The sequence below is a fragment of the Silene latifolia genome, chromosome Y, assembly GCF_048544455.1.
Source record: "Silene latifolia isolate original U9 population chromosome Y, ASM4854445v1, whole genome shotgun sequence".
NCBI classification, from domain to species: domain Eukaryota; kingdom Viridiplantae; phylum Streptophyta; class Magnoliopsida; order Caryophyllales; family Caryophyllaceae; genus Silene; species Silene latifolia.
The window spans coordinates 381845008-381989186 of record NC_133538.1 but is presented as its reverse complement, the minus strand read 5'-3'; the positions used below and the strand labels follow the sequence as shown (position 1 = coordinate 381989186).

At 39.3% G+C, this 144179-nt stretch overlaps 1 long non-coding RNA gene across 1 annotated transcript; it reads left to right on the top strand.

Annotated features, from left to right (window-relative positions):
- The first annotated feature begins 39838 nt into the window (after positions 1–39838).
- LOC141634204 (uncharacterized) lies at positions 39839–40567 on the top strand. Its single transcript, XR_012538959.1, has 3 exons — positions 39839–39911; positions 40026–40124; positions 40235–40567. It is a non-coding gene; the product is annotated as an uncharacterized LOC141634204 (long non-coding RNA).
- Positions 40568–144179: the final 103612 nt, after the last annotated feature.

The window sequence follows — 144179 nt, the reverse complement described above, 5'->3', positions numbered from 1 at the left end:
TTTTACCCATTTAACTCCACATTTAGCCAAATTTGACTTTTGACCCCTTAAATACATCCCAAAAATAGCTTGCCTTGTCAACCTAGTTTAGATTGTTTCCGCGGGTATATTGATATTGTGCCAATTTGGTTTGTTTTGTAAAGATGGAGTTGGTAGAAAAGAAAGAAGAGGAAATGAAATTGAAAAAAAAAAGAAGTGGAAAAAAAAGAAAACCGAGAAAAAAGAAAGAGAAAAATTGAAAAAAAGAGATTGATCAATTTCGGTTTTGCTCCTATGTTTTATTTTGATCTTATGAGGAGTATTTATTTGGTTTGGTGAGTTTATATGCCGGATTAAGGGCATTGTGCTTAATTTTGATGGATTAGAAGCATATATTGTTTAATTTGGTTCTGTTTAGGTAGCTAGCTTGGCTTATTACCTCACATATCCAAAAATGTTTTGTCCTTCTTACCCATTACCTCACTTTTCCATACTTTTGTAAGCCCTCGGCTGTGACGGGACCCTGTTTGGTTGGAATGTATATGTCGGTAGCTAGAATTGTCTATCATACTATAATGCATGCATGTTTATGTCGGTCGTAGTTTAGGTGAATGGCTATATTTTTCTCTCTCTTACATTCATATGCTTACCCTTTGATTCATGAGAGAAGAGTGACCCGTGAGAGTCCATTATCAAAGGTCTTGCAAGGTTGACGGTTCAACTTTATTATAAACATCTTATAATTCGTTTGCATTTGACAAGTTTTGCTATAAGTGTCAGTTTGTTTGCATTAAACCGATTTAAGTGGACAACTAGTAGTTAGCTCTGAGTTTTCTATTCCGTTCCATTAGTTTGCATATAGTTTGCTTGGGGACAAGCAAATGTTTGGTTTGGGGAGATTTGATACGTGCATTTTATATAGTCTTTTTAAGCCTTTTATGCACGTATTTATTTGCGATCCTCGTAGTTTTATATTATGAAATGCCCCGAATAGTCTACTTTCGTTTGTTTGGCTGTAATTGCAGGAATGGACCCGAAAGTAGCGGAATCATGCCTTTCATTGCCCCTTTAGCTTGCATCTATGGAGATGGAAGAATTGGAGCGGAATTACTACTACCTCGAGAAGCGTGAAGTGGTCTCGGAAGCTAAATCAACGAAGGAAGGAGCTGGTTCAGTAGTGATTGACTCGATCGAAGGCTTTTGCTAGCCTAACTGTCCGATCGAGTGCCTAGGGTGAAGAGAAGACCTCGATCGAAGGGTTTGCGTTTCTCGATCGAGAGGTGGCATAATGGAGGTCCTCGATCGAGTAGTCTAAGTACTCGATCGATAGGTATTTGTTAGGAAGTGTTCGATCGAGAAGAATCAAGTTGCTCGATCGACCACTTTTCTATCTGAACGCGAGATTTTATCGCGTGAACTTATTTATTTTATTAAGTTGTGTGTTTAATAAGTATCTTTCTTATATAAAGGAAAGACGTCATTAGGTTTAGGTCATCTTTTTATCATCTATTACTCTTAATCATTCAGTTTCCAGCATTAATCTTGTTCGACGTTACTTTGCTCTATATTTCCGGATCTTAAACCTTTATAATCTCTCTTTACTTTCTCTATTTAATTTAATTCTCCTTTGCATACTTTATATTGTTGTCTTTAATTTCTGTTTTAATAGTATTGTTATTAGTTTATGCAATTTCTTCTTATTAATATTTATATCATGTCTTCTATTATTTCATTAATCTTTGTTAGTTTTATTATCGCCATGAGTAGCTAATTCTTTTATTGCTAGGATTAGGGGAGCCATGATAGTAAAGCAATAATGTTACAATTAGATTAGGAGGTTTATATGTGAGAATTGATTCATAGCAATTTAATAGTAATTGTTTAGTTGAGTGCACGCTTCTAAATTAATTAACCCGGTTAGATTAAGACCTAGATCGGAAGATTGGAATGAATAGACCTGTTATGAACAATAGGATGACCATTTCTATATACCGCTCGTGCAGTAATAGATGTCGGGGGGCAGACTTTGACTTTTCAGGTAGGTGATGAGGAACTGACCTTTTACCAGTCTAGTGTTCGTAGGGTCCCTATGCAAGTTAAGCCTTGCAATGCTATTCCCTCTAATGATCCTGACACGGAATCTCCAACTGTTAATGTTGAATCATGTGCTGCTGTATTAACAACTTCGCCTCATATTGGGAGCAATATGGAGGACCATCCTGTCATTTCTGCTGTTACAGGTCTAGGCGGATTGGACATTGAAGACCCCGGTGATAAGAGTACACTGGAATTTGAGCTCGTTGCTAAAGACAGCGTCAAAGGCGCGAAAGAAGAAGAGAAGGACAAGTCCGACAAAGTAAAGAAGAGAGTAAAGGCATATGTAGATGCGACCTACTCTCCTTTGATCAATTCAAGTACATGGAGGCCTAGGGGGACGGTCCGCGATGCTGAAGCGACCTCCTCCAGTCAGAAGCCCTCATTCGGGCCGTTTAAGTGTTTCGGAAGATGAGCCGTAGTGCTATTCGGCTTTTAAAAAACAATTTGTAATTTAAAATTTCCGTTAGACATTTATTGCGTTTTAGCTATAGACAATAGCATTAGATTAGTTAGATTTAGTTGCTTAAGACCGAATATAGACTGCATACTGCGGACTTGGTATTTTTGCGGGAAGTATTTTTGCGTTTTATGTAGGTTTTGGGAGATTTTGGGAGTTTTTGATCATTGGAAAGCGTGCCCAGAGAAAGTCCTCGATCGAAACTTTATGTTCTCGATCGAGCAAAATGCCAAGAGGGAGTCCTCGATCGAGTGATTCAAAGTTCTCGACCGAAAGGTCAAATTTTGGGGGCTCTCGATCGAGTAATAAAAGCCCTCGATCGAGAAAATGAATGGAAAAGCTCTCGATCGAGTAGTTTAAAACCACTAAATCGAGTAGATTGAGCTGATATTACACGAGGGAGTACTTCTTTCTATTTCATTTGTATGAATTGTGTTCATCCCCAATTGTTTCGACATTCCCATTCTCCCTAACCAAACCTTCAATTTCTTCCCTTTATTTACCAATTAATTTACCCAAATACACTTTCAATCATCAATTAAATCATTCACCCTTATTTGCTTCATCAATTTTCGACATTTTTGGAGCTAATTTCGTATTAGGGTTTGCGAAAAATCGACATTTCGATTAATTTGTGTTTTTGTTGATTTTAATTGATCTTTTTGCTGGGTAATTATTCAAGTAACGTCCTTCCCCTTTTCTTTAATGTTTAATTGTGATTTTTGCCTTAGTTTTTGCGAATTAGGGTTGTGAAAAATCGATTTGGGAAAAATTCAAATTGGTTGATTGTATATTGATTTGGAACTTGCATTTGTTGTAGTATGGATAGTAGTAAAAACGCCGGTATTGAGAAGCCCGTTTCGTTGGCTTCCGCTTCTACCTCTGCAACTACTCCGTCTGTTTCTCAGACTGTGGTCCCTACTGTTACCATCGCCACTGTCACAACCGCGGCTACTACTGCTGCCGCTGCCGTTACTACAGTGGTGTCGACCCCTGCTGTGTCGACACCCGCACCCGTTACTACACTTGTTACTGCTACACCTGTTGTTGTCACTGTTGCTGCCGTTGTTATTGTTCCTGTAGCTGCTTCTGGTTCGCGCTCTAGGAAGGATACGGGGTTTCGTGCTGCTGCTTTATGGGCCGCTGCTAGGCACAATGCTGACATTTCCACGGAAACTTTACGTGAGTTTCCGCAGGTACGTTTTATATCCCTGTCCCAACGTACTCGTTTCTTACATTTGCTGGAATGTGACATGACATCGACCCGTTTCCTATGTCAACCCTCCTTAGAGAAATTGGGAATTTTAGAGCCCGTTGTTGACCTACTCAACGGGATGGGAATGATAGGATTGCCCAATTTGAAGGAGCTTATCTATAGGACACCGACCTTAGAATTCTTCAGTTGCTTTGAGTTTCACCCGACTGCTTACGCGACTGACCACGGGAGTGGATGCGTCACCTTTTATCTGTTTAACACCACTTTTTCTTGGACTCTAGTTAAGTTGGGGAGAAGTTAGGTTTGGTTAGTGACGGTTTTATCGAGCCTCCTAGGAAGCTCACAAGTCAGCTTTGGTCTGTATTGTCTCATGTCCTTTTTCGGCGTCGCGGTGCACATGTCCACCTACCCCCCGCCCGTTACTTTCTCCGTTTACTTGGAGAGACGATCTTTGGTCGTTCCGAGCCCAACAATGTTAATAATTCTGAGTTGTCTATTTTGGCCGGGTACCTGAACATTGATAGTGGTACCCCATTTACTTTTAACGTTGCTTACTTGACACCTCAGTATTTTAACGTTGTCGGCGTAAAGTTTCGCACGATAGCTTGTGGTGAACTTGTGACCCGCATTGGCCGCCGCCTTTTCTCCGACTTTCCCCGTGGCCTTAAGTTTTTAGATAAGGATATTGTCATTGATATTCCTGTTATGATTTCTATGAACTGGTTAGTAGTTGACCAATGGACGTGGAAGATAGGCACTTCCACGTCCGTGACTTTACCTTCATCCTCTCTACCCCGTCTTTTACCATTGACTACTATGACGAGTAGACTTCTACCACCTCCACCTTCTTACCTCCTTGACTTTACCCCTTCTAGGAAGCGGAAGAGGACTTCCCCTGCTGTTAGGGAAGTCGGAGAGGGGTCTAGACAGACACAGGCTGGGCACACACCCACGCCCATGCCCACGCCTACGCATACGCCCGTCATCCCTCGGTTTATCGGCTAATTTTTTGCACCTCCTACTTTTGAGTCACCCGAGGTCATGGACCAAGGGCGTCATGATGGTTTGTTATTGGATATGTGCAGGAGGGTGGCTCGTATGGAGCGGCATCAGACACTTGCCTTATTCCCTCTTTACGAGTACCACATGATGAGAGGACGTCCTGTCCCAGCTGACTGGCCACACCCTTCCTTCTACCGGTACCCGGCGGAGGGGTACCCATATCCTGCGAGTGAGGAGGACACTGCTGAGAGGGAGGAGAGGTTTAGGGCTGAGCTTGCTACTAAGGGTCGTCAGAGGAGGAGAGGAGGAGGACGACCCCACCCACGAGGTGGTTGACGAGGAAGGTGGTGACGAGTAGTGTGCTGGCTACTCACTTCCCCAGTTTGCTGACTGGTTTGGGGAAGTTCGTCTTGTAAGTATTTTTGCTCTTTATTTCTTTTATCTCCTTTCATTTTATTTCATTTGTTTGCATTTGGTTGTATTTTTCCCGCCCCCTATTATTCTGCTGGTGTATGCTGGAGAACAATGAGGGCATTGTCCGTTTTGGTTTGGGGAGGGTAATGCATCCTTTGAGTCTGTATTTGCATCTGTTTTGCATTCATGTATATTGCATTTTCTGTTTGCATTGTCTCTTATTTTCAAAAAAAAAAAAAAAAAAAATAAACTGAAAAAATCCAAAAAATATGAAAAAATTCGAAAAAAAATTAAAAAATATTCACGTTTATTTTTGCATATAGGTTGAGTCGGAACGGTAGATTTCAATGATAAAATTGCACTACTTTTGGTCTTTTTTACTTAAGCCTTGCGAAAATTAATATCTTCTAGCTTTGTCTTTTTGCATAATCTACGAGTTAATGTTGAAATTTTGTTGAACGAATAGACTTGACCTGAAATTTTGGCAACCTATTTATAACTTCTAAGGAATTAGAGCCTTAAAAATGGTGTCATTTATGACCAGTTCATGTAGGATTGTGAGTAGTTACTCCTTGCATAGCATGTATCATTAATTTGCACAAGTATGAAATTTAATTGCTTATTGCCTGCATACATTTGGGTTAGTGGTTGGTGTCACATGCATGGAGGTGCTTACATTCCCGTTCTTCTATTTTTACCCATTTAACTCCACATTTAGCCAAATTTGACTTTTGACCCCTTAAATACATCCCAAAAATAGCTTGCCTTGTCAACCTAGTTTAGATTGTTTCCGCGGGTATATTGATATTGTGCCAATTTGGTTTGTTTTGTAAAGATGGAGTTGGTAGAAAAGAAAGAAGAGGAAATGAAATTGAAAAAAAAAAGAAGTGGAAAAAAAAGAAAACCGAGAAAAAAGAAAGAGAAAAATTGAAAAAAAGAGATTGATCAATTTCGGTTTTGCTCCTATGTTTTATTTTGATCTTATGAGGAGTATTTATTTGGTTTGGTGAGTTTATATGCCGGATTAAGGGCATTGTGCTTAATTTTGATGGATTAGAAGCATATATTGTTTAATTTGGTTCTGTTTAGGTAGCTAGCTTGGCTTATTACCTCACATATCCAAAAATGTTTTGTCCTTCTTACCCATTACCTCACTTTTCCATACTTTTGTAAGCCCTCGGCTGTGACGGGACCTCGTTTGGTTGGAATGTATATGTCGGTAGCTAGAATTGTCTATCATACTATAATGCATGCATGTTTATGTCGGTCGTAGTTTAGGTGAATGGCTATATTTTTCTCTCTCTTACATTCATATGCTTACCCTTTGATTCATGAGAGAAGAGTGACCCGTGAGAGTCCATTATCAAAGGTCTTGCAAGGTTGACGGTTCAACTTTATTATAAACATCTTATAATTCGTTTGCATTTGACAAGTTTTGCTATAAGTGTCAGTTTGTTTGCATTAAACCGATTTAAGTGGACAACTAGTAGTTAGCTCTGAGTTTTCTATTCCGTTCCATTAGTTTGCATATAGTTTGCTTGGGGACAAGCAAATGTTTGGTTTGGGGAGATTTGATACGTGCATTTTATATAGTCTTTTTAAGCCTTTTATGCACGTATTTATTTGCGATCCTCGTAGTTTTATATTATGAAATGCCCCGAATAGTCTACTTTCGTTTGTTTGGCTGTAATTGCAGGAATGGACCCGAAAGTAGCGGAATCATGCCTTTCATTGCCCCTTTAGCTTGCATCTATGGAGATGGAAGAATTGGAGCGGAATTACTACTACCTCGAGAAGCGTGAAGTGGTCTCGGAAGCTAAATCAACGAAGGAAGGAGCTGGTTCAGTAGTGATTGACTCGATCGAAGGCTTTTGCTAGCCTAACTGTCCGATCGAGTGCCTAGGGTGAAGAGAAGACCTCGATCGAAGGGTTTGCATTTCTCGATCGAGAGGTGGCATAATGGAGGTCCTCGATCGAGTAGTCTAAGTACTCGATCGATAGGTATTTGTTGGGAATTGTTCGATCGAGAAGAATCAAGTTGCTCGATCGACCACTTTTCTATCTGAACGCGAGATTTTATCGCGTGAACTTATTTATTTTATTAAGTTGTGTGTTTAATAAGTATCTTTCTTATATAAAGGAAAGACGTCATTAGGTTTAGGTCATCTTTTTATCATCTATTACTCTTAATCATTCAGTTTCCAGCATTAATCTTGTTCGAGGTTACTTTGCTCTATATTTCCGGATCTTAAACCTTTATAATCTCTCTTTACTTTCTCTATTTAATTTAATTCTCCTTTTCATACTTTATAATGTTGTCTTTAATTTCTGTTTTAATAGTATTGTTATTAGTTTATGCAATTTCTTCTTATTAATATTTATATCATGTCTTCTATTATTTCATTAATCTTTGTTAGTTTTATTATCGCCATGAGTAGCTAATTCTTTTATTGCTAGGATTAGGGGAGCCATGATAGTAAAGCAATAATGTTACAATTAGATTAGGAGGTTTATATGTGAGAATTGATTCATAGCAATTTAATAGTAATTGTTTAGTTGAGTGCACGCTTCTAAATTAATTAACCCGGTTAGATTCAGACCTAGATCGGAAGATTGGAATGAATAGACCTGTTATGAACAATAGATTACTCTAATGAGTGCGGAAGCTAAGTTAGTAGTATTTTAGGGTGGATAGCGATTCGGAAGGACCTTTCCTTTACCCTTCTCACATTAGACCGATTGACCTTACCTTTAGCAGAATTGTGTGATATCATGGTGAACCGACATCCTGGCATTTCTCTCTTTATTTGATCACATCTTTATTTAATTTTGCCATTTTAATGGCTGTTTCTCTTGTTGCTTTAAATTCAGTTCAGTTGTTTAGTTAAAATAAATCAAAACCCCCCAATTTGTTACCGTGACAGACTAGGATAACAAGTAGATACAATAGCCTCCCTGTGGATACGATACCCGACTTACCTCTGCTATATTAGTTAGAGCCGGTTGGTTTATTTTTGATAGGGTTGCGATAGCCGTGTGAGGGTGTCACAATTTAGTTTTGGTTGAGATGGTTATCTAAACTACTAAAATTAAAGGAAACAAGCAAGCAAGCTAAAGTAAAAAGGAATGCAAACAATTGATGAAAGGCACTAGGATGTCATGGGTTCATAGGGGATTCATAGTGATGATCATACAAACATGTTTACATAGATGCAAGTAAGTTATTGTTGTACTGGAATCGAGTTAGTTTATATCTTACAATTCCTAGGAAGATTTGGGTCCCGGAGCCGAGTCAGTCAAGACTGTACAACACCTACAAGTCGACTTAGTTTCTTCCTATTCAACTATATTCATGGTCTAACAAGACTTGAGTTAGTTTATATCTTACAAGTCTTGTTGAATGGATAAGAAATTCATGCAAGGTTGTCAATCAAGCAATTCATCAAGCATAACATGTGCATAAGTCGAAACTACAACAAGCAAACATTCTTTATGAAAACATATTAGATTTCAGTATGGATCTACCCCCATGTTTTAGTTCCCCTAATCTCCCATTAATCCTAGCTAAGGGACTACTCACTCATGATCATAGAAAGCATGCTAATAATGATGTCAAACATATTAACAAACTTGAACATGATAGAAGAGTAAGATACTAAACAAAGATTAAACAAAGAGTAAAGAAATGATACCAACTTTGGATGATCAAAATAGAATGCAAAGAATAATAGAAGAAAACTTGATTGATGATGATGAGTTGTCAATTCTTCAATAATTTCCAATATAATCTTCGAATTACCCAACTAGATCTAAAGTTCTTGAACAATAATTAGGAAAGGATTACGATGTAATTAAGCTAATTGATTTCTAATCTAATCTAATGACTTAGTAGTGATTTCCTAATACAATGGAGTATTTATACTAAGTACAAGTATTAGGGTAACTAAGGGCTTAAATGACGATTAAGTCCCTAAGAAGAAGATTAACGCCTTGCAAGTCCCATGAGAAGTCCTATGACCTGCCTATGTTGGACGCTCGTGCTGCTTGAGGATTCGCCCGTCCCAGGCTCGGGACGCCCGGATTTAGCCTTGGGTCGCCCGACTTGAGGTCGGGACGCCGGGATTGTTGCACAACTTGGCTTCTCTTCTTCTTGACTGCCCCAAGATCCGTGGGGATCATTGAGGAGCTGTGGGGGTCTTCATCATTGCCTATTTTATTTGGTTTGTTAACTTAGGCTTTAGTATTAGCATCCTCTTTGTTACTTGGTCGTTAGGTGCGATCAATTTAGCTACGCTTATGCTTCCATATGCGCAAGGCTTAGCATCCTCCCCTACAAAGGACACTTAAACCTCATAGAATGTGCAAAATAGGGAACATAAGATAGAAACGACCCTAATAAGTACTAGAAAGCATGGAAACGAGGCTAGTTAGGGGACTAAATGTGCGCAAATATGAGCAGATATACCAGATCGGAAGCAAATATCTGAAAGGGTGTCACAAACAAGGTCGTTATCCCCGTAGATATCCCCATCAAAGACCCTAGAGCAAGCAGAGCACGGACAAGGCACTGAAAATAAAGGAATACCCAACTGATAGCTAAGCACACAATGGTAAGACGTACCGTTCATAGTCTGCCCCAATCTAGAAATAGGGACCGCACGTAGCTAATCATATGCGTGCCCACCCTGCTGGGACCTCCACAACAAAACCTCTCGAGAAGTCAAAGAGAAAACCAATTCAGGAGTAGCAACAACCTCACGAAATATATGTCTGCCAATTTCTTCAAAAGTTTGGGAGCAGCAATCTCACTAGGGGTACGGATAAGGTCAGAACTTGTAACCTCATTAAACACACTCAAATCTGCGTCAAAAGTAGGTCCAGGAGCCATGACAGTAGAGGTTCAAAGTAGCTTAGCCTGCAGTCGAGATACCGGAAAAGCAGAATGCAGAACATCTCCAGCAGCATACACACCAAGTTCTCCGAAGGTAAAAGGAAGGGTAGCAAGCTGCCACTGCCAGTCACCAAAGTCAGGACCAGACACGGTAACAACACGTTCTAAATGAGAACAAAGCATCGTGTCAAATGAAACCTTAGCTGACTCAAAAACAGCAGGTGAGCAAGTACGTAAAGCAAAATAAAGTTTCGAAATACCAGTATAAGCTCGAAGCAACAGCAGCTCGCACTGCGGATCATCAATCATAGCGACGGAATCCATAAGCTCGATGGTCCTAGTCACTCTCCTCACAACAAGCTCACTGGTGAATTCATGGCACACACTTACAGGGCCACCAAGGACTTTAACACCACGTAGCGGCCTCACGGGGGGGGGGGGGGGGGGAGGGGCACACCAGAAGCCTGGCTCCTAGGATCTTCCGAAGGCCAAAAAACCTCGGTTTTACCGACATTAAGATGAATACCCGAACGAGGACCATCTTTCATAATCAGCTCCAAAACCTTCCCCACCACCAAAGTATCCCCAACAATAGTGCCATCATCCAAGTACCAAGCCTTCAAACTCAAGTCGAAAGAGTCCCCGATCTTATAAACCAAAGGATGAAACACTAAAGAAAAAAGCAAAGGACCCAAAGGGTCACCCTGCTGGACCCCCTGACAAGACCACAAGCTGTGCTCACCATAATACAGACGGGCAGGACTAGAATAGCAAAACTCCACCTAGCGGGAGAGAACAAGGCAATGACTACGAACCTCTCGTAACATGATCTCACAATTGACCAAGTTGAAAGAATTATGGAAGTCAACCAATAGCATGGAAAAGGCCCACCTCCTCTCCCCTCCCCTCAACAAACCGATTCAAGGTATGCAAGATAGCCTCTCCTCCACCGGATACCCCAACCCCGAACTGGAGACCAGCAAAATAACCACCCAGCGACGAGCCTATCAAAAAATCACCAACCTTAGAGACAAGTGTGGACATAGGCCACCTACACGCCAAGCCAATTTGTGGACGTGCAGCAGTCGGAAAGCCACGCTCAGTGGCGTAAAAAATGCTTTCTACCGGATCGCTTTAGATCGGTCGGTTTCATCTCGGCAAGGATCTCGAAACGATGTAAGAGATGTTTGGAGTCGCCACCATGCATTTGTGGGATGCTTGGAAACCGTTCGAATCCACTTTATACCTAGGTCAACCAAGGCAAAAAAAGCGGTGTTTGACATAGGTACTAAAGATAAGGAGTCGTCCCTCTTTAGCATCCTATCTCTAGAATGACTCTCGTTCGCCCTGGATAAGGTCGTCACTTATCCAAATTTTCTGAGTAAGAGGCGAAGATACATATTGGGAAGCCCTTTAATCGGACACCCAATCCCGCCCGCGGTAGCGGCCTCTACTGATTGATCTTGGTTGGTTGAATGCAAAAGTTGATAAAACGGGTAAATGCATGAATGCGCATCCACAAGTTTAAACCTAACATGTGAGCTTTCTATGTCGGTTGTTTATCCAAATATCAAGTAATTGATGTCAAGTTGGATCTAGTGTTGATTTGTATGTAAGACGGAAATTAAACATCCATTTACCGAGTTGGGTTTATGGTGCATAACGTGTTTCATTTGTCTTAAAAAGGCGTTTTTCAAATATAAAGTAAAAGGCCATGCTTGCCATCTGATCCGTCCTGTATTCGGGTTAATCGAAGTCGGGATCGTCCTAGGCAAGTGCTGGAAAAGAAGCAGGACCTACATCAGGCAGCCTATGAGGCGCGATCCATCAGGCGATGCAAATGGATTTGTCCTGGTTTAAAAACTGGAAAACAGTTGGCCTGTTTAGGCGCGAGGCAGCAGACGATCCAAAGGGACGTCTTCTGACTGTTGAAAATGTTTGTAAAACGGTCTGTAAGAGGGTATTTGAACCCGTCTTTGTTTGAAAAGGCCGTTTAGACCGCTTTTATGCCAATGTGAAGAACGGGACTTGAATAATCATCATTGTATTGACGATATTCGATGTCGGGTTCGATTTTGCAAGCTTGGCATGAATAGTTTTGAAAAATGTTTATTATGAACTAAATGTATTAAGTTCATTATTTTGTGATTAGTCAATGTTCATCATCGTACTCGGGTTTAAAACCAACATAGTATTTGGAACCAAAGATGATTATGCATGTGTGACTAATATGGTTGTTTTGAAATGTAAAGAAATGAATAAAAGGTTTTAAAACACCTTCCAAAATGTAATTAACCAAATATTATTACCGAAACACGGATTAAACCGTCATGGTATGAAGAACCAAGGGTGAAAACGATTTATGGTTAAAAAGTTTATCATAAAAATGATTTGAAACGGTGAAAACCGGTTGTAAAATGAAATGAAAAATGGAAAAAATGAACTCAAACACGTTTGAGTTCTGACGTGGACACCCCATTGAGGCGCGAGGTACCTAGTGGTGACTAGGGCCTTTTGTTTCCGGTCAAAACTCGATTTTGGCTCATTTGATCTGTATTTTGGACCATGTTATGCATGTTTTAGCATGTTAAGGTCATAAAAACAGATAAAAAGACATGAAAGAAGAGGATTATTACACCCTCATATTTACATGCTAGGTTGAAGATGAGAAATCGACGAAAGTGTAAAAACTTGTTAGGTCGGAAAACTCGGTTGAAAACCATTTTAGCAATGTAAAGAGTGTTTTGTTTAGTTTAGTGAGTGTGTAGTTGGTCAAGATGGTTGGTCAAGTGATTTATTTCATGATGACGGTACCAAACAATGTGTATGGCTTGTATTTCCGATCGACAGGTCGAAAATATGTGTCGGTTTGTGACTTGAGAAGTCGAGTCTAGAATTTTAAGGGAGAAATGAGGGGGTGGACACTAGCGTACCTTCAAATGGTCGCATTTGAGTGGTATTTATAGAATATTGAGTGGTTGTGTGCGTTTTAAGAGACGCGGCCGCATAGGCTACTCGAAGAGGCGCGAGCCATTTCGCGGGTCTTCAAGCTGTCTTGTCATTATCATGCATTTGAAATCATGATTTGTTCTATCCTAGCTTTTGGATGGCATGATTGTATTACTTGACCATTCAAGTATACCGGGCATACTTAACATGAAAGCTTTGTGAGTTTTGTTTTTTGTGTTTGACTCGGTTTGACTCGTTGGAGTCGGGATTTGAATTTTGAGTCGGTTTTTGGTCCGGTGTTGGCTTTGACTCTAGTTAGTGTCATTGCGACCCCGTCATCGTGTATTAAACACTCCGAGTACTTTTGAAAAATTTGAAAATGTTTTGTTTTCGAAATCGTTTTGAGTTTTCCGACGTATAGTTATACAAAATTGTCGATTAAACGTATCGATTCCTAAGCATGTTGTAGTCCGATAATCATCGGGTGTTTGTTTGGGAATCAACAGATACTGGGTATCTACAGAGCCTCCACTTTGACTGAGGCTTAGTGATGGTGGGATTCTCGTCGAGTCTCCCAATCAAACACATTTATATTCTCAACAAACAACTAGTTAGTGGTTAAGTCGAGGTCGATCCATGGGACGGTGTGCTTTGGGTTCTAAGTCTATCTATCTCAATTTATGCTAGTGTCACAATTGAATTGGGTATGTAGTTGTGTTCTAGACTAATGTAAACAATAAAGTAAAACAAGCAATAAAAGGAAAAATGTAAGCAAATGACTAAAAGTGCTAGGATATTAGGGGTTCATAGGGGATTCATGGGAGTTGATCATACAAACATGTTTTCAATTATATGCAAGCACTTATTGTTGTGATGGGATCGAGTTGGTGTATATCTTACAATCACTAAGAAGGTTTGGGTCCCGGAGCCAAATCGATTAGATTGTACAACACCTACAAGTCGACTTAGTCCTTCCTATCCAACTATATGCATGGTCTAATGAGGCTCGAGTTGGTTTATGTCTTACAAGCCTCTTTGAAAAGATAAGTGATGGGTGAAAATGCAAGGATTCATAGGCTCGCATTTTTATCGAAGATAACATGTGCATAAGTTGAAATCACAACAAGCAAGCAAATAAATTATGTGAACATATTAGATTAAGCATGAATCATTCCCCATGTTTGTTTCCCCTAATTACCCATTAACCCTAGCTAAGGAAACTACTCACTCATGATCAAGTTTAACATGTTAATAAGGTTGTCAATCATACTAACAAAGCAAAACATGATGAATAAATGAAAGTGATTAACAATAATTAAACAAGGGTAAAGAGAGTTATACCTATGAAGATGATTCCAAATAATAAAGCAAAGAATAGAAGAAGAGAACTTGATTGATTGATGAAGAGTTGTCAATTCTCCAATAATAACCCAATAATCTTCAATTACCCAATAATAAACTTGAATTACTCAATAGTAAACTTGAACAATAATTAAAGAAAGATTAATGTGTAATTTTGTGGAAAGATTAAAGAATAATCTATTCTAATATACTCCTAATCTAATCTAAGGAAAGTTGGTTCTAAGAGGGCTTCCTACTATGGGAATTTATTTTCTTGATTATTACAAATGGAGTATATATAGTAGTACATCATCAGGTTAAGCAAGGGTAGATTAGTAAATAGCATTGCTAAGTGTTGAGTAGGGAAATTCTCCTCTCGAAGAAGATGCGCATATCACGTTGCTAGTCCCGCCACAATACGCTCGGATCGTCTTGAAGCACGGTCGGTTCTGCCAAGGGATCCGTGAGTCTCTGGGAGAAGACGCTCGGATCATGGATCTTGGAGATGCTCGGATCGAGCACGAGATGCTCGGATCTGAGACAGTGTTCTTTTTCATTCTTGTCTGCCAAACAATCTGAGCGTCTTGGAGGGGAAACACTCGTCTTGAGTCTGGGGACGAACGGATTCGCGGACAGCTTGTCTATTTGAGCTCGGATTGTAAAACGGACGTCATTTCCTCATCCGGACTCCTATTGGAGTGATTAAAAAGCCTAGACCACTTGATTTTTTGACGCTGTTTCATCTAGCATACTTTCAGAGCTAAAGGAGCAACTATTGGTTTGGGTTCCGAGCAATTTCTTCTTGGAATGGCTTCCTTCTCGTCATCCTTGCTTTTAAGCCTACGATCCTTCTATATACTCTTTATTCCTACATCCTTGGTCATAATTCTTGCCTCCTATTCATACGAGTCCATCCAATATCGTCAAAAAGCTTATAAATATGCACGGGAGACGGAAATTCCGCCTCATTTATCTCCTTTCCTACAAAACATATGAAATACACTAGGAAAGCAAAATAGGAAGGAATTGACGGATAAAATGGCCATGAAATGCTATATTAGTATGAAAAATAGGTTCAATTAGGGGACTAAATGTGCACAATTATGAGTCACATCAAATATCCCCAAACCGAACCTTTACTCGTCCTGAGTAAAGAGGTGACAAAAACTAGGACCCTTATTCAAACTAACCTACTAATATAGCCGATGTGAGATAATTAGCGGGTCTCACTCTGCCCCTTCAACTCACAACAAGACAACCATGAGGTAGGATGCCTTCTTGCAAGGCAAGGTGGGGCTTGCCAAAATGGCGACACATCCAAGCATTAAAGCACATGAAACAAGTAATGGATGCATCTACAAAAATGAATAGCCACTTTCCTCATCTAAGTGGCGGAAATTATCTACAAGGGAAGCAATCTAAGGGTACACATTCCATAATAGATATGGTCTCTTCAAACTACTAAGCCTAGAAGGATACCAATAAACCACCTCCAAGTTGTGTCAAGCTTGGATACCTTTGTCCTGAATTGTTAAATGCTTTCGTCAAGAGTAGACTCCCTATGGTGTCAGAAACACTAGAGGATCGCGGAATTCCCCTTCTTGCCTAGACAAGAAGAAGGGTCGAATGGGAGTTTGCTTTTGTTTGTTGTTTTCCCCCAATTTCTTGTGGCATTTGACATTTGAGAACACTTTCTTTTTGCCATTTCTTTTGATGTTTGGTATTTCAATACTTGACAATTTCAACTTTTTGCATTTTCTTTTGAACATTTTCAAAGCTACCCCATATGTAGTGAGGGTGCTTATATTTGAAGCATAGGAGTTTTTATTTTTGTTACTCCTCTTTTCTTTTGATGCAATTGCAAACTTTTTGACTTTCATTTCAATGCTTGAACTCAAATTTGAACAAGTTTTGTGCCCATTCCCTTTTGTTGACAAAATGTGGTAGAAAATGGATGATGGTTGCATGGTTTCAAAGGTCACCTTGGAATAAACGGTAGCCAAGAAGTTATCACACCACAAGGTACTCTTGACTAGGCCGTAATCCATGGGTCAAAGGATACTAGCATGACACATCCTAGGGTGTTTTACAAGCATTCTAACAAGCAAAGTCTTAAGAAGAAAAATTATCTACAAGGGCCTTATATACACTTGTCAAGTTTCCCAAATAGATGCTTTCACAAAGTTTTTCTAACATGCAACTACATGCCATGATGCAACTAACATATATACATCCTAATGCATATGCTTCTGCTAACTATATTGCCAAATAATCTAAATGCAAGTCCTATAATCACATTGGTTCATACCGCATCAATCAAAATAAAGCCACATAGTCATCAACATAAAGAGGAAAAAGGAGATTGGAAAGATCATACCATGCGGTCTTCAATATCCACATGTCTCGGATGTGGCGTAGTCGATCAAATGTGATAAAAGGACAACAAACACAATATATACACTATATACAAGACTACACTACAAAGGAAATGAACATGTTTTTGGGTTTTTCAATTTTTCAAATTTTTATGGTTTTTATGTTTATGAAACAAAAAGGCATGTTTTTGTATTTTTCAAAAAATTTTCAATTTTTATGCATTTTGGAATATAAATTCCCATCCCCCACTTTATTTTGGACATTGTCCTCAATGTACATGTAGGAGTAGGAATGAAAAAGAAAAACATGTTTTTGGATTTTTTGATTTTATGGAAATTGAAGTACAAATGCAATGATATGATATGATGAATGCATGCTCTAACTAAATGCAATTATATATGACATATATAACAAATGAATGCAATCTAAACTATATTATATGATGCATGATTTCTAGTGAACTATGGTCACCTATGATCAAACCTCCCCAAACCGATTTAAGCACTATTTCTACAGTAGAAAAGAATAGGATTGGTCATTAGTGATGATGCATGAACTCAAGTCTATATGCAACTAACTACATGAATCATGTGAGATATATTACAATGAAAACTATACTATATGAACTAACTAATGTGAATGCAATATGGAGTATTTCACAAATGCAAGCTAAATGTATTTGTATATAACTAAATGCAAGTGCAAAGTCAAAGGATATGATATCTTACAAATGGTGGTTTGAGGGAGGACTCCACCAAACTCATTCCTTGTTTCCATGGTTATTGATGTTGTCCATGTTGCTCAATGCTCTCAATAACCGGTCAAAGGCTTGAGCACAATCTTCAAACAAGCATGAATATGGTTTGTTCCAATTCAATATGAAGCTTGGCCAAGGGATCTTGACACTTACTCTCTCATTCACCTTGCCCTTGGCACTTGAGTCTTTGCAATGCTTCAAACCAAGAAGCCCATGATTCTTGTCAATATAAGGTATGAAGCATGGTTCATATTCGTCCGGAGACTTCAACTCACCACCTTCTCCTTCAATTTTGGTGATGATGTTAGCATTTAGATTTATCAATCCTTCAAGAGTAGAAGGAGAATTCTCATAGCATTGATGATGGAATAGCTTAGGAATTGAGATTGTGGGTGCCAAATCTCCACAAGTAAGCTGTTTTGCGACTTTGTTTTTGAGCTTTTCCACCAAGTACCTTTTATATGATGATTTGGCTTTTTGGATAAGGTCTTCGATATCATCTCCAACAATCATAGGTTCTATGGTGGGTGCAAAAAGGTCTTCATGGTCAATAGGAGAGAGGAATTCATCTTCTTCATGGAAGCATACCTCAAAATTCTCAAGTATGGGCTCCTCAAGTGAGGCAATCTCACAACTCCCTTCATCTTCTTCATTCCATAAGTCCTTAAAAGACACATATTCCGCATAAGCTTCTCCCATAGGCTTGTCATCATCACTATGTTCATATGAATCATAAATGAGGGCTTCAATCCTCCTCATCAACTCTCTCTCCAACACCTTAATGTTCACATTAAAGGACACACCCTCATACTCACAAAGGCTAAGAGTATTTGGCTTACTCAACCTCATATCTTCTTCATCAAATACCACACTTTTATACTCACAAGAGCTCAAGGAGATTGGCTCTTCCCACTTCTCATCAAAGGTAAATCCTTCAAACTCACATTCATGATCAATGTCTAAGGAATGGTGAGGATTAGTTAGTTGGGTTTCTTTTATTTGGGCAATTTTAATTGCCAACTCCTCACCATGAGTAACAATGCTTTGAAGAACATTGTCCCTATTTTGGCTCTCCTCTAGCACTTGTTTGAAGAAATTTTGTTGGTATATCATCATTTGGAGAATCATATTTTGAATGGGTTCATCTTCTTGTTGTGGGTGGGTGTGAAAGTGGTCATATTGTGGCATTTGGAATTGGTTGTAAAGTGGGTATTGGGAGGGTGGTTGTTGTGGATATTGGATGTGGTGATTTTGGTGGGGAAAGTTGGGGTAGTAGTTAGGATTTTCATTGTATGAGTTGTAAGGTAGGTTTGTGTTGACTTGCTCCTCAAACTCTCCATACCCATAGTCTTGAGCCATCATAGCTAAGACAAGAAAACAACTACAAGCATGGAAACTACACAAAAATGGTAAGAACAATCCTTGAGGAACAAGTTCCTCAAGGTTAGAGCAAAATTAAAATAGACAAACAAGTAAGAACTTAATCACATAACACCGTCCCCGACAACGGCGCCATTTTGATGGTGGGATTGTCGTCGTGTCTCCCAATCAAACACATTTATATTATCAACAAACAACTAGTTAGTGGTTAAGTCGAGGTCGATCCATGGGATGGTGTGTTTTGGGTTCTAAGTCTATCTATCTCAATTTATGCTAGTGTCACAATTAAATTGGGTTTTTAGTTGTGTTCTAGACTAATGTAAGCAATAAAGTAAAACAAGCAATAAAAGGAAGAATGTAAACAAATGACTAAAAGTGCTAGGATATTAGGGGTTCATAGGGGATTCATGGGAGTTGATCATAATAACATGTTTTTAATTATATGCAAGCACTTATTGTTGTGATGGGATCGAGTTGGTGTATATCTTACAATCCCTAAGAAGGTTTGGGTCCCGGAGCCGAATCGATTAGATTGTACAACACCTACAAGTCGACTTACGTCCTTGTATTCGTGGAGGAGGTCAATGAACTGTTGTCTTTCCGAGGGGTCCATGGTTGTCCATATCCTAAGTTCTTGAGGTATGTTGTCGGTTCCTACGTTAATAGGTTCGGTCTCCTCAATGACAGGGGTTCTGGTTTCCCGTTTGTCAAGTTCTTTGGCTAGGTGAGGTGGGTAGTCACTCAAGTAAAATTCCTCATAGTCATTCAGAATCGTATTGCACTTAAATTGAGACGAGTCATAAGCAAACTTAGCGTTCATTAAGTTGACACGAGCGAAAAGCTCGGAGAGGACAGATATCTCATAGTCGGTCAGAGGCTACACAACAGAGGAGGTGTCCCCTGGAACAGGCTCCAGGTTGTCACCTTTCATGGGAGTGGGGGTGACCCTAGTAGACTCAGCCTCTGAATCAGCCACGACTTTGTGATAAAACAGCGAGAAGGGGACCCTGACTAGGACAACAGGAGTGTTAGGAGCTATGACAGACTATGACTCTGACTCAGACTCAGATTCAGATTCCTCTTCACTTCCCTCTTTGAACATAGGGCGTTCTCCAGTTGTGATCTTGAGAATACGGCCTCGGCGATCGATCCACTTGACGGTCTTCCTTCCGCCTTGTGCAGCTTTCTTCAGGTTAGTGTCGGAGATCAAGGCGGTTGGGTCAAACTGGTTGTCCTTCAGGGCGATGTTGATGATGTCCTCATAGTTGAGGTGCTTGATGTTATCCTCTCCAAAGAGGAGGGTGAAAGCTTGTCCATCGAGGCATGACGACGGCTTAGACTCAGTTGATACAGCATCGGTGTTGTCGGGGATGAAGTAGTAGTCCTGGAAGACTTCCACACCCGGGTACCTGGTCTTGGCCACAGAGTCATAGTTCGGCTTCGGAAAGCTATGGTAGAGCTCGGACTCTCCCTCGGGGACAAAGTATCCATTGAGAGTCAGATGATAGGGACGGAGGATAACCCCGTGCTTCTTGCGTTTTCGAATTAGGAGGTTCATCTCCTGGATATCTTCATCGGTAGGTTCATAGCCAAGTCCGAAGGGGATGTTGGGGACCTTAGCCTGTTTCAAGGGAGGTAAGGTGCTTTTCAGTGGATTGAGGGGCAGATCCGGGAAGTAACCCTGGCGCATCATGATGCGGTTGAATGTGAGGTTGGCAAACGGGTCACAATCAAAAGGTGTTAATTCATCATTTATGGCGTTCACGGCTTGGAATCCCCACATTTCATTATCATCCTCCTCAATGGCTTGGGAGGCTATTCCCTTTCTCATGACGGCTTTGATCGGGAAAGACGGAAGCGTGATCATTTTCCCGTTGAAGGGGACCCTTATTTTCTGGTGGAGAGTTGTGGTAACTGCCTTGACGGCGTGAATCCATGGACGTCCCAGGAGCATATTGAAGGAGGCGTCAATGTCGACCACCTGAAAACTGGTTTGCCTTTCCAGTGGTCCGGTTGCGACAGTTAGAGTGATAAGTCCTGCGACCTTGCGACGAGTGCCGTCATAGGCGCGTACTCCTTGATTTGTCGGGTCCAGGTCAGCTTCCTTAATACCCAGTTTGTGAGCCGTCTTGAGGGGAATGACATTTACTGCGGACCCGTCATCCACAAGGACCATGGGCACATTCTTCTTGAGACATTGTACGGTAATGTACATGGCAATATTATGATTGGCTCCGATGGGAGGGATATCCTCGTCAGAGAAGACGACCGGGTTGTTCAAGTCAGGGGCATCCCTTGTCATGTGTGCCACTATTTCTTCAGGGGAGGAGGTGGAGGGCATAGTTAATTTTCCCAAGGCCTGTAGCAAAGGCTGTCGATGCTCAAAGGATGTCGCAATCAGTTGCTAAATTGATATTTCGGCTTTTGCCTTCTGGTGCTGCTTGAGGATCGAATGCTCGGGAGCCTTTGGTTGAGTGCCCATGTCCGGGACGACTTGGTCATTCATTGTTGGAACGACCGTTGGATTGTTCGTATTTTGATAGGGGCGTCCGGATCGGGTAAGGTGACCGATCTCCTTTGCCTGCTTCCCTGGGACGATATAGACATCCTCATTATCATCTCTCCAGATGCCATTAATTTCCGAAATCCGAGGGTACCTTGGAGGGTATTCCTCGGTGGGCAGTTTTTGTGAGGGACATTTTTGTGGGGGTGATTCTTGTGACGGTAGTTATTGTGAGGCTGATTATTGTGGGGGTTATTATCGTGAGGTGCATGCCAGAATGGTCGCGGGAGCAATCCATCCTGGTGAGGGTAGTTTTGGGCACTCGGGGGACTCTCCCTCGGGCGTGGTGGTGGACGATTGAAGATAAGTCGACGGTAGGCATCGTCAAGTCGGGTGATCTTTTCGGAGAGACTGGCTATAGCTTCCTCAACTTGTTGGAACATGGCAAGCATAGTTGCGGCACTGAACACAAATACCCCGTCCGAGGGTTTTTTTTCCAAGGTATTCACCTCGTCATCAACTGGCAGGATGAGGTGTGAGCAGTCCAGGGTTGGCTCATCGTTGGAGATGGCGTGGATTCCCAAAGGGTTGGTTTTGTTGTTCGGCTTAGTTGGCGGGGGTAAAGGCAATTCCCCTTTCTTAATCATGACTTGGATGATGTGTTTGAGTTTGAAGCAGGTTTCCGTATCATGCCCTTTCCCTTGATGGTACTGACAGTAGGCATTAGGGTTCCAGAAGCGGGATTTCCTAGTATCGGTCGGATCTGGGATGGGTCCGATTGGTTGTAACTTCCCCTAGTCCATTAGCCTCTTCAGGGCGCTTGGATAACTTGACCCTATATTAGTGACCACTCTCGGGGACGCTCAACTCTCTTGGTGGTTGGTTCAAGGAGGTTGACCTCATCAATCTTGTTCGTTTGACCATAAGGGCGAGATCCAGTTTATGTGGATTCTTGGTAGCCTCTACTAGTAGTTTTGGCTAAGACGCCCTTCCGGAGGTCATCTTCAATGCGTGTCCCAAGGATTTGCAGATCCTGGAAGGTCTTAATATTTTGGTACCTCAGTAAGTTGGCATACACTGGGCGGAGATTGTTGACGAACTTTTCCACCAAGGTTGATTCACTCGGCTTGCTGACCAGCTGAGTACTTACCCTCCTCCAACGGGTTAAGAACTCGGTGAATCCCTCCTTGCCGTTCTGGGTTAGGACCTCAAGAGTACGGGTATTAGCTTGGTTTTAAACATTGTCGGCATATTGCTTGGCAAATTTAATTGCGACCTCATTCCAAGTAGTAAGGTTCTTCAAATCAAGGAAGTAGTACCATTGGCGATGGATCGGTTCCAGAGAGGATGGAAACATTCGGGTGAAAATTTCCTATTTGACCCCTTTTATGGCCATGTAGTCTTTGAAGGCATGGATATGATTGAGTGGGTCCTCCACGCCTTTGAACTTGGGCACATCAGTCAGGGTAAAGTTGTTAGGTAATTGATCCCCAACAGGTTCGAACCTTCGGTTGTTCTCAAGATCGATATTGTTAACCCGGGCTAGGAGCTGTTCTTGCAAGAGCTTTAGCCTCTTCTAGGTTTCCGTCAAAGGTGGAGTATTATGTTCTCTAGCTTCCTTGTTTTCCAGGGCATCGATACGGGTCTCGACGCGATCCCGGGTGACCTTAAGAATGGTGAGCAGGCTGGCTAGCTGATCAGTCGTGACATCTCTGTTGTTATCATTGTTGTTGTTGTTGACAGACGAAGTTGAAGACGGGGCCATGGCTCTGAGATAGAAAAACGGCTCTCATTACAACTCAATCCGACACGGTTCAAAGACTGAACACAGACAACATAAAGGGCGAGACAAGGATCAGACTCAACAAGACGAGGATGACCGTGTGTGGTAACTCGGTGCTGACTCGATTTATGACGTGACGGTGTTGACCGAACTTTTGACGCGTATCCAATTTAGTGGCGTGGCGCCATTGGACGACTCTCATGGTGAGACGACTCATAAGTAAAGAACCATAAGTACGTTTGCTTCGACTCGATAAACACGAGGCGAAATTGGAACGGTGGACTGAAGTTTTCGAAAATAGAAATTTCCAAAAAGATTCATTTGTCGCTTTATGAACGGCTTCCGAAGATAGAGATCCCCGCAAGTCGGTCAGTTGAAAGGGTTGTCTTGAGTTTATTTGCAAAAGACGGTTTCGAGTTTGAATCGGCTCGGAAAACAATGTATTGTCTCCCAAGACGGTTTTTTGAAATTCAAAATTGTATGTTTTGAAAATCGAGTTTGAAATGTTTGAAGAGGTCTCGAGGACGGTGCATGATCCTCGGGATCTCGAAAGTGGCTCGAGAAAAGGGTGTGTGCTTTTCTTGGGTTTTGAAAGAGCCATTATAACAGCGTAGAACGGTGATTTGGAATGGTTGTAGAAAACCGAGTTTGAAAATCGTCATTACGACGGCCTAAAAAGGCGTGTTGAAATGGTTATAAAAACCAGGTTTGAAAAATTGTCATTATGACGGCCTAGAAAGGCGTGTGGAAATGGTTATAAAAACCGGGTTTGAAAACTCGTCATTACGACGGCCTAGAAGGGCGTGTTGAAATGGTTATAAAAAAAATGGGTTTTGAAAATCGTCATTAGAGCGGCCTAGAAAGGCGTGTGCAAATGGTTATAAAAACCGGGTTTGAAAAATCGTTATTATGACGGCCTAGAAAGGCGTGCAACGGTCGGTGAAAGACCGAGGTTTGAAATGGTCACTATAACGGCGCAAAAGGGTATTTTTGAAAGTTTGAAAATGACACGGAAGGACTTATGATCAAGTAGCACATAAGCACTCACAGTTTCATTCTATTATGCATAATGCTGACACGGGTTTTGGCTTAGAAGGGTGGGTTACACACCAAGCGATCAAAACCCGATTTGCGAGAGGGATACCAATTCAAACAAAATGTGTAAGGAGGGTGCCCTAGCCTCGTGCTCAAAAGTGATGAAAGCTCTTTGACGAAACAGAAATTTGTAACGTCAATGGTATGCTTGAATCAATCGGGATTCGAAACGCGGGGATGAGAAAACTCACGCCGACGAGATGAGCCAATTGGTCGAAGAGGGTTAGGTTGTGGGTCCGGACAAGGAACCCGACCGTGACCGTAATATCAATTAATGCATTCCGACCATGACCTCGTTCGAGTCTCACCATCTAGGGATCACAAAGACGTAAGTGTCCTAGTTATCCCTAGCGGAGTCGCCAATCTGTGGACATCGGCCCACTTGCAAGCCCGGTCGTTCCGCGGACGTGCAGCGGTCTTTTGAAAGCCACGCTCGGCGGCGTAAAAATTCTTTCGACCAGATCGTTTTAGATCGGCCAGTTTTGTCTCGGTAAGGGTCTCGAAACGATTAGATATGTTCGGAGTCGCCACCAAGCATTTGTGGGATGCTTGAAACCCATTCGAATCCACTTTATACCACGGTCAAACGAAGCACAAAGCAGGGTTTGACATAGGTACTAAAGATAAGGAATCGTCTCTCTTTAGCACCCTATCTCTAGAATGACTCTCGTACGCCCTGGATAAGGTCGTCCACTATCCAAAGTTTCTGAGTAAGAGGTGAAGGTACGTATTGGGAAGCCCTTTAATCAGACACCCAATCCCGCCCATGTAGCGCCTCTACTGATCGATCTTGGTTGGTTGAATGCAAAAGTTGATAAAACGATTTAAATGCATGAATGCGCATCCAATAATTTAAACCTAACATGTGAGAGCTTTCTAAGTAGGTTGATTTAATCCAAGTATCAAGTATAAGATGTCGAGTTGGATTTATGGTTGATTTGCATGCAAGATGGAAATTAAACATCCATTTACCGTATTAGGTTTATGGTGCATAACGCGGTCCATTTGTCTTAGTAAGGCATTTTGCAAATGTGATTTTTGAATGAGCAAATAGTAATCTGATCCGTCTTATATCCGGGTTGGCCGGAGTCGAGATCGTCCTAAACTAATGCTGGAAAGGGAACAGACCCTGCACCAGGCGGCCACATGAGGCGCGAGCCTGTTGGCGGTGCAAGGGGGTCTCACCTGGTTTTGAAAATAAGAAAGAAAAGGCCTGTTTAGGCTTGGGTCAGTCAACGGTTATATGCCGTGCTCTGACCATTTGAAAAACGTTTATGAAACGTGTTGAAAACTGGGTATTTAAACTCGTTTTGGTTTGAAAGGGTCGTTTAGAACGTATTTGTTGATTTGAGGAACGAGACTCGAATAATCATCATTATTTTGATGATATTCGGTGTCGTGTTCGAATTAAAATGGATAGTTTTGAGAATGATCATGAACTAATTGTTTTAAGTTCATTTGAATATAATTAGTCGATACTCATCATCGTACCCGGGTTAAAATCCGGCATGGTATGTGGAACCAAGGATGACTTTGTGTTGGTGACTAATATGTTTATTTTGGAAATGTAAAGAAATGATGAAAGGCTTTAAAATACCTCTCAAAATGTAAAGAAATGAAATAAAAGTCTTTAAAATACCTTTTAAATGTTATTAACCAAATATTATCACCGGAACACGGATTAAACCGTCATGGTATTAAGAACCAAGGGTGAAAAATGTTTTATGGTTAAAATTTGTAAAAATAAATAAAAGGGTTTGAAAACATTCGAAATGGTAAAACCGATTACAAATACGAAAATAGATTAATGAGGAAGGACGAGAACAAACACGGTTGAGTTCTGACCTGGGCACCCCACTGAGGCGCGGGCCTCTGTGCAGAACAAGGGGCTTCTGCCTCAGGCCAAAATTCAGTTTTGGCTCGTCTATCCTATGTTTTGGATCGTGTTATGCATGTTTTAGCATGTTATGGTCATAAAACTAGCAAAGACATGATAAAAGAAGGAGTTTTACACCCTTATACTTATATGTTTGGTTATGGCGAGAAACCGACATAAGTGTAACAATTCGTTTGGTCGAAAAAGACTCGGTTTAAAACCGTTTTGGTAAGTAAAAAGAGTGTTTTATTAAGATTAGTGACGGTGTAGTGGTCGAAATGGTCGGTCAAGTGATTTAATACACGATGACGGTACCAAACAATGTGTAAGGCTTGTATTTACGATCGGTAGGTCGTAAATACGCGTCGGATTGTGACTTAAGAAGTCGAGTCGAGAATTTTAAGGGAGAAAAGAGGGGGCGGACACCCGCGTAAGTTCTTAAATGGGGGCATTTGTGGGGTATTTATAGGAAAATGAGTGGTTGTGTGAGTTTTGAGCGACGTGGCCACGTGGGCTGCTCAAAGAGGCGCGAGCCACGTCACGGGTCTTCGAGTTGTCCTGTCACTTTCACACAAGTGCAATCATGATTTGTTCTATCCTAGGATTTGTAGTCACATGTTTGGTACTTGACCATTCATGAATCCGGGAAATCTTAGTATAGAAGGTTTGAAATGGTTTGTTTTTTGTGGTTGACTCGGTTTGACTCTTTGTTGGAGTCGGGATTTGAATTTTTGAGTCAGTTTTTGGTCCGGTGTCGGTTTTGACTCTAGTTAGTGTCATTGCGACCCTGTCGTCATGCATTAACACTTCAGGTACTTTTGAAAAGTTTTGAAATGTTTTATTTTCGAAATCGTTTTAAGTTTTCCGACGTAAAGTTGTACACAAACTGTCGATCAAACGCCGCGATTCCAAAACATGTTGTAGTCCGATAATCATCGGGTGTTTGTTGGAGTCTCAGCAGATACTGGGTATCTACAGCATGGTCTAATAAGGCTCGAGTTGGTTTATGTCTTACAAGCGTCATTGAAAAGATAAGTGATGGTTGAAAATGCAAGGATTCATAGGCTCGCATTTCATCGAACATAACATGTGCATAAGTTTAAATCACAACATGCGCAAGCAAATAAATTATGTGAACATATTAAATTAAGCATGAATCATTCCCCATGTTTGTTTTCCCTAATTACCCATTAACCATAGCTAAGGAAACTACTCACTCATGATCAAGTTTAACATGTTAATAAGGTTGTCAATCATACTAACAAAGCAAAACATGATGAATAAATGAAAGTGCACTACTACAATTTTACTTAAAGAGGATGCCCCTTAGAGTACGGTTGGACACGAAACTGTCTTATATCAGTCAAAAAATTTGGCGCCATTATTGAATACATACTTAGGACGGTTAATAGAGACAACCGTCCTCGTTGTAAAAGTAACAAGGACGGCTGGTCAATAAAACCGTCTTCTTATTAAAATACAAGACGGTTATATTACTCGACCGTCTTCTTGTATGATCCAAAATCCCAAACCTGCTATACCTCTGCTTATTATTCAAATAATACGCGATATACATGAAACCCTTCCTTATACCCTAAAGCACATAAACCACCATCATCGTCTGTCGTTCATATCAGACGCAACCACCAGCGCCTCGCAAACCACCGCCCCGACCTTCTTATTCATCATCGCCCTAAAGCAACAGCCTAGCACCGATCAACGCCAGCCGTTCATCGCCTTTGATGCCTGTCGTTGTATGCACCAAAAATAATATTTATAAAACCAACCTACAACTAGCAAGTGGTAGTAAGGGTCGAACCACAGGGAGGTAGGGAATTTCAGTTGTTCAAGATTTCTGTCTAAAAGTAACAAATAAGGGGGGTGTTTTGGGTTTATCTAAAGCTAATATGCAATATAATTAAACTAAAGCAAATAAATAAGCAATTAAAGAAAATGGATAAAATTAAATATTAAAAGGGATGCTAAGATGGTCGGTTCACTATAGCTATGACGGCGCATGTCCTGGGTGAGTCTGAAATAAAGTCGTGTAGATGGGTAAATAACAAGTCCTCTCGGTCCAAGTTAACCAATAGCTCCTTTCGGCCTATGCTACTAGCCCCTAAGTCTCACTAATGCTAGCTCTCGCCCTGAAAAGTGATTCTTAAAGCCTAAATTACCTATCTTACGATATTAGCAATTTAGTCGTTCTAATTCATTAATTATTTCCCTCCCCTATCTCTCGATCTTAATGGGTTGGTCAATACTAAGCATCTAACAAGTCTCCTCTCGGCCTCGTTGTGAAATAATGCACTTAATAAATTAAAAACGGTGCTAATCATACACGCGTCAATCGATCGACCACTATAGGCAGTCGATCGACCAATGCCCTAATTCAGGTCGCCTAGTTCTACGCCATCTACGCTATAGGTCCCCTACATCTTAGCACGAAGGGTTTAGCTACACATATTAATGAAGATAACAACAACTAATTCGATAAATACAATGAACGAATGCATAATTGAAATTGAACGATTAAAAGCAATAATAAACTAAAGGTTTTGGGATTATTCTAACAATTCTAACTACTGAAAGAATAACTAAAACAAACTGGAATTATGAAGGAGGAATACCGTAACAAGGCAGGAACAAAGAGAATCCGAAAGCGAAATAATGATTTTTATTGAGAGTAAAAATTAAAGTAATTGAATGTAGACCGTATGCTAAATTCTAAACTAATGTCTCTGTTCGAAGATCCCTCCTAATCTCATAGCAGTCGAGTTATATAGGAATAACACAACTTCTTATTTTCTAAAACCTAATTGCGTTGGGCTTCTAACTTCTCGTTTAATTTGCGTCGGATTCGAAGCTTGGTCGATCGACCACTGAGTCCAGTCAATCGACCAAGGTACCTAGCACAATAGCTTCTGGAATTCGCGCTCCGGTCGATCGACCATGTAGGTTAGTCGATCGACCAAGGGTGCTGTATTGTAATGCATTCTGACGAAATCTGCAGCGCCAACGATCTTAAAAGAACGGCCATTTCTTCGTTACTTGGTCAAATCAGGCGTTCTATGCGGCATTGGAAAGCTAAGAGGATAAGCTTTCACCTCCAATTGGAATCACCCGATTATCTGCTTTAGAACTCGAGATATTGCCATCTGAAGCAGGCTGCAATATCGTGAAGTGCTTCTTTGCTTGTTTAACTCGTACGCACCCATGCTTTTGCTATCTTTAGGCCTTGAAACGCGCACCAAGCTCATTTCTCGAGTCTCTACTCCATATAAAATCCTATGCTAAACACTTTGGGACGGATTTGGCTCATTATCTGCTCAATTCCGCAATAATCTGCAATATTACATAAAAAGGCGGAAGTCGACGAAAAGGGACAAATAGTAGAATAAACTACTAATAATAGACATAAAATGCGTAGAAATAAAGATGTAAAACATCATATTATAAACACGCATCAAACTTCCCCAAACCAAACCTTTGCTTGTCCCCAAGCAAACTAAATACAAAACTAAATCTTGATAGAAAGGAGCAAAACATGGACAAACTGAAAACCATCTACTTAAACCAATTTAATGCATAAGAATCAACTACTAATAGCGCAATGTAAAGCAAACGAATTTATGCATATTCCAAAAAGATGTTGAACTTTTGACCTTGCAAGACTTTCAAAATTGGACTCTCCCGGGTCACGCTTCTCTCAACGAAGCAAATGTTAAGCAAATATATGTGTAAGAGAGAAGGAAATAAGAGTCGCTCACCTAAACTACGACCGACATAATCGTGCATGCAATATAGTATGATAAGTAATTCTAGCTACCGTGCACATACATTCCAACCAATCAAAGTCCATTACATGCCGAATACTTGCAAAGATATGGATAAGTGAGGCTATGGGTAAGAAAAGGCAAAACAATATGGGAATGAGAGGGAAATAGCCAAGCTAGCATATTATCAAACCGAATAAATACATCCACTTATAACTCAATGAAATAAGCTCAAATGCCTTAATGAATTAGGCAAATACTTCACTAATCCGAATAACACTCCTCATAAAATATAAAGCAAACGTAGGAGTAAACTTTTTTCTTTTTTTTTTCTTTGCGGTTTCTTTTTCTTTTGTTTTCTTTTTTCCGTTTTTTTTTTCCGTTTTCGGCAGTCACTATTTTTCAATTTTTTCATTTTTTCTTTTCTCCTTCATTCATTACCAACTTCATAGAGTGCAAATCGAGCCAAAATTGATACAATACAACGAATAACACTAAAACTTCTAAACTAGCTCAGCAAAGGGTAGGCTTAATTTATGGATTGTAGCTAAAGGGTCAACTGGCAATTTTTGGCTAATGTGAAGCTAATGGGTAAAATGAATAAAAGGGATTTTCGCAAGCATTCTCCAAACATGCAATACCAACCACTAACCCGAATGTATGCAGGCAAAAAGAAATTAAATGTCATACTTGTGCAAATTAATGTTACACGATATGCAGGGAGTAACTACTCACAATCCTAAATGAAACTGGTCATGAATGACACCAGTTTATAAAGCTCTAATTCCTTAGAAAGTTTTGTAGTTTGCCAAAATTTCAAGTCAAGTCTAATTGTTCAACAAATTTTGAAACGAAATTCGAGATATTGCAAAAACTTTTGCTAAAAGATGTGATAAAATGCAGGGTTTAAGCAAATGACAACTATCAGTAATGAATACTCCAATCTGACTCAACCTATATGCTAAAATAAACGTGCAAATTTTTTCAAATTTTTTGAATTTTCTGTATATATATATGAAATGAAATAAACAATGCAAACTGAAATGAAATAAACGTGAAACAGAAATGCAATAAATCATGTGAACGCAATGCAAAATCCTTCCCCAAACCAAATCACACAATGTCCCCGTTGTGCAAAATCATGTAATGAAATAAAAGGGAAACGGGAATTTTGCGATAAATTAACTAAACAAGACATGAAGTAAGGACTTAGAAACTCACAAAACTTTAAGCGCAGCAAAAGGATACCTTCCCAAACCAGCGTGAGCTAGGAGGTTTCAGTAGCCAGAAGTGCTACCAATAAGTACCTGAAAAGAAGCAAAAGTACCGCGCGTCATTCGGAGAAAACAATTTATTAAACGAAAAATTATGTGTAAAATAAGAAAACAGAAGAAAACAAAATTAATCGGAGAATAAAGTGGAGAAAAGACTCCCTTATCTCCACAAATCGACCAAACACAGCAGGGGAGTGATCGGAAACAGGTACAGCAGCGTTGGGTGGTCGATCGACAACATCACCCAGTCGATCGACCAGGGTGAACAGGAACAGAAGCTCCTGGAATTCGCAGCTCAGTCGATAGACCATAGGGAGCAGTCGATCGACTGGAAAACCCTGCTGTAAGTTCTGATTTTCTTCGAATTGGCTCAATAAATTGAGCCAACATGGTCTATAAACCTGCAAATACACATAATAACGCGCCCAAAATTGCGCAAAACCCAAAGTAACAGTCTAAAGTATTTAAAATCCTAAGCAAACTTATAAAATGCGAACATCTCGCGCACACGAAATAGTTTAAAATAGAAATAAAATGGTCCAAAAGTTCAATAACTATTAAATCCGTCAATCCATGCCGCCATATAGCTCAGAATACGGCTTCTGGCTATAGGAAACTCCTTCAACAATACTAATCTCGGCAGCTGGATTCCACCCATGTCCATCATCTAGGCAACCCAATGGATCATCAACAGCTCTGGTCTCCCATGCTCTAGTATCGTCTGGCTCATCGAACTCCAGATCATACTCCATGCCTCGCTCTGACTTCTTCAAAGATGGAAAATCAGGTGGCTCTTTCTCCGGCTCCTCATCTGGCTCCTCGTCAGTGCCATAGCTAAGACATCCTAGACCGCCTCTCTGAACAATTGGTTCCTTCACAGCTGGAGCAATATGCGGTAGTTCCTTCCCCAAACCAGATCCTACAATAAGTAAAACACGAGATTTTTCCTCCAATTCGCTCCCAATCTGGGGCGGAGGTGTTAAAGCAGGAATAGGGGTAGGAATAAAAGGCGAGACATCATCAATAATCACATAAGTATTAGCTGTTTTAGCATTGCACTGAACCATCATAGGATCCCTATGAATGGGAGACTGAGCAAATGAAATTCTTTCCTTCCCCACCTTAAAAGTCAATGTCCTAAGGCCAACATCAATAACAGCACCAGCAGTGTGCAGAAATGGTCTACCCAAAATAATCGGGGTGTGACGATCCTCGGGTATATTTAGGACAACAAAATCTACAGGAAAGAAGAATTTCTCGATTTGCACAGGAATATCCTCTAACACTCCTATGGCCTGGACCGCAGAACGGTCGGCCATCTGAACTGTCATACTCGTGCAAGCAAACTCAGTTAAACAATGTCGTTTATCTAGACTTAATGGAATAACACTCACGCTAGCGCCTAAATCACATAAAGCTTTATCGAGGCTAAAGGTGCCTATTTGACAAGAGATAGAGAAACTACCTGGGTCAGCTAATTTATGTGGAGCAGTATGAATTAAGTAAGAACTAGACTCAGCAGTTAATGCAGCAGTTTCCGCTTTTTAGTCAAAAGTTGCTTCATAAATTTCATATAAGCAGGAACTTGATTTACCAACTCAAGAAAAGGTATTTGAACATTTAAACTATGAATAACAGATTTAAATTTCACGAAAGATACCTCATCCTTCATCAGCACCAGTCTTTCTGGATAAGGGGCAGTGAGAAGTAATTTAGTACGCTCCTCTAATTCCCTCATACCAGCATCTGGAAACTTGGACTGAAAATCGACCATCTTCTCTTTGTTGTAGCTAGAACCCTCTTCAGTCCGTCGAAGGAACGAACCATTGACAGTAGTGGGGTCATGCTTGGGCACTAGAACTGACCCATCAGTATTCGGGTCTTGCCTCAATATTTTCGGAGTTGTGGAACCCCAAAACAAATGGTCTCTCAAGTCATCGGGCATTGGAGGACGGAACTGTGCACTTTCAGCAACTTCCTCGGTCGATCGACTAGGTCGGTCAGTTAATCGACTTAGGTCTTCAGGTACAGTAGCACTGGAAGGTCGGGGACTGGTCGATCGACCATAATGATCAGTCGATCGAATGGTCCTGCTACTGTTTACAGGCGCCCTTTCTTCCTTCTTTTCAGACCCACCTTTCGCCACATTGGGCCCGACAATAGTAGACCCGCTCCTCAGTGTTATGGCATTCAAAGTCTCTTTTCGCTCAGTCTCGTCTTTCGATTTCTGGAGCCGCTCAGGAAATGAAAGCTTTATCGACAACTTTGCTTGTTCTTCTACTTCCTTCTTTGAAACATCCTTTGAAGTAAGGACCTTGTCCTTATCAACACCTGGAAATAACTTCATGGCTCTTGAAATGAACGACCCGTCAAGAATTCGGGTCGAAATATCAACAATATCAGCAGTAGGCGAGGTCGATCGACCAGAATGGTTGGTCGATCGCCTTTCAAATGCTGAAATTCTACTCCTAACGCTATTCTTTTATTCTGACAGTTCATTCTCTTCTCTTCCCGATTCTCCTTTTTAATTTCCGGGCTTACCCTTTTCATAGCAGGCCCTTCAGGGGTTGACCCACTACGAACGCGCATAGCATGCACGGTCTCCACGTGTTGAGGAGGAGAAAGGTCGGCCATTCGGGACTGAAAAGATTTAAACCATGCTGTATGTTCTTCACGATGTTTGGCAGTTTTGGTCGCAAGCTCTTATATCATAGCTTTAAGACCCGCCATCTCGTTAGAGGGAAGAGGGATTTGCGGAGGTGGTGCAAAAGAATAAGAAGGCTCTTGAAAGCCTTGTTGATAGTACGGATGTGGCGGCGTATAATGACCTTGTCTATATTGCCACTAAGTATAGACTTGGTCCATATCTGCTCGGCACATAGCAGAATCATGCCCCTAAGCACCACATCTCCCATAGAATTCCACCTGCTGCTCCCAAGAACGGAACATGGTGAATCCTCCTGAAGTACTACTAATAGGACCTGTAGGACCTATCAAAACAACACTAAACAAGAAGATAAGAACTGCCTCAAGGTACTCAGTCTTCCCTTGAGGCTAAAGACAGACCAAAATAAAAACAACTAAAACTAGCGCTACCTCCCCGGCAACGGCGCCAAAATTTGATGCCTGTCGTTGTATGCACCAAAAATAATAATTATAAAACCAAACTACAACTAGCAAGTGGTAGTAAGGGTCGAACCACAGGGAGGTAGGGAATTTCAGTTCTAGATTTCAGTCTAAAAGTAACAAATAAGGGGGGTGTTTTGGGTTTATCTAAAGCTAATATGCAATATAATAAAACTAAAGCAAATAAATAAGCAATTAAAGAAAATGGATAATTAAATATTAAAAGGGATGCTAAGATGGTCGGTTCACTATAGCTATGACGGCGCATGTCCTGGGTGAGTCTGAAATAAAGTCGTGTAGATGGGTAAATAACAAGTCATCTCGGTCCAAGTTAACCCATAGCTCCTTTCGGCCTATGCTACTAGCCCCTAAGTCTCACTAATGCTAGCTCTCGCCCTGAAAAGTGATTCTTAAAGCCTAAATTACCTATCTTACGATCTTAGCAATTTAGTCGTTCTAATTCATTAATTATTTCCCTCCCCTATCTCTCGATCTTAATGGGTTGGTCAATACTAAGCATCTAACAAGTCTCCTCTCGGTCTCGTTGTCAAATAATGCACTTAATAAATTAAAAACGGTGCTAATCATACACGCGTCAGTCGATCGACCAATGCCCTAATTCAGGTCGCCTAGTTCTACGCCATCTACGCTATAGGTCCCCTACATCTTAGCACGAAGGGTTTAGCTACATATATTAATGAAGATAACAACAACTAATTCGATAAATACAATGAACGAATGCATAATTGAAATTGAATGATTAAAAGCAATAATAAACTAAAGGTTTCGGGATTATTCTAACAATTCTAACTACTGAACGAATAACTAAAACAAACTGGAATTATGAAGGAGGAATACCGTAACAAGGCAGGAACAAAGAGAATCCGAAAGCGAAATAATGATTTTTATTGAGAGTAAAAATTAAAGTAATTGAATGTAGACCGTATGCTAAATTCTAAACTAATGTCTCTGTTCGAAGAACCCTCCTAATCTCATAGCAGTCGAGTTATATAGGAATAACACAACTTCTTATTTTCTAAAACCTAATTGCGTTGGGCTTCTAACTTCTCGTTTAATTTGCGTCGGATTCGAAGCTTGGTCGATCGACCACTGAGTATAGTCGATCGACCAAGGTACCTGGCACAATAGCTTCTGGAATTCGCGCTCCGATCGATCGACCATGTAGGTCAGTCGATCGACCAAGGGTGTTGTACAGTAATGCATTCTGACGAATTCTGCAGCGCGCAACGATCTTAAAAGAACTTCCATTTCTTCGTTACTTGGTCAAATCTGGTGTTCTACGCGGCGTTGGAAATCTAAGAGGATAAGATTTCACCTTCAATTAGAATCACTCGATTATCAGCTGTAGAACTCGAGATATTGCAATCTGAAGCAGGCTGCAATATCGTGAAGTGCTTCTTTGCTTGTTAAACTCGTACGCACCCATGCTTTTGCTATCTTTAGGCCTTGAAACGCGCACCAAGCTCATTTCTCGAGTCTCTACTCCATGTAAAATCCTATGCTAAACACTTTGGGACGGATTTGGCTCATTATCTACTCAGTTCCGCAATAATCTGCAATATTACATAAAAAGCCGGAAGTCGACGAAAAGGGACAAATAGTAGAATAAACTACTAATAATAGACATAAAATGCGTGGAAATAAAGATGTAAAACATCATATTATAGACACGCATCAGCCTTATCTAGGTGTGTGTCAATCGTCATATTCTTCATTATGTACCTGATAAATCGTTTATTTAGTACAAATTGATTTCGTAACTATCATAATTGAACAATGAAATCAATGAAATCAATTTTGTATATCATATTCTGCATTTATTTCAGCGAATTCGTTAATCTGCTTGTGCTATTGCTCCAATTTTTCGTTAATGTGCTTGTGCTTATCCCAAATCCCCTTACTCTGCTTGTGCTTATCTGTTTAATTGTTGATTTTGCTGAATTTATCAATCTTTGTTACTGCAAGCTCTTTCGTGTAAGACAGTTTTATAGTTAGATTATCATGAGACCAACCCTTATAATGGGAAATTTATGATCATTTGCCATAAAATTGGTGAATTATGGCAAATGATACACGACAACAATAGTTTTTAGATTCTTCAATAAAGTTTAGGTCCTATTCTTCAACCATTAGTTTGCAAATATGTAGGGATCAAAGGCCTAATAACCCAGGTTTGGCTGGTTCTATACCTCTTTCGTGTCAATACTGAAATGCGCCTGTCGAACCAGGCTTAGCTAAATTAAAGAATTACCAGTAATGTGAAAACAGATGGACAAGAAACAAATAACAATGAGAAGGAATAACATACAGGGAAGTTTATACAGAAAAATAGAAGGTTCTCCGATGAGATGAGAAGCTACCTCCCCTGTCATGGATACCAGGCTCAGTAACCCCATATTTAGAGCATCATAGATCATTGATAAAAGAATGCTAAAATACCTAAAGTCCGTTGATGGATCTTTCCCCTGCCATCCCATTTCCATTCACTGATTTGATATCAAACCAAAATGTTCTTTACGAAGTACCATTTAGCAGAAAATCATGAGGACCCATTTCCATGTTGTTTGATGTATTCAATTCATTCAAAGTACTGTACGGAGTACTAGTAAGACACTGCAAGACTCCTAATTCCTGATGGCTTTTTTATGGGATATTGGGCGGCATATCTGATGTGGGGACCAAGTAGTCAGAGAGAGAAGCGTTTTGTGCTTCTACTGGATGTTGTTGACTGCTCTGAAAAGCTCTCTTCAACGCATTAGATGTGCTGCAAGTAATAAGCGGACTAGAAATACTTTGTTCTTCTACTGGATGTTGTTGACTGCTCTGAAAAGCTCTCTTCAACGCATTCAATTCATTTGTATATTTGTTATGACTCACTGAAGCAACAGGTTGACCACAACTCGTGAAAGGTGATGGTGATGTTTGAGGATTAGGAAGAACATATCCAGGCAACTGTGAAGTCAAAGATCTTGTATTTGATTGACGAAAAACTGGGTTCCTAATGAATTGAGAAGAAGACCCTTGTAAGTTAGCGGAAGTGTTATCAACCTTAACTGCTGAATTGTTACTGTCTTGCCAAATCAAAGGACCTCGATTAGACACCCCAGAGCTAACTGTGAGTCCATTCCTCTTAAGTATAGGAAGAGACGCAGTCGTTCTAGGAGCCAATTGTGCGACTCTATTTCCATGCGTATCACTGTTCCGAACCCTCAAAAGTTGCTGAGAAACCAAATGTCGCTGATACCATCCCTAGCCACAGCTACATATGGTCTCTGGGTTCTACCTTGGCTGACTGTGTTTGGAACACCAAAGGGCAAGGGCCCAGAACAGGCAGAAGCTACTCTCGGATTTACAGGTCTTACAGAGGGTTGTAAATATTGACTGTCAATACTGAAATGCGCCTGTCGAACCACGCTTAACTAAATTAAATAAATTAATAGACACATTAAACAGTATACTGATTACAAGTGACTGAGCGAGAATTGCCAGATTGAGACAGTAAGTACATAACATTATAACAGAACTCATCAATTGTGCATATAAAATTATACATTTGTACAAACCAAACTGAGCATTATCCTTCCTGATATCATTAGTGCTTCCTAAAGTGCCGTTGTGAAAGGTATGGATATAGTGGCCAATATTCTAATGTGTCAGGACCTGATCAAGTGATTTAAAAGGAAAGCTTGTTCTCCTAGACTCATGATGAAAATTGATCTACAGAAGTCTTATGACTGTAGAACGGTCCTTTGTTCAAGAGATGCTAATTGCTTTACGGTTCCAAGGCTAGCCTAGAAAGAACTCTATGATATACATTAAGAATTAATTTCTGCACAATAATTAGGTTGCAAAAAAGGGATAGAAAAATCCTGATCATGTCAGTCCTGATCATGTAAATTCTGGAGGCAATTCCAGAACTTAATTTAGAAGATAGACAATTTTGAGGTGTATGGGCACATGAGTTTATCGCTTTCTAAAATAACAACCATAATTATCGCTTCCTTTATTTTTTTTCTAATCAATTATTTTTTCTTTTATGTGGACACTTTGTTATACTTGAATTTAGCTCAGGTTAATCTTCCATCAAATCTTTTTTGACACTCTTTTATTAGCATTGTGTCACATCATCGTATTCAAATGAAAAAAAAGTGAAATACAGAATTTATGTGATCGAGTGTAAGAATAATTGGGTGTTGATTAAGGTTTTGATCGAGTGTAAGAATAATTGGGTGTTGATTAAGGTGGTGAAGATTTTTGCAAAGTTGGCACCTTTAGAGCCTAGGTTGGCTAAGATGTGGATCCTAACATTAAGCTTGCATATTTGAAACTTATTATGGCTATGGTTTCTGAGGATAATTTAGCAAAAATTATCAAGGTTTTGGTTAATTATGCTCTTAAGTCTGACCTAGAGTTCTGTTATGAGATCCTTAGGTCAATACTAACCACTTGTTCGAATAATTATTATGAAATTGTTTTTGACTTTGATTGGTATGTGCTGCTATTAACATTCCCACACTGTCAAACTGGTATGAGGGTGAAGGATGCTAGACCCGAGCTTGTCAGTGTTGGTCAAACTGGGTTTCTGGTGAATATATCGAGTTTTCAAAGAACCCACTTGAATTGATGGAGGCGTTGCTTCAACCACGTACCGATCTACTGCCACCATCAATTAGAGCTGTTTACATTTACTCTGCCTTTAAGGTTTTGGTCTTTTGTCTTCAGTCTTATCTCGGGCAGCAAGACGAGGTTAAAAATGCATCGGGTCAAGAATTGGTTAGTAAGTAAGATGTTGGACCTTGCCGAATCAGCTTTAGAACCGTTGTTGTGGGACATTAATGTTGAAGTACAAGAGAGGGTGAGGAACGTTCTTGGGATTGTACAATTAGTGAAGGAAGGCCCTCTTGTTTGTGTTCAACATGAAGATAATTCTAAAAAGAAAGAACCTGAATGCTCCAAAATCATTAAACTGATTTATGATACGTTTGCTGATTTATGCACAATTTAGCAATTATCAATTTTTTTTGGTAGGTATTTAACTGAACTAGTAGTGAGTATTCAATGTACAACCTCATATGGATTCTTGTGCCCCACATCATTGTCCAAGTTCGCTAGTTTTGAAAATGAAGATGATCGGCCGGACTATATTGTTAAGACTATGACATGTACGGGTTGTGAAAGGGATCGAAAGCTTGTTTTTGCTCCATATTTTGAAGGGTATGTATCTTTTTTTTCATACGAGCTACTATTAATTATATTATTCCGGTTTGATGCTACTTATTAGTGCGATGCTGATTGTTAATTTTATAAATTGTAGTAATCATTGGATGTTGGCTGCCATTAATCCAAAGGATAGTGTAGTATATTGGTGTGATCCGGCTGGAACTCGAGAGCCTCGTGAATTTTTGAAAGATACAATTAATATGTAAGTTCAGCATGGATACGATTTAAGAAATTGTAATTATCTCGTAGATTTACATTTATTTTCATAAAATAAATATAATTAAGCTAATATATATTTAACGCGGGGCAATTACGAAGATAAACTCTATGGATCCTGAGAAATGTCAGCAAAAAGAGCTTGAATGGAAAATAATAAAGGTACCTCTTGAACTTATAATATTGTTATCTCCTGAATTATATAGTCTATGTTTCATTGTTATGGATTTGTTGTTTATAAGTTGTAGAATGTAGTTGACATGATTTCTATTTTAGTGTCCTACGCAGCCCTTTGGAAGTGTATTATGTGGATATTATGTCTGCCGATATATGTTGGAAATCATCAGAGGACGATATATTAATATTATTCCAAGTGTACGTCCTTTAATTTGTTTCTTTGGTTTCAATAATTATTTCGTCCTTTTATATAAATTACACGTGTTGATATGTAAATAATTAGAATTGTGTTTTTTGGTTGGATGTAGTTCATGTTTAAAGCCCCAAAGATATATTCAGTTCAGCAAATTGACGAGGTGCGGGACATTTGAGCAACATATGCATTGCAGTTTAAGGCGCAAGTATTTGATGGCAACGTTTAAAGTATGCTAACACTTCGATGTTATCTAGGTAGCTTAAAAGTGTGGTGTGTGTATGGAAAAACTCTTGTTAGTGCTTGTGTTACACTTATTGTCGATAGTTCGTATTTTAGAGGTTCAAACTTATTCAGTTCTGTTGGATTTAGAGAATAAATGTAAGATTTGTTGGATTTTCTGAAGTGTAGGAGGAAATATTTAAGCTATACGGCTATTGTCGTATAGCGTATGAATGAAACAATTTTTATTTCAAATTTTTAGTTGTAAATGACCATGGATTTGATTTTATAACTTGGCGCCAAAAAAAGCGGTCGTATTCATAAATTGGCGCAAAAAATTGGGCGGTTTCCATTCAAAAATTGGCGTTAAATTAATTTTAAAAAAAAATATGTAAAGACGGTTCTTTGACAAAGCGTCATGAAGTTGGCACCAAATTTATTCGCGCCCATGACTTTAAAACAAGACGGTTGAGACTCAGGACCGTCCTCCATAAAAATGCAAAAGAAGACGGTTCCAGCCACCAACCGTCCTCTTCTGAAAACCCAAACAGGACGGTTTGACTTTTTGTCAACCGTCATCGTAGGCAACGAGGACGGGTGAATTAAGGATGGTTGTTTTAAGGTTTTAGGACGGTTTTCAACCATCCTCTTTGTCTGTTTTTGTAGTAGTGGTGATTAACAATAATTAAACAAGTGTAAAGAGAATTATACATATGAAGATGATTCCAAATAATAAAGCAAAGAATAAAAGAAGAGAACTTGATTGATTGATGAAGAGTTGTCAATTCTCCAATAATAACCCAATAATCTTCAATTACCCAATAATAATAAACTTGAATTACTCAATAATAAACTTGAACAATAATTAAGGAAAGATTAATGTGTAATTTTGTGGAAAGATTAAAGGATAATCTATTCTAATCTACTCCTAATCTAATCTAAGGAAAGTTGGTTCTAAGAGGGCTTCCTACTATGGGAACTTATTTTCTTGATTATTACAAATGGAGTATATATAGTAGTACATCATTAGGTTAAGCAAGGGTAGATTAGCAAATAGCATTGCTAAGTGTTGATTAGGGAAATGCTCCTCTCGAAGGAGATGGGCATATCACGTTGCTAGTCCCGCCACAATATGCTCGGATCGTCTTAAAGCACGGTTGGTTCTGCCAAGGGATCCGTGCGTCTCTGGGAGAAGAAGCTCGGATCACGGGTCTTGGGGACGCTCGTATCGAGCACGGGACGCTCGGATCTGAGATAGTGTTCTTCTTCATTCTTATCTGTCAAACAATCCGAGCGTCTTGGAGGGGAGAGGCTCGTCTTGAGTCTGGGGACGAGCGGATTGGCGGACAGCTTGTCTATTTGAGCTTGGATTGTAAAACGGACGTCATTTCCTCATTCGGACTCCTATTGGAGCGATTCAAAAGCCTAGACCACTTGATTTTTCGACGCCTTTTCATCTAGTATACTTTCAAAACCAAAGGAGCAACTTTTGGTTTGGGTTCCGAGCAATTTCTTCTTGCAATGGCTTCCTTCTCATCATCCTTGCTTTTAAGCCTACGATCATTCTATATACTCTTCATTCCTACATCCTTGGTCATCATTCTTGCCTCCTCTTCATACTAGTCCATCCAATATCGTCAAAAAGCTTCTAAATATGCATGGGAGATGGAAATTCCGCCTCATTTATCTCCTTTCCTACAAAATATATGAAATGCACTAGGAAAGCAAAATAGGAGGGAATTGACGGATAAAATGGCCAAGAAATGCTATGGTAATATGAAAAATAGGTTCAATTAGGGGACTAAATGTGTACAATTAAGAGTCACATCACTTGGACAGGGTGAAAGTTAAAGTATAACCCCCAGGTCAATCGAAGATTACAACCTGGAGACCGAAGCGACGTCGAGTCGGCTCGAAAGAATTCGGGCCAAGGACCTGCCATCAAAAAGGGCGACAACAAGGCGACTAGGAGATATGAGTCAAGGGCTTGTCATCGAGAACAGTTTAGAGTCTGTCAACTGTCCGTGTGGGTCATTTAAAGTCCATTAGACGATGTACAAAGGTTCGCCAGCCATAAGAAGGAGTCATACCTGAGGCATCTTCGGGATATGTCCTTGAATTGTTTCTTGTTTGTGGGCAAAGGCTCGCCATCCATGTTGCGTATATGATGGGGCTCGCCAGCCGCGTTGAAGGTGCGTTTTGAGGCTCACCAGCCATGTTGAGGGTGCATTTTGAGGCTCGCCAGCCATGTTGGAAGGTGCGTTTTGAGGCTCGCCAGCCATTTTGAATGTGCGTTTTGAGGCTCGCCAGCCATGTCGAAGGTGCGCTTTGAGGCTCGCCAGCCATGTTGAAGGTGCATTTTGAGGCTCGCCAGCTATGTTAAAGGTGCGTTTTGACACTCGCTAGCCATGTTGAAGATGCGTTTTGAGGCTCGGCAGCCATGCTGAAGGTTTGAATGAACGACTGTGGGAAATAGCCATGTTGGATGGGCTTATTTTGACTGGTTGTTGAGTTAGTGGGCTCCGTGGGGAGGTCTCCGATATCTTGCTGGGGAATTTCGGTGTTTATATTGGATGTTTGTGGCGCCGGAAAGAGATAGGCTTAAGTTTGGATTCTGTGGATGGCGGTGATTTCGAATCTCGAAGAGTGGTAGCGGTTTTTACTGCCGTTGTTCGAAATTTGTAGGGATGGCAGATGTGAATTCCGCCACTTGATGTTTGTTTGGGAGATAACGGTTTTAATTCCGTCTTCTTGTGATTTGAAATTTATCAGGAGTAGTGAATTTGAATTTCACTATCCTGTTCGAAGGAGTGACGGTTTTTAATGTCGTTATTTGAAATTGTGTAAATAACAAATCGGATTTTTGCTATTTTTCTTTGGTGAAGGGGTGACGGTTTTTAATCCCGCTGCTTGAAGTTGTGGAAATATAACGAATTTTGAATTACGCTATTCTATTTGTTCGTTATTGTGTTTGTTTTTGAAGATGATGACCGTTTTCAATTCCGTCATTGAAATTTGTGAAAATAACGAGTTTGAATTTCACCATTTTGTTTTTTTTTTGTTTTGAAAATGACGGTTTTTAATTCCGTCGTTTGAAATTTGTGAAAATAGCGAGTTTGAATTTCACGATTTTGCTTTTCGTGATTTGAAAGTGACGGTTTTTAATTCCGTCGTTTTGAAAATTGTGACCTGTTGTGGGAGTTGGGACAAAGCCCAACATTCCGCTGAATAAGCAGGGAACACCTCAAAGAGGCGCGAGCCATTCTGCGATGCAAGGGGCATCCCCTTTTTTCTGTAAAAAGACGCGAGAAGGCTTTGCTCTTCATTTCACTTCGTCTTCCTCGACACATATCGCGCCCAAAAACCCAAAAAATCGCCATTTTCGACTTTGTACTTTGTTTGCTTTCGTGCCATTGTTCTTATGTCATCTCAAGGTATGTAAATCCTCTTGAATTCATTTGAATTTGTTTGCCTTTTTGTTAATTAAATTAGGGCGAAACCCCAACCCCCTGAAAATCGATTTGGACGTTTTTTCTTGGCCCATTTTCGAGTGAAGTTGATGATTTTATTAGGTTAGAAACCTGTTTAGGAGTATAGGGGTGCTTTTAGTTTGCATTTTGGTCCCCATTCCTGCTCTCTAGGAGCAAAAAAAACGTGAATGAGACGAAAGTTCGTCTTATTTCACAATTTTGTGTTTGTTTGCTTGAGTTGGGTGCCCCACTAGGTTGCGTTGTAGTCGGGGAAGACCGTCTTTGCCATATTAGACCTTCGTTGGTCGTTGTGGGCAAAATTTAAATTTTTGCCTTTGTGAGACTATCTTATGCTGACGAAATAAGCGTCTGTTTTGGCTCAAACTAAGCCGGTTTGTCGTGAAATGGACCTTAACGGTAGTGTTAGGCCCAGTTTAGCCTGGTCTGACCATAACCTGGCCTGACTCAGCAAGGCTGATTGATCAAGACAGGAACCGGACAAATCTGACTACTATTTATTTCTTTGAAGAATATTATGGCAAGAAGACTACTAAATCCTGGAAAGGAAGCCCGATAGTCAAGATATTATAGCTTGGCGGAGTACTAAATACGGCTGGATTAAGCGGATAAACAGGAAATGCGATTGTATAAGCAGATAACCATGCCCTATTCTCAAGGAAGACCAAGTCCAAACCTAAAACTATTTAATCCATGAATCTGGACGGAAAGAGGAGAAAAGGCTAAGGATTGGTTGAGTTGAGAACGGGTCAAGCGAACTAATAGGAAGCATGCCCTATTATTCCGGCAACAACTCCTATCTTTGGGGAGAACGTTATACATTTATAACGTTATTCATTGTAACGTTGGAAGGGCAAAGAGAGTACTATAAATAGGAGAATTTAACAATTGTAAAGGAGATTGATTGTGAGCTAATTTTATCTATACTTTATCTTTTTACTCTTGAGCATTCAGATATTCATACAACATTGTACCCGGTCTATCAAAATAATATAAACGTTATTCTTTATACTTACTTCTTTCTTCATCATTCATTTACACCATTCCAATCTTATAGAACTAGATACCCTGATCACTATATAACTAAGCCGGATCCCTTCAGGAAAATCCTGCTAAAACAATTGGCGCCCACCGTGGGGCATCTAGTTCTTCAACCAATAAAATTCTCCTTATTATCTTTCAATTAATATTCACACACAAAAATGGTGGAACTCACATTTGAACAACAATTAGCTACTGCTCTCGGCCAAAATCAAGGAATTGGAAACAATCCAAGAGAAAGCGGCTCAGCCGGGCAGTAAATCAATAGGTGAAGGAATCGAGTCTAGCTTTGAAGAAGAAATTGGAAAATCGGGCTTCGGGCTCCAAGACCGATTCGAACCGGGAACCCCATTCTCATCCATTATCAAAAACATAGACTTCTCTAATTTTGGAACCCCGGAGAAGGATACATTATCCAGCACTCCAACCATTCCCAATGATGAGATAAACAAACTGAAGCAAAGCAATAATGATGGCTATGCTTCAGAAATCCAAAAACTCCACAACAAAATAGAAAATATACCCGGAGTACGGACCACTCGTGGGTCAAGTAGAAATTGATGACTTTGCGGATTCACCCTTTGCAGATGAAATTGCAAAGATTGATCTACCCAAGAAATTTATTGTCCCATCCATGAGAACTTATGATGGAACTTCGATTCACAAAATCATGTTGCCATATTCAAACAAAAAATGTTGGTTGCCTCAATACCCAGTGAACTCAGGCAAGTCTGCATGTGCAAAGGCTTTGGCACAACCCCGATGGGCAAAGACATTACAATGGTTCATCAATCTCCCAAATGGAGGTATCAAGAATTTTGCAGAATTGATCAATGCCTTCAATCAACAATTCGCAAGTAGCAGAGATATGGCCAAAAGACCAAGCAACCTGCTCAGGATAAAGCAACTTCCTGAAGAATCTCTCAAGGAATTCCTGGCCAGATTTGTCAAAGAAAAGGTGGCCATTCCGGATGTGATGAAGAAACAAGCAAGAGAAGCATTCGGGCAAGGAGTCTTGCTTGACAGTGACATCTATGCAGATCTAACCAAGAAAGCATGCCCAACCTTTGCCACTGTTCAATCCATCGCCTTAGAGCATGTCAGATTAGAAGAAGACCTCAACTTCAGGACGAACTCATCCGGAGGAAAGCAGGGCTATGGACATACTAACAGAAAAGCTCCTACCGAAAGGAGGCAATCCCAGATCAGCACCCTATTCCGGCCCGAACGATCCAAGTCAATATGGCACAAGAACATAAAGGTAACCTCTCTAGCCTCCCAACTATCCCTGAATATAACTTCTCTATTAATACTGCAGGATTAATCAAACGCATGGAAAACCTGGGAGATACGGTCGGATGGCCAAAGAAATCCGACAACCCCAGGAAAGATCCAACAAGATGGTGTGACTTCCATCAGGACATCGGACACACCACAGAAGAATGCATTCAGCTCAGGAAACAAGTGGCATATCTTCTAAAGAAAGGCTACTTGAAAGATATAATCCAGCAGCCAAAGAATAAAGATGAAGGACAAAATAAGAGAGACCCAGGAAGCAGCAGAGATCCTCCTCCTCCTCCTCCCATCTATGAAGTCAAATTCATAAATGGAGGATCGAAATCGTGGTCCGACCAGCTCTGCAGCCCAAGAGAATATCCAGGGAATCCAGACTCCAACCTCCTTCCAGGCCCGAGTCATTGCCTGCTATTACCTTTGATGACTCGGATCCGCAAGGAATATCGGTCTACACCATGACAAGCCTGGTAATCACAATGCAAATCGGCACCAAAGTATCAAGAATCCCGATAGATGGAGGAAGCTCAATCAACCTGGTGATGCTTGATGTCCTTAAAGCTATGAAGATAGACGAAAGCAAGATCATAAAGAAATCCAGCGTCCTGGTTGGATTCAGTGGAGAAACAAAAAACACCCTAGGAGAAATCAGCTTGCCTACCTATGTGGAGGGCGTGGCTTCATACGAGAGATTTGGAGTAATGGATTGCTTATCCTCATATAATGTAATCCTGGGCAGACCATGGATCCACAATGTCAAAGCAATCCCATCAACATACCATCAATGCGTGAAAATTCCAACAGAATGGGGGATAACCACCATCAGAGGAGAACAAAGGATGCTCGGGAATGTTATACTCGAGGCTTTGAAACCCTCAAAGTCGTAAGTCCCTTGCATAGCAATTAAAGTCACTGTCAGGGAAGAATACATAGCACAAACACAGATGGAAACAGGAGAAGTCATATTAGACCCTGCAATTCCCGACAGAAAGTACTTGTAGGGTCGATGCACCGACACAATCGGACCAAATCTGGTCACTTTCTTAAAACTAAAATGTCTTGTTTTGCTTGGTCACATTTTGATATGACTGGTATAGATGCTGATGTTATTACTCATAAGTTGAACATTGACAAATCCTTTAAGCCTGTACAGCAAAAGAGAAGAAAATTTGCTGCAGAGAGGCATGAAATCATCAACCAAGAAGTTGACAAGCTCTTGGACATGGGAATGATCAGGGAAGTAATGTACCCCGACTGGCTTGCAAACGTGGTAGTCGTCCAAAAGAAAAATGGCAAATGGAGAGTCTGTGTAGATTACACCGACTTAAACAAAGCCTGCCCAAAAGATCCATTTCCCTTGCCACACATCGATGCAATGGTAGATGCCACCGCAGCCACGAAATGTTGACATTCATGGATGCCTCCACGGATTCAACCGATAAAAATGCACCCAAAGCAGACCAGGAAAGCACGACTTTCATCACCGAAAGAGGTATATATTGTTATACTTTGCTATGCCCTTTGGATTAAAAATGCAGGTGCAACCTACCAAAGGCTAGTCAACATGATGTTCAAAGATCAGATAGGAGACACCATGGAAGTCTACATAGATGACATGGTAGTCAAATAAAAAAAGGCAGAAGACCACGTCAAAGACCTGGAAGTAGCCTTTCAAATACTGGAAAAATTCAATATGAAACTCAACCCACAAAAATGCCACTTGAGTCTCAAGCAGCAAATTCCTGGGCTACATGGTGACAAGAGGAAAAGAGGAAGCCAGCCCCGAGAGCAGATCAAAGCTATCCTGGAGCTAGAACCACCAAAAACAGTCAAAGACATACAAAAAGCCGATGGAAGAATAGCGGCCCAACAGATTCATTTCAAGATCATCGAAAGATGCAAATCATTCTATAACCGCTAAGGAAGAACAAGGACTTTCAATGGACCCCGATCATCAGCCGCCTTTGAAGACCGAAAATATATCTATCCTCTCCCCCTTGCTGGCAAAACCAGTCAAAGATGAACCCCGACAAAGATATTGCACCATCGATAAACTTTGTCGGTGCGGTCCACCGGTCAAAGAAGCGGACGGACAACAAGACCGTCTATTATGTAAGTAAAAGTCTGCTGGATGCAGAGATCAGGTATGGCCTACTAGAAAAATATGTTTTAGCTTTAATAATGAGTTGCACAAAATTAAGACCATATTTTGAAAGTCACCCTATAATAGTCAGAACAAATCTTCCTATTAAGTCCGTACTTAGGAGACCAGAATTGTCCGGACGAATGTGCAAATGGTCAGTCCAGCTAAGCACATACAATATAACGTTTGAACCAAGGACAGCAATTAAGTCACAAGCACTAGCAGATTTTGTGGCTGATTTTAGTCCGACCCTAGAACCTGACCTAATAAAAGAAGTAAATAAACTGACCAGCGACCAAACAGACCTAGAATGGACCCTATTTGTCGATGGAGCAGCCAACACAAGGGGCACAGGCCTAGGTGTAGTACTAAAATCACCACAGGGGGATAAGATAGTACAGGCTATAAGCTGTGCATTTGAGGCCACCAACAATGAGGCAGAATATGAAGCCACGATAAGCCGGATTAAAGGTATGTATTGATCTTGGTGTGCAAAATTTAAAGGTACGCACTGATTCCCTTCTAGTCTCCAACCAGGTAAATGGCACATATCCGCAAAAGACCCCAAAATGATGCTTTATCTAGATGTTGTTCAAATGCTAAAATCAAAGTTTAAAAACTTTAATATTGACCAAATTTCCAGGACTTAAATACCTGGCCGATGCCTTAGCCGGCCTAGGGTCCAACTTTAGTCCCCTTGATTTTGACAAAATACCCATTGTGCATTTATTAGAACCCGCAATAAACAAACAAGATGAAAGTTTCCCAATCTACATTGCTAATTCTTGGACGAAACCTTACTATGATTGGCTACAACAGGGAATCCTACCCTTAAATAAGCAAGATGCCGAGAACACCGAAAATAAAAGTCGCTTCGTATACTATTATTGACAACGTGCTTTTTTAGAAATCGCAGGCCGGACCTTACCTCGGATGCCCGGAACCACAGGAAGCTGAACAGATATTATCGAAATCCATGAAGGATACTGTGGAAATCACAAAGGTGGAAGAAGCCTGGCAAGCAAAGTACTCAGAACAGGATATTATTGGCCCACCTTAAGAGCCGATTGCCTGGATTTTAGCTCTAAATGCAAAGCCACAGCCGATTCACGGACCGTACATCCATCAGCCATCCGAGGAACTACATTCCATATCCGCACCTGGCCATTTATGAAGTGGGGCATGGATATAGTAGGAAAACTACCTCAAGCACCGGACGAGAAAGTTTTCATGCTAGCAATGACTCGACTACTTCTCCAAGTGGATAGAAGTTTGAATCATACAGCAAGTCAAGGAGAAAGATGTCATAGCATTCATCAAACATAATATCATATGTAGATATGGCATCCCCTCCGAAATAGTATGCGACAATGGCACACAATTTGTGGGAAAAAGAACAAGAAAGCCTTCTCGTGCCCAATGGAACATCAACTGTAACATCCACGCCAGGATATCCAAAAGCCAACGGTCAGGCGAGTAATCCAAAGTAATAAAGTGGTGATCACCTGCATAAAGAAAAAGCTGGAAAGAAGAAAAGGTAGATGGGTTGAAGAGCTCCCCCTGGTCCTTTGGGCCGATGAGAACCACGCCTAAAACATCCACCGGCCAAACCCCTACTCCTTGGTCTATGGATGTGAAGCGATACCGGCTGAGGTGGACATTCCATCAGCCAGATGTAGCCTGAACACAACAACAAACAACATACCTCTAATGGAGGATAGCCTGGACTTAACGGAGGAGCTAAGAGATGCAGCAAGCATCGATTAGCAAAGATACCCGACAAAGAGTTGCAAGAAGCTACAACAAGATGTCAAAGCCGGGTGTTCGGGGTAGGAGACCTCGTTCTCGGAAAGTATTCCAAAACACAAAAGAGAAGAATGCTGGCAAATTGGCCCCAAACCGGGAAGGCCCCTATCTCGATTGATTCAATAGTCGGCCGGGGAGCTTATAGACTACAAACCCCGGACGGAGAAATGATCCCAAGAGCTTGGAATATTACACACTTAAAACTATTTCACATATAGAATATATTTGCACAATCCAGGTATAACTTTTTACTTTAAACACTTCTTGCCTGAAAACTACATGTATAATACTTGCAATTATATGAATAAATGCCGTATATGATTTCTTCAAATTATGTGCCCAAGTACTTACCTATACTCTCATATCTACTTAGTGAAATCTTCAACACTTGTTTTACATATTGCATCTTAGTTAAAAACAAATCTTAAAGATTGGGGGCCACCCCCACCAAATATCCAACTGATATCCAAAATTCAGTTGCAAAACAGGCCTTTAAATATTGAGCTCAACATAACATACAAACCTGGAAAATCTATTCCTAGACTGTATGACATAAATGGGTCATAAGCCCTCCGCATGTGCAAGGGACATAAGCCCTCCGACAAGCAACAACCCCACCCATAACACATTAAATCGGCCTGATCCATCGAATAACTGGCCTGATCCAAATCGAAAAAATTGGCCTGATCCGATCGTATAAGCGGCCGGATCCAAGACACGTCCAACATCACAAAAGTACTTTGTCAAAACACAAAAAGAAGCAAAACAAAGACCAAATATTTATTCACCCAAAATAATTGGCCCTACCTAATAACCATCCATTCCAGGGACATCCCCCCTGGATGAGCCAAAAAAGTTTCTGATATACTCTAAATATTCATTCCAGGGACATTCCCCCTGGATAGACCAAAACCCAAAAGAAAAAACTAAGCTATTTTTGAGCCAGTAACCGACTCACAACCATCCACCATCTCCTGATCACCAGACTTTGCCTTGGAAGGAGGAGAATCCACTTCTTCTTCTTGACCCATGTTGGCCAAGTCAGGATACTGAGCATCCAAAGCTGTCTCATCTCGGTCCGGATTCCAATCACCGGTCGATTCTCGGGTCCCTCATAGCATCAACCCGACCTTTCCCGAAGAAGTACCGAGCCGCATCGCCCAACCTCGCCTCCACTAACTCCTTTTCAAAGACAAGCTCCTCATTCTTTTTCAACCGATCCCGCATTGCCCGCTTCTCACCTCCAACTCCAGCCTGACAGCCTTCTCAGCATTTTTCGCAGCCACCTCACAAACTATAGCAGCCCTGGTTGACTCCTTAGCTGTTGCCAACTGAGATTGGAGCACTACTTCATTACCCCTGGATGTGTGCAGGTCACGGTTTAGCCTATCCAGCTTTTCTTCCAAATTGGTAATCTTGGCCTGGGCGTCCCTAAGCTGACAAGCAGTAGCCAGCCCAGCATCCAACCCCTGCGTACATACAAAATCAATTAGGCAAATACAAGGTAAAACAAAAAGCACATAAACAATTAAAAAATATCCCTCTACAACTAACCTCTCTAGCCACGGGAAGCGAGTTCAAGCAGACCCTTGTTACAAGAGAAGTCGAATAGAAACCACCCCGGTAGACGAATCAAGGGTACTAGCAGACAATAGTTGGTCGCTCATCTTTGCGTAAAACTCATCTATCCGAGCCCGGCATCATCCATGTCATCAATCCTAGCAGGCACTTGCCTTATACTCCCGAGTGGTCGAGCCGGGATAGGTCTGTTTCCCTCCTTCCTCCTCTTCCGAATATCATCCTCCCTCTTTCTTTTTGAGCCTGGACGACCTCTCGGTGACACTATCCTGGGCAGATCTTGAGGAGGCTGGACATCAGAAATCAGGATATCCAAAGTCTTGTCACTCCCACTAGTTTCTGGCTCTTGGATCGCTCGGCAATCCTAGCCACCCCAGCCTTCAAATCCTTTGCGGAAAAGCTGGCCAGCCTAGCAGAAGACCTAAACACTGGATATATAAAAAAAAATATATATACGTAAATATCAAACCAAAAAGCAACAGGAAGACAACAGCCAACATAAAAGCAAGCGTAAGACGTACAGAAAGAGCAAAGAGAACTAGGCTTGCCTTTGGGTACTTTAACCCCGATCGGCTTGGTCTTCATATACCGGGCAACAATTCCCCGCCCAAGCAAGTGGCCAGGCCCTCTCTTCCTCGGGAATGGCAAGGAAAGCATCTATCCTTGCAATAGCCTCTTCATCTAGAGGATCGTGATTCCAATCAGGAGCTACAAACATTACAAAAACAAAATATACAGGTAAGACTTATGTACCTCACTCTCATTCAATATAACTACAAAATAAAAGTACAGGAAACCTACCACTCTCCAAAGGAGGATATCTCAGGTAATCAAAGCCCGATCCCCAGTCTCATCCGGATAAACGGGAAAGTCTTTGCCCAACTCTTGTCGTCTTAATCCAGGTTAGTAATTAATGGAGTCATCTTTGACTTAATTCTCAAATTAAAACGACCCAAGGAAGGATTTTTAAAATGATATACCGCTTTGCCTTAATATCATTGAGAGTAATCACAAGATTGTGTTTAGCGCATAAATTTTCTATGGAATGAACAAGTTTCCAAACCATCGGCATAATCTGAAAAGGTGACACTTCCATAGCACGGATGGTGTCAATCATTAAGGGAGTAAAAGGTAACTTACACCGCTTTGAATGCCCATTCGAAAAATAGAACCAACCAGGTGATACCCAGTTAGCCCTAATGGACAAGACTCAGGAATCCATACCTCGGTCGATTCAGAATTATTTTCTTCTCCTTAGTATCTTGTCATAATTTGTTTTCAACAAGTTCTCTTCAGAAAGTAAGGATCCAAAGATTGAAGGGCGGTGAAAACAGAATCCCGGTACTTAAAAGCAACAACAGCGAGCAGAGAGGATCAATCTCCATCACTTCTTCTTCCCGGACGTTTACGAGTTCAGCTCAACAGCAGCAGCACTTTCTCGGGATGCGGGACGTTTTTGGCTCCCATATCTTTAAATGTTTGATTTATTATTGAAATAGTCGAGAAAATACAAAATAGCGAGTAAGGGGTTACCGAGAAGAAGGGAAGAATTTGAGAAGAATTTGAAGAATTTCGGAAGAATATGCAAAGCAAAGAAAGAGGAGGAAATTTGATGAAAAATAACCTTGCCCTAAATACCGTATTTATAGGAGATGAATAACGGCATGAAAAACCTAGGGATTGCAAAACTCTCAAGATGACATCACCTAGCCGTTATAGTGTTCAACGGTAACTAGGAGTCTAAGAGTCATTGATTAAGTGTAAGTCTCTTAAATATTTAACTAAGTAAATTTGACATCTCACCTGGCCGGATCCAAAGACGGGTAAAATGTCAAGGGGCAATTGTTAGGCCCAGTTTAGCCTGGTCCGACCATAACTCGGCCTCGACTCAAAGAAGGCCGATTGATCAAGACAGAACCGGACAAATCGACTACTATTTAGTCAAGAATATTATGGCAAGAAGACTACTAAATCCTGGAAAGGAAGCCTGATAGTCAGTATATTATAGCTTGGCGGAGTACTAAATACACCTGGATTAAGCGGATAAACAGAAATGCGATTGTATAAGCCGGATAACCATGCCCTATTCTCAAGGAAGACCAAGTCCAAACCTAAAACTATTTAATCCATGAATCTGGACGGAAAGAGGAGAAAAGGCTAAGGATTGGTTGAGTTGAGAACGGGTCAAGCGAACTAATAGGAAGCATGCCCTATTATTCCGGCAACAACTCCTATCTTTGGGGAGAACGTTATACATTTATAACGTTATTCATTGTAACGTTGGAAGGGCAGTAGAGTACTATAAATAGGAGAATTTAACAATTGTAAAGGAGATTGATTGTGAGCTAATTTTATCTATACTTTATCTTTTTACTCTTGAGCATTCAGATATTCATACAACATTGTACCCGGTCTATCAAAATAATATAAACGTTATTCTTTATACTTACTTCTTTCTTCATCATTCATTTACACCATTCCAATCTTATAGAACTAGATACCCTGATCACTATATAACTAAGCCGGATCCCTTCAGGAAAATCCTGCTAAAACAGGTAGTTTTGGTCACTTTGAGATATGATTAAATCATGTTGTTTTGTTGTGGTCGTAATTTGAAATTTTGACCTATTAGTGACGGATTTGGCGTAAAATTGCCTTTTTTGAGCTGTGAGAAATACCCAGTTGTGTCGGGAATTTTTTTTTCTTATTTTGCAGATCTTGTGTGGGCCTTGAGGTGTTTGGGTGATTTTTGTAATTTGTCGTTGTTTTGACTCGTCTTTTGCTTGAAAAGAAGGGAGAGTCGGTTTTTTTTGTGCGATTTTTGTGAAGTGTTTTGCTGGATGGGTTTGGGCGTGTTTTCCCTTGTTTTTGTTTTGCATTTGCAGGTGATTTTGTTTTTGGATTTTGTCCATTTTGTGCTGTCGTAATGCCGAAATTTCGGCTGACGTTTTTGGTTTGTCCTGATTTCAGGTGAGTGTTCTAGGGCTTCTGGGCCCATTGGGTCCATGGCCGAGGCCTTAGAGGAGGAGGATGATCCAGCAGGAGTAGAGACGTCTGTTATCTTGTCCTTGTCGAGTTGTGTTTCTCCCTGGTGGCCTTTGTCCAGCCTTTGATCGTGTGTCGATCATTGGCTGTTGTCTGCAGAAATTTGTACGTCTGATGGTTGGGGGTTAACACCAGTGCATCGTTCTACGCTACCATTTTCAATCGTCGCTGAATTCTGATGATTATGGGTCAACATCGGGGTGGCACCCTATGTCGTGGCTTCTTCTTATCGATGAACTCCGATGATTGGGGGTTAATGTCAGGGCGATGCACTGTGTCATAATTTTTTACTATCATGTCGTCTGAAGTGTGCCAGGCATGTTTTCCTTTTTGTGTTTCGGAGTAGGAAAGAGCGATTACCGTCATGGTAACCACCTCTGCTTCCGCTGTTGCTCCTTTCTTTTCCATGTTGCTCCCTTTCTTTTCTGATTAGAAGGATAGGGAGTGCTTAGTTCGGTAGGTGGCGGATAGCCTCCAGTTCGTTGTTTTAGGCCAGTGTCTGTATGATAAATACTTGTACCGGATCCTGTTTGTATTGTTAGTCGTTTGTATCAAACATGTGTTAATGTATTTTACGTGAGGCGGTTTGTATATATGTGTTTTTGGTTTGTAGTTTATTTGTGTTGGGCTTATTTCTGTTGTGTTTCATTGAAGCACGGTCAGCGGCTGATTCCCCATTTGCTTCGGCTTTTGTTCCTGCATCATTAGTGTAGAAAATAGGCAACAGGTAGCGCATATGCATACACGTAAACACGCAAAAGTTTTTGATGAAAACAAAAATAACCACAATGACTCGAAGTTAAAATTGAAATCAAAAAGAAATTTTGAAAATTCCGCGACATGTCGTCACGTTTAGATTTTTCAAATGAAATCGTTTTGAAATTTTGAGGAATTAATTCGTGTTTGAATTAAATTGCATCGAGTTTTGCTGAAAAATTGATTTGCGACTAAAACTCAAACCTTCATGGATGAATTTTAAAAGCGATTTTGCGAGTGTGTTTGATTTGATTTTTGTGATATCAAAACTCGGATTTGCAAGAGTTTGAATTTTGTGAAAAATTGACTTCGTGTTATCAATTTTGAATTTTATGGAAAAAGCGAAAAAAACGAAAAATTTTCGAAATTTTCGACTGACATGGAAACGATCCGTCGCGGATCGGGACGAATAGCCCTTCCCCCCTTCAAAAATGAAAACAAAATCCGTATGTTTAAAGCTGCATCATGGAAACCGTGCCGGATTTCTTGAAACGCGAAAAAAAGGAAATGTGTGTTTGAGAAAACACAAAAATTTCCGAATAGGCCGGAAGAGGCGCGAGCCTTGAGGCGAGAAATTCTAGGTGTCAGGAAGAAACACAACTTGATAGGGACAAAGCAAGGTGCGTATCCTGAGAACCAGCCCAAAGAGGCGCGAGTCCCTGGGCGATGCAAGTGAGCTTCCCCTTTTTCGGAAAAAAGCGCTGATTGTTTTCTATAAATAGGGACGTTTGTGCTTCATTGTTTCATCATCCGAAACACGAAAAACATCTCTACGAAAACCTTTCGTCTTCTTCCAAAAAATAATTCATGGGTACTTCGAAAATAGGTTGCGACATTGGTGTCAGGATTTGTCGCATCCCGAGAAGTATCAACTCGTTGTAATGGGAGTTGGTCAATTGTTGGTGCTTCGTCAAATTAAGGAGAAATCCTCATTCCTTGAAGCATGCTCTCGGTTTTGGGATTCGAAACATCATGTTTTCGTTTTCCTGAAAGTTGAAATTTGTCCTCTTGCCGAAGAGGTGGGCGCCATTGGAGGGTGACCGGGTTGTACTCCGGTGCTTCTGCCGAATCGGTTGTGTTACAAAGAGAAGTTTCGTTCAATGTTGGGCTTGTCAACGAGCCAAGTGAACTTTCTCCTTGCTCCCCATGGTGTTGACATGTTGGCTCTCATCAACATCTTCTCAAATCGGTTGGATGTTAATGTCTCGGAGGTGGCTAGGAGAAGGGCTTTTTCCTTTTGCCTAGTGCATGCTTACCTCCTTGTCGATGCCTTAAAGAAGGAAGGATCAAGATGGTATGGTAGCATGACCCTTGTACATGTGGTTAAGCAAATGGAGCACGGGTAGGATTCTTCGTGGTTGGTGCTTGGCGAGATCATCCAAGCTTTGGATAAAAAGGGCTCTTGTGGAGAAGCTCCTTCGTTTGCATCACCAAGGATCCTTCAAGTGTGGCTCCTAGAGAGGCTAAAGTATGTAGAGCCTCCGGTCGATTCTTCTTCTTACTCCTTCCGTCAACTTACTATGAGGAAGAAGTTGTATTCGAATAGCTTTGCGTCCACTGAGGCCTATTGGACCTCGAGATTGGTGGAGGAGGGTGGTGCTCATACCCGTTGGGTGGTGCTGTGGTGGCACTTGAGGTCTTTCACAGGATTGCTGGATTCGGCCGCTAGTCCTTGTTCTTTCATGGCAAGGGGCTTGAAGGTTGTTTCCTTCATTTATCCCGAAAGGCTCATGAGGCAAATGGGCCGCCAACAAAAGGTGCCCGCTCAAGATACTCTCGTCCAAGAGAGATTTTTTTGAAAACCCGAGCATGTGGAGATTTTAGAGAGATGCTGGGCCACTCGGCCGACTTGGGAGGTACCAAACCCCGTTTCCACGACATGGGTGACTCCCGCTTCTGTCAAGTGGTCAAGAGCTCAAACCTTGGAAGAAAGGTCCAAGTTTCGTAAAGACGAATTTGTCGACTTGAAGTATAAAGAAGTTGGCAAGGTCACCCGTGCCTTATTTGACGACTTTGCTGATGATGTTAGCCCGGATGTAGTGAGGCCACCGAAGCGGAGGAGCTCAGGTCCCAAAGAGATGGTGGGCCATGTATGGGCTCGGCTAGGACCGAGTATGGGGTCTTGTAAAAGACCGGATGCCGTCGCCGTTGTAGATCCGTCGAGGATCTGTTCCGAAGAGGAAGTCCATGCTAGGCGGGCTAACAAGAAGAACAGGGGGAAGATGTACCCCGAGGGAAACGGTAGAATGGAAGAATGAAGACCTCCATTACCTGTTTTACAATTATGTTATAATAGTGTTTATATGTTTTTATTATGATTTACTAGCTATGTATTGTGTATTTTTGTGCTAGTTTTACTATGTGAGATGTCTTAGTTGACACTCTAGCTTGGCAAGTTGTGGACTTGCTGAGCTTTACTTTTTGTCTAGTTTGTAATCCTTCTCATTATTAATTAAATAAGAGGATTGCTTGTGTTGAAAGAAGTTGTGAACGCTTGTTGTTTCTTCCATCCATTTCGTAAAGGCAATTCAGTTTGAATCATCCTAAACGTTGCACCTGTGAAAAAGTGATTTTTGTGGGAAGGGAGAAAGGCTTCTTTTTTGCCATAACTTAGACTCGATAAAACATGCAATTTCAAATCAGAACGCATTGAGGAATTGACTTGAAAGAGATATTATGGTCACTAGTTGTGAAACTAGGGAAAGGTTTATGGTTGCTAATGTTCAAGGGTAGTATTTCTTGAGTTGGTCTAGGTTGGTCGGGTTTGTGAAATCCTCCCCGCCTAGGTCACTCAGTCTCACTGTGCCCCTGAAAGTATTATCTTGACCAGATATGGCCTGGCCCAATTGGGTTTGAATTTCCCCTTCGGATCGACGGGTAATCGTGCTCGAACCGACTTGAAGACCAAGTCGCCTTTCTTGATGTTTCTAGGTTTGACCTTTTTTTCGAATGCCCGTTGTATACGTCGTTGGTATAGCTGGACGTTGTGCAAGCCGTTGAGTTACCGTTCGTCTAGATGCGTGAGTTATTCGAACCTTCGATGGGTCCATTCCGCCTCAGGGACTTGACTTTCCATTAGGATGTGTAGATATGGGACTTCCAACTCTACTGGTTGAACCGCCTCCAAAACGTATGCTAGGTAGAAGGGTGTGGCTTCTGTTGGAGTTCGAATGGAGGTTCGGTATCCCCAAAGTGCGAATGAGAGTTTGCTCAACCAATCGCGGCAAATTGTATTGCATCTACTTGATGATGGTGACAAGAGTTTTGTTTGTTGCCTCTACCGCTCCGTTGGTTTGGGGATGATAGGGGGATGATCGATGCCATTTGATTTTGTACTTGTCCAGCAAGGCTTGTGTTTTTGCCCGGAAGTGGGAGCCTTGGTCGCTGATGATTTCATGGGGTACCCCATATCTGCAGATGATGTTGTCCTGAATGAACTTGGCCACTTGTTTGGCGGTCAAGACTGCATAGGACTGCGCTTCCACCTATTTGGTGAAGTAATCGATTGCGACGAGGACAAAGCAAAGTCCTTTGGTTCCTATCAGGTTGACTTTTTCGATGATGTCGATGCCCCAGGTCGAGAAAGGCCACGGTGATGTCATAGTGTATAAGAGGGATGGTGGTATGTGTTGTATGTTTGCAAAGATTTGGCAATTGTGGCAATGTTTGATGTAGTTTCTGCAATCGGCTTCCATTGTGGTTCAATAGTAGCCTAACCGCATGATTTTTCGGGCTAGCATCATTGCGCTCATGTGAGGGCCTCATTCTCCGTCGTGGACCTTTCCCATGACTTTTTTGGCTTTGTGGTGATCAATGCAGAGGAGGAGAATCCCTTGGGGTGTTCTTTTGTATAGTTGTTCTTGGTTTATCATGAACTGTGATACAAGTAAACGGATGGCTCTTTGTCCTCTTGTAGCAGAGTTGGGAGGGAATTCTATTTTGGTTTTGTATTTGAGGATAGCTTGGTACCAAGGTTCGACATGGTTTTCCTCGTCGTTGTTGATGGCACAGTTGTTAGCTGGCTCGCTCCTTCTTTCGACACATAGGGGCATTGATGTCATGTCATCGGGTATGTTGAGGAGCGCGGCAAGTTTTGCTAGGGCATCAGCAAATTGATTTTCCACCCGTGGTAAGTGGAACTAGTCGACTTGGTCGAAAAATTCGGCTTCTTGATTGATTTTTGCTTGGTAGGGTGCTAAGTTGTCGCTTCGGATTTTCCATGATCCGCACACCTGATTGATGATGAGTGAGGAATCACCGTGGACCCTCAACATTTTGATGCCAAGTGTTATGGCTGCTTGTCGGCCGATGAGGCATGCTTCATATTCGGCGGCATTGTTGGTGATGGCGAAGTCTAGCTTGACTGAGATCGGAACATGTTCCCGTTCTAGTGATATTAGAAGGATTCCTACCACGAAGCCTCTTAGGTTTGATGCACCATCGAAGTATAAATCCCATGCGTCGGTATCGGCACAAAGGATGTCTTCGTCAGGAAGTGACCATGTGTCGGTCGTTGGATCCTCGTTGACGGGATTTTCTGCTAGGAAATCGGCGACTACCCTTCCCTTGATAACCTTGAGGGGTACGAATTTGAGGTCAAATTCGGATAGCATGAGTTTCCATCTAGACAACCTTCTGTTTAGTACGGGTTTTTCGAAGATGTATTTGACCGGGTCCATCTTGGAGTAGATGTGAACCGTGTAGCTGAGTATGTAATGTCGTAGCTTCTTCGTTGACCAAACCAGGGTAAGGCATGTCTTTTCCAGCTGGGTGTACATTGTTTCGTATTCGATGAACTTTTTACTGATGTAGTAGATGGCCCGTTCTTCGCCGTCGACTGTTTGTGCTAGCATTTCTCTCATGGCTATGTCGGGGACAGTTAGGTATAGGGATAAGGGAATTCCCTGCTGAGGTGGCATGAGGACAGGAGGCTTGGATAGAATTTCCTTTATCTTGTCGAAGGCCTTTTGACAATCGTCATCCCAATCGGTGTGATCGGAGGCGCGAAGCTTCTTGAAGATTGGTACACAAATCATAGTGAGCTTGGCTATGAAGCGGCTGATGTAATCCCCGAATCTCCTTCTCGTTCTTAGGCCGAGGCATTTGTTGAAGAGCCTTGATTTTGGTAGGATCAATTTCGGTGCCCTTTTTGGTGACGACGTGTCCTAGGAGTTTTCCGGAGGTGACCCCGAATGCACACTTCTGAGGATTTAGTCTCATGTTTTATTTTCGAAGGCGAGCGAAAAATTACCGAAGGGCGCTGAGTGGCCATTCCGCTCTTTTGATTTGACGATCATGTCATCGACGTATACATCCACCTCCTCGTGCATCATGTCATGTAGGAGAGTTGTGTCGGTTCTTTGGTAGGTTGCTCCGGTGTTGATTAGACCGAAGGGCTTGACAGTGTAGCAATATGTACCCCACTGTGTAGTGAATGCAGTCTTGTGAATGACTTCCTCAGCCATTTTGATCTGGTTGTACCCAGCATTCCCGTCCATGAATAATAAAAGGGCGTGCTCGGCGGTATTGTCCACCAAGATATCAACATGTGGCAGAGGGAAGTCGTCTTTTGGACTTGGTTTCTTCAGGTCCCAGAAGTCGACGCAAACCCGAATTCTCCCGTGTTTCTTAGTTACAAGGACTATTTTGGCCACCCCGTCAGAGTATTCTGAGACCTTGATGAATCCTGCTTTGAACTGTTTGTCTTCCTATTCTTTGATTTTCAAGGCCCATTCGGGGGGCATACGGCACAACTTTTGTTTTATGGGCTTAGCTCCGGGTTTAGTGGGTATCATGTGCTCTGCAATCTCCCTGTCGATCCCAGGTTTGTTTTTGTAGGACCATGCGAATACGTCCTTGTATTCGCGTAGAAGGTCGATGAACTGCTGTCTTTTCGAGGGGTCAAGGGTGGTCTATATCCTATGTTCTTGAGGTGTGTTTTCGGTCCTTACGTTTATGGGTTTGGTCTCCTCAATGATGGGTGTCCTATCCTCTCACTTATCAAGTTCTTTAGCTAGGTGAGGTTGGTAGTCAATCAAGTCAGATTCCTCATATTCGTTCAGAATTGCATTGCAGTTAAATTGAGATGAGTCGTAAGCAAACTTAGCTTTCATTAAGTCGACCTGAGCGAAAAGCTCTAATAGGACAGACATCTCATGGGCAGTCAGAGGCGACACAGTAGAGGAGGTGGCCCCTGGAACAAGCTCCAGGTTTCTACCTTCTTCGGAAGTGAGGATGACCCTTGTTGACTCAGCCTCTGAGACAGCCACAAGTTTGTGATAAAATAGTGGAAATGGGACCTTGACCGGGACATCAGGAGTTCTAGAAGATAAGACAGACTTAGATTCAGACTCAGACTCAGGCTCCTTCTCATCTTTTCTTCCATCTTTGAACATAAGGCCTTCTCCAGTTATGATCTTGAGAATGCGGGCCTGGCGATTGCTCCACTTTGTTGGAATATGTGTCCTCCGACAATAATGCGATCACAACTGTCGAACATGATGATCACATGTTTAAATCTCATTTTAAGAATACATGAGGGATGTAATATTTTACAGTCAACTGGTCCACACATATCGGTAATGATTGGCTGACTGACTAGAATTTGACATTACTATCGTGCGACGGTGGTGATCAGTTGATCCCCTTAGGTCATACCTATAGGGAAATATTCTTAATTGATTTTTTTATTAATCGTATGCTGATACGAGTTAATTAAATTGCTTAAAATTGACGGATGATTTTGTGAGTAAATTTAACATGTCTTATTGTAATTTGATTAAATGAGATACAGTCTAAGTAATCGAATTATTTTATTACTTAGATAAAATTATTGTTTACGAAACAATTGAAATTGAATGAATAATTTATTATAAATACAAGACGTTGTAATTTATAATTTGATAAACTGTTTTGGTACAAGTAATTACGAATTACTAGTCGATTTTGTAAATGACATATTTATGAGTATGTTGATTTTTAATATGTTAAAAATACATTAAATTGTGACATCTCATGTAACATGTAACATGTGACATAATTGACAAATGACAAAATAAAATGGACTACCCATTTTATTTTAAGTGTGCCGAAATAATGGAGGGAATATAAGATTTATATTGTGTTTTTATCTTAAGTGGAAAACACAATGATTAAATCTAACTAGTAGCCTTGCATACCTATTCTTTCTTGGGTAGAAAAACTAGCTCATGCATTGGCTCTACTCTCCCTTGCCAACCGGTTTTAGAGGTGAAAAATGCCAATGTTTTCTCTCTTAATTATTCACTACTTCACTATAATTTCTAGTGTAAGAAATGATCAAAAATTCTCTCTACATCATATGAAAAATTGGAGAAATAAAATCTCACAAATCACTCCCCTCTTGGACCGAAATATTCAAGAACAAATTAATATTTTGTGTCATTTTTAAGTAAGACTAATATTGTTACTAGATCATAAAAATATTGGTTATTAAGGGTATTCCATGGGTATTCACTTTTGGGAGGGATTCTAATTTGGATCCTTTGTTCATCCATTGTTGGAAAGCTCAAGAACAAGTAGAAAGAAGATCTTACTTGTGCCCTTTAATCCGAAACATCATAGTAAGCAGTGACGATTTCTTCTCTACTCTTGTTTTAGTTTGCATGCATAAGATCTAACTTTTATTTTATGACTAAATAAATCATTTCATATATGAATATGTAAATTAATGAGATTAATGAATCCTAACAAGCGGCATCATGAGCCTTAGGTTGTTTGCATGCAAATCGGTTTATAGTTTTTCCGAGTTATATGATTAACATACAAAACTAATTAATTTTGTTTTATGAAGATAAACCTAAAAATAATCTTGCATGTTTAAAGTTTGTGGTCCTAAGTGATTTTTAGGACATTTTGGTTTATTTATGGATTTTATTGTTCATTTTATATAATATTGGCATTTTAAATTGATTTTTTATGATAAAAATGTCATTTTTGGACGAAAAATAGCTAAACTTCTAATTTTTCAGTGGTTTTAGGATATGTTTTCACATATATTATCTACTGATGGCCTGTAAATTTTCATGATAAAATGAGTTGTTTTGCTCGAAATATGGATTTTTTAAGTTAAAATCGTATTTAAATGGGTAAATAGGGTAATATGAGTTATATTTCGAATCTGGTCATGAAAATTTAGTATGTTGTGGTATGAAATTTTACAAGATGTGTCTAAAATATTTGGCTATAATGAAGTCTTTATGCATGATTTATGAATTTTTGATGAAAAATCACATAAATAGTGACTATAATTAGTAATAATGCTAAAACATACTTCATGACTAAGGAATTACGTCACAAGTTGCATTTTATCATATATTTCAGATCTAAAAGTGAAAAGTTGATGAATATAATTTTTCTCATATTTTTATGGTTATAATTGTTAAAACCGATAAACCGTAATATTGTTTTTCTCGATAAATTTTCGAAATTTTTAACCTAAGTTTTGAATATTATGAGTGTCATGATATTTTTCCAGAATGTTCATGAATTTAAATTTCAAATTTTGAAATTATTTGAAATTTTTATGATTTAATTTGAGGTTTATAGCATAAATTTTGTATTTTTGGGTCCATTTATGAACAATATTGAGAAATCAAGTTTAATTATTGTCAAATGTTAGTGGAGACTAATTTTGAGTCCTAAGATGGTTAGGGTAATTAACTTGTACATAAATATGAATTTATGTAATTATTGTTATTTTAATAAGTTAAAACACGCAAATCCGTAAAAATTGATTAATATACGATATTGGCTCTTAAAGGCGATTTGGCATAAAATTTAGAATGTTCATACATATTATAATGCTGAATTTTATTTATGATTGTCATATCTTAATTTTATGTGATTTTTGAATTATGTAATTTTACTTAGTATAGCCTTAGTTTTAATTGATATTACCCAAAATGTATGGTAATATCGATTTGGTTGTAATTATTATGATCTCGTATCACCGTTTTGTAATTTAATAGATTTATTTTTATTTTAATTAAAAATGTATAATAGGAAATTATGTAACTCATTTTGTAATTTATTTATTCCGGAGTACCTTGAAGACGGTGCCACTCGAGAAGGCAATCCATCAAAGAAAATGTTGCCTTGAAATGCGTGCTAAGACCGAAGTTCAAAGGACCAAAGGAGTTGGATTCCGAATTTGTAATAGTTTATTAGATTTACTATTTTTGGAAGGCCATACTAGGATTTTATTTTATGCTTTGCATTTTATTTATATGTTGCATGCATCGCTAAATCGCCATAACTAAACATGCATTTTAAATCGAGTTTATCGACCGTGTCAATTATAATTATCGTAGATCACCGCTTTAGTTCACTTAAAACGTGATAGATAATAAATTGACATGACCTCTCGCTAAAATAAACAATTGAGACTTAGCCTTACCAAAAAGTAGAAACCATGAAAACCTATTTCGTGAGGGAGTGCACTCGGCCCTACCGGGGTACAAACCTTGTTACGTAGGGGAAGTGGGTGATAAATGTCTACCCACCGAATTTATAAAGATAAGGGTTGTATTCGGCTTTACCGATGCCCAAGTTGATGTAAATTTGGATCATGGACACATTTATTCGAAATTTGGGTTGAACGCAGCGAAAGTATTCTCGACAGTTGCCGGATGTGTTTCGGGCTAAAGATAAATATTAATGTAATTTTATCGACCAAGAGTTCTAAAAATAGAATCGATTAAAGAGTTAATCCACCGAGTTATATTGATGAGGGTTATATTCGGCTTTACCGATGCCCAAGTTAATATGAATTTGGATCTTGGGATCATTTATCATAGTTGGGTAGAGGTCACTATGTAAATGCTTTACTTGTTATTTACAAGTATTAATAAAACGATAAAGATTAAGTTTTCCATTATTCCGTTATCATATTGTTCTATTTCTTTACCTCAATTTATATACGATATCATTTTGATTTTAGTTCAAATCTCCATTAAAACATCATAACTAAAGAGAAAATTTAAATTTTCTTCTAAAAACCTCGTATTATCCATTGTAATGATCTCTTGTGAAGAGTATAGATAAAAGTTATTCGTGATCAAAAGGGCTTTTGATTTTCGACTAACATATCTACTTACAATAAATTGGTTCTCATATGCTTAATTGAGTTGAGTACTTTGAAGCGTTAAATCATTTTTGGTGACTAGATTTGTTGGAAATCATAATAGACCAAAATACCGCAACTAGTTCAATGAAAGTTTTAAGACTAAACAAATGAATGAAGAGTAGTCTTCGTGAATTTCAATATTCCTTCTCTTAGCAAAGACTCATTGAAATGAGTGGGAGCATTCTCTTGAACCGTTAAGAAAAGGACGAGGTTCAAAGAAGTAAAATTAGAATGAAATTGATACAAGGTAATGTTAAAAGTAACGTTATTGAGAATAACAATACTAAACCTGTCAATGTCGACCGATAAGTTTCCATTGTCTTAATTGTTGGACGCTAGAAAGGAAACTACCCAAATTATTGAAGAATCAACAAGTAAGTTGTGGGACATCTAATGGGACCTTCTTCTTTAAATGTTTATTTCATTGACATAAATTTTTCTAATACTACTTCGTCGATATTAGAAACCGATGGTGGTTTTCATCATTGTATTTGATACATAGGATGTTTAAAATATGATGACTAGCAACAATGATGTTGAGAGATAGAATCATTGTGTACTCAATCTAGTTTTTAGGTTTAAAGTTGTACTTAATTGTGACTATTAAGTGAATAAACTCTAAATAAGAATATAAACTTGTTAAGATACAAAAGAGGTTTCACTTTTGTGACCCTATACATCATTATTTGATGTATGGCTAGCCCATTATCATGGTGATTATATTCTAAACCAAACTAGAATGACATATCATGTAGATGATGTAAGACTCAAATTGGTAACCCAAGATTAAACCTTAAATTCTGGAATGATGAACGCAAAGAGTTATCGAGTACTCTTCGAACCATTAGATTGTTAATCTTATGGTATATGCGTATCTTGTATTCAAAGCAAGATGCCTCGTTCTTTTTGGTTGAATAGGAGATCGAGGTTGTAAATCATTGATCCAAAATAGGTTGATCATTTTTTACCAACGATTTAAGTTGACGCTAATGTGTTCACTTAATAAGGTAAATAGAGAAATCTTTGAAGAAGTTCAAAGAGTTTAAAGAATCACAATTTAGTCGTGATGGGATTATCAAAGTGAAGACTTTGATATAAGCCAAAGGAAATGTGATATAGTATCACAAATTAATCTCTCTTAGCACGCATTATGGGATAATGTGTGGTTGGATAAAGAAATCAAACGCTATTCGATATGGTTTGGACTTCAATCAAGTTACTTTGAGTTACTTGATCCTTTTGGGGATTTTATCATTTTGTCTAAATTATTTTTCCACTAAATCTAAAACGAATCATATGAGATATGAAATGGTAGGGTACCATGTTTGTAAGTTTACACAAGAAACAAATACTTTTTCTCCTTAAAATAATCACGAGTACAACGGGTTTGTGGCTCATGAAGCTCTCTTTCTAGAATACAAGTTTATTTCTAGAAGACAGAGTGGGAGAAAATATTCAAGAGCCACAAAAGAATTGTGTCAAAAATTGTATGTCGCAAGAAACTAAGAAACTGTATTTTCTTGGCTACATGACGTTGTTTCATAGAAACCTAGGAGGTTAAATTCATCACTTCTTGAAGATCATGAATTCATGTTACTTTTAAGAAAGTAAAGAGCTTACAACTTAACAAAGAAATTGTTTGATTCAAGTTTCTTCTGGAAAGTAATGAATATATGACTTACATGAGAGTGTTTAAGTCACAACTCAATACAAGGCATAGAGCCATGAAAATCCGAAATAAATTCCAAGTGAATTGATAGATATCAAAGCTTGATTAGTTGCAAAGGGTTTTGCACTAGTTGAAATGCTTAAGTTGTAACACCCGCAAATTTCTCATTCTGACATTTAAAATTTATTTAACCGTTCGATTACTTTATTTCATATTTTTAAATTATTTAATTTAATTAACCTCCTTTTGAACATAAATTTTATATAATTTACATTCTTACAAGCTTGTTTATATAAAATAAATATTTCAGTCGGATAATAATAATTTTGACGATAATAATAGTTTTCCGTCTTAAGTTATAGACACATTTCCGTCTAGCAGGATCGTCGCATTTCTCTTATAAAGCTTTTTCAATTCGGACCAACCCGATTCCGACAACACTCACTCTTACACTCTAACTTAATTATTATTATTATTATTATTATTATTATTATTATTATTATTATTATTATTATTATTATTATTATTATTATTATTATTATTATTATTATTATTATTATTATTATTATTATTATTATTATTATTATTATTATTATTATTATTATTTTATTCCCTCCCCTACCCGTCACTTTCCCCTACCCCATTTCCTTTCTACCTTTTCGCGTCACCTACTGCAACAACAACAATCAACAACAAATCGCCATTTTTCCTTCCAAGCTTCAAACCCCGATTTCTCCCCCATTGCTCAACCAAATTCGATAAATTTTACACCATTAGCTTCCTCTTCTCGTTCTCCTTCTCTGTATGTAAGAAAGGGCCAACCTTTCGTCCTATTTCAGAACGACCGTCTTACAAGGGATTCGGATTTTGGTCTACTTTCTTTCATTTTTGGGTTTAAGGTCACCCTTGGACGGTTCCTTGGACTTTAAGGGATCAAAAACAGGTAACGGTGATAGGTTACTCGACAAATGTCGAAATTTCCGTCTTTTGTGTCGTTTTATATGCTCTTGTTTGATAAAGTTTGATCCTTTATGTTTTTCTCATTTGTATGATATTTTTCGTCTCAAAGTAATGTTTGGATTAGGCTGTTTTTATTCGTTCTTCATTTAGACCGGTTTGGAACGATTTATGTGTTTTCGAGACTGTATTGAGACGTAAATTGGAATGTTTTTGGGACAGGTTTTATGCGACTGTTGTATTGTATATTTGGGCATTTCGAGTCGTATCTATATCTTCCCTTACTTGCCAAAGAACACATTTTTGTTGGATGTTAAAAGAAGCGTTGGGGAAATGATAAGAGTATGAGAAAGGACTGGTTTTCGGGCTAATTAAACTCACCAATCAAAATAAATACTAGATGTAATATTGAACAAACACCTTGGCGACTGAAACTGGTTGATAGTGCAGTATTTCTTAATCATGCTACTCTTACATTGCTCTAAAAACAACTTCCAAGACACCACCTTTAACAAATAATGAAACACTATGCGACTGAGGTTTGGAGTAAATGTAGTGGCTGTTAATCATGTGTTTATCATGCTTTGTTTCCGTCTCAACCTTGCTTTCATTTCCGTCTTAATTTATAGTCGAATGGACTGTTTTGGAACTCTGTTTTGGAATAACCTTGGATGGGTATTTGGGACTGTTTTAAGGCGGGAAGTGGACTGCTTTGAGTCAGTTTTGCAGGTACTTTGGGACAGTTTTGGGACGGATAAGACAGTACCTTTCAGGACTATTTTTGGGGCGTAAGAGTGACTGGTGTGGGACGGGTTTACCGTGTTTCTTTTGGGGCTGTTATAATGTATGGAGCAGACTGTTTGGGGACTGATGGGGGACTGTTTTAGGACTGTTTTGAGGACAGTCGAGTACGGTTTTGGTGGCTGTTTTGGCGCGGTCTTAAGTAGCTGTACTGGACTGTCTTTGATCCACTTTGAGCAGGCTGCTTATGGGTTAGTTACGGTTTACACGGTCTTGTATGGGCTGTTTTGGGAATGTCAAGTAGGGGATATGGTGGTTGATTTGGGTGATTAAACATGGTTTTTGTGGCTTTTTTTGGACAAGAGAAAGGTCTGTTGGGGGAGTGCGGGGGCATGGTTGTGGCACGGCAACGGGGCCAAGGTGTTGGATGCGGCCTTGGTCACGGCTAGTTGTGAGTTATGTTTAGGGCTGTCCAATTGACACCCTTTAGTTGTGTTTGGGTCTTTGTCAAAAGGGACTTTGAGTCGTGTTTAAGGATTGTCTCGGCATAAGTTGGTTATTAGAATTATTTAAAATCCCGCCTCGTGTTTTATATAATGTAATTCGTTAAATATCATTCATTTTTATATTCTTCTCACATTAATCATGAATGTGGAATTTATTATTTATTCAAGTCAAAATTCGATGAAATGTCTCATTTACCTATAATATGAATTTTTAATCTGTTCATTCTCATTTATTTATCGTATCTCAAATATGAGCGAATTATTCTACCTGTTTAATTAAATTGAGTCATTCATAATTGAATGCTTGTTCTGTTTATTATAAATGGTTCATTTCCGTTTGTCTACATTTTTATTCAAATGACAAATATTGAAGAAATGGGTTACTCATTCATATTCATGATTATGATTTGGCATAAAATGTCTTACTTGGATTATCATCGGTTCATTACATGTAGTAGTCTCCTTCCAAGTTGATTCGTATCGCTTGGTTGAGTCGTGTTCGTTTGATAATGCCTTTATGCTATACCTTTTTGCTTGACTTGTCTTTACGCCTCTTTCGGACTGTCCTGCCGATTGTGGGTTTAGCTCATATCTTCCGCCTCTTTCGGACTGTTCTGCCGATTGTGGTTTCTCGATTTCCGATCTGTCTTCGAGTCTTGGATGCGGACTGTTCTGCCGCATGTCGAATCGGGGACCGTTCTGCCCCGAGAGTCTGGCCTGATTTAGACTAGGACTGAGTCTTGGGAGTACCATTGTCGTCCTACCAGGGGAATTATATTTTGATATATGAGTAGTATAGGTCTTGCTTGGTTATAGATATTGGTATTTGTCTGTTGTCTGTCTTGGTCCTATTGGATACTAGGGGTGAGCTATAAGCCCTCTAGTTGCGATATGATCGTCGGGATTGATGTTCCCATCCGTTCTTATGGTGAGATGCAAGCCATAAGTATGAATGTGACATTAGTAGCCACGTCCCGTACAATGTTTGCTAAGTGGTTTTCCAAGTAATGCCTACAGTTTCTATCCTTGTAATTTGTATTGGTTGCTCTCTTACTTAATTGCTTCACATGATTCGGATTCTAGTCTCATATCTATGTTGTATTTCCTTGAAATGCGTGCCCTTGTATAAATGACCGTATTCTTGTCTCTCATATTATTTAATTGTCTCACATGCATAGTTTAACCGTTATCATGCTAATGTTGATCCTATCTTCTTCCATCTCATTTAATTACCATGTTTAAACCTAAACTTGATATCCATATTTTTGTAAGAGTCTTACATGACTTACCTGTTTTAGTTCTTTGTTATGTTCGTTTCGACATTTTGTGGCTGGGAGAACCTTGAGTTACTCCCCACTGACTGTGGCGTTCATGTTTACATGAATGACAGGTATTAGTTGGTGCATCTATGGGGTGAAGACATATGTGAGCTAGCGAGCACTTTGGCCTAGTAGTTGGTTTATGAGGATTGCTTAGATTTACCTTTTATTGTTTTGTCATTCGAGGGATATATTTTCCCTCACCTTGACTATCACGTTTGTATATTTTAATCTTTATTTCCGCATTATTTATTTACGTTTTAGATTTAATGAATCCGCACTTTAATTTTTTTTTAAGTTTCAAAAATTTCCTAATTTCCGCTTGAATTTATAAGTTATATTTTCCGCTTTATCGCGGGGTGTCACAGTTGGTATCAGAGCCTGTGTTGCTCCCGACGCACACACGTGTACTCCAAATTTAAATTTGAACTTGACCTTGAATAATGAATGAGAGATGGGTAGACTTAAGGACCTAAGGTGGTAGTCTGTAGTGTGTTTGCTCTTTGTTAGGTTCTAACATGTTTGTTGATTGTCATTTAATAATTGTTGGGCCCTTGGATCAATGACCGTGAGCTTATCTATGTGGAGATCAAGACTTGGTGCCTAATGCCTAAAGCGAAGATTTGTTCAACCTTTGAAGAATGCTTCTTCTTCCTCGAAAATATTCTTCATTCTTTGTGTACCTTACCTTATTCTTTACTTCTTGATGCTTACTTCTTCTTCTAAACTCTCTTTTCTTTTTCTTGGAAGTTACTCTTGTAATCTCCCAACTTGTCCCTTGTTCCTTGCTTATCCTCCCTTAACGCCTTTTGATGGTACTCTTTCTTTTGAGGAATGTTGATCTTGGTTGGAAAATTTGACTTTTGAGGAGATTGTTGTGTTTGACCCTTAAACCTGGTTTTGAGAGGATTTGATATTGGAAAGACTTAGGTAGTTTGATGAGACATACTTGATGGTTCTTATACCTAGATCATTGATAAAGTGAGTATATTTGAGTGGTGGATTTTGTGTGTCAGGTGTGAGTTGCATTGGTTACTAAGGTTATAGAACCTGGCTTTGTTGTTTATGTTTGGGAAACTAGTGCTTAGTACTTGACCTAAGGTGAATGAAATTGAATGGTGGATTTGAGGATATAGGATTGACTAAGTAAGTCGAGTTTTTGATTGGCTTCCATAATCACTTTGGACATGAGAGTTTGATAATGTGCATGACCATATGAGAAAAGCTAATGGTGGGATTATTAGTTGGCTTAAGTGAGTGATATTGATTACTACTTGAGGTATGGTATGAGAGTGAGAGTAAGCTACATTGTTGGGAAGTCTTAGCACTTGTTTTAGTAATTAGAAAGGATAATGGTATGGTTGACACCAATTGTTAGGTTAAAGAACGTAGTTTCAATTTATGGTCTTAGAAACTTTGAGGTTGTATTTAGTACTTGAGATGATGGGATGATGTTGTAGTGAGTGTAGTTCCGCTTTTGGGAATCCTTAATAAGTAAAAGGATAGGGAGACTCGAGGTCTCATTGATTTTTCAGACTTTAGGTTGACATGTTACTACCTTGCCTTATAGGAGAACCTTGTGGAATATTTGAGGAACCCTTTCTGGGAATTTAGAGCTTAGTATTCGGATCTTTGATTGGGGATTTTATCATTTTGAGAAACCCGTGCTTGACACTAGTTGGTTTTCAGGACCATTTGGATGATCTTGTTGTTTGAGATATGAGTACCTGGCGTTTCCTTTTTGTCTAATCCCCTTTCTCCTTTGACCATAAGCTTACCGTTCATACCTTGCTTCCTCGCTTCATCGTGCTCCTCCTTTAAGTTTGATACTCGCAACCTGTGAAACTCTATCTTTGACATCCTTGTCGACCTACTTCGATTCTTATCACTAGGAAGTTCATCATAGCTCTTTTGTTGGTTAAGTCTGGATCCTCTTAGCGTACTTTGTATTTATGATATCGAAGTTACTTTTCTTTTAGTACAATTTCTAAACGTTTCTAGCTACCATTTTTGGTTCGTTGTTAAAAATTTATATTACTCTTACAAAACTTTACCTATTTTAAAAGCTGAAAATTTGATTTAGTTCCCTATTTGTTCTTTGAGTATAAACTCATTTATCATAATTTTAATTGCTAAACCCGAGATTTCTTTAAATTTTATCCAATTTCTATTAACTTTGATCTGTTTGTGATTTCTTTGCCAAGGTTTGATGCTATCTTTTCACAAACTTGACTCCTTTTTGAGTTTAAAAGTGAAACTTTTATTTTTATATTGGCTTGTGTGAATGAAAATTTGAGTAAATTACCTTTCTCTTTTCATTTTAACGTTGATCGGATGTTAGAACTCGTTATTGGAGACGTTTAATAACTTGTTCTACGCTTGTCGGCGAGTGATTTTTGTTTTAAATTTGTCTTTGAGTTGGAAAGTTAGCGTTCTTGTGTGCACAACAAGAGCAATTTCGTTCCATGAATGAGACCTATACTTTTGAAAACTCTTCATTAATGTTTCTGAAAGTATTTTGATTTTTCATTTATACAAATGATTTGTCTTTTGACCTTATCATTGATTTGGAATGTGATATTCTTGAATACGTAACGAGAACACTTTCGTTCCTTTGATGAGAATCTGGTTCTGTCGAAAAATTTTATTTGAAACTTTTGAAAGAATTTTAATTCTTACTATTTGTAACCTTTTTAAATGCTGTGGTTACCGATTTCAAAATTCCAGTTTCATTTTATATAACCTTTCATTTCTACTTTCAAGTTTCGAGGACGAAACTTTTTAAAAGATGGGGTGATTGTAACACCCGCAAATTTCTCATTCTGACATTTAAAATTTATTTAACCGTTCGATTACTTTATTTCATATTTTTAAATTATTTAATTTAATTAACCTCCTTTTGAACATAAATTTTATATAATTTACATTCTTACAAGCTTGTTTATATAAAATAAATATTTCAGTCGGATAATAATAATTGTGACGATAATAATAGTTTTCCGTCTTAAGTTATAGACACATTTCCGTCTAGCAGGATCGTCGCATTTCTCTTATAAAGCTTTTTCAATTCGGACCAACCTGATTCCGACAACACTCACTCTTACACTCTAACTTAATTATTATTATTATTATTTTATTCCCTCCCCTACCCGTCACTTTCCCCTACCCCATTTCCTTTCTACCTTTTTGCGTCACCTACTGCAACAACAACAATCAACAACAAATCGCCATTTTTCCTTCCAAGCTTCAAACCCCGATTTCTCCCCCATTGCTCAACCAAATTCGATAAATTTTACACCATTAGCTTCCTCTTCTCGTTCTCCTTCTCTGTATGTAAGAAAGGGCCAACCTTTCGTCCTATTTCAGAACGACCGTCTTACAAGGGATTCGTATTTTGGTCTACTTTCTTTCATTTTTGGGTTTAAGGTCACCCTTGGACGGTTCCTTGGACTTTAAGGGATCAAAAACAGGTAACGATGATAGGTTACTCGACAAATGTCGAAATTTCCGTCTTTTGTGTCGTTTTATATGCTCTTGTTTGATAAAGTTTGATCCTTTATGTTTTTCTCATTTGTATGATATTTTTCGTCTCAAAGTAATGTTTGGATTAGGCTGTTTTTATTCGTTCTTCATTTAGACCGGTTTGGAACGATTTATGTGTTTTCGGGACTGTATTGAGACGTAAACTGGAATGTTTTTGGGACAGTTTTATCATCGTTGTTGTATTGTATATTTGGGCATTTCGAGTCGTATCTATATCTTCCCTTACTTGCCAAAGAACACATTTTTGTTGGATGTTAAAAGAAGCGTTGGTGAAATGATAAGAGTATGAGAAAGGACTGGTTTTCGGGCTAATTAAACTCACCAATCAAAATAAATACTAGATGTAATATTGAACAAACACCTTGGCGACTGAAACTTGTTGATAGTGCAGTATTTCTTAATCATGCTACTCTTACATTGCTCTAAAAACAACTTCCAAGACACCACCTTTAACAAATAATGAAACACTATGCGACTGAGGTTTGGAGTAAATGTAGTGGCTGTTAATCATGTGTTTATCATGCTTTGTTTCCATCTCAACCTTGCTTTCATTTCCGTCTTAATTTATAGTCGAATGGACTGTTTTGGAACTCTGTTTTGGAATAGCCTTGGATGGGTATTTGGGACTGTTTTAAGGCGGGAAGTGGACTGCTTTGAGTCAGTTTTGCAGGTACTTTGGGACAGTTATGGGACGGATAAGACAGTACCTTTCAGGACTATTTTTGGGGCGTAAGAGTGATTGGTGTGGGACGGGTTTACCGTGTTTCTTTTGGGGCTGTTATAATGTATGGAGCGACATTTGGGGACCGATGGGGATTTGTTTTAGGATTTTGAGGACAATCGAGTACGGTTTTGGTGGGTGTTTTGGCGCGGTCTTAAGTAGTCAGATCTTTGGTGTCTTTGATCCACTTTTTTGCTTATGGGTTAGTTACGGTTTTTACGGTCTTGTATGGGCTATTTTGGGAATGTCAAGTAGGGGATATGGTGGTTGATTTGGGTGATTAAACATGGTTTTTGTGGCTTTTTTTGGACAAGAGTAAGGTCTGCATTGGGGGAGTGCAGGGGCATGGTTGTGGCACAGCGGCGGGGCCAAGGTCATTGGATGCGGCCTTGGTCACGGCTAGTTGTGAGTCATGTTTAGGGTTGTCCAATTGACACCCTTTAGTTGTGTTTGGTGTCTTGTCCAAAGGGGACTTTGAGTCGTGTTTAAGGATTGTCTCGGCATAAGTTGGTTATTAGAATTATTTAAAATCCCGCCTCGTGTTTTATATAATGTAATTCGTTAAATATCATTCATTTTTATATTCTTCTCACACTAATCATGAATGTGGAATTTATTATTTATTCAAGTCAAAATTCGATGAAATGTCTCATTTACCTATAATATGAATTTTTAATCTGTTCATTCTCATTTATTTATCGTATCTCAAATATGAGCGAATTATTCTACCTGTTTAATTAAATTGAGTCATTCATAATTGAATGCTTGTTCTGTTTATTATAAATGGTTCATTTCCGTTTGTCTACATTTTTATTCAAATGACAAATATTGAAGAAATGGGTTACTCATTCATATTCATGATTATGATTTGGCATAAAATGTCTTACTTGGATTATCATCGGTTCATTACATGTAGTAGTCTCCTTCCAAGTTGATTCGTATCGCTTGGTTGAGTCGTGTTCGTTTGATAATGCCTTTATGCTATACCTTTTTTCTTGACTTGTCTTTACGCCTCTTTCGGATTTTATCCTGCCGATTGTGGGTTTAGCTCATATCTTCCGCCTCTTTTGATCATCCCGCCGATTGTGGGTTCTCGATTTCCGATTTGTCTTCGAGTCTTGGATGCGGACTGTTCTGCCGCATGTCGAATCGGGACCGTTCGCCCGAGAGTCGGCGATTTAGACTAGGACCGAGTCTTGGGAGTACCATTGTCGTCCTACCAGGGGAATTATATTTTGATATATGAGTAGTAAAGGTCTTGCTTGGTTATAGATATTGGTATTTGTCTGTTGTCTGTCTTGGTCCTATTGGATACTAGGGGTGAGCTATAAGCCCTCTAGTTGCGATATGATCGTCGGGATTGATGTTCCCATCCGTTCTTATGGTGAGATGCAAGCCATAAGTATGAATGTGACATTAGTAGCCACGTCCGTGCAATGTTTTCTAAGTGGTTTTCCAAGTAATGGCTACAGTTTCTATCCTTGTAATTTGTATTGGTTGCTCTCTTACTTAATTGCTTCACGTGATTCGGATTCTAGTCTCATATCTATGTTGTATTTCCTTGAAATGCGTGCCCTTGTATAAATGACCGTATTCTTGTCTCTCATATTATTTAATTGTCTCACATGCATAGTTTAACCGTTATCATGCTAATGTTGATCCTATCTTCTTCCATCTCATTTAATTACCATGTTTAAACCTAAACTTGATATCCATATTTTTGTAAGAGTCTTACATGACTTACCTGTTTTAGTTCTTTGTTATGTTCGTTTCGACATTTTGTGGTTGGGAGAACCTTGAGTTACTCCCCACCGATCGTGGCGTTCATGTTTACATGAATGACAGGTATTAGTTGGTGCATCTATGGGGTGAAGACATGTGTGAGCTAGCGAGCACTTTGGCTATTAGTTGGTTTATTAGTATTGCTTAGATTTACCTTTTATTGTTTTGTCATTCGAGGGATATATTTTCCCTCACCTTGACTATCACGTTTGTATATTTTAATCTTTATTTCCGCATTATTTATTTACGTTTTAGATTTTAATGAATCCGCACTTTAATTTTTTTTTAAGTTTCAAAAATTTCCTAATTTCCGCTTGAATTTATAAGTTATATTTTCCGCTTTATCGCGGGGTGTCACATAAGTCTATTTGGATCTTCTTAGGGATTGTGTTTCATTATGATGATATACATATAGCAAGTGAATCTAAAACCCACTTCTTCAATTAGAAGGAATGTATTCAATACATGTCTTGAGTTTTGTAGATTCTTGCAATCCTAAGATAATGTGGAACTTAAGAGAGGGTCTTAAGTAGGACATCAATGAGTTGGAATCAATGTTTTGATCATGTTATAAAACTTTTCTCGATAAGTCAAGAAGTTGTGTTTATACATGGAGTTTAGTGGGAGTTACGAAAATTTTAATTAGTCTTATATGTGGATGACAAATTGATCATTGGGAATGATTTGACACTTATGGAGTATTATAATACATCTTTAATATCCGGATTTATGGAGATAAATCCACATGATATTAGCGCCAAATAAGAAGTCTTATGTTGATAAGATTCATGATTAGTTCAATCGAGTTGAACATATTTGATTGATTCCATTTGCCTCCGCTGCCGGATCAATTGAATGAGTGATGATGTATAGCACTTCATATACTTTGAGTATGATGAATTGTTTCAAAATCGAATTTGAGTAATAGTTACCAAATAGTCATATTGATTATTCTTAAGTGCTTGAAGAAGCATTAAAGATGCAAAGTTAAGTGTTTTTGCAATTCACAAATTTGTGTAAGGGCTTACACTAATGACTATTGAGATTGCATAAGTTTTCAGACAAAAACCGTATTCAAAACACCTAAAGATGGTTAAAGAACCATTGTGGCTATGTTATTTATGAAATGGATTTGTTAGAATCGTTCTAATCAATAAAGAACAATAAGGATGCTCACAACGGAAATTGAGTACACTTGCAATCATGAGATGTGAGAGAGGGATGGGTCCCGCACACTGTGAAAACAGTGGGAGCTATTCTAAGGCTAGAGGGCCTATGTCTAGATTGGATCTAGACACGTACTCAGAAAGTTTTGTAATACAAATGTATACATTACAAAGGAAAACGAGTATGTAGTAAGGTTGAGTAAGGTACAAGAAGTTGATAAAACCTACTAACCAAAGCCTTCTCATAGGCTTAACATGATGTGTCATGTCATATGTCATTTCAATTGCATTGAGATGAACAACTACATATAAGATGAAAATGGATTATAAAAATATGAAGTAGTAATCAGGTATTGACTATTCATATGTGATAATCACATTTGTCGTTCGAGTTTTTAAATCTAAAAACTCCTTTTATACCTTGTTACATCCAAACGGGTTGTAGAGACAATATTGAACCCCGTTAAAGTGAACCCGGATTAACATGATATTTGCCCATAGTCACTTGTATGAAGTGACGTCTCGAAGTGACTAGAGTGTGATGCGATTGATGGCAAGTTCAAGTGCCATTGAGTCATGTGAGATGACTAGTCGATCACATAGGCAGACTGTTAGGAACACTTTGTCGGGCCTTATGACCGCTTATAGAGTTCTGGCAAATTTATATAGCCTGGTCGTGGCGAGAGCTACTATAGTATTCGAATGAGTCGATTCTTTTGACTAAAGACTGTTCGCCCAAGGTAGCACAGTTTCAGATTAACTTTGATTTATGTTACTACGACCTTCGTAAATGGGGTCAAATGGACATATTTTGGGTTATGATGGCTGTGGCTAGTCGAAGGGAATAGTGCGATAGGAATTGTCCACCCCCTTGTCAGGGTTAAAATAATATCTCAGAGCCACTCGAGGAGTAATGAACTGGAAATGCGTGGCCACGCTCAGAAGGTATCTATGGTAGATAATTCCGGTCAATAAGTTATTCTCAAGATCGAGGAAACCACTCTCGATATGATCACTTGCAAGTACGACCTAAAAGACACCTTGCATTGAGTGGGAGATAGTAATAGGACAAGAGTATTGGTGACGCACACTTGTCGAGGACAAGTGGGAGATTGTTGGAATATGTGTCCTCCGACAATAATGCGATCACAACTGTCGATCATGATGATCACATGTTTAAATCTCATTTTAAGAATACATGAGGGATGTAATATTTTACAGTCAACTGGTCCACACATATCGGTATTGATTGGCTGACTAGAGTTTGACATTACTGTCGTGCGACGGTGGTGATCAGTTGATCCCCTTAGGTCATACCTATAGGAAAATACTCTTAATTGATTATTTAATTAATCGTATGCCGATACGAGTTAAATATATTGCTTAAAATTGACGGATGATTTTGTGAGTAAAGTTAACGTGTCTTATTGTAATTTGATTAAATGAGATACGGTCTAAGTAATCGAATTGTTTTATTACTTAGATAAAATTATTGTTTACGAAACAATTGAAATTGAGTGAATAATTTATTATAAATACAAGACGTTGTAATTTATAATTTGTTTTTGGGGAAATGTAAGTAGTTTTCATAATCAAAAAAATATCCCATTACATCAATATTAATGACCCAAAGTAGTTGAAGAAACTATAAAGTTGGGTACCTCATAGCTTCTTCACCCAATCAAGTACAGACCTACTATTACATTTTAGATCAAGCATCTGCAAACGAGCTCTAACATCTAGCTGCACCTTCTGAACAAGACACACAGGTTTCATTACAATTTTGTCTATCCTACAACCATTACGATGTTGCCACAAATGATACATGAGACTTGCTAGGATGACCCCAATTATCTTCTTCTTAGTAGCAGAATGTATTCTCCATTTAATCCACCATTGAAAACTGTCTTGCGCAGGCACCAGTACATTGCACCAATTCTGCACCAGAATATGACATTGTTTGCTAAATGCACAACCAAAAAAGTGGTGACTGTGATCCTCAGCCATAACTCCACAAACTTCACAACTGTTAGTGTCAAGGATCCCCATCCTTACCAAACAATCCTGAGTAAGTAGCCTATTCTGAGCTACTAACCAGCAGAAAAAAGAATGCTTGGGACATATCCACTTGTTTAAAATCCAAGGATACCAGGCAACTTTATCAGTGAGAGGTTTTAGAAAGAAATACCCTTTTTGTGCTGTATAAGGCTCACCTGTGGAGAGTAAATTCTTGAACCTATTCTTGACCTGGCAAATATTCCTCCAGGCCCAGCTAGCACCACTATGAGGTTCATAATCCATCCAGTTAGCAGATTTAATATAGACTGCATGCACCCATCGAACCCACAGATGGTCAGTCTTTTGTTGCACCCACCAGACATACGTTCCAATAGTGGAAATGTTCCAGGTATGAAGGTCCCTGAAACTAAGCCCCCCTGCTTCTTAGGTCTGCAAATCTTCTCCCAAGCAACCAGGGCAGGGTTCTCCTTGGGATCCTTACCATACCAGAGATACTGCCTACATATCTTTTTAATTGCACCAATGACAGTCTTAGGCAAGATAAAAATGCGAGCCCAATAATAGTGCAAGGTGCTAAGGACAGATAATTTATAATTTGATAAACCGTTTTGGTACAAGTAATTACGAATTACTAGTCGATTTTGTAAATGACATATTTTATGAGTATGTTGATTTTTAATATGTTAAAAATACATTACATTGTGACATGTCATGTAACATGTAACATGTGACAAAATTGACAAATGACAAAATAAAATGGACTACCCATTTTATTTTAAGTGTGCCGAAATAATGGAGGGAGTATAAGATTTATATTGTGTTTTTATCTTAAGTGGAAAACACAATGATTAAATCTAACTAGTAGCCTTGCATACCTATTCTTTCTTGGGTAGAAAAACTAGCTCATGCATTGGCTCTACTCTCCCTTGCCAACCGGTTTTAGAGGTGAAAAATGCCAACGTTTTCTCTCTTAATTATTCACTACTTCACTATAATTTCTAGTGTAAGAAATGATCAAAAATTCTCTCTACATCTTATGAAAAATTGGAGAAATAAAATCTCACAAATCACTCCCCTCTTGGACCGAAATATTCAAGAACAAATTAATATTTTGTGTCATTTTTAAGTAAGACTAATATTGTTACTAGATCATAATAATATTGGTTATTAAGGGTATTCCTTAGGTATTCACTTTTGGGAGGGATTCTAATTTGGATCCTTTGTTCATCCATTGTTGGAAAGCTCAAGAACAAGTAAGAAGGAGATCTTACTTGTGCCCTTTAATCCGAAACATCATAGTAAGAAGTGACGATTTCTTCTCTACTCTTGTTTTAGTTTGCATGCATAAGATCTAACTTTTATTTTATGACTAAATAAATCATTTTATATATGAATATGTAAATTAATGAGATTAATGAATCCTAACACACTTGACATTTTTCCTCAAGCCTCGTGTAGCTTTCTCTGGGTCAGCGCAGAGATTAAGGCAGTGGGATCAAAATGGTTGTCTTTTAGAGCAATGTTGATGATGTCCTTATAGTCGAGGTGCTTGATGGTGTCCTCTCCGAAGAGGAGGCTCACTGCTTGACCGTCCAGGCAAGGGGTTGATTCAGATTTGGTGGACGCAGCTTTGGAGTTGTCGGGGATGAAGTAGCAGTCTTGAAAGACTTCTACGCCCGGGTGTTTGACCTTTGCTACAGATGCGTAGATTGGCTCAAGAAAGCTGTTGTAGATCTCGGACTCTCCCTTGGGGATGAAATATCTATTGAGAGTCAAGTGGTAGGGTGGGAGGATGACTCCGTTCTTCTTGCGCTTCCGAACTAGGAGATACATTTCCTAGATGTCTTCATCGGTCGGCTCATAGCCTAGCCCAAAGGAGATGTTGGGGACCTTGACCTATTTCATGGGAAGCAAGGTGCTCTTCAACGGATTGAGAGGTAGGCCCGGGAAATAACCCTGGCGTATCAAAATGCGGTTGAATGTGAGGTTCGAGAATGGGTCACAATCAAAGAGCGTTGATTCATTGGTTAAGGCATTCAGAGCTTGGAATCCCCAAATTTCGTTGCCGTCCTCTTCAATGGCCTGAGAGGCTATTCCCTTCTTCATGATAGCCTTGATCGAGGATGCATGAATTGTGATTGTTTTCCCGTTGAAAGGGACCCTGATTTTCTGATGAAGGGTTGAAGTGACGGCCTTGGCGGCGTGAATCCAGAGGCGTCCCAGAAGCATGTTGAAAGAGACGTCGATTTCTCCCACCTGAAAACTGCTTTTCATTCCAGGGGTCCAGTTGCAATGGTTAAGGTGATGAGCCATGCGATCTTAACACGAGTGTCGTCATAGGCGCGTACTCCTTTATTAGTCGGGACCAAGTCAGCTTCTTTGATACCCAGTTTATGAGCCGTCTTGAGGGGAATGATATTAACCACATATCCGTCATCCACTAGAACCATGGGTACACTCTTCTTGAGACACTGCACAGTGATGTACAGGGCCAGGTTATGGTTGCCTGCGCACAGAGGGATATCTTCGTCGGAGAAGATGACCAGGTATTTCAGGTCGGGGACATCCCTAGTCATGTGTGCTACCACTTATTCAGGACATGAGGTAGAGAGAACTGTCAACTTTCCTAAGGCTTGAAGCAAAGCTTGCCGATGTTCGAAGGATGTAGCAATCAGTTGCCAAATTGAAATTTCAGCCTTCGCCTTTTACAGTTGTTTAAGGATCGAGTTTTTGGGAACCATGGGTTGAGCGTCCGCGTCCGGGACGACTTGGTCATTTGTTGTTGGATTGGTTGTTGTATTGTTCGTATTCTGGTAGGGGCGTCCGGACCGGGTAAGGTGACCGATCTTTTTCCCCGTTTGCCTTTTCCCGTAACAATGTAGACATCCTCCGCGTCGTCTCTCACGATACCGTTGATTTTGGGATCGCGAATGTACCTTGGAGGGGTATTCCTCGACGGGTAGTTTTTGTAGGGGAAGTTCTTGTGGGGGTAGTTTTTGTGGGGTTGATTATTGTGGGGTGCATGCTAGAACGATCGCGGGAGCAATCCTTTCTGGAACTGGGAGTTTTGGGTGCTTGGAGGACCCTCCCTTGGGCGTGGTGTTGGTGTTGGTGGGTTGAAAATTAGCCGGTGGTAGTCGTCCTCAAGTTAGGTGATCCTTTCTGAGAGACTGGCTATGGCTTCTTTAACCTGCTGTAACTCGGTGAGCATGGTTGCAGCGCTGAATACGAACATCCCATCCGGGGGGTCCTTTTACAAGGCGTTCACCTTGTCATCAATAGGTAGGATGAGGTGTGAGCAATCCAGGGTTGGCTCGTCATCAGAGATGACATGGATCCCCAAGGAGTTTGTCTTGTTGTTTGGTTTTATTGGCGGAGGTAAAGGTAATTCCCTTTTCTCAATCATATCCTGAATGGCGTGCTTCAGTTTAAACCAGGTTTCCGTGTCATGACCTTTATCCTGGTTGTATTGGCAGTAGGCATTGGGCTGCCAGAAGCGGGTTTTCTTGGCCTCGAACGAGTCTAGAGTGGGCCCAATTGGCTGTAGTTTCCCTAGGTCCATGAGTCTTTTTAGGGCACTGACATAGGTTGTTCCCAAGTTCGTGAATACCCTTTGAGGACGCTCAGTTTTCTTTGTGCTTCAGTTTAAACCATAGGGGCGAGATCTAGTTGATGTAGATCCCCGATAACCTCTACCGGTGGTTTTGGCTAGAACGCCTTTGCGGAGGTCGTCTTCAATGCCTATTCCGAGGATTTGTAGGTCCTGGAATGTTTTGATGTTTTGATATCTCAGTAGGTTGGCATAAACTGGACGGGTTAAGAATTCTGTGAACGGGTTAAGAATTCTGTGAACCCTTCTTTGTCATTCTGAGTCAAAACCTCAAGAGTGCGGGTGTTGGCTTGGATTTAAACATTGTCGACGTACTGGTTAGCAAATTCGACGACGACTTCATCCCAAGTGGTATTGCTCTTGGGGTCAAGGGAATAGTATCATTGGCGGGGAATTGGTTCTAGGGATGATGGAAAGATTCGGGTAAAGAGTTCTTGCTTGACCCCTTTGATGGACATGTAATCCTTGAAGGCTCGAATGTGATTGAGTGGGTCCTCCACTCCCTTAAACTTGGGTACATCAGTCAGGGTAAAGTTGTCGAGTAGTTTATCCCTAACGGGTTCGAATCTTCGATTGTTCTCAAGATAGATGTTGTTACCACAGGCTAAGAGTTGCCCTTCTAAGAGCTTGAGCCTTTTCTCAGTTTCGGTCAAAGGCAGAGTGTTGTGTTCTCCGGTTTCCTTATTTTCTAAGGTGTCGATACGGGTCTCGACACGGTCCAGGGTGACCTTGAGAGCTGTGAGCAGGGTGGCTAGCTGAGCAGTCGTGACGTCTCTGTTGTCATCGTTGTTGTTGGATGATGCTGAGAAATGGGCCGTGGCTCTAAGGCAGAAAATGGCTCACATTACATCCCAATCTGACACGGTTTAACGACTAAACGCAGACAACACGAAAGACGGACATACGCTTGGGACTTAACGAGACGAGGGTAATTGTGTATGGTGCCTCGCTGCTAACTCGATTTATGGTGTGACGGTGTTGACCGGACTTTGACTCGCGTTCAACGTAAGGGCGTGACGCCATTGAAAAAGTGTCGTGGTGAGACGAATCATTAGTAAAGACCCATATGTACGTTTTCTTTGACTCGATAGACACGAGGCAGAATTGGAATGGCGGACTGAAATTTTCGAAAATATAAATTTTCAAAAATATTTATTTGTCGTTTTTATGGACGGCTTCCGAAGAGTAGGGATCTTCAAAAGTCGGTCAGTTGAAAAGTTGTCTTAAGTTTGTTTTCAAAAGACGGTTTGAGTTCGAGGTGCGGCGGCTCTGAAAACAATGTGCTGTTTCCGAAGACGACTCTGAAATTCAAAATTGAGTGTTTTAAAAATCGAGTTCTGAAAGGCTTGAAAAGGTTGTGGTCCCGAGAACGCTGTATGGTCCTCGGGATTTGAAAAGCCTCGAAAAAGGGTGTGTGTCATTTTCGGGTTTTGAAAGAGCCATTGTGTCGGCGCGGGACGAGTTAAAATTCGTGTCTTGATGCGGCGATTATAATGGCGTAAAAAGATGTTTTGGAAACGGTTGTAGAAAACCGGGTTTAAAAATATTCATTACGACGGCCTAAAAAGGCGTGGTTTTTGAAATGGTTGTAAAAAAATGGGTTTGAAAATCGTCATTATGACGGCCTAAAAAGGCGTGCTTTTTGAAATGGTTGTAAAAAACCGGGTTTGAAAATCGTCAGTACAACGGCCTAAAAGGGCGTGCTTTTTTCGAAATGGTTGTAGAAAACCAGGTTTGAAAATTGTCATTACGACGGCCTAAAAAGGCGTGCTTTTTGAAATGGTTGTAAAAAATCGGGTTTGAAAATCGTCATTTCGACAGCCTAAAAAAGGCGTGCTTTTTGAAATGGTTGTAAAAACCGGGTTTGAAAATCATCATTACGACGGCCTAAAAAGGCATACTTTTTGAAATGGTTGTAAACAACCGGGTTTGAAAATCATCATTACGACGGCCTAAAAAGGCGTGCAACGGTCGGCTAAAGACCGAGTTTTGAAATGGCCATTATAACGGCGCAAAAGGGTGTTTTTGAAAGTTTGAAATGACACAGAAGGACTTATGATCACATAACACATAAGCACTCGTAGTTCATTATATTATGCATAATGCTGACACGGGTTTTGGCTTAAAAGGGTGGGTTACGCGCTAAGTGATCAAACCCGGATTTTCGAGAGGGATACCAATCCAAACAAAATGTGTAAGGAGGGTGCCCTAGCCTCGTGCACAAAGGAAATGAAAGCACTTTGACAAAACAGAAATGTGTAACGTCAACGGTATGCTTGACTCACGTCGACGGGACGAGCCAATTAGTCGATAAAGGTTAGGTTGTGGGCCCGGACAAGGAACCCGACTTATGAACGTAATATCAATTTCTGCATTCCACCCAAGACATCGTTCGAGTCTCACAATCTAGGGAACATAAAGACACAAGTGTCCTAGTTTTTCCCAGCGGAGTCGCCAATCTGTGGACATGGGCCACCTACACGCCAAGCCAATCTGTGTACGTGCAGCAGTAGGAAAGCCACGCTCGGTGGCGTGAAAAATGCTTTCGATCGGATCGCTTTAGATCGGTCGATTTCGTCTCGGCAAGGGTCTCGAAATGATGTAAGAGATGTTCGGAGTCGCCACCAAGCATTTGTGGTGCATAACGTAATTGTTGTCGGTTGTTTATCCAAATATCAAGTAATTGATGTCAAGTTGGATTTAGTGTTGATTTGCATGCAAAACGAAAATTAAACATCCAATTACCGAGTTAGGTTTATGGTGCATAACGTGATCCATTTGTCTTAGAAAGGCGTTTTGCAAATATAAAGTAAAAGGGCAGGCTTGCCATCTAATCTGTCCTGTATTCGGGTTAACCGAAGTCGGGATCGTCCTAGGCAAGTGCTGAAAAAGAAGAAGGACCTGCATGAGGCAGCCTATTAAGGCCCGAGCCATCAGGCGATGTAAAGGGACTTATCCTGGTTTGAAAACTGGAAAACAATTGGCTTGTTTAGGTGCGAGGCAGTAGACGATCCAAAGGGACGTCTTTTGACTGTTGAAAACATTTGTAAAATGGTTTGTAAGAGGGTATTTAACCCATCTTTGTTTGAAAAGGTCGTTTAGACCGCTTTTATGCCAATGTGAAGAACGGGACTTGAATAATCATCATTGTATTGACGATATTCGATGTAGGTTTAGATTTTGCAAGCTTGGCATGAATAGTTTTGAAAAATGTTTACTATCAACTAAATGTATTAAGTTCATTGTTTTGTGATTAGTCAATGTTCATCATCGTACTCCGGTTTAAAACCGACATGGTATGTGGAACCAAGGATGATTATGCAGGTGTGACTAATACGGTTGTTTTGAAATGTAAAGAAATGAATAAAAGGTTTTAAAATACCTTCTAAAATTTAATTAACCAAATATTATCACCGAAACACGGATTAAACCGTCATGGTATAAAGAACCAAGGGTGAAAATGATTTATGGTTAAAAAGTTTATCATAAAAATGATTTGAAACGGTGAAAACCGGTTGTAAAATGAAATGAAAAATGGAAAGATTGAACCCAACCCATTGAGGAAGGAGGTACCTAGTGGTGACTAGGGCCTTCTGTTTCCGGTCAAAACTCGATTTTGGCTTATTCGATCCGTATTTTGGACCATGTTATGCATATTTTAGCATCTTAAGGTCATATAAACAGATAAAAAGACATGAAAGAAGAGGATTATTACACCCTCATACTTACAGACTAGGTTGAAGACGAGAAATCGACGGAAGTGTAAAAACTTGTTAGGTTGGAAAACTCGGTTGAAAACTGTTTTAGCAATGTAAAGAGTGTTTAGTTTAGTGAGTGTGTAGTTGGTCGAGGTGGTCGTTCATGTGATTTAATGCACAATGACGGTACCAAACAATGTGTATGGCTTGTATTTCATATCGGTAGGTTGAAAATACGTGTGGGTTTGTGACTTGAGAAATCGAGTCTATATTTTTAAGGTAGAAATGAGGGGGCGGACACTCGCGTACCTTCAAATGGTGGCATTTGAGGGGTATTTATAGAATATTGAGTGGTTGTGTGTGTTTTGAGAGACGTGGCCCCATGGGCTACTCGAAGAGGCGCGAGCCATTTCGCGGGTCTTCGAGCTGTCTCGTCATTATCACGAATTTGAAATCATGATTTGTTCTATCCTAGGTTTTGGATGACATTATTGTAGTACTTGACCATTCAAGTATATCTGGTATACTTAACATGGAAGCTTTGTGAGGTATGTTTTTTTGAGTTTGACTCGATTTGACTCGTTGTTGGAGTCAGGATTCAAATTTTGACTCGATTTTTGGTCCGGTGTCGGTTTTGACTCTACTTAGTGTTATTGCGACCCCGTCGTCGTGCATTAAACACTCCAGGTACTTTTGAAAAGTTTGAAAATGTTTTGTTTTCGAAATGATTTTGAGTTTTCCGATGTATAGTTATACAAAACTATCGATTAAATGTATCGACTCCTAAGCATGTTGTAGTTCGATAATCATCGGATGTTTGTTGGGGAATCAACAGATACTGGGTATCGACAACAAGTCGTCTCCCAATTGTACCCACAACAATATGACGAATACTGTCGCCTGGTTTAACAAGCGGGGTGAGCGGAGCACTAGCAATATACTCACCGAGAACCTGCGGACATCACAACTACAGATACAGGCTATAACAACGGGTAAAAACCGTTGTTAATACAAAAAGCGGACGATGTTATAGTGGCCGTTGTAAAAGGTATTTACAACGGTAGGTTATTTACTAAAACCGTTGTGGAAATTATTCACAACGGTTAAAAGCCGTTGTTGTTGCGAGTAAGTCGTTGTGGAAAGTTTGACAAAATTTTGGTGGGAAAGATATAACAACGGTTATAGTATAAAAAACCGTTGTTGTATCTTTCCCACCAAAATTGTGAAGACTTTTAACAACGGGTATACGAAACATAACCGTTGTTGAAATTGTTAGTAACAACGATTCTTCTTTTAAAACCTGTTGTTGAATATTATGCGCGGGTATTTGTGAAAGGTATTTACAACGATTCTTCTTGTAAAACTTGTTGTTGAATATTAAGCGCGGGTATTTGTGAAAGGTATTTACAACGGGTTTTTTTAGTAACCGTTTTTATTACTTTTTCGTAATTTTTTTTAAAATTAAGTTTGTTTCATGCCATTCAAAATCCTGTATATATCAGCAGCAACATAAATCACAGCTGGGTTCATCAGAACTCAATAGATACAATTCAACCACAATAGCAGCACCATACTTACAATTTGTTTCGCTTTCAGATTAATTCATACTAACAATTTGATCACTTTACATGAACTAAGATTCCCAAAACTGTGCATCCCCCTAGATCTATCTACAAAGATCATTCCCTAACTTCAACAAAAAATTTACGAAGCTGATCTAAGCTCTAAGTATCTTGCATTTAGTCTTCATTGCAATGTTCTAAGACGTATTTGCCCAACAAGTCCCTTACCTCGTCTATTTGGTGCCTTTTGTACTTAGGTACTTGTGGCGCGTTGATTACATACTGCGGAAAAAACAAAGACAAGACATTATTGATTGACAGCAGCATTAGTGTTGTTCATTAGTGTAACAACATACATCATTCAGCATAGCAACATCATGGTATAGCAGCAAGCAAGACAACATCAGCTCTAATTTAAAAAAAGTAATAAACACGTTATTAAATTACTAACCTTTTCTCGAATAAGGATATATCTTCGCGTAATAACCTCCAACATGAACCGACAAACGTAGTATCCACAGTGTATGCTATTCGGCTGGCGAGGGACCTATTATTACATAAAAAACGAAGAGACGAGAAGGCCCACATCAGAATCTTGCACTTTAGGTATTGTATTTGCGCACGTATTATTATTAAAGACGGATTTTTGCACTTAAGGTATTGTATTTGAGCATGTACCCCTGTTATCGTAATAAACGTAGGGCCATCATCAGAATCTTTCGTGGGTTAATCCTCGTTAGCTCTTTTCTTCTCAAAGGCCCTTTTTTATAAAAAAAAAAGAGGCAGAAACTTATATTTTTGGGGCAAAAATGAGCTTTTTGCTATAAATAAAAATTTATACTTAATGTTATTATAAATAAATCAGTATTATAAATAAATCAAGCCCTTAAAGGTCTCGCTTGTTTCTCTATGCAAAGAGTCCAACCAAAAAACTTTCTTCTTGGTCGGCATGATGGCTGCTAGCACCCAATGTATCCTACATCAAGAGACATCATCATTATTAACAAGTACATATATTAGTTATGAAAATGCAATTGTAGGTGGAATCGTAATATTAATTTGTTTATTACCCGATTTCATTATAAGGGGCAAAAATGAGCTTTTTGTTTGTCGCCAATTCCCAAGCAATATAATCTACCCGATCTTCGTACGAAATCAACTTGATATGCATAGATAAAATATAGGGGCACAGGAATCCGTATAGATCACATGGAATCTTGTTCTCGAGGATCACTCTCGATTTCAAGAACCTACATTACGGTATTAATTCCGGTATTTAAAACACTATCTAGTCAGAATATGAATATGAAATGATTTATTAAGAAACTTACTTCATCCAAACAAATAGGTGTTGGACATCAATCTCGAGAAGGCCATCCCAAATGGCTAGCAGCTCCCATGACAAAATTACTTTGCGCTCAATCCCTAAAATATCCTCATCGAGCGAAATAATTATCAATTGCTCCTTTGCTATGCGACGGCTAGCCTCCATATACAGTTCCCTCATCGTCAGCGTTCTTACTTTTTGCATGTATTCGCTCCCAGAAAAATTAGTGGAGGTTATACTCCTAACATCTTTCAGTTCGGGGAAATAATCCTTTTCCCTTTTTGTGCTACTACCAGCCTATACATGTAGATAAATAAAATAATAAAAAATCCAAAGGTAACATATCTTAGTTGGAGTAATAAAAATAAAAGATTACTTAACTAAATACCTCATCAACCTTCTCTTTCAATGATGAGGCAGTAGTAGGCATGTCTGGGGACTTAGGCTTATCCGTCTTTTTTGTCCCCTACACAAAATTTCCATGCTTTTTAGAAAAATAGAAAAAATATAAATAAAGGGAGGTTTTTAAAAAAATGGAGAAGTTAATTAAATACCTCATCAAGTTGTTGTTTCGACGAGGTAGTTTGCACGTCTGAGGATTTTGGCTTATCCATCTTTTTTGTCTCCTACACAAAATTTCCATGCTTTTTAGAAATACATAAAAAATATAAATAAAGAGAGGTTTTTAAAAAAAATGGAGAAGTTAATTAAATACCTCATCAAGTTGATGTTTCGACGAGGTAGTTGGCATGTCTGGGGACTTCGGGTTATCCGTCTTTTTTGTGCCCTACACAAAATTTCCATGCTTTTTAGAAATACAGAAAAAATATAAATAAAGAGAGGTTTTTAAAAAAATGGAGAAGTTAATTAAATACCTCATCAAGTTGTTGTTTCGACGAAGTAGTTGGCATGTCTGGGGACTTAGGCTTATCCGTACTTTTTGTCCTCTACACAAAATTTCCATGCTTTTTAGAAATACAGAAAAAATATATATAAAGAGAGGTTTTTAAAAAAATGGAGAAATTAATTAAATATCTCATCAAGTTATTGTTTCGACGAGGTAGTTGGCATGTCTGGGGACTTAGGCTTATCCGTGTTTTTTGTTCCCTACAAAAAAAAAACATATAAATTTAACATATAAAAACATTTAACATATACAAATTTAACATATAAAGGTATTTTTCTAACCTCAACTGCTTTCGGTTGAGGCGGAGACGAAGGAGCCAGGAAGATGTGAGAAATAGGCCATTGGATGAAACTTCCAACCGCATCTGCCAGAATGGTAATGTCGTCACAAACTGGGACGGGCAGTTGAAATTTTTTATGCCCTTCAAAGACTTGAGTTATCTCCACTTTTCTATGATTCGGCGGAAGTGGTTCGCCATAAACCAATAAAGATTCCGCTGATTTGGTGGGCAAGTCTACGACACCCCGGCCAACACGTACAGGTTTCGCGGATTTAGGGTCGGTAAGAATAACTACCTTCCTGTTTATGGCCTGAAGAATACACATACATTATATATTATATCCCAAAATTTAATAGAATTCATATAAATTTCACTAAAGACTTCATGCATACCTTACCGAAAACTGGGAACTGATTTGAAGGGGATGTATGCTATTGTTTTTCATCAGCCGTCTTCCCAAGTTGCATCCCCTGATTATTGTATGCTGTGGCAGATAACTCAAGTTGCATCCCCTGATTATTGTATGATGTGGCAGATAACTCAAGTTGCATCCCCTTTTCAGACTCATTTACCTAACAAAATTAACCAATGGCACGATGTCAGAAGTTATAGCATTAGAGCTGGCAGGGAACGCACCCCCTGATCTTACCCAAAAAAAAGAAAAGAAAAATAAGGAAGTCATATATTTACCTTATCGGCTTTAGTTGTTAAAACTTCAGAAGCAGTAGGTACCTGATCTTTCAGAATCTCATTGACTGATACTTCCTCCTCATGTATTGCCAAGGTAGTAGTGTTCTCAGCCTCTTCACCAATCTATTGTACCTTACCCCCTTTAATGACATCCTCCATCATCTTCAATTCTTCTTCAGAAGGCTTGCCTCCAGAATTCATCTTTAGTATCACAGACGCCAATAACTGAACCTGCGTGCGAAAAATGTAATGTTTAAGCAATTTGTTTAAAACAGTAACATGTGAACTTAAATGAAAATAATAGAATAAATGGTACCATGTCAGCCTTCTCAGCCTTAGCCTTCCTTTTCTTCTTTTTTGGGGCAGTTGTCCCATAATATTTTGTGACTCCAACATGTAACGGGACGCCCCTCAATCGACCTGGAAGTTCGGGTCGGCCAATCGCTCTAGAAAGAACGTCATCACGACCATTGGGAGTGAATTTCCCTTCTTGTACCTCCTTCAATACCTTCTCCTATAATATATTAAATAAACTTCAAATTATATTTGTGACTAAAATAATAAAGTTAGTAATGAACTCGTCTTAATAAAATAATGCTTACTATGTTAGCCAACACTTCCTGATCATATTTGTCACACGGCCGGGATCCTTTAGGCGTGTGCCCTTCTTTATAAGTTACGTGCCGATTCAAGTCGGTCACTCCCTTTGACACCTACACATTAACATGGTAACAATTATATATATATAAATGTGTATCAAGTCTAAGTGTGATTAAAAAAATCAAATAAACAGGGGGATGCTACTTACGAGTTGGTCTTCTATCAATTTGTAACTGCCTCGAGAACCATACTATAACCCCTTCTTGCATGAAATGTTAGCATGATTTCTTTTGCTAACGGCCTTCAAATTATATAAAAGCGCAAGTAGATGAGATAATAAAATAATTATAGAGAACTCAATAATTAAAAAAATGATAGGTAAATCATTAAAAGGCGAGGATACTTAACCTCAAACTTCTCACTAGCTCGAATCGCTTTGAAAATATCCCATTGTTCCTGAGTGATGGTGGGACACTTGTTTGACGGTGGGCTCTTACGCATCTCCCCCATCTCCTTGTCCACATACAACCAATACTTACCAACGTCACACTTCCACTGCCTTAAGACAGATCCTGCCTTCTTTATTAAATACTTATCATAGCATTCGGCAATATCAAAGGCTTCCTGTATCATCATATCATTCAATTTACATAGCATTCAATTTACCTCCCAAATAAAATGTTGTTTCGCTACATAAGTTATCATACTTTTATACGATTCAAGAATAACTTCTCCAATACAGGATTCAAATTCCTCATTTCATCTAAATGGATAGGCATGAACTGTCTTGTTACACATCCAATCCAAGTGGATAAATCCTTCGCATTTGGACCAGTAGGCAAACCCTTCGCGTTCCATGTTATACTAAGCGGTTGTTTAGCCGCTATAGCTACAAAGGCTGCAGGGCACTTCGTAGCACCCCTCTCACCAGTCTTATTATCCCCAGGCTTATTATCCTTTTGACTTCTTTTCCGTTTTTCACCCATGATAATCCTAAAACCCTAAATATGAATGAAATAGGAAATGAACAAAGACATGCAGAGTATCTAAAACCCTAAAGAGGAATGAAATTTTAAAACAACAATTTGAGATTCTAAAATCCTAAAACCCTAATAAGAGGAATGAAGTAGATGATGCGGGATGATAAAGATAACAAAGAAGACGAAAAACAAACAGATGAAAAACAAAAAAGATGATCTTAAAACCCTAATGACGAAACACAAAAGTGAACATATGTGATGATGATGATGATGATAAAGAGAACGAGCAGGATGATAAGGGAAGGCGACGGAATCTGGGCGTCGGAAACTGGGCGACGGCCGGCAACGAGAATGTAGAATGCGGGGAGAGAGAATAAACTCAGGATACCAACGGTTGAACTGTTGTGTGTGTTTGTGATGTGTTTGTGTCGTATGTTGTATATGTGTATGTGTTTGTAAATTAGTTTTTTATTAAGATAAACTATTGGCAACGGGTCCTTAAAAGAAAACCGTTGTGATATGTTAATAACAACGGGTCAATAAAAGTCAACCGTTGTAATAAAGTTATGACAACGGTTAAAATATACCCGTTGTAATATATTTTCACCCAATTTGCTCCAAAATGAAATGTATGTCTAAAAAAAGCAATGACAACGGGAAGAAGTACTACAACCGTTGTCACTTCCTATCTCATTTTTTTTAATCTAATAAGACCAATAACAACGGTTCCTGTGTTATAACCCGTTGTTGAAAGTAATAACAACGGGTAATGTCAATATAACCGTTGTTATTGTTTAACTCTTTTTTTTTTTTTAAATTACTGTAATTACATTACAGTCCAAACTGAATAACAAAAGACCATCCCAATCAGAATAAGAAGAACGGAAAGTGCAAAGAAAGACTATATCTTTCGCAACATTAATCAACAATTTCAACAACAAAGATCCACATCTAATAATAAGATCAAGAAAATAAGACAACAACGACAGCATGCATACTGCATATCTACAGGATTTACCATGCCAAATTTGGGAATCTTTAACAATGACCATTGCTTCTATTGGCTTTTTAAAGCTACCAAAAGCTAAAGACAACATACATGCACTCCAGCAACACATCTCAAACTTGCTATAAATTCAGAAAAGAGGCATCCCATTATCTCAGTATCCATTAGCTCCCCACAACTCACAAATAAACCATCAAATTACTGGTCTGAAAATGACTCAAAATGCTGGTCGTCCATATCACCGTGTCCTCATGAATGCCCCAGGCCACATAGATATAGACAATGGAAAATTTGCTGCCAAAAGCTTTAATCCTTTGAGGAATAAGCTTATTGAGCTGGGATACTCGGTCAGCAGAATTAAGCCACAATGGGGGGGCCATAGGGATTCAAAGGGAGTCTACTCATTCAGTTTGGAACATCACCTGCACATGCAGAATCAGCATTTAAGCTTGACATGATGTTTCAACTCAGAGGCCATGGCAGGAACGACTGGATTGCTCCGAATAGATCAACACTCGAACCATACCTCTAGGTAGGCACCGACGAGGATGTCGAGCTTCTGAAGAATACCGTGGACTATGTTCAAGTGCCGTATGCGACCATCTTTGATGGGCAGCAGTCGGCCAGTTCAGAAACCGTTGATGCCTACAACCAGGTTGTGGCTGTTTTCCCAACAATGTACCCCTAAAACCCCTACAAAATGTGTCTATGGCTGAAACTTCCAAGCAACGTCGTGTGTTATTTGTTGAGTGTCAAACTGTGTGTGTCTGTATCCACCTATCATAAGTAGTGTCGTGGGCCTGTATGAAAAGGCAACTTAAATAAAGGTAATGTGTAACCCTGTGGTCTTGTAAGATTTCCAGTACTGTTGTATAAGTAGCGTCTAGAGTATCAGTGCTTTACGTTTGTATTAAATATGCAGTTCCTAAATGCAAATCTGTTCAGTGGTGATAGTTATTTAAAAAAAACTAAGATGAAGATATATATATATTTAAAAAATAAAAATAAAAATAAAAGCTAATAACTTACATTATAGACCAGCTCAGGACCGGGGACGTTTTTTGGATGTCATAGTTTCTTTGTTAACCCAAATACCTTCACCATGGTCATCATGCATATAGATGCTTTCAGTGTCCTCATGATCAGTGTCAACATCGTCGAAATAAGATACAGTGGTAGAGTGATTCATTCCCTCAAAAACGACATCCTGATCATCATCACCATTATCGGATGCACTACTCCTTCTACTCCTTATAGACAGTACAACATACCACTTCTTATCCATAGGATCGGTGACATAGAACACTTGTTTAGCTTGGGATGCCATTACGAAAGGATTATCCTTATTATTGCCAACCTTACCCAGATTGACCAGCGTAAACCCCATATTATCCTTTCGGACACAATGGATGTTGTTATCAACCCAGTTACATCGAAACAAAGGCATTGTGAAATCAATGTAATCTAATACCAATATTTCTTGAATAACACCATAATAAAGGCATTTTCCCCAAATAGGCTTTTTGTCTTTTGAAGTAGCAAAGTGCATTGCCTCAAATTCAGAACCCACGCCACTATTTTGCATTGTGCTCAACTCATTTTGATCGCGGGTGTAGAAAGTATATCCATTAATGGCAAAACTGCTGTAAAAGGTGACCCTGGAATTTGGACCTAAACCAAGACATAGTAACCTAGGAGAGATGTCATCACCAGTTTAATTCTTATACTCTAAGACAATATTCCTAAACCACTCTCAAAACGTCTTCATATGCTCGTTTGCAATCCACTTCTCGGTCTTCTTTGGGTGATCATATTTGAGCTCAACTTTCTGTTGTTGAATATAAGGTTGCACCTCATGTTCGTTATTTAGCACATACGTATGTGCTAAATGCAACATTTCATGTGTCACAATTTTTTTAACCCGGCCCCTAATACCTTTTCCGGTCATCCAGTCACTATGACGATTCTTAGGAACGCCAATCAACTCCCCAGGGGAGAGATGAGCGTAACTATATGAAAGGGCTTCATCTAAAATAGCACGTTAAACAATACAACCTTCCGGACGACACCGATTAGATGTATAGTCCTTTTAGACTTTCATCAATCTTTCGAAAGGATACTGGTATCTCAAGTACACAGGCCCAAGGAACAAAATCTCCCTAACCAAGTGAATGGTCAGATGAATCATGATAGTGAAGAAAGAGGGTGGAAAATACATTTCCAACTGACAAAGAGAGGTTACAACGACGTCCTATAATGAATCCGCAACAACGAGATCGATGACTTTCTCGCATATGGACTTGAAGAAGAGACAGAATCTATTTATAGCATATCTTGCCTTTTCAGTCAAAATGGAACGAATACCCACATGTAGTAATTGTTGCATCAAAGTGTGACAATCATGTGACTTTAACCCGGTGAGTTTTAGGTCTTACATCAACACTAGGCTTTTGATGTTCGACGAATAACCATGCGGCACTTTAATTCCATTCAAGCATGCACATAACTCTTTTTTCTCATTCCGTGAAAGGGTATAAGCTGCTGGCGGTAAAAATGTACGATTACCTCTCTTCTGTGGTGCCAACTCTAACATAATACCCATCATTTTCATATATTCCCTAGCTGCAGTGTTATCCTTTGTTCTACCGGGAACATTCAGAAGGGTATTGATAATATTATCACAGACATTTTTCTCAATGTGCATGAAATCGAGGCAATGCCTGACCTCCAGGTCAGGCCAATATGGAATTTTATCAAAAAATATGGATCTTTTCTTATACCCACGAGTAGACAATTTAGATCCTCTCTTCTTCCCATAATCTATCTCAATATGTTTTACTTTCTAATAAACTTCATGCCCACTCAAAATTCTAGGACGCTGACGATGTTCTTGACTTCCATTGAATGCTTTCTGCTTCTTGCGATAATAATGGTCATGATACAAAAACCTCCTATTTCCCTGAGGGGTAAGATCCGTATAATACCCTATAAAATTAGGACTATAACGCAAATTTTATATGCAATTTATTGTCATAAACGAAAAACAACAATGAAACGATAAAGATTAAGAATCAACCTCGGGTCCTTTGTAGTGCGGCGTAATGAACAGAAATCAAAGTAGATTTCCTCCTAATCGTTGCACCCAAGACCGTCTGAGACTATGCCCTTGTGCTAGAATTACTCTCTAATTGACTTGCAATATTGAGAGAGTTGTTATGTGAGTTTTTCCGATGTGAGATCTGAATTTTGAGAGGCAATGTTCTCAAAACCCTAAATGATTTTTCAAATGAATAACAATTAGGTTACAAAAGAGAGAGAGCTCTCTTTTGTTTGCTTGGTTCGGCCAAACCGAGTGGAAGAGGAGGAAATGGGCTTTCATTTTCTCCTTATTTTAACTCGTGGTCCGATGCTAAAATGTATATGACGCGGTCTTTATTATAAATCGTCATCGGTTATCGGTTATTAAAACATCAACTAATGACACGGATTAGTTGAATTATTAATACATGTCCGACAAAGACAATATTGTATAATTAATTCAATATACATTAATTAAATATAATCGTTTATATTTAATTTACGAATTAACTATTTAATTCGCCTTAGCCCATTTTATTCAATCCGTATTAAATAAAATATCTCAACATCGCATTTTTGACTAATTACTAGTCAAATAACTCGGACTAACTGCTTAGTCAATTTTCTGGCATCAACATGACTGTATTTTCATACCGTCACATCTCTCAAACGTATCCTATAGGTGTGACTTTTAGGGACCGTTGATCACCGCCATCAGAATGACAATAACGTCAAACTTATCTAGCAAGCCAACCGTTATTGATAAACGTGGACCAACCGATTATAATACAAAAGTATACCCTTTGATCCTTTTAGAGATTTATAAGTCCTTGCACTAATCGTAAAGGACACAGCCCTAACAAGCTCCCACTTGTCCGTACAAGTGTATGTGCAATGACGTTATCCGCACTAAGCGGAGGACACGGCTCAACAAACTTCCACTTGTCCGTACAAGTGTATGTGCGATAACCGATTCTCATATTCATTTAAAATTTCTCCCACTCAATGTAAAACAATTTGCAGATCCGGATCCGCAAAGGTCGTATTTTACAATCGATCTGTATCTAGAGTGGTTTCCCCGACTAGAGAGTAACTCAACTGATAAAACGAATCCGTATCCGAGCATGGCCATGCATTTCGATTCTGACTCCTCGAGTGGCCCTGTGAAATATCGAGTACCTGATAAAGGCTGAATATTTCCTTCAACTCGACTCCTTCCGAACTAAGCACAGCATGAAATGACCCAGAAAAAATCTACTTGGTCCCCTGTTACGGATGACCGTGAGAAAGAAACCAAAGTCACCCAAAATCTGCCATAATCTCAAGAGACAGTCGATAGTCAAAAGAATCGACTCTTAGGATCACCATGGAGGTCCTATCCACGACCGGGCACCGAATGTTATAAAACATTTACGACTCCACGTCGATGTCACAATTGTGTCCTACGAGATATCCGTATAAATCGCCTCTGTGATTGGTCAGTCAACCTTTTGACTTATGGCTCGTTGAACCCACCATCAACCAACGTCACAAAATAATTACCTTGAGTTATCAGCTCACGTGGGCAATTAAGGACCAAAAATATAATGTTTGTTCAGTTCACTTTGTGGTGTTCAAAATTTGTCGTACAAATCCACATGAAAAACAAAATATATAAATATCAAAACGATGATGTCGTATAGAGTACAAAAGAGAATGAATCTAATCCATAAAAGAGTACTACAACTTAGGAACACGTTTAATTCCTATGGAGTTAACGTGCCCTTCATGCTTATCTTGTCGTAATGGTTTAGTGAGAGGATCTGCTATGTTATCATCTGTAGCAATCTTTTCTATCACTACTTCCTTTTGCTCCACGTAATCTCGGATTAGATGAGCTTTCCGTTGTACATGTCTAGACTTGTTGCTAGACTTTGGCTCCTTAGCTTGGAAGATGGCACCTCTATTGTCACAATAGATGGTGATCGGGTCATTCGAACTAGGCACTACAGATAGTCCTTGTAAGAATTGACGCATCCATATCGCTTCCTTTGCAGCTTCAGACGCGGCATAGTACTCGGACTCAGTCGTAGAATCTGCTGTAACACTTTGTTTGGAACTCTTCCGGTGATCGCAGCGCCATTAAGAGTAAAAACGAATCCGTGATCGAGATTTCGAGTCATCTCGATCCGTTTGGAAGCTAGCATCTGCAGAATCGGTTGCGCATAGCTTTTGATCGCCTCCATAAGTCAATGCCCAATCTTTAGTCCTCCGTAGGTACTTAAGAATGTTCTTGATAGCCATCCAATGTGATTCACCTGGATCTTTGTTGGAATCGACTTGTCATACTCAATGCATATGCCACGTCCGGACGTGTGCATATCATGGCATACATGATTGATCCTATAGCCGAGGCATAAGGAATCCTTGTCATGCGCTCTTTCTCTTCCGGTGTCTCGGTGCCACGAGACTTGCTCAAATGCACCCCTGGTGCCATAGGAAGAAACCCCTTTTTGGAGTTAGTCATGCTGAATCTCTCTAGGATTTTGTCTATGTAAGACTCCTGACTGAGAGATAACATCCGTCGTGATCTATCTCGATAGATACGGATGCCTAGAATTCTTTGTGCCTCACCCAGATCTTTCATCTGGAAATGGTTTTTCAACCATACTTTCACCGAAGTTAAGAGAGGTATGTCATTCCCAATCAGGAGTATGTCATCGACATACAATATTAGGAAGACAATCTTGCTCCCACTCGACTTGATATAAAGACATGGTTCCTCGACCGATCGAGTAAATCCATTTTCTTTAATCACTTGGTCGAAGCGATGATTCCAACTCCGAGATGCTTTCTTAAGTCCATAAATGGAACGCTTAAGCTTGCATACTTTCTTAGGATGTTCAGGATCGATGAAACCTTCGGGTTATACCATGTACAACTCTTCCTCCAAAAAGCCGTTTAAGAAGGCGGTTTTCACATCCATCTGCCAAATTTCATAGTCATGAAAAGCGGCGATCGCTAAGATAATCCGAATGAAACGCAACATGACTACGGGTGCAAAAATTTCATCGTAGTGCAAACCTGGCACTTGGGTGAAACCTTTAGCAACTAGTCGTGCTTTATAGATATCTTGTTGACCTTCCACAGAATGCTTTATCTTGTAAAGCCATTTGCATTGAAGGGGACGAACCTTAGCAGGTAAGTCAACAAGATCCCGTACGTTGTTCTCATACATGGAGTCCATCTCGGATTGCATGGCCTCAAGCCATAGCTTTGAGTCAGAACTGGTCATGGCACCTTTATAGGTTTCGGGTTCACTACTCGTTAAGAGTAGAATGTCATCTATGTCATGTTCCTCGACCATACCAATGTATCTGTCCGGAGGAATAGAGACTCTTCCCGACCTCCTAGGTTCCTCGGGAATATTCACGCAGTAAGGGATTGAAGGAATTGGTTCCTCCAATGGTTGCTCGGTATTTGGTTCTGGAATCTCCGACAGTTCGAAGGTTCTATCACTCTTTGCATTCTCGAGAAATTTCTTCTCTAAGAATGTCGCACTAGCCGCAACAAAAACACGTTGTTCGGTTGGCGAATAGAAGTAATGACCAAGTGTTCTTTTAGGATAACCTATAAAGTATGTCTTGACCGATCGCGGGCCGAGCTTATCCTCGTGTCTCCACTTGACATAAGCCTCGCAGCCCCAAACCCGTATAAAGGACAAGTTAGGGACCGTTCCTTCCATAGTTCATATGGAGTCTTGTCAACAGCTTTAGACGGACTTGGTTAAGTATTAGAGCGGTGACGAGAAGAGCATAACCCCATAATGAGTCATGCAACACGGTGTGACTCATCATGGATCGAACCATATCAAGTAGTGTTCGATTTCTCCGTTCGGACACACCATTCAACCGAGGTGTTCCGGTGGAGTTAAGCGTAGGGCAATCCCACGGTCCTTAAGGTGTTGATCAAACTCGTGAGAAAGATACTCGCCACCACGGTCCGAGCGCAGTGTTTTAATCTTTCGCCATGAGGTTACGTACCCGATTCTGGTATTCCTTGAATTTCTCAAAGGATTCACTTTTGTGCTTCATTAAGTAGACATAGCCATATCTACTTAAATCATCCGTGAAAGTGATGAAATACCTATAGCCTTCTCGTGCGGTGATTGACATAGGCCCACATACATCCGTATGTATGAGTCCTAATAGGTCAGCAGCGCGCATTCCAACACCTTTGAAGGAAATTCGAGTCATCTTACCGATGAGACATGATTCACACGTGCCAAATGATTGAAAATCAAAGGCCGAGATAGCTCCATTCTTTATGAGCTGTTTTACGCGTTTCTCATTGATGTGTCCCATACGGCAGTGCCATAGATACGTTTGATCTTTGTCACCAACCTTTAACTTTTTATTCATTACGTGTAATATTTCAGTGGTCTGATCTATAACATAAATTCCGTTCATGGAGACTGCCTTGCCATAAATCATATCGTGTAATGAGAAAATGCAAGAATTATTCTCTATTACAAATGAAAAACCAAGTTTGTCAAGTGCAGAAACTGAAATAATGTTTTTAGAAAGACTGGGTACATAATAGCAGTTATATAAAAATAACTCAAATCCGCTAGGAAGCTGGATCACATATGTTCCCCTTGAGACGGCAGCCACTCGTGCTCCATTCCCAACACGCAGGTCCACCTCACCCTTTACGAGGGGTTCGATGTTTCGGAGCCCCTGCACATGATTACACAGATGAGAACCACAACCAGTATCTAGTACCCAAGTTCCGTAACTTGCGTGGTTAATCTCAATCATATGAATAAAAGTAGAAGAAGAAGACATACCAACAGGTTTAACGCGACCTGCTTTTATGTCCACATGATAAACAGGACATGTGCGCCTCCAATGCCCAGTCTTGTGGCAGTGATGGCATTCCATGTTTTCGGTTTTGCTCTTTGTCGCGCCTGATGAGTTACTTGCCTCACCAGGCTCACTCTTACCTGATCCCGACTTCTTAAACTTCGGTTTACCTACAGTTAGGTCAGCTTGAGCTTTGCCCTTACCCTTGCCCTTGTTTGACACAATGAGAACATCCTGTTTCGAGCTCCCACTGAACTTCATGTCCTTCTCGGTCTGTACGAGAAGGGAGTGCAGTTCATGGGGACTTTTCTTCAAATCATTTATATAGTAATTCGCTCTAAAGAGCGCAAAACCATCGTGGAGTGAATGAAGCATGCGGTCTATAACAATGTTCTCACTGATTTTACAATCAAGCGCCTCCAGTCTCTCGACATTCTCAATCATGCTGAGAATATGTGGGCTAACCGGTTGGCCCTTCTGGAGTCTCGCATCAAAGAAGCGAGTGGTAAGCTCATAGGTCACGATTCTCGGTGCTTTCGAGAATTCCTTGGTGAGCGTGGTGAAAATCTTGTTTGCACCTTGGGCTATGAAGCGTTTCTGCAAATTGGATTCCATTGCAAAAATGAGTACGTTTTTAATCGCACCCGCTTCCATGACGAAGTCGCTATACGTGGAGACCTCGTTAACTCGAGCCGTGGGGCATGGGGCTGGCGGGAGGGCTCGATCGGATACTTGAGCTTCCCGTCGGCGGTGGCGCATTCCGTAATGCCGCTTCCCATTCCGCGAAGTTTGATCCATCATTCTTCAGTCTAGTGGACTGATTCATCTGATTCATAAAGATCCGAATCCAGGACTCACGGTCCAATGTGGCACTTGGCATTGGGTCATCGAGGATGCCAGCCATTATGTTATTAGCAGTTTAAAAAACGTGATCTACGCTGAAAAAGAAAGAAAAACAAAAACGAAATAATCAACTCATCGAGGTGATTTAAGTCTATTAAAATTCATTTTAATCGTGTAGACTCATTGCACTTGCATAATTGATCTCCCTCAAGAATAATACAAGTGATCCCAAGACTCAATTTCCGTAAATTGATAAGCCAACTGTTTAGCTAGTTCTTCCGTAAGAACTCTTGGTCGATAGATTTCCGTAAATCCTATCTATAGTCCACCATAATCACATGATCGTACGAGTGACCATGGTGTTGAGATAAAATAAGTCAATCAGTTCCAACTTACCCGACGTAGAAGAGGTCATATTATGCCTACCGACGAAGAAGGGATTCATTGGAGTTTGACCTATAAAGACTGTTCTCAATTTTTGTTTATACGAGGAAGATCCCATCAACTTAGTTTTAATTCATTTTAAGTGAACGAATAACTAGCATTATGTGAATGAATTAACTTAGGTGATGGGTTAAACTTGATCGTGTGACATAAGAATGTCATAGAAAACTAACGCGTGACCTCTATATGAGTCAGTTTTCATGCAATTATTAGGTGGTTTGGTTTTTAGGCGGAATATGATGCAATCTATCGTTACGAAAAATAAATGAAAGAATGCAAAACGTAAATAAAAATTCCTAGTGTGGCCTATCCTAGTAAAAAAACAAAACATAATACAACTTTGGAATCCACCGTTGGACCCGAGAAGCTGTCTTGATGTTCCATCTTTGTCCATGCAGCGGGAGTGAGCATCCGATCTCCATCTTTAGTCTTCTCAAAATTACAATTAAAATTTACAAAATATAAACCTATTTACATTCTAAATAAAAACGTAATTACAAGGAAAAAACAAAATGGAGATACGAGATCTCAAAATACAACCAAGACCGTGTTCCATCATTACGGTAACACGTTCTACTAAGGCCACACTAAGTTACAACCGTTTGTAAAAAAGAATAAATACGTAATAAAAAGCATTCAAGGCATTCAACAATAACGATAAAAAAAATGCATCAACTAAAAATTAAATTTATTCGTGACATAATTCCGTAATTATGTTAAAATTAATCCAAACCACCAAAGATAATTAAAATTATGTGATAAAACCGCTTCTATCAGTTTAATTTTAATTCATCATAATCCGTTACTTTAAATTGTTTTAAAATAATTAAATGGTACGTGAGTGAACCGTTTCACTATTAAGCGAATGCATAAGATCCGTATTATGCACATGTTAAGGCCAAAAAAAAAACAAATTTTTTTTCTTCACGTCTGCCGTGAACAGTACCAGTAAAAAAAAAAATTTTTAAAATTTTGGAGTTAATGCCGAAAGCTCAAAAGGCCAAAAAAAAAAAAATTCAAGCGGCTGGAAAAAACGAGAGCCTCAACAAAACAAACTAAATCGATTTGTTAACAAACAATTGTAAATTGAACATAATCCGTATTAAAGCAAAATTACAATTGACATGATCTTCACATATTGTTATAATTATCGTTTAAAACAACAATACGCAAAGAACAAATCGAAAACAAAACAGAAGATCGTCACAAGGCACGATTTCCAATGCACAAAAAAAAATTCAGCCGTGTAAAAAAAAATTTAAACCAACCGAGACAAAAAAAATATGATGCCTCACGTTTTTTTATGCAAAAATTATCGATTCAATATCGTTTGATGAAAAACACATAGAAAAATTTACGTGGCCTCGCTCTGATACCACTTGAGGGGTAAGATCCGTATAATACCCTATAAAATTAGGACTATAACGCAAATTTTATATGCAATTTATTGTCATAAACGAAAAACAACAATGAAACGATAAAGATTAAGAATCAACCTCGGGTCCTTTGTAGTGCGGCGTAATGAACAGAAATCAAAGTAGATTTCCTCCTAATCGTTGCACCCAAGACCGTCTGAGACTATGCCCTTGTGCTAGAATTACTCTCTAATTGACTTGCAATATTGAGAGAGTTGTTATGTGAGTTTTTCCGATGTGAGATCTGAATTTTGAGAGGCAATGTTCTCAAAACCCTAAATGATTTTTCAAATGAATAACAATTAGGTTACAAAAGAGAGAGAGCTCTCTTTTGTTTGCTTGGTTCGGCCAAACCGAGTGGAAGAGGAGGAAATGGGCTTTCATTTTCTCCTTATTTTAACTCGTGGTCCGATGCTAAAATGTATATGACGCGGTCTTTATTATAAATCGTCATCGGTTATCGGTTATTAAAATATCAACTAATGACACGGATTAGTTGAATTATTAATACATGTCCGACAAAGACAATATTGTATAATTAATTCAATATACATTAATTAAATATAATCGTTTATATTTAATTTACGAATTAACTGTTTAATTCGCCTTAGCCCATTTTATTCAATCCGTATTAAATAAAATATCTCAACATCGCATTTTTGACTAATTACTAGTCAAATAACTCGGACTAACTGCTTAGTCAATTTTCTGGCATCAACATGACTGTATTTTCATACCGTCACATCTCTCAAACGTATCCTATAGGTGTGACTTTTAGGGACCAGTTGATCACCGCCATCTGTATGACAATAACGTCAAACTTATCTAGCAAGCCAACCGTTATTGATAAACGTGGACCAACTGATTATGATACAAAAGTATACCCTTTGATCCTTTTAGAGATTTATAAGTCCTTGCACTAACTGTAAAGGACACCAACCCCAACATTCCCATATACACATACTTACGAGAAGACTTTAAGTATTCAGACTCGATATCCTCTCCACACAATGGACAAGCCTCTTTCCCATGAACTGTGTGCCCAGAAAGGTCGCCATAAGCCGGATAGTCAGATATTGTACACAGTAACATCGCTCTCAAATTGAAAGTTTCGTTCTTATATGCATCAAATACTTCTATCCCACTATCCCACAACATTCGCAAATCATCTAGAAGAGGTTCCAAATAGACAATTATATCATTTCTAGGTTGTTTAGGGCCGGAAATTAACAACGACAACATCAAATACTTTCTTTTCATGCACACATATGGAGGTAAGTTATAAATAGCCAACACTACTGGCCAAGTACTATGTTGGCTACTCATGTTTCCGTGTGGGTTCATTCCATCAGTGGACAGTGCTAGAAATATGTTTCTAGGTTCATTTCCGAACTCGAGATACTTAGCGTCGAACGATTTCCATTGCATACCATCTGCCGGGTGTCTTAGCTTTCCATCATTTATTCTTCCAGTTTCATGCCAAGTTAACATTTTTGAATCATCTCTATTCGCATAAATCCTTATGATTCTTGGTATCACTGGAAAAACCTTAGCCAGGATCCCTTCTTTATCCTTATAACGCCACTCCAAACATTTAGGGCAATTGGTTAAGTTTTGATATAATTTCCGATACAATATGCAATCATTTGGATATGCATGTATTTTCTCATATTTCATACCCACTCCTCTTATTAGTTTTTTAGCCTCATATGTCTTAACAGGTAGAACATTACCATCTGGAAGCAACTCCTTTATCAAGGCTAAAAAACCAGTGAAACACGTGTCAATCACCCCATTTGCCCCCTTGATATTATACAACTTCACCACAACCGACATTTTTGTGAACTTACAACCAGGATACAGAGGTGCTTCAGACTCACACAACTTCTCATACATGTTGTTAAGGTCATCCCAATTAATAGTGTCATCACCTACATCTTGAAAAGCATTCGACTCATCATCATTCTCTTCATTATCTATAGACCGAACATTTAACTTGTCTGCTTCCAACTCTTCCAACTCAAAAAACTCGACAAACTCAGGATGATCAGTTAGCCTTTCGTATACCTCAACATCATCTTCTTCAAAGCTATTCTCGTCCTCTAATGGTTCCCCATGAAAAATCCAACGTGTATAGGATCGACTAAAACTATACTTTTCTAGGTGTATTTTAACGTCTGGAAAAGCCATATACCTAATATTACCACATCTTTCACAAGGACATGGAATACTAGAAGAACCTTTCAAATTGTTAGCAACGACTTCATAAAATTCAGCTAAACCATCCTTATAGTTGGGGTCACTCATATTTGCAGCAATCATCCAAGTTCGAGTCAGTTTTCTACATTAGTAATATATAGGCAACTAATTCAGAAAATCCAATAATAGGAAAACAAATAAACGAAATTCAGGAAATCAATTAAGCTAAATTACACTACTACATATACAGTCTATAACAACGGGTAAAAACCGTTGTAAAAAGAAAAAGCGGACGTTGTTAAAGCGGCCGTTGTAAAAGGTATTTACAACGGTTAGGTTATTTACTTAAACCGTTGTCGAAAGTATTCACCACGGTTAAAAGCCGTTGTTGTTGCGTGTAAGCTGTTGTGGAAAGTGTTTCAAAAATTTTGTGGGAATAATATAACAACGGTTGTCATATGAATAACCGTTGTTGTAACTTTCCCTCCAAATTTTTGAAGACTTTTAACAACGGGTATATGCTAAATACCCGTTGTTGAAATTTGTAGTAACAACGGTTCTTCGTTTAAAACCCGTTGTTGTAACTTTCCCACCAAAATTGTGAAGACTTTTAACAATGGTTCTTCGTTTAAAACCTGTTGTTGAATATTATGCACGGGTATTTGTGAAAAGTATTTACAACGGTTCCTATTTTAAAACCTGTTGTTGAATATTATGGCGGGTATTTGTGAAGGGTATTTACAACGGTTTTTTTTTAGTAACCGTTTTTATTACGAACTCCTAATGTTTTTTAAAATTAAATTTGTTTCATGCCATTCAAAAACCTGCATATATCAAAGAAAGACCATATATCAAGACCAAAGATAAATCACAAACTGGTTCATCGAACTCAACATATTCAATTCAACCACAACAAAGAAGACATCATATATATATATATATATATATATATATATATATATATATATATATATATATATATATATATATATATATATATATATATATATATATATATACTTACAAGGAGTTAAATTTACATGAACTAATCATTCCCTAACTTCAACAAAAATTTACTAATAAGCTGATCTAAGCTCCGAGTATCATGCATTTAGCCTTCATTGCTATGTTCTAAGACGTATTTGCCCAACATGTCCCTTACCTCGTCTATATGTAAACATTTGTATCTTTGAAGCTCTTGTGACGGGTTGATTACATCTTTGCGGAAAAAACAAAGACAAGACATTATTGTAACAACATCAAATCCGCATAACAACATCATGGTATAGAAACAAGCAAGACAACATCAGCTCTAATTTAAAAAAAGTAATAAACACATTATTAAATTACTAACCTTTTCTGGAATAAGGATATATCTTCGCGTAATAATCTCCAACATGAACCGACAAACATAGTATCCACATTATATGCTATCCGGCTGGCGAGGGACCTATTATTACATAAAAACAAACAAACGAGAGAAGCCTTACATCGGAATCTTGAACTTTAGGTATTGTATTAGTATTAAACACAGATTTTTGCACTTAAGGTATTGTATTTGAGCACGTACCCCTGTTGTCGTTATAAAAGTAGGGCCATCATCAGAATCTTTCGTGGGTTGTTCCTGCTCGTTAGCTCTTTTCTGAAAGGCCCCTTTTTTAAAAAAAAAAAGGAGGCAGAAACTCATTTTTTTAGGGGCAAAAATGAGGTTTTTGCTATAAATAAAAATTGAAAATGTTATTATATATAAATCAGTATTATAAACTTACTTAATTATCAAGCGCTTAAAAGTCTCGCTTGGTGGATTATGTATAGAGTCCAACCAAAATACTTTCTTCTTCGTCGGCATGATGGCTGCTAGCACCCAATGAGTCCTACATCAAGAGACACATCATCATTATTAACAAGTACATATATTAGTTATGAAAATGCAATTGTAGGGGAAAACGTAATATTAATTTGTTTATTACCCTTTTTCATTATAAGGGGCAAAACCGACTTCTTGTTTGTCGCCAATTCTTTGAGCAATATAATCTACCCGATCTCCGAAGGAAAAATCGGGATAAACATAGATAAAGTATAGGGGCACAGAATCAGATTGATCGAGATGGAATCTTCTTCTCGGGGATCACTCTCAATTTCAATATCCTACACTATTACGGTATTAATTCCGGTATTTAAAACACTATCTAGTAGTCAGAATATTAGAATATGAAATTATTTATTAAGAAACTTACTTCATCCAAACAAATAGGTGTTGGACATCAATCTCGTCTAGGCCAACCCAAATGGCTAGCATATCCCATGACATAAGTGCTTCGCGCTCAACCCCTAGAATATGCTCCTCAAGCGGAATAATTATCAATTGCTCGTTGCCTATGCGATTGCAAGCATCCTCATGCAGTTTCCTCATCGTCACCGTTCTTACTTTTTGCATGTAATCCTTCCCAGAATATTTTGTGGAGTTTAAACTCCTGACATCTTTCAGTTCCGGGAAATAATGATTCTTTGATTTTGTGCTACTACCACCAGCCTACACATGTAGATAATTAAAATAATAAAAAATCCAAAGGTAACATATCCTAGCTAGCTAGTTGGAGTAATAAAAATAAAAGCATACTTAATTACATACCTCATCAACCTGCTCTTTCAATGATGAGGTAGTAGTAGCAGGTATGACTGGGGACTTAGGCTTATCCGTCTTTTTTGTCCCCTACACAAAATTTTCATGCTTTTTAGAAATACAGACAAATATAAATAAAGGGAGGTTTTTAAAAAAATGGAGAAGTTAATTAAATACCTCATCAAGTTGTTGTCTGGACGAGGTAGTTGGCATGTCCGGGGACTTAGGCTTATCCGCCTTAGCCGGCTTTTTTGTTCCTTACAAAAAATTTCCATGCTTTTTAAAAATACAGAAACAAAAAAAATAAAAGGGAGGTTTTCATAAAAATGGAGAAGTTAATTAAATACCTCATCAAGTTGTTGTCTCGATGAGGTAGTTGGCATGTCTGTGGACTTAGGCTTATCCGCCAAAGCCGGCTTTTTTGTTCCCTACAAAAAAAATAACATATAAATTTAACATATAAAAACATTCAACAATTAAAAATTTAACATATATATAAAGGTATATCTTCTAACCCCAACTACTTTCGGCTGAGGCGGAGACGAACGAGCCAAGAAGATGTGAGATTCAGGCCATTGGATGAAACTTCTAACTGCATCTCCCAGAATGGTAATTTCGTCACGAACTGGGACAGGCAGTTGAAAGTTTTCATGGCCTGGAAAGACGTCAGTTATCTCAACTTTTCTATGATTCGCCAAAAGTTTTTCGCCCTGAACAACCACTACAGTTTCCGCTGCTGATTTGGTGGGCACTTCTACGAGAGCCCGGCCAACACGCACATATGGTTTATCGAATTTAGGGTCAGCAAGAATAACTGGCCTCTTGTTTACGGCCTGAAGAATACACATACATTATTATATCCCAAAATTTAATAGAATTCATATAAATTTAACTAATTAAACACTTCATGCATACCTTCGAAAAACAGTGAAGGCGATTTGAAGGGGATGTATCTTTGTTTTCCATCACCGTCTTCTCAAGTTGCATCTCCTTTCGACCCATTATTTACCTAATAAAATTAACTAATGGCACGATGTCAGAAGTTATAGCATTAGAGCTGGCAGGGAACACACCCCCTGATCTTACCCAAAAAAGAAGAAAAGAAAAATAAGGAAGTATTAGGTACCTGATCGGTTTTAGTTGTTACAACTTCAGAAGCATAAGGTACCTGATCTTTCTGAATCTCGTTGACCGATACTTCCTTCTCATGTATTGCCAAGGTAGTAGTGTTCTCGGCCTCTTGACCAATCTGTTCTACCTTATTACTCCATTTATAAATGACATCCTCCATCATCTTCACTTCTGCTTCGTAAAGCTTGCCTCCACCATTCAACTTTAGTAGTACGGATGCCATTAACTGAAGCTGCGTGCGAAGAATGTAATGTTTCAGCAATTTTTATCCCAACAATAACATGTGAATTGAACTTAAATGAAAATAATAGAATAAATTTTACCATGTCAGCCTTCTCAGGCTTAGTCTTCCTTTTCTTCTTTTTCGGGGCAGTTGTCCCATAATATTTCGTTACTCCAACCTGTAACGGGACGCCCCTCAATCGACCTGGATGTTCGGGTCGGCCGATCGCTCTAGCAAGAACGTCATCACGGCCATTGGGAGTGAATTTTCCTTCTTCTACCTCCTTCAATACGGTGTCCTATAATATATTAAATAAACTTCAAATTATATTTGTGACTAAAATAATAAAGTTAGTAATGAACTCGCCTTAATAAAATAATGCTTACTATGTTGGCCAACACTTCCTCATCATATTTGTCACACGACCAGGATCCTTTAGGCGTGTGTGTAACATTCCGTTTTGATTGTTGATCTTCTTTTGTGGATTGAGTGCTATTGAGTGTTATGGAAGTGAGACAAGGTTGGCAACATTATATTGTGGTTATTTGGTAATGTTATGGAGTCAGTATTGGGAGCCTATGCTATAGTTGAGACGATATCGTGAGCCATGTTGTGGAAGGAAGAGTGGTTTGTGGAGTTAGTGTTAAGTGTCCATGTTTTATAGGTTGGGTTGGAACTTCGGGGACGAAGTTCTTTTTAAGGGGGGAAGACTGTAATACTACGGATTTTATAAGCTAAGTACTCGGCCGAGTAGAGCCTACTCGGCCGAGTAGTTCCAAGAGTGTAGTTTGTTTGGGTTCTGCCGAGGAATACTCGGCCGAGTATGGTGAATACTCGACCGAGTAGAGGATACTCGGCCGAGTATACATTTTACTCGACCGAGTATCCGGTCTAACGGGTTATATTTTCCGCGATTGATTTAGAAAGGATTAGAGTTATTTATAAACGCAAAACAGTTTCCTATTACATTTCATAAAACCTAATCACTCAAACGACGTTCTAATCCTCTCCAAATCTCCCCTTGTGTGTGTGTGTGATCATAGCATGTGCATTCATCCTTTGTTTCTTTCGCCGGTAAGTCTTTATCCCTATGTTGTTGATGATTAATTATAGGGTTTGTCTTTATTCATGAATTGGGGGAAATGGGGTTTTGCAGTTAGTGATTGGAACTATATGATTGTTGTTGTAGGTGACGATGTGGTAATTGTTATGCATTTGTATGGTTGATTGCAGCGTAAGCAGATTGCGAAAAGGTAGGGTTTCCCTACTCAGTTTTTGTGTAATTGATTTGAGATATTTGTTGTATTGTGTATGATTGTTGTCTGCTGATCATCGGAGTGTCGGTGTTGTGGTGACGGTGGTGATGTGGTTGTGTTGTGACGGAAGTGGTGTTGTGACATTGTGATCTTGCCGTGGTATGTGTGATTGTGGTGGAGTCACTTGCGGGAGTGGCTTCACACCCTAGTTCGCCCTCCGTGGAACCCGTCACGGGAGGGGATGTGCACATTAAGGGACAGGGATTGTTAGTCGCTCGTTGATGAGCTGGACTAGGTGGGGATGGGCCGCGGTCACCCACTGGCGTCGAGGATTGCCTGTTGCGATGGGTAATCTGGCAAGGTTACACACTTCGGTGTGTGGTCGATTAATGTGTGAAATCGGGAGACCGGGGATGGAGGATGATCAGCCGGTTACATTAATTATTTGTCTTATTCGAATTATGCGGTAACTGACCCCGTGTTGTTGTTTTGTAAAACCTGCGGTGATCCATTCGGAGATGGTGAGCAGATATGACATGTAATGCGAGATGTTTAGTTATGGGAGACATGGGGAGACATCACTTCGAGTCTAGTTTCCGCCGTTACGAGTTTAGCCGTCAATGATTTCAGTTGTATTGAAGTTCTTACACTTTTAGTTTGAGTTGGTTTGAGATAATGTATTTGCTAACTCTTTATACTTTAATAAATGTTGTTTGGAAATTGTAACTTTGATATACTAACCTCGGGAAACCGAGATGGTAACAGCCTTTCATGCTAGGGTAGTCCTTGATAAGGTACCTTAGTATGAGGGGGTGTTACAAAGTGGTATCAGAGCCGACGATTCCGGCACCTAAAACAAATGAACCCAATGAACTTAGGGAGTCAAAATAAAATGAACCCGGGGAGAGTTGTTTGGAGCTACCATAAAGACTTGGGAGACGTCCCGAAGTCGCATTAAGGCCCTTACGATCTCAAGCCGGTCATCTGGGGGGAAAAACTGTTGTATGCTTGAGTTATGTGAGTTTCATATCTATAGTTTTAACCTTGTGCATGGTTGGATGAAATGATGAAAGAAGTGGAATGTGATAGTTGTTGAAAGATGCATCGAGGATTGTTCATGTTAAACTTTGAGAAGGAATATGTTGGCATGTTAAGTGTTGGAACATGGTAAAATATGAAAGGTGAATTGTGAATTTGTATCTGATTGATATTGAGTATGAAGAATGTGATCATGTTATCTGTTTAATACAATGTTGAGCATGAAGTATGGTAGTTGTACATGTGCATATGAACATGATGATTTTAATGGTTGATTGTTGGTAGAAGCATGTGATTAAGGTCATGCGTCTATATATATAAATGTCGTGTTTAATTTTAATGTGAGTATGATAAATGTTCAACTATGTACTGGTTTTTAGAGGTATTGAATTGTCATTGTTGCCTTATGTATGTTCAAGTTGTTTTGGCTTAGAAAACTTGATTTGTATAAAGAATGATTACGGAAGGGTTGTCTTAAAACTGACATAAGTCGAGTTCTAGAAATGATATTGCTGTAATTCCAAGTTGAGGTGATATATTGTCCTCTTACGATTCTAAAGATAGGTCACACGCCCAAAATGACCAAGTAACGAGTGAGATATGACTGTTTTACGAAAACTGGACGGTGCTGAGAACTGCGCCGATACTCGGCCGAGTGTCTTTTATACTCGACCGAGTACTCCATATTCGGCCGAGTAATCTCTCTGTGATAATACTGTTTAGCGTCTGGAGTCGTGAACTCGGCCGAGTAGTCTCATACTCGACCGAGTAAGGTCTACTCGGCCGAGTATTCCCAATACTCGACCGAGTAATCCTTCTGCGACAATTGAGTTTGCTTCTGGAGTCGAAAACTCGACCGAGTAATATAGTTACTCGACCGAGTAACTTGTACTCGACCTAGTATGTTATGTACTCGACCGAGTACCTCATTGGGCGGCCACTTTGTGCCGGTGGCTATGTTTTTACATTGTTTTGAGTCGTAGGGTATATCCACATGTATGTTTTGAGTCTTAACGCATTCTTTTATATGTGAGACGGTCTTGATACATAAGTTACCGGAAGTTATGACATGGAGAATGACGGCTTATGAGGGACATGTGTTGGGTAAGGAAGACATGTGTTAATGTGGTTGTGAAGGATAGTGGAAAAAGAAAAGGGAAGAATGATTAGCTAATCGAGGTAAAGAGCATGTTTTGTGAGATATGATGAGTGATATAGTCGTGCGTTGAGTAGTATAAAAGTAAGTGTATATGGGCAAGGGTGATGTAAGTGTAAAGAAGCATGAGAATGAAGGATTGAGATAAGGGATGCGAATAGTGGCATATTTGGATGTGTAAGGGTTTATGGAGGAAGACAACTAGGATAGAGTTGCTTAAGGATATATGTAATGGAAGGTTGTTGTAGGAAGATAGGAAAGAGAGGTATATAGTGAACTTAAAGGAAGTTATGTCGCGATGTGGATTTGTAGATAGTGGCTAAGTTTGGGAAGTTGGAATATCAAGGGGTGAGCCTAGTGTGTAATTCTTTGGACAGTTAACGGTATGAAGTGAATTTTGGTTTCTAGAGATACGAAAGGGAGATACGACTAATTAAAGAGTAACTGTTAGTGCGTGGACTTGATGGTGACAAGGGTGAGTGTGAAGCAAGATGAGAGATGATAAATAATAAGAAGAATGATAAGATATTGATATGAATTAATGGAATTAGAGTTGTGGAGTTATGGAAAATAAACAAATTACTACAGAGATAGGTAGAAAGAGAAAGGAGAAGAATTATTAACTGGTATTATTGAGTAAAAAGGTAGAAAGAGGGATGGAAGTAAGTTGAGAGAACGTTGACCGAAGCTAATGAGCATGAAGGTAGGAAAATTATGAAATGTACGATATCCCCACTAGAGGGTGTGAGTTAATGGTTATATAGGAGAGCAGGACGACGTGTTAGCCGTGAGTTACGAGGTATTAAGGGAATAAGAAGCTTGAGGAGTGTTGCAAGATCTGAGATTTTGGTGGAGAGTTAGGTAGCGATATGATAAAGGATAGAATTGGGAATAATGTTGAGGTATGTTCTGTTGATGGATTGGATGTTCGTTATTTGGAATGATAACCAAAGAGAGGAAACATATTGTTATATTAAGAAGTGATAGTAAGAGAGTAGTCACATGAAGGATGTTGGTGTCATAGTAGTGTCACTAGTGGCTGAGGATGATGTTACTTTAGGGAAGTTAGTTGTTCTAATGAGGTTGATTTTGTGGAGGTGGTTAGTATGTTTGGTTGTGAGGAAGTATAAGATGTGGATATACGAGGTGTTCATTTGGAAGTTGGGTGCGATGTTATGGCTACATTTGCCGGAGGGGTGATAATTGTGTGTAAGAGAAGATATGTTAGAAAGGGCACCTGATTTAAGTCCGGATAAGAGATATTCATTGTCAAGTGGTAACTTACGTGATCAGGATTGACTAGTTGGATGTGATTATGGGTCTAAGAAGTATATAAATGTTTGTGTGAGGTTGTGACCTCACAAGAAGCGGTATGGTGTGATAGTTATAATGTTGTTATCCAATGTTCGTAATATATGTTGGATACAAGAACTTGATGGAATGATGATCAAAAGTCATAGTTTGGGTGGTCTGACAAGACTGGTTATACTTGCATGTGTATTCATGATATATGTTTATTCCATGGAAAAGTATGGATGGTATGCATGAGATTCTTGTCTATTTATTCCGTATGATATATGGTGTTGTGATCTGGTAAAGCAGCCTTGAGTAAGTTTTTCTTGTCCGAGATGTTATATTGAGTCAGTGTTTATGGGATTTTGTATGTTGTGATGCCTATCGGTGTGGTTGTGGTGCCTCCGGTGGTGATCCGGGCACGGTACTTAGTGTTGTGATGCGGGTATTTTCACACTGCGGTGCGGCTGTTGGTGGCGGTGTTGTGATACCGTCACCGGTTGTGGTGGTGTAGGTGAGATGATTATGATATGGGTTTTCGAAAGTGCATACCAGTTAAACATAGATTATTGTTTTGTTTGCTGCTGTTCCTTGTGAGTTTTGGTTGAACATGTAGACTGTTGTTTTGCTTGTTGATGTTTCTTACCAGTTTCAGTTTGGGAATGAGGGTAGAGTATGATATGAAAGAGAGTTTTATATGTTTTCATTGTTGTCATGGTATAGTGATATTCTGTTGATGGGACACAGTTGTGAGAAGTTGTTACAGTAATTTTGATCTTGTTTTAAGATGAGGCATCGGTAGTCATAGTCATGGCAAGTGATTCGTGGAATATGTGTTGTAATGATCTGAAAGCGACATGTGGTTCATAATCTTTTGTTGAGATAGTGAGTGCAGGATATTGAGAATTGGTGTCATGTTAAGTTATGTATGAGTTTTGCGGTAATGAAAGAAAAGAACTTGAGGATCTAGTGTGAGTGTACGTAACAGGTGTGGCGTGTGAGATGCTTTTGGTGATATGAGTTTTATATAGTTTATATAGAGAGGTGTGTCATGTTGCGGTAATGTGGAAGAGTTGAAGTTTTGGGTTAAATTAAAGATTTTGAGGTATAGGTTAGGGGGTGTGACGAGTGAATTGAAGGATGAGAGTTGTTTAAGTAAGAGAGCCTAAGATATATGCATGGCGACTGTTCAGATTATAAGAGGTTATCTTTGACATGCAGTAGTGATGGGGATAATGAAAAAAATATAGCTAGGATTTAGTATTAGTGAGTTACGAGGACGTAACATTTATCTTAAGAGGAGTAGGATGCGATAAAAGAAATTTTGATGGTTGTGCATATGGTAGTATAATTGGAAGTAGAGTGTTGGTGTAGCATAAAGGACGGATATTTGTTTTGATTTTATTAAAGGTCATGACCATGCTTGTAGTAGTTCGATGTTTAGGAATGAGAGAATATTTCAATAGTGTTGACAGTTGAATGATGATGATTATGAGTCTAATAGTTTTGACAGTTGGAAGATGATGTTTATGTGTTTGAGTAAACTTCGAGGACGCAGTTCGTTTTAAGGATGGTAGAATGAAACATTCCGTTTTGATGGTTGATCTTCTTTTGTGGATTGAGTGCTATTGAGTGTTATGGAAGTGAGACAAGGTTGGCAACATTATATTGTGGTTATTTGGTAATGTTATGGAGTCAGTATTGGGAGTCTATGCTATAGTTGAGACGATATCGTGAGCCATGTTGTGGAAGGAAGAGTGGTTTGTGGAGTTAGTGTTAAGTGTCCATGTTTTATAGGTTGGGTTGGAACTTCGGGGATGAAGTTCTTTTTAAGGGGGGAAGACTGTAATACTACGGATTTTATAAGCTAAGTACTCGGCCGAGTAGAGCCTACTTGGCCGAGTAGTTCCAAGAGTGTAGTTTGTTTGGGTTCTGCCGAGGAATACTCGGCCGAGTATGGTGAATACTCGACCGAGTAGAGGATACTCGGCCGAGTATACATTTTACTCGACCGAGTATCCGGTCTGGCGGGTTATATTTTCCACGATTGATTTAGAAAGGATTAGAGTTATTTATAAACGCAAAACAGTTTCCTATTACATTTCATAAAACCTAATCACTCAAACGACGCTCTAATCCTCTCCAAATCTCCCCTTGTGTGTATGTGTGATCATAGGAAGTGCATTCATCCTTTGTTTCTTTCGCCGGTAAGTCTTTATCCCTATGTTGTTGATGATTAATTATAGGGTTTATCTTTATTCATGAATTGGGGAAAATGGGGTTTTGCAGTTAGTGATTGGAACTATATGATTGTTGTTGTAGGTGACGATGTGGTAATTGTTATGCATTTGTATGGTTGATTGCAGCGTAAGCAGATTGCGAAAAGGTAGGGTTTCCCTACTCAGTTTTTGTGTAATTGATATGAGATATTTGTTGTATTGTGTATGATTGTTGTCTGCTGATCATCGGAGAGTCGGTGTTGTGGTGACGGTGGTGATGTGGTTGTGTTGTGACGGAAGTGGTGTTGTGATAGCTGTGATGCTGTGGTATGTGTGATTGTGGTGGAGTCACTTGCGGGAGTGGCTTCACACCCTAGTTCGCCCTCCGTGGAACCCGTCACGGGAGGGGATGTGCACATTAAGGGACAGGGATTGTTAGTCGCTCGTTGATGAGCTAGACTAGGTGGGGATGAGCCGCGGTCACCCACTGGTGGCGAGGATTACCTGTTGCGATGGGTAATCTGGCAGGGCTACACACTTCGGTGTGTGGTCGATTAATGTGTGAAATCGGGAGACCGGGGATGGAGGATGATCAGCCGGTTACATTAATTGTTTGTCTTATTCGAATTATGCGGTAACTGACCCCGTGTTGTTGTTTTGTAAAACCTGCGGTGATCCATTCGGGGATGGTGAGCAGATATGACAGGTAATGAAGATGTTTAGTTATGGGACAGACATGGTGAGACATCACTTCGAGTCTAGTTTCCGCCGTTACGGGTTTAGCCGTCAATGATTTCAGTTGTATTGAAGTTCTTACACTTTTAGTTTGAGTTGGTTTGAGATAATGTATTTGCTAACTCTTTATACTTTAATAAATGTTGTTTGGAAATTGTAACTTTGATATACTAACCTCGGGAAACCGAGATGGTAACAGCCTTTCATGCTAGGGTAGTCCTTGATAAGGTACCTTAGTATGAGGGGGTGTTACAGTGTGCCCTTCTTTATAAGTTACATGCCGATCCAAGTTGGTCACTCCCTTTCCCACCTACACATTAACATGGTAACAGTTATACATGTAAATGTGTATCAAGTCCAAGTGTGATTAAAAAAATCAAGTCTCACAGGGAAATGCATGCTACTTATGAGGTTCTCTTCTATCTTTCTGTAACCGCCTCGAGAACCATAACATTTCCCCTTCTTGCATGAAATGTTAGCACGATTTCTTCTGCTAACGGCCTTCAAATAATTATATAAAAGCGCAAGTAGATGAGATAATAAAAAGATTATATAAAGAACTCATTAATTAAAAAAATGATAGGTAAATCGTTAAAAGGCAAGGATATTTAACCTGAAACTTCTCACTAGTTCTCATCTCTTTGAAAAGATCCCATTGTTCCTGACTGATGGTGGGACACTTATTGTCTCCCGGTGGGTTCTTACGCATCTCCCCCGTTGCCTTGTCCACATACGACCAATCCCTAGCAACGTCACACTTCCACTGCCTTAGGGCATCCCCTGCCTTATGCATTAAATACTTATCATGGCATTCATCGACAATATCAAAAGCTTCCTTTGTACGAGCCAAGTATAACTTCCTCAATTTTGGATTCAAATTTCTAATTTCATCTAAATGGATAGGCACAAACTGTCTTGTGCAACATCCAATCCAACTGGATAAAAAACCCGCATTTGGACCAGTAGGGAAACCCTTCGAGCTCCATGTTATTTCAAGCGGCTCTTTAGTGGCTATAGCTGCAAGGGCTTGCGGGCACTTCGTAGCACCCCTCTCACCAGGCTTATTATCATCCCAACGCTTATTATTCTTTTGACTTCTTTTCCGTTTTTCACCCATGATAATCCTAAAACCCAAATATTAATGAAATAGTAAATGAACAACTTAACAACGTCATGCAGAGTATTATCTAAAATCCTAAAGAGGAATGAAAATTTAAAACAACAGATTGAGCTTCTAAAATCCTAAACCCTAATAAGAGGAGTGAAGTAGATGATGCGGGATGATAAAGATAACAAAGAAGACGAAAAACAAACAGATGCATGAAAAAGAAAAAAGATGACCGTCTTAAAACCCTAATGACGAAACACAAAATTAAAGTGAACATACCTGATGATGATGATAAAGAGAACGGGCAGGATGATAACGGAAGGCAACGGAATCTGGGCATCGGAAACTGGGCGACAGCCGGCAACGAGAATGTAGAAAGCGGGGGAGAGAGAATAATAAACTCAGGATACCAACGGTTGAACTGGTGTTGTGTGTGTTTGTGTGGTATGTTGTATGTGTATGTAAATTAGTTTTTTATTAAGACAAAATATTGACGACGGGTCCTCAAAACAAAACCGTTGTTATATGTTAATAACAACGGGTCAATAAAAGTCAACCGTTGTCAAAACTTTATTGCAACGGTTAAAATATACCCGTTGTAATATATTTTCACCAAATTTGCGCCAAAATGAAATATGTCTAAAAAATCAATGACAACGGGTAGGGGTACTACACCCGTTGTTGAAAGTAATAACAACGGGTGATGTAACTATAACCGTTGTTGATATAAAAACAACGGGTGATGTAAATATAACCGTTGTTGAAAGTAACAACAACGGGTAATTTAAATATAATCGTTGTTATTGTTGAACCTTTTTTTTAAAAAAAAAATTACTGTAATTCCATTACAGTCCAAACTTGTAACAATACATACTGTAATAGCAGAAGCACCATATACTGCAACATTATTCAGCTATTTCAACACCAACATCCACATCTAATAATAAGATCAAGAAAATAAGACAACACCAGCATGCATGCATACTGCATATCTACAAGATTTACCATGCCATGCAAATTTGGGAATCTGTATTTAACAATGACCATTATTGGTTCTATTGGCTTTTTAAAGCTACCAAAAGCTAAAGACATACAACACATCTCAAACTTGCTATAAATCAGGCATCCCATTAGCTCCCCACAACTCACAAATAAAGTAAACCATCAAATTACGGTCTGAAAATGACTCAAAATGTTGGTCGTCCATATCACTGTTTCTTGATGAACCATCTCAGGATCGGGGACAATTCTTGGATGTCATAGTTTCTTCGTTAACCCAAATACCTTCACCATGGTCATCAGGCATATAGATGCTTTCAGTTTCCTCATGATCAGTGTCAACATCGTCGAAATAAGATACAGCGGTAGAGTGATCCATTCCCTCAAAAACGACATACTGATCATCATCACCATTATTGGATGGACTACTCCTTCTACTCCTTATAGACAGTACAACATATCACTTCTTATCCATAGGATCGGTGACATAGAATACTTGTTTAGCTTGGGATGTCATTATGAAAGGATCATCCTTATTATTGCCAACCTTACCCAGATTGACCAACGTAAATCACATCTTATCCTTTTAAACACAATGGAGGTTGTTATCAACCCAGTTACATCAAAACAAAGGCATTGTGAAATCAATGTAATCTAGTACCAATATTTCTTGAATAACGCCATAATAAAGGCATTTTCCCCAAATAGGCTTTTTATCTTTTGAAGTAGCAAAGTGCATTGCCTCAAATTCAGAACTCACACCACTATTTTGCATTGTGCTCAACTCATCTTGCTCGCGGGTGTAAAAAGTATATCCATTAATGGCAAAACTGCTGTAAAAGGTGACCCTTGCATTTGGACCTAAACCAAGACGTAGTAACTTAGGAGAGATGTCATCACCAGTTTGATTCGTACACTCTAAGACAATATTCCTAAACCACTCTGTAAACGTCTTCGTATGCTCGTTTGCAATCCACTTCTCGGTCTTGTTTGGGTGACCGTATTTGAGCTCATCTTTATGTTGTTGAATATAAGGTTGTACCTCATCTTCGTTGTTTAACACATACGTATGTGCTAAATGCAACATTTCACGTGTCACAATTTTTTCAACCCGACACCTAATACCTTTTCCGGTCTTCCAGTCACTATGACGATTCTTAGGAACGCCAATCAACTCCTCAGGGGAGAGATGAGCGTAACAATATGAAAGAGATTTGTCTAAAATAGCGCGTTCAGCAATACAACCTTCCGGACAATACCAATTAGAAGTATAGTCCTTGTAGACTTTCGTCAATCTTTCGAAAGGATACTGGTATCTCAAGTACACGGGCCCAAGGTACAAAATCTCCCTAACCAAGTGAATGGTCAGATGAATCATGATAGTGAAGAAAGAGGGTGGAAAATACATTTCCAACTGACAAAGAGAGGTTACAACGAGGTCCTGCAATGAATCCGCGTCATCGGGATCGATGACTTTCTCGCATATGGACTGGAAGAAGAGACAAAATCTAGTTATAGCAGATCTTTCCTTTTCAGGTAAAATGGAATGAATAGCCAAGGTAGTAATTGTTGCATCAAAGTGTGACAATCATGTGACTTTAACCCGGTGAGTTTTAGGTCTTGCATCGACACTAGGCTTTTGATGTTCGACGAATAACCATGTGGCACTTTAATTCCATTTAAGCATGCACATAACTCTTTTTTCTCATTCCGTGAAAGGGTATAAGCTGCTGGCGGTAAAAATATACGATTACCTCTCTTCTGTGGTGCCAACTCTAGCCTAATACCCGTCATTTTCATATCTTTCCTAGCTGCGGCGTTATCCTTTGTTTTACCGGGAACATTCAGAAAGGTATTGATAATATTATCACAGACATTTTTCTCAATGTGCATGAAATCGAGGCAATGCCTGACCTCCAGGTCAGGCCAATATGGAAGTTTATCAAAAAATATGGATCTTTTTTTATAACCACGAGTAGACAATTTAGAGCTGCTCTTCTTTCCATAATCTATCTCAATATGCTTTACTTTCTAATAAACTTCATTCCCACTCAAAATTCTAGGAGGTTGACGAAGTTCTTGTCTTCCATTGAATGCTTTCTGCATCTTGCGATAACAATGGTCATGATACAAGAACCTCCTATTTCCCATATATACATACTTACGAGAAGACTTCAAGTATTCAGACTCGATATCCTCCCCACACAATGGACAAGCCTCTTTCCAATGAACTGTGTGCCCAGAAAGGTCGCCATAAGCCGAATAGTCAGATATTGTACACAATAACATCGCTCTCAAATTGAAAGTTTCGTTCTTATATGCATCAAATACTTATATCCCACTATCCCACAACATTCGTAAATCATCTAGAAGAGGTTCCAAATAGACATCTATATCATTTCCAGGTTGTTTAGGGCCAGAAATTAACAACGACAACATCAAATACTTTCTTTTCATGCACACATATGGAGGTAAGTTATAAATAGCCAACACTACTGGCCAAGTACTATGTTGGCTACTCATGTTTCTGTGTGGGTTCATTCCATCAGTGGACAGCGCTAGACGTAAGTTTCTAGGTTCATTGCCGAACTCAGGATACCTAGCGTCGAACGATTTCTATTGCATACCATCTGCTGGGTGTCTTAGCTTTCCATCATTAATTCTTCTTGTTTCATGCCAAGTTAACATTTTTGAATCATCGGGATTCGCATAAATCCTTATTAATCTTGGTATCACTGGAAAATACCACAACACCTTAGTCGGGATCCCTTCTTTATCCTTATAACGCCACTCCAAAGATTTAGGGCAATTGGTTAAGTTTTGATATAATTTCCGATACAATATGCAATCATTTGGACATGCATGTATTTTCTCATATTTCATACCCACTCCTCTTATTAGTTTTTTCGCCTCATATGTCTTAACAGGTAGAACATTACTATCTGGAAGCAACTCCTTTATCAAGGCTAAAAAACTAGTGAAACACGTGTCACTCACCCCATTTGCCCCCTTGATATTATACAACTTCACCTCAGCCGACATTTTTGTGAACTTACAACCAGGATACAGAGGTACTTCAGACTCACACAACTTCTCATACATGTTATTAAGGTCATCCCAATTAATAGTGTCATCACCTACATCTTGAAAAGCATTCGACTCATCATCATTCTCTTCATTATCTATAGACCGAACATTCAACTTGTCTGCTTCTAACTCTTCCAACTTAAAAAACTCGGCAAACTCAGGATCATCAGTTAGCCTTTCGTATACCTCAACATCATCTTCTTCAAAGTTATTCTCGTCCTCTAATGGTTCCCCGTGAAAAATACAACGTGTACAGGATCGACGCAAACTCATATTTGCATCAATCATCCAAGTTCGAGTCATTTTTCTACATTCGTAATATATAGGCAACTAATTCAGAAAATCCAATAATAGGCAAACAAATAAACGAAATTCAGGAAAGAAATTAAGCAAAATTATCAACAAATTAGATAATAACCCAAAAAATCCTATATCTATAAGCGTTGCTAAGAAACATATATACCTGTTTGATAAACACGATGAGGGAGAGAAGACGGTGACAATAGTGACGGAGATGAAGACAGAGAGACGATCAGGAGGAATGGAGGATGATATAGTAGCAGTATTAGCTTATGGTTGTGTTTTGTAGCGTATAGCAGAATAAAGCAATCTGTTGTTCTTAATATTTACATTACATTAATAACAACGGTTACTCAGTATACAACCGTTGTTACAACCTAATAACAACGGGTTCTAAACAAACTGTTGTAATTACTTTTCACTAATTTTGCGCCAAATTATTAACAACGGTTAAAATGTATTACAGATTCAACCGTTGTTATTACTTTTTATATTAACAACGGTTTTGAAAGTATGACCAGTTGTTAAAACCAATAACAACGGTTAACAACACAGAACCGTTGTAATTAAGTTTGGTAAAATTCGCGCCATCTATTCTACAACGTCTTTTGATGATTTTCGTGAATAAGCGTTGTTAAAGGGTCGTTGTAGTTGCCTGTATTTGTAGTAGTGTTATCAACAAATTAGATAATAACCCAACAAATTCACAAATTCAAAAATAATCGACATTCATAGGTCAGGAAATTGAACAATCCTATATATATATATATAGCTTGAAAATCTTAATAAGAAATAGTTAATAAGAAACATATATACCTGATTGATAAACACGATGAGGGAGAGAAGACGGTGACAACATTGACGGAGATGAAGACAGAGAGAGACGATCAGGGAGGAATAGAGGATGATATTTGTGTAGCAGTATTAGCTTATGTTTGTGTTTTGTAGCGTATAACAGAATAAAGCGATCTGTAAGTGGTGTTTGTTCTTTTAATCTTCATAACTTCAATAACAACTGTTATTACATCTACAACCGTTGTTAAAACGTAATAACAACGGGTACTAATATAACCGTTGTAATTACGTTTCACTAATTTTGCGTCAAATTATTAACAACGGTTATAATGTATTACAGAGTAAACTGTTGTTATTAGTTTTTATATTAACAACGGTTGTTGTTGGGCCCTAAATTATCCTGCCTGACCTGATATAGGCCAGGCAACAGCCAAAGACAACTTCCAGGCTCTAGAGATCTAAAACCAGGCATTACTCCAAGATTGACAGGCACTAAGCAGGAGTTGATTAAAGACAAAGAGAAATAACCAAAGAAACTGAAAAAGATAAAGCACCGGCCATTGCGGGCAACAAACAAGCGATCTCATATGTTCCCTACAAAAAGGAAGACCAATTCCAGAAGGCAAAAATATAGGGAGCAGTCAAAGCAACGGCTAAGAAAGAAGCAACCATCTCCGGGTAAATAGGGGACATTCCCTATTTACCAGGAAAACCTAAACGGCACAAGAACAATTGGAGACAACCACCTATAAATAGAAAGGAGGAGAAAACAAGAGGCATCATCTGAGATCATTACTTTTGACCTATATTCTTTGTATTCTTAAGCAATATATTCGCCTGTCACGCCTGATACAACAATACTCTGTCAGGCTATCCAAAATCATAGTAACAATCACTCCTGGCTTGGTGCCCGTGGTTTTTTCCCTTATTCCCAGGGTTTTTCCACGTATAAAATCCTTGTGTCATTACTTATTAGTTTGTTTTATATTTAATTACACCAATCAGGCAAGTTATTCGAGTTAGATCACCCTACATATAAATCCCTCGGCGGGACGCTCTAGATCACGTAAAATCCTCGCTAAAACAATTGGCGCCCACCGTGGGGCATCTAACTCAAAAATAATCAAAAGCCCACCATCAAAATACCACAAAAAACTAAGAAAAAATGGCAGGAGATAGCATTGAGCAACAATTTAGTTGCCAAACAACAAATTGTTGGAGATGGAACAACAAACAAAAAATGATCCAGTCAAGTCAAGTGGCAAAATTGAAAGAATCGTAATCCGCCCTAAAAAGATACATTTGGGAGAAAAAGCTTCAGGATCAAAATTGAAAGTCCACTGGCACACCATTCTCCTCCATCATAAGGAACATTGACTTCTCCAATATTGGTACTCCAACTCCATCCAAAGCAGGAGAAGAAACGGACTCAGGAGAACTCCAAAGTCAAGAACTCCAAGATCGACTAACACGCCATTATGATGGCTATGCTCCAGAAATCCAAAAACTTCATGAGAGATTTGAAAAGATCCCAGGAGTTCCTACCCCAATTGAAGAAGCAAATCCGTAAAGCTATCCGATTCTCCTTCGTGGATGAAATAGCAAAAACAGACTGCTTAAAGAAGTTTGTGATTCCCTCAATGAGAATCTATGATGGAACCACTGATCCACAAAACCATGTTGCCTATTACAAGCAAAGAATGTGGCAAAGATCAATTCCCGATGAACTACGTCAAGTCTCGCATGTGTAAGGGATTTGGAACAACTCGAATGGACCGCCTTGCGGTGGTACATAAACTGCCAAATGGAAGCATCAAGTCCTTTCACGACCTGGTCAATTCTTTCAATCATCGGTTTGCCACAGCAGGGAACTAGAGAAGAGATCAAGTGACCCGTATGGGTTAAAAGAAGCCTGGAGAATCAATCAGATCATACATGACAAGATTCAACAAAGAAAAAGTATCAATCCCCAAATGTGATGTTGGAACAGCCATTGAAGCTTTCAGGCAAGGGCTACCCCCGGACGGTGACTTTTATGATGAAATGACCATGAAGCCCTGTCATACCTTTGAAGATGTCCAAGCATTAGCCATAGGCTATATCAGTCTGGAAGAAGACAAAGGCTACAAGACAGATAATCGACAACAACTCAGGATATGACAAAACCAACAGGAAAAGCTTTAACAACAAAGGAAGCAATTCCAGGCCATCTCCCTACGCAAGACCCGACAAATCGAAGTCAACTATACACATGAACAACGAGGTAACTCCTATACTTATCCTCCTGTCCAGGAATATAACTTCTCTGTTGACATTGCAGGATTGATCAAAAGACTTGACCATATGGGAGACATTGTCAAGTGGCCAAAGAAGTCAGACAACCCCAACTCAAGAAAGGATACCACCAGGTGGTGTGAATTTCACATGGACATAGGTCACACAAAAGAAGAATGCCTGGGATTACGGAGACAAGTGGCTTACCTGCTAAAGAAAGGATACCTGAAAGACTTGATGCAAACAAAGAACAAGGAAGATGACGGAACAAGAAGAAACACAGAAAGGCAACAACGTGACCTACCCCCTGCACCACCCATTTATGAAGTCAAATTCATCAATGGAGGATCGAAAATTTGTGGCTTTGACAGTTCAAATTTGCTAAGAAAATTGCCAGGAGTCAAAAATGAAATCTCCTTTTAAATCTATCAATTTACCTCAAATTACTTTTGACGACACCGATATGCGGGGCATTCCAGGACCTCCACCATGACGACTTGGTAATCACCATGCAAATAGGATCGCACGCGTCATGAGAATCCTGGTAGATGGAGGCAGTTCAGTGAACCTGATCATGCTCGATGTCCTTAAAGCAATGAAGATTGATGAGAGCCAAATCATAAAGAAGTCTAATGTCCTAGTAGGATTCAGTGGAGAAACAAGAAACACGCTAGGAGAAATACACCTACCCACATATGTGGAAGGAGTATCTTCATATGAAAGATTTGGAGTCCTGGACCGGTACTGTCATCCTACAATGCTATATTGGGAAGACCATGGATCCACAACATAAGAGCCATACCCTCTACCTATCACCAGTGCATCAAAATACCAACAGAATGGGGAGTAGCAACCATTAAAGGTGAACAAAAATCTGCCCAGGAATGTTATACCGAGGCATTGAAGCCTTCCAAGACAGGTAAGTCCCTCGCCTAGCAATTACAAAGTGCTCGTCAGACAACTCATGTGGCGTAAAACCAAAATGGAGATCGATCAAGTAATTTTAGACCCGAGTACCCCGACAGGCATGATGGTAGGATCTCGATGTCCCCGACAATATCGACCGGAATTAGTAAGTTTTCTTAAAAGTAAATCTTCATGTTTTGCCTGGTCACATTTTGATATGACAGGAATAGATGCCAATATTATTACACATAAACTAAATGTTGATGAGTCTTATAAGCCTGTCCCAAGAGTAAAAGAAGAAAATTTGTTGAAAGACATGCCATCATCAATGAAGAAGTAGACAAACCACTGGACATGGGGATGATAAGAGAAGTCATGTACCCCACCTGGCTAGCCAATGTAGTGGTGGTTCAAAAGAAGAATGGCAAGTGGAGAGTCCGTGTAGATTACATGACCTCAATAAAGCCTGTCCAAAAGACCCATTTCCACTCCCACACATAGATGCAATGGTGGATGCCACAAACAGGACATGAACTCCGACATTCATGGATGCCTCAAGTGGATTCAACCAAATCAAGATGCACCCATCGATCGGGGAACATCGCATTTATCACGAGAAAGAGGCATATCTTTGCTACACAAAGAATGCCTTTTGGCACGAAAAATGCAGGGGCAACATACCAACGCCTGGTCAACACAATGTTCAAAGATCAAATAGGGGACACCATGGAAGTCTATATTGATGACATGGTAGTTAAATCAAAGAAAGTCAAGATCATGTCGGGACTTGAAATGACCTTTAAAATCCTAGAAGATTTTAATATAAAACTCAATCCATCCAAATGCCATTTCGGGGTATCCTCAGGAAAATTCTTGGGGTACATGGTCACCAAAAGAGGAATAGAAGCTAGCCCAGAACAAATAAGAGCCATACTAGAACTAGAATCCCCCAAGTCAGTCAAAGATATTCAAAACCGACAGACGAGTTGCCACTGAATAGATTCATTTCCGGATCATCGTAAGATGCAAGGCATTCTATGACCTACTCGGGAAGAATAAAGCATTTAAATGGTTGCACGAACATGAGTCACCTTCCAGAACTCAAAACATACCCGACTACACCTCCGTTACTTGCCAAACTGCACAAAGGAGAACCCCGATAGTCTACCTATCATCACAGTAAAACAAAGAATAAGTGGAGTCGACCAAAGAAGTTGATGGCCAACAACATCCAGTCTACTATGTAAGCAAAAGTCTCCTAGATGCGAAACAGGTATGGCCTACTTGAAAAATATGTACTTGCTTTAGTAATGTCCTGTACTAAACTTCGACCCTATTTTGAAAGTCACCCAATCATTGTAAGAACCAACTTGCCTATCAAATCGGTCCGAGAAGGCCGAGGGTCGGGAAGAATGGCAAAATGGTCAAGACAAATCAAGACCTATGATATAACCTTTGAACCCGGGACGGCAATTAAGTCTCGTGCACTAGCAGACTTCGTAGTCGAATTCACCCTACCCTAGAACCAGACCTCATAAAAGAGGTCAACCTTCTTGACACACAAAAAACAGACCAGGAATGGATTCTCCATGTAGATGGGGCAACAAATATGAAAGGCATCGGCCTAGGATTAGTCCTAAAATCACCACAGGGAGACCTGATTGCACAAGTCGTTAGTTGTGAGTTCAAAGCCACGAATAATGAGGCTGAATATGAAGCCCCGATTCTTTGGACTAAAGGTATGTATAGAACTCGGTGTAGCAAACCTCAAGGTAAAAACCGACTCTCTTTTAATTTCCAATCAAGTTAAAGGAGTATATCCGCAAAAGATTCAAAAATGATACTCTATTTGGAATATGTCAAAAACCTTTGCAAAAAATTCAAAACCTTTGACATTGACCAAATACCAAGGGACTTAAATACCCAGGCGGATGCCCTAGCCAGCCTGGGATCAAATTTCAGCCCATTTGTGTTTGACAAAATACCCATCGTCCACACCGGAACCAACCATAGAAAAGCACGAACGAATTTGCCCTATTCAGAAGATACAAATTCTGGACTAAACCTTACTATGATTGGTTCCTACAGGGATACTCCCCGCAAATAAAAACGAAGCAAGGGCCACGAAAATCAAAGCATCCACTTATACCATTATAAATAACACCTTGTTTAAAAAGTCTCAGACTGGACCTTACTTACGTTGTTCGAAACCAAATGAAGCCAGCCAGGTTATAGAAGACATACATAATGGCTACTGCGGAAATCATAAAGGTGGAAGAAGCCTGGCAAGCAAAATTCTCGTGACAGGCTACTTGGCCAACCTTGAGAGCCGATCGCATAGCATACGGCTCGAAATGTGAAGCTTTGTCAAATCCATTCCCCTACATCCATCAACCATCGAACTACTACATTCCATCTCCCCCTGGCCATTCATGAAATGGGGCATGGACATAGTAGGAAAGCTACCTCAAGCGCCTGGACAAAAAGTCTTTATGCTAGCAATGACTGACTACTTTTCCAAATGGATAGAGGCGGACTCTTACAGGCAAGTCAAAGAAAAAGATGTCATATCATTCATCAAAAGAAATATCATATGTAGATATGGAATACCTTTAAATAGTCGTGATAATGGGACACAATTTGTGGGAAAAAGGACAACTAATTTCGTGCACAATGGAATATCAATTTAGTCACATCTACACCAGGCTACCCTAAAGCCAATGGCCAAGCAGAATCAAGCAACAAAGTAGTAATCGTTGCTCAAGAAAAAGTCGAAAAGAAGAAAAGGAAGATGGGCGGAAGAGCTCCCCTAGTTCTATGGGGCCGACAGACCACACCCAAAAAACAACCACAAGGCCAAACACCATATTCCCGGTCTATGGTGTGAAGCGATAATACCAATTTGAAATTCATGTGCCAACTACTAGAAGCAGCCTGAACACAATAGAAGAAAACAGACCCCTGTTACAAGATAACCTACTCCTAACAGAGGAACTGAGAGATGCAGCCAAAGTCAGGATAGCCGCCTACCAACAGACAGTAGCCAGGAGTTACAACAAAAATGTCAATATCAGAGTATTCAAAGAAGGAGACCTGGTATTAAGGAAAGTTTTCCCCAACACCAGAGAAAAGAATGCAGGCAAACTAGCCCCTACATGGGAAGGCCCGTACTTAATTGATTCAATAGTGGGACAAGGAGCTTACAGGCTACAAACTCTGGAAGGAGAAATGATCCCCAGATCCTGGAACATTCTCCACTTAAAACTATTTCATATCTGAGAAGCAGGTAACACTACTCACCCTATATACATGTACTAACTTCCATACCTGCTATGTGCTAAGTTCCCACTTAAAATTATTTCATAGCCTACTATGTGCTAAGTTACTTGCCTGTCATTCTTAATTTCACCTAAAACTTTATTTCAAATCCTGAAAACTTGTTTTACGCCTTCTTTTTACTTATTATATGTTAGGCTTAAACAAATGTTCAGGATTGAGGGCCACTCCACCCAACCTGAACAGCATTTCTAAAAATGCTCTAATTTGGCACCGCCCGCTTTCGACCGAAAAATAAACCGAGCTCAAGATACAAAAAGACAAGTACAAAGGTGGAATAGACCATAGTACTTGTCAAAAAGCCCTCGACAGGTGAGGGCCATAAGCCCTCCCCGACTCCAAGCAACCACCCTCATTCTTAAAAGCCCTCCCGACAGCAGAAAAAGCCACCATTCCCCATAAAACACGGGAATGAGGGCCATAAGCCCTCCCGACAGGCATTATTCTAACAAAAATATCACATGAATAAGCAGGTACAAATTCCAAATCGGAAACAAAGAAAGAAAATCAAGAAGGGAAAGGACATATATATTCAAACCTACCCAGGAATACATCCTTCCAGTGCAAAAAGAACACACGTTCATTCAAAGCCAAGCCAACAAAAACCAAAACAAATCCTAAATCATTTGTTCAGGGAACATCCCCCCCTGAATAGGCCAAAACAACACAAACAAAAAACAAAAAACATTTCAAACTAGCCCACCTTGGACATGAGCGCAGAGCCAATCCCCTCATCGTGACCTCTTCTTCTTCATCTCCATCCCCTTCAACATCACTATTTTTCCCTTTAGATGGAGGAGAGTCCACCTCCTCATCAAGATGCAACTTACAAAGCTCAGGATACGTGGTATTGAGATCACCCAATTCGATCGGGATTCCAAAAGGCGACTTCAAAGCAGGCTCTTTCATAGCATCCACACGACCCTTGCCAAAGAAATACAATGCAACATCTTTATACCTGGCCCGAACCTCGTCCTCTCTCCACAAACCAATTCTTCATTTACTTTTAATCGCTCCCGCATAGCCTTTTGACCTTCAATTCCTCCTGGGCAATATCAAACTTGGCACGAAGAGCTTTCAAGGCATCCTGAGCGATTTCACTTAGCAGACTCCACCAAAGAACCGAGCCTTCCCCGCCTCATTATCCTCCTTCAACGAATGATTCTCACTTGGACACCTCCAAATCGCTTTAAACTTGTCAAAGATCTTTTTTCAAGATTTGTACCTCCCAATCCAAGGCATTTTTTAGACCATGGATTGATTCCAGTTGACAGGCACTCCTCAAAGACATCATTAACATTCTAAAAACAAAAGAAAATGCCCATCTAAGCCACAAAAAAAAAAAAAAAAAAAAAAAAAAAAAAAAAACACACACAAAAACCCACAACAAACAAAGACAAAAATATATACCTCTGAAGCATGGTAACCAGGTTGGCAAAGATAATCCCCGGAACGATACATAGCGGCCAAAGCACGAGCGAAGCCTCCTCTGCCTGGTACTTAAAATAAGGATCATCAACCACAAAAGCCGAGCCTCGAATTTGATCCTTAGCAAACTGGACCTCATCCATACGAGCCCCGACTCCCCTGACCTCATGAACTCCTCCCAAAGACTCATCCACTCTCTTCCTCTTCTCGGGACGATCACTTTCATCCACAACCTTTTCAGCGATACCAACCGAGCTCCCCGCATTGATTCCCGAATTTGAACAAAGACTATCACTCCCCGTTGCCTCTTTGCTCTTTGACTTCTCCCCGTAATTTGAGAAACCCCGCCTTCACCAAAGACAGGACCAAAACTAGCAATCCTGGCGAAGCCCTGGTAGCCGCACGACGAGTTTCTAAAATCGCAATAAAAGCATGGATCCAATACAGAAAACAGAATGACAAAACAAGCAAGAGAACTTACTCCCTGATGAAGATGCCCCTGGAACCTTAGTGCTCTTCACGGGCTTATAAGTGCTCAACTTAGCCTTCTTAAAACGAGGCATAGCAGCTTGCCCTGCAGCAGGCCAAGCCCTCTCCTCTTCGTGCAACGCCATAAACGTTTATCCGGTCACCGATCCCTCAAGATCGTGGATTATTCACCCAATCATTTACTAAAAGAAAACATGGGCAAAGTAAGTAAACTCTCCAAAAAATACTATTACCAAACCAAAAATTATGCGGGGAAAGAAAGATTACCTCCTTCAACAATTTGGATAATTGAGATAGTCCAGTCGGGGGCAATTGAATCACCTTGATAAACATATAAGTTTGAGCCCGGCTTTTTATCATCCCCTGAATCAAAATTGGTGATCGGGTGAGCCATCTTTGACCTGACCCGAAAATTGAACCTCCCAAAGAGAATGACTCTTCGATGATAAACATTCTTAAAATCATCCGAGTAATAACCAACTTATGCTTAGAACATAAATGCTCAATAGAATGGACAATCTTCCAAACCATTGGCATGAGTTGAAACGGAGGAACCCTAATAGCCCTAACCACCTCAGCCATAAAAGGAGAAAGGGGAAGTTGACCACCACCCCGGAAAGCCCACTCAAAAATACAGAACCAACCCGGGCTACTCCAATTAGCCCAGATAGGACCATTCTCAGGAATCCAAACCTCATTACATGAGGAATGAGACCCCTGCCCTTGATATAATGCTCAAAAGCAGGTTTCAGTTGATTAGCCTCATGGAAAGAGATTGCTAAAGCCTTATTAGGAGAATACTCAACCCCCTTATAAGACATGGACAGAATCTCTGGAGGAGGAACAACCTCCACCACGTCATCCTCGGGAATGACTTTGGGGACCCCCTCAACCAGTGAAGCCATTTCAACTTCAACAGAACTTTTTCAACCTCGGCGGGGAGCTTTTGAAGTCTGCCCTTCTCCCCGCCACCAGCCATATATTATTTTTTCTAAAAGATGAAATTTTGCAAAGGAAGAATTTTTTAGAAAGAGAAAGAAGAAAGTTAGAGATTGGAATGTGAAGACATACACGAAACAAACAAGATATTTATAGCCGCAAAACCATAACGGCTAGGAAAGCAAGTGGTTAAGATCAATCATGACTCTCCTAGGGTTTTGTGAACCTACCCTATTTATGGCAAAGTAACCGTTACAAGAAGTTGAAGCAAACTCAAATTCTGAATCCGATAGAAAGTCCCTGCACAAATCACTTGCCTGGCCCAAATTTTTATCTCCTCATTCCGGCGGACCCAATAAAGGAATAAGAAGATAAGGGGGCAATTGTTGGGCCCTAAATTATCTGCCCGACCTGATATAGGCCAGGCAACAGCCAAAGACAACTTCCAGGCTCTAGAGATCTAAAACCAGGCATTACTCCAAGATTGACAGGCACTAAGTAGGAGTTGATTAAAGACAAAGAGAAATAACCAAAGAACTGAAAAGATAAAGCACCGGCCATTGCAGTGCAACAAACAAGCGATCTCATATGTTCCCTACAAAAAAGGAAGACCAATTCCAGAAGGCAAAAATATAGGGAGCGATCAAAGCAACGGCTAAGAAAGAAGCAACCATCTCCAGGGTAAATAGGGACATTCCCTATTTACCAGGAAAACCTAAACGGCACAAGAACAATTGGAGACAACCACCTATAAATAGAAAGGAGGAGAAAACAAGAGGCATCATCTGAGATCATTACTTTTGACCTATATTCTTTGTATTCTTAAGCAATATATTATCACATCACGCTTTGATACAACAATACTCACGTCGGGCTATCCAAAATCATAGTAACAATCACTCCTGGCTTGGTGCCCGTGGTTTTTTCCCTTATTCCCAGGGTTTTTCCACGTATAAAATCCTTGTGTCATTACTTATTAGTTTGTTTTATATTTAATTACACCAATCAGGCAAGTTATTCGAGTTAGATCACCCTACATATAAATCCCTGGCAGGACGCTCTAGATCACAGAAAATCCTGCTAAAACAGTTGTGAAAGTTTGACCCGTTGTTAAAACCAATAACAACGGTTAATAACACTTAACCGTTGTAATTAAGTTTAGTAAAATTTCGCGCAAAGATAATTATCCATTCTACAACGTCTTTTGGTGGTTTTTGTGAATAAGCGTTGTTAAAGTGCCGTTGTGGTTGCCTGGATTTGTAGTAGTGCATCCGCCCTCAAGAAAAAGATTAACCAACCGAGTGATAGAGGCGATCAAATCATTAGAGGCACCAACAGCAGCTCCGCTCAAACAATCCAAAAGATGCTGGGCACGAACACCATCCCTTCCACAAAAAGTGCCACAAGGAAAACGCCTATTAATCATAATAATAATAATAATAATAATAATAATTATTATTATTATTATTGTTATTGTTATTATTATTGTTATTATTGTTATTGTTGTTATTGTTATTGTTACTATTATTATTGTTATTATTATTATTATTATTATTATTATTATTATTAGTATTATTATTATTATTATTATTATTATTATTATTATTATTACTATTACTATTATTATTATTATTATTATTATTATTATTGTTCTTATTATTGTTCTAATTGTTGTTGTTATTGTTGTTGTTGTTGTTGTTGTTGTTGTTGTTGTTGTTGTTGTTGTTGTTGTTGTTGTTGTTGTTGTTGTTGTTGTTGTTGTTGTTGTTGTTGTTGTTGTTGTTGTTGTTATCATTATCATTATCATCATTATCATTATCATTATCATTATCATTATCATTATCATTATCATTATTATTATTATTATTATTATTATTATTATTATTATTATTATTATTATTATTATTATTATTATTATTATTATTATTATTATTATTATTATTATTATTATCATCATCATCATCATCATCATCATCATCATCATCATCATCATCATCATCATCATCATCGTCATCATTATTATTATCATTATCATTATTATCATTATTATTATTATTATTATTATTATTATTATTATTATTATTATTATTATTATTATTATTATTATTATTATTATTATTATTATTATTATTATTATTATTATTATTATTATTATTATTATTATTATTATTATTATTATTATTATTATTATTATTATTAGAGGAGTAATGGGAACTCTCCTCATATAATATTAGTCTCTAGTCTCTAATTGTCACACAAGAACCCTGTGTTTTTTTCTAATTCCAGCTGGCAACCCTTCGTTTTTCAACCGCCCACATGCTAACCCCGAACTAATCAAAAAAGGTTCTCCGTGACCCTCAACATTTATTCCGTTAAAATGCTCCGTTAGTTGCATGTTTATTAGACTTGTGCTTATATTTTGGACTTCAAATGCTTACATGTATGTCCAAGCAATTATGGTCTTCTCAACCCAATTAAATAAATAAACCCCATATTTTCCTAACAAATAACCATATTCAAGGTGTGGTAAAAGTATAATTTATAATCTTTTTATTATCATTATTATTATTATCATCATTTTTATTGCTAAACAAGAGTATTAAAATAGTAAATATACCGAAATACATCTTACCTTTGCTTTTAATAAAATAGTAATAATAATATTAGTATACACAATTATAATCAATCTAATTTATAGCAAAAACAAGGTAAGATATGTTTTGATACTTTAATACTTTTTGTTAAACTATAAAAATGATGATAATAATAGTAATAAATGCTAATAAAAAGATTATATATTATACTTTTACCACGCCTAGAATATGATTATTTGTTAGGAATATTTGGGGTCTATTTATTTCATTAAGTTGAGAAGACCACAATTACTTGGCCATTTAAGTATTTGAAGTCCAAAACACAAGCACAAGTCCAATAAACATGCAAACTAAATGAGAATTTTAACGGAATAAAAGTTGAGGGTCATGGAGGACGTTTTTTTGATAAGTTCAAGGTTACAATGTGGGTGGTTTAAAAACGAAGGGTTACCAGCTAGAATTGTAATACCCGCCCTATTATGGGCCCGTTGACCGACCCTTGACCCCGTGGGATCCTTGGTTGAAGTTAATGAGAGGGGGGGGGGGGGGGGTTATATTGCATTGGAGACTGAATACTCGACCTAGTAAAGGTCACTCGGCCGAGTGTTTGATGCACTCGACCGAGTGGACTAGTGGCAGCGTGATATAATACTACGCGGAGGCTGCAACTTAACACATTCCGTAAAATCATTTCTCTCATTTCTAAAACCTAAAACTACTCTATCTCTCTCCCTATCCCTTCACCCCCCCCCCTCCCCACTTCCTTTGACCCTCATCACAAATCTTGTTTAAGGAAAGGTGTAGCCTAGACACAGATTCATTAAGTCGTACCTTTCTCATCGTCGGAGTCTAGCTGTCCTTGTGGTAAGTTTGTGAATACTTGTTAATCGATTAATCGATTCTAATAGTGTAATAATAGGGCATAATCAATGTTGTAGGCGAAGATGATAATACTTGCTAAGCATTTACATGATTGTTGCAATTACTATGGATTTCGCGAAAGGTAAGGTTTCCCTACTCAGTACTATTTACGTTTGGTTGCCTTATCGTGGTTGTTGTGATTATAGTATTGCGAATTATGATTGTGATTATCGGAGTTGTTGGTTTGGATATTGTAAGCTATGTCAAGAGATGGTTTCACTCCCTTGTTTCATCTCTTGTGACTCCCGTCACAAGGGAGATTTGTACATTAATGAGCTTAGGTCCACTCATTATGATGAGCGGTGATTTGATGACCACGCTGTTGTTTGACATCGGTAGGGCTGGGTTTCCTGTTGCGATGGGTAACCTGGCAGGGCCTCATTGTGATCAAAGGCATTGGTTACTATGGAGGTTGGAGTTGGTGGAGGTAGGTGTTGTTGTGTATACTTGTAATTTCTATTGCACAATTATTTCTAATTACACGGTATTCGGTTACTGACTCTGTGTGGTGTTTATTGGTTATCTTCTTCTTGTCTGTGTCTGTGGTGGTCCATTTGATATTGCTGGCAAATGGTGAGCTTTGAGACTTTCAGGTGTCTGATGTTCGCTGGTTGGCTGCTGGGCTGTTTTGGAGGGATCATGTGACATAGAGTTTAATGGATGTTAATACAAGTAGTTGTCCACCATTTGTACTTTTGTTTGAGTAGACGAGTTCTATAACTTTTATTTCCACTGTAAGTTGTAATGAGTTAATAAAATTTTTCTTTATGGTCCCTTTTGATATGTACTACCTTGGGAAACCGAGATGGTAGCCCCTTTATTTACTCGGGAAGGTCTTGTTAAAACTCCTTGGTAAATGGGGGTGTTACAAAGTGGTATCAGAGCGACGGTTTTGTAATCTGAACCAATGAATCAAATGAACGTAGAGGGTCTAATAAATAAAACTGGGTGTATGTGTGTTAGGAACCCCTCATATTTGATTTTGTGATAGAAGGCACCCTTATTCCAGAGTCTCGGCCCTAACATGCTTAAGATAGTAATTCCGTGGTGGGATAAAAGTGTGGGAGTTGTATGTATGCTTATGTGTGATGTGTAGTCTATCTTGGAAGTCATATATGATACTTGGAAGGTATGTAAATGAGCATGTGGGTGAGTTATATATGTAGAACTTGAGTTATATACATGTGATCAGTTATGGTACAAGCGTCGTTTCTGGGTGTCAAGAGTGAGTGATATGTGAGTGTGATTGTGCTATGTATGAGTTATCAAGCGATGTGGTTGCATAGTATGAATGTATGGATTATTTACATGTACACGACATTGATGTCAGTTTATTCAATTTGGATTGCATTGCATATGTATAGTATAGTAATTATATGTGTAATTCTAAGGTGAGTAGTGGATGGCATGTGTAGAATCTAATGTGTGACGAGTTTTAAGTGCATTTTAGACTCCAAACAACATTCCTTGTATTGCAGGAACGTTGATGCTGTCGCAAAACGACTTTAGTCAACTCTTTTTGGGAACTCGACCGAGTACATAAGGGTACTCGACCGAGTGAAAGGTATGCTCGAGCGAGTGCCTGATAGGCAGAAGCAGGTCTAATTTGTCAATTTGAGCACTCGACCGAGTGCACAAGAACACCGACCGAGTAGAGGCTACTCGACCGAGTGCACCCAGTACTCGACCGACTGCCTCAAATTAGCCGGTTTTCTCGAGTTATTTTCGGGAAACATATGACCCTAGGTTACGCATAATTTTCTATACCTTCTCTTCATAACTCACTCAAACTCTCTTAAAAACTTTTCTCTCAACAAAAATTTGGTGCCATTGTGTTCATTGCTCCTCTAATCCATCCCTTTGTTCTTCCTTGCAATCAATTTCAACCCAAATCTTCAAGGTAAGGTATTTTCAACTTTTTTTTTTCTAAATTAGAATTAAAATATGCTTGCCTAAAACTGTAACACCCCCTTCTTACCCACCCAAGGTAATCGGTAGATGTTACCATCGCGGTTTCCCGAGACAGTGAAATCGGAATTACAATTAAGAAACGTTTATACAATTAACGGTTTAGTGAACTACATAGCTAACAAGCAAATAACAAAAGTGCACTATACATTATACAACTCGACTACTACTGATGTCACCTAACATCAAGCCGTGTGACTCGACTCCAAGTGCTCGTAGGTCGTCCCATCTCCCGCCAGGTATCATAACCAACCTGTACATACCTGCTCCCCATATGATCACAAATATCATATAGATCGACACAGGCCACCCCGGAAATTGGTGACGGTTACACAGATAACACACACGTCAGTTTCACAATACGTATAACGAGAATTCTAAACATACTATGACCACCAACAAGACACTCGCATCAATATCACAATGTCACATCTTTAATTACCATAACCAACGTTATCTCATAATGACCACGGTGACAGCATCGAAACACCACCAACAACCCCTGACGGACCGCAGCACGAGGTTCTCGCATCGCAACATGAAGTACCTAAGTCTGCATCGCAACACAAACCTGGTAACCTGAACCATTGATGTGCACATCCTCCTTGAAGGTGAGGGACCCTTCAAGGAGCGATCTCATGAATGAGATCGGCTCCCAAACCTCCTCACTAGATCACCACACACCATATCTCAAGAATACTATGACTCAACGAACCATACTCACACCACCAATCGACTACCGCAACAACACATACTAAAACCGTGTAACAACACAATTACCATGACACACGAGACAACAATTACATGTATAACGAAAACCGAGTAGGGAAAACCCTACCTTTTAGAATACTCCATAAGCCATCCAATACAAGCAAGACTCCGTCTCATAAAACCATCTCATCCTACATTAATTACATCATAATCATAACAATACACTCTACACACTTTTATTATGTAAAACCCCTTATTATTACTCACTAATTAGCCATAATACACACAATAATTACTAATTAATCACTCCCATAAAAACACCCAAATTCTAGGGTTAAAATAAAATAAAATAAAGGGGAATGCTAAACTTACTCATAAGGTGAAGGGATGAGGGAGAATGGTAGAACATCTTCAAATCCAAGCTTGAATCCTCTTAGGAGGGTTTTAGAGAAAAGGGAGAGGGTTTGGGGTGGACGAGAGGGATAGGGAAAAGAATTAGGTTTAGGCGGAAAAGATCCCGACATAGCTTTTATCGCCCGCTGAAAAGCTGCACTCAGTTGAGTGCTGAGCCCACTCGGCCGAGTGCCGCCCACTCGATCGAGTACCGCTTGTACTCGGACGAGTGGCACCTGCTCGATCCACTATGACCTCCACTCGGTCCATTGTATGCTTACTGGGTCTAGTCCAGGTTCTACTTGGTCTAGTGTACAATCATCCTTTATTTCCCAGTGACTTTTTGTCAAGCCTAAGGGTCCTCTCACGTATCCCAAGGTTCCTTGTGGGTCCCAAAATATCTGGGTATTATAATCTTCCCTCCTTAAAATGAACTTCATCCCCGAAGTTCGCCTGACTCTCCTTTTCATTACACATTTAACCTCTCTTGTTATCTCGTCACTGTCGACTCTTTTACCATGTTCATTCACTTATACCTCTCACACACATCCCGATTCCCGAGGCTCTCTTATTTTGCTCTTATGCTCTTATTCCGTTCTCTCCTTCCTTAACTTTTCCGAGTTGTTACAAAAACTGAAATTTTCTATTTAAAATCGATGGAATCATATGTTACAGGTTTTTAGATTACTTATGCTTGCTTTAATCTAGCTTTGAACATGAAAGAGATGGTTTTGAGTCCTAAATTTTGCGTATGATGCACCGAAATTTTCTAGGGTTTTTCCCAAAATTTTGATTTTTGTCACACTAATTCATCTTAGAAGGCTATAGAAATTCAATTGTTGTTAAGGATACGCTACTTAGTGTTTCTTTTGAGTATTTTGACACAAAAATCCGTCTTAAACTACATCTTATGGAACTTGGAAAATTCTGAAAATTGTTTTGATATATTTAGGAAACCGATTTTTTTTTGTTGAAACCATACTTTTCCAGCATGCCGAGAGTCTAGAGGGTTACCAAAAAGAGGACCTGTGCCGCCACTTTCGTCGAGCAAGGCCAATCAATCCAAGGACCGACTGTTCCTCGGGGTGATGAATATCCCCCAATGATATTCGTGGACTTTGATCAGCGTAAGGCTTTTGTTGCTTTGATGAAACGCACCTTGAAACCTACCCTGTAACAGCCCTAAATTTTCACGATAAAAAATGGTAAACTAAAGAAGGAAAATTCACGGCCGTCACTCCACACTTAGCTGAAAGTGCCAAGTGCAAGGTAAATACAGAGTCAACCTTTAAAAACAGCGTACATGTCTCAAAACTTTATCAAATAATTAAGACGTTGCAGAGGAAGACTTAAGTCTTATAAAATCTAAAACAATAAAACATTAACTAAACTCAAATCCAACAGTCTTATAAAAGTATAAATATAGATTAAGATGGAGTCTTTATTCAAAATCCTTCCACGCTTGTAATACTCCCCGGATCCAGTATACACCCATGTAGCAAATCAATTATACCTATCAACTGTACCCAAAACACAAATAGGTACAGGTTCCAGTAGGGGAACGACCCAAAACGTAAGGACGTCAGCAAAGCTGAGTTTTAAGAAAATAAGATGAAATGACAAATTCATAGAACAATATTATAAAATTTACAGAGCTCCAAAAATCAAAGTAAGACAGATTTAAATTCCAAAACCAACATTATTGTAAATCAAATAACAATTATTAAACCGTTCAAAATCCATAAATTTCACCACCTGTGTGCCAAGGTCCTACCCTTGACACGGTCTAGAGGCACCACCCGTGCTTTGTTAGATTCATAAAAGTGCGCAACTCTCTGTGGAAATAGGCCACCCGCAACGCCAAACCAATCCATGGACATGCGGTAGTCTGAAAGCCACGCTCGGTGGCGTAAAAGAGCTTTCGACTTGATCGCTTTAGATCGGTCGGTTTCATCTCGGCAAGGGTCTCGAAACGATGTTAGAGATGTTCGGAGTCGCCACCAAGCAATTATGGGATGCTTGAAAACCGTTCGAATCCACTTTATACCTAGGTCAACCAAGGCAAAAAGCGGTGTTTGACATAGATACTAAAGATAAGGAGTCATCCCTCTTTAGCATCCTTGTTGGAATATGTGTCCTCCGACAATAATGCGATCACAACTGTTGATCATGATGATCACATGTTTAAGTCTCATTTTAAAGAATACAATTGGGAAGTAATATTTTACTGTCAACTGGTCCACACATATCGGTAATGATTGGCTGACTAGAGTTTGACATTACTGTCGTGCGACGGTGGTGATCAGTTGATCCCCTTAGGTCATACCTAAAGGATAATACTCTTAATTGATCATTTAATTGATCGTATGACGATACGGGTTAATTAAATTACTTAAAATTGACGGATGATTTTGGAAGTAATATTTACGTATCTCATTATAATCTGATACGGTCTAAGTGATCGAATTGTTTTATTACTTAGATGAAATTATTGTTTAAGGAAACAATTGAATTTGAATGAATAATTAATTATAAATACAAGATATTGTGATTTATAATTGGTAATATATTTTGGTACAAGTAATTGTGAATTACTAAGTCAATTTTGTATATGACGTATTTTTATTAATGCGTTGATTTTTAAAACGTTAAAAATACATAGCAATTTTATGTGACATATGACATGTGACAAATT